At 39.6% G+C, this 126,223-nt stretch overlaps 4 protein-coding genes across 4 annotated transcripts; 3 read left to right on the top strand and 1 right to left on the bottom strand.

The window, feature by feature from the left end:
- Nucleotides 1-12,320: 12,320 nt before the first annotated feature.
- LOC135461983 (hexokinase-1-like) lies at nucleotides 12,321-33,335 on the top strand. Its single transcript, XM_064739298.1, is given in 15 exon segments — nucleotides 12,321-12,414; nucleotides 14,573-14,662; nucleotides 14,792-14,960; nucleotides 15,927-16,066; nucleotides 18,272-18,347; nucleotides 19,995-20,134; nucleotides 21,158-21,257; nucleotides 22,026-22,099; nucleotides 23,404-23,516; nucleotides 25,141-25,213; nucleotides 25,215-25,230; nucleotides 25,262-25,297; nucleotides 25,953-26,093; nucleotides 30,228-30,361; nucleotides 32,379-33,335. Coding segments are annotated over 14 exon segments (1,362 nt in total). The 5' UTR covers nucleotides 12,321-12,414; nucleotides 14,573-14,599; the 3' UTR covers nucleotides 32,466-33,335.
- A 2,535-nt stretch (nucleotides 33,336-35,870) lies between these two features.
- Nucleotides 35,871-41,266, bottom strand: LOC135482339 (cystatin-B-like). The gene is made up of 3 exons (XM_064762271.1): nucleotides 40,924-41,266; nucleotides 37,990-38,094; nucleotides 35,871-36,457 (listed from the first exon to the last, which is right to left on the bottom strand). The coding sequence occupies exons 1-3, from the start codon at nucleotides 40,987-40,989 to the stop codon at nucleotides 36,332-36,334; spliced, it is 297 nt and encodes a 98-aa protein (XP_064618341.1). The 5' UTR covers nucleotides 40,990-41,266; the 3' UTR covers nucleotides 35,871-36,331.
- Nucleotides 41,267-53,708: 12,442 nt separating this feature from the next.
- On the top strand, nucleotides 53,709-61,176 carry LOC135461987 (DNA polymerase zeta catalytic subunit-like). The gene is made up of 8 exons (XM_064739311.1): nucleotides 53,709-53,830; nucleotides 55,723-55,915; nucleotides 56,238-56,424; nucleotides 58,522-58,596; nucleotides 59,650-59,731; nucleotides 60,027-60,120; nucleotides 60,571-60,706; nucleotides 61,158-61,176. Exons 2-8 carry the CDS (start codon nucleotides 55,777-55,779, stop codon nucleotides 61,174-61,176), a joined length of 732 nt encoding a protein of 243 aa, XP_064595381.1. The 5' UTR covers nucleotides 53,709-53,830; nucleotides 55,723-55,776.
- A 405-nt stretch (nucleotides 61,177-61,581) lies between these two features.
- LOC135462216 (uncharacterized) lies at nucleotides 61,582-114,410 on the top strand. The gene is made up of 28 exons (XM_064739629.1): nucleotides 61,582-61,683; nucleotides 62,238-62,342; nucleotides 65,539-65,623; nucleotides 65,927-66,042; nucleotides 68,549-68,704; nucleotides 69,835-70,099; nucleotides 70,904-71,010; nucleotides 71,342-76,937; nucleotides 78,300-78,339; nucleotides 80,628-81,527; nucleotides 82,226-82,348; nucleotides 82,751-83,496; nucleotides 83,883-83,998; nucleotides 84,650-84,768; nucleotides 86,652-86,770; nucleotides 89,517-89,658; nucleotides 90,227-90,477; nucleotides 90,780-90,917; nucleotides 94,303-94,372; nucleotides 96,538-96,645; nucleotides 97,670-97,779; nucleotides 98,046-98,160; nucleotides 99,306-99,443; nucleotides 99,703-99,893; nucleotides 106,843-107,070; nucleotides 109,580-109,646; nucleotides 110,190-110,351; nucleotides 114,166-114,410. The coding sequence occupies exons 1-28, from the start codon at nucleotides 61,602-61,604 to the stop codon at nucleotides 114,307-114,309; spliced, it is 10,539 nt and encodes a 3,512-aa protein (XP_064595699.1). The 5' UTR covers nucleotides 61,582-61,601; the 3' UTR covers nucleotides 114,310-114,410.
- The last annotated feature ends 11,813 nt before the right edge of the window (nucleotides 114,411-126,223 follow it).

A 126,223-nucleotide genomic window follows, 5' to 3' on the forward strand; every position in this document is an offset into this window, starting at 1 on the left:
ACTCCGGAATTCTCTAAGTGAAAACATTTAACTTGAAACTAAATTTGGCGTCTCCATGCTATAGGGTTTTCATATGTCGCGCTACCATAAAGTTACTTGCTTTATTTATGTATTTATTTATTTGATTACTGTTTAACGCCATATTCTCTTTAGGACACATGGTCTGTTTATTCACAACCTAATGTATATAACATCCTAGCCCAGCAAACCACGGTGGAATTTTTAGAAAGACAATACAGTCCTCAGACTTAAAAAGGAATTCAGACTTATCTCCTTGTCAAGGAAATCTGTCAGCTATATCTTTCTCATACCCAGAATTGTTTTCTTTGACCTAAGCAAGATGCATTTATTACTACTATTATTAAGTTTTAGAAAATAAAATGATCAGAATCATAAAAAATCCACACATCACAAAATATTTCTTAACAAATGTGTACAGGCCAAAGAATGCAACAATACAGGTGTATGTAAATATACCGTCAATGTAATTATTTAACTCAATTCGCATTAAAATTTGCCTTTCCCTGGACGACAACCAAGCAGCTGAAGATCCATGTATAATACAATATGAATTGGGGTCGGGCTTTTTGAAGAGCGCTTTGATTTTATTCATACAATGAATGAAATCCTCATGAAATGGCTGAAAAGGAAGTATGTCAAGCAAATACCATTTCATTTGTACTACTTAGCACATTGTGCCTACTATAGTGCTTGAAAGTCATATCTGCAGTGTCGTGATAACTTTTGTTATGGTTGAAGAATTTAAAATGTACTTCGGACCAATATCTTCATCTTAGAAATTAAGTAGGACTATTTTATATTGTTCATATGGACATGTTGTCTCACATGAATCATCTTGATGTCTCCTTATCCCAATTTACTTGGAATTCGACGGTGGAGAGTTATTTCCAGAAAAATTAACGAGTTCTATCATGTACGAGTTTGTTTATGTTTTTCGGACGCCAGAGCAATACAATATTTGGAAAAACTCGATGTTGATAGAGGTATAAATGATTTTCTAATTCGATTATAGGATAAAACATTTCCAGTTAAAGTTAAAAGCGTGGAGTTTCTAAGAACATTCAGTGTATAGGCCTGCTCTTTCTACACTTTTATACCTCCGTGCATCACTTGGCACAATGTCTAAACAAAACAAATTTATGGGTAACTTTCGTGTGTCTAGACCGTGGAAAGCTGAGGTGGCGGTGTGTTTGTAAACACAGTTTCCCATCGCATGTCTGCTGAAGTAATACTATCTCAGGGTGACTTGTTAGCTTTGCAGTTTGGCTAATGTAGTACATAGTTTTTATAAAAGCTTTCCACTTTTCCGACGAGTTTATTTCTGGACGCTGCAATGTAACAATGACAGCACACCAACCTGTCGTGATTCAATCTGTGGATGAATTGTTAAGTTGTGTAAAAAGTTGCAAGGATTGTTGCAAAGGAGACTATATTTCATTCCATTGTCCGTTATGTCCACCGTCAAAGTTCAAGCCAACAAGGAAGAAGAAAGTAGAGAACCATTTGAGAGCTGTACAGTGGAAAGCACGCGTTGAGGGACAAAACGATACGTAAAATTAAGCATCAATACGTTTTCATCTAAAATACTGTGTACATATATAGTTATCGTCTGCGGCTTTATATGATAGGCGAGCTTTTTGATTAACTTTTCATGTTAAAAAAATAGATACATTCCCTGTCAATGAGATGATATGTTCTTAAATTATTTTTCTACATCTTTTTTCGAAATGTATACTCCTAGTTGTCATCCAGACGTAAATGCAGATTTATCGGCTCTGTAGGTGACGCCAATTTAAAATATTTTTCCAGTGATGAGGCAGAGTAAAATAGGTATCAAAGCAAATCTAAACTTACAGATCTTATTTTCGTGATTGCCCCCGGCGATGGATGTAAAACAAAAAGATGCCATCAACTTCCGGTCGGACAAATGCAAGTGTCTAATTTGCAAGGGAAAAAATAACTAACACAAATAGATCAGATCATCTATACCTGCAATTGAACTTCTACTCAATGGCTTCATGTAAATAGTAGTTGTGTAGTGTTTGTGTACATATTCTCTCTATTAGACCAACAGATTAGTCATTTGGCGTGTATGTTTTAATACCACACAATGTAAAGAACGCTCCCGCTGCGCTAACCGTAACTTGAAAGCCAACAGATGTTTTTCTTACATAATGCATGAATGGTGGCAAAAATTTTTATGCCAATCACTGGAAAACTATTCATCTGAAATAATTTGATACGAGAGAAGAGCACAATTTGTCCTGCTGACCAACTTTCAACATTGCACCATTACTGCTTTTCGCATCGTGTCTCAAAAATCAGAATAAAGTGTGCCTAAAAGCGAAAACTTCTTTAGAACCAAAACAAAGCCACATTCGTGGTTAGCTCTTTATGCCTAATGCATGAACAGTAGGTAAATTGTGGCCAAACTTTTGAAGCTAGAACAAAGCTAGAACAAAAGCAAAGCCAGATTCATAATCTATTTGTCAAATTACACTGTATATATTCACACAAAAAATCGGATCAGCTCTGCACGGGTTTAATCTTCTTTCCAAAGGCTTCACTGCGCGAGCAATCTAATTAGGCTTTAAGTCTGCGCTATATATTACAGTCCATGCACATAAGTCCATAAAACTGACCGCCATCACATGGGCTGTAAATTGAGCTGTTTTTGAGGCGTAAAAGACCATTGAAATAAATAACTAAATTATCACAATGTTCAAAAGACGTGTTTATTTTTGTAGGTAAAAGTGTCGTTCTTTGCCATCTAACTGAACACAGTTCTTCACGGCATTTCCACTGCACGTCATGTTCAAGGATAATTATTCGCAAAGAGAACTTCAAGCACCACGTTCAAACATGTGTTAATAGTCTTAACACGCCTGTTGCATCCAAATTAATCCCCTCTACCCGCACAGCGAAAAATTCTTATTCGTCGCGTGCAAAACACAGATCAGAAAACCATCAGAATAACGCAGTAGAGGCACAGGAAAGTGACGCGGTGACAAGCGACAAAGACCATTGCTATGCCACCCAGAGTATTAATCTGAAGACGACTTGTTCTAGATCATTGGATTCCCAGATTTCAACAAAGACGTCATCCCTTCGAGCAAGTTGTACACTATGTGGTAAAATTATAACAGTGAAATGGATGAAATCGCACTTGAAATCTCACCAGTCTCTACAGCATGATGTTAATGTCCACAATCATCACCATACTGTTGTAATCGATCCAGCCAAAGGAGTGTATTGTTCGTCCAAATCAAGAAGTGGTCCTCAGATCCCGATACATCTGCAGAAAAATACGCTCACAAATGCTCCGATCAGCATTTGTGAAAACAACTCATGTATTGAGTTGAAATCGGCGGCAAGAAGAGGTGGGAATAGTTCCTTTGAGTGTGATCACGTTCGTTCCGTTCCTTATGCCATTCCTGGAAAAGAAACGATTCTTAGACAAGACACGCTTGAATGCATGCGGAGTGAAAATTTCATCACCGAAAGTAGATACAATGAACTAAAGCAGTGCCAAGAAACAGCTGAAAGATCAGGATCATCTGATCTTTCAGCTGTTTCTTGGCACTGGAATGAAAGATCATTCCACCCCATCAGTCGACCTATTATCCTAGACGTATTCATCTGTCTGTGTACACGGGGAAAAAAGGTTCTGGTGCAAACTACAACGGACTATAGTAACGTACGATAAACAAAGAAACACCACAATATGCAGGTGCACAAAAAGCATTCACACATGCCTCCATAAACTCATCTGCAAATGGTATTTAAAACAAGAGCTACCAACAAGAATCTTACACCGAATAGGTAAACGGGAGCCAAAGGCAAGTTCCACTGAGAAATAATAGCCAACATTTCCGATCATTACCAAGGAGTATACCAACGGATATCCCTCTGGAAGTCAGGCAAATTATCAGAAATCACAAAAGAGACGGTATCCTCGAAATCACTCCAAGAGAAACATCATGTGTTCAATGCCAAGGACCACTCGATGTTCGTCTTGTTTCCAACAAGTCGAAAATAATACATTTACAACTAGTGGTAAAAGGTAAGGTCTCCAACTATCAAGAACTTTAGGTCACTGTGCTCAGAACAACTGAAGGAATGAATGGTTATGGACATGATATATCGACAATATTCTTGTCATACGGTATCCTGGCACAAGCTAGGTCCATATTCAGGACACCAAGGAGAACTGAACAATGAAAAAACCAGCTTGGCTTAATATTAAACATGACATTGTAATATATTCACTGTTAAATAATCATATTAAGCCTTTATGTCTGATCCTATATATCATACGCTCACGGCATCGCGAGCAAAGCTGTCCGATAATTGAAAAGATTATGTGGATATTTCGTCAAATATACATCAACGGTGGAAATGTTCTCATAAAAAAACACAAAAGCTTTTGGAGAGAGTGATATACGTAAATATGATGTAGTGTATTAATGATTCAGCATGGAATGGTTTAGCATGGCAGTTCTCATAGTTCCTTGATTTTCTATTTGGTTACATTTATCTGAAATTAGACCATGTCTGGATATCCTAATGGTTCGCCGTTATATAATTAATAATAGTTAATATAATTAAGTATAAAATTTTAGAATTATCAAACGCCTTCTCTGTCAGATATAACCGTATACAACAAGGTATGCAAACCATGCCAACTGTTGTATCAATATAAAGAATGGAACGAGAGCATTCATAACTTCAATGATGTCATTTTCCTTGGGCTTGATGTATGTCTTTTCATCAGAGCTGGACTACAGGTACTCTGAAGTATTTTATGTTTATTAATGATAAAATGTCAGATTTACTCTATTTTATTTATTTACTCTATTGAGCATGCAGCATGTAGATTTATACAGAAAATTTAACATCAACAAACCTTCCAGTTTAATGTTATCTCAAGTCAGGATATACTTACTAAAACTTCAGTTATCAATATTGAAGATAAAATTTTGACGTTTAATTGTTTTCAGAACCACGTTGCAATAGGGCGGTCTGTTGCCATGCTTCAAGAAATGATCGGAGAGAATGTTGATACCTACACTTTACATCAAGCATACCTACATTTCGAGGCATGTACTGACCACGATTACAGTTTCCATTGTGTCCTTTGTGGACATATGTATATGACAAGACATGTAATTGGATGATATACATTTCTGAATATTCTGAATCAGAAGATTAGATTTAATGACATGTATAAACGTGGTTGAAAAGCGGTCTAGATATCCAGCAATATTAACATTAACACCCCAACAGCAAAACCATAAATACATATTCGATTACCTACCCATACATGTCAACTTTCATGCCAAAGGCATAAAATTGAAAGTGTACTATTCTCAGGGAGCAGTTATTGCATTTTGTACATTTTGGCGCAATTTCTGTGGCTCTTTTACTGTTATCTGCATCCTTGTTTTTTATTCCGAGATATGTTCAAAAGAATTTTTGATTTCTGGAAAGGATTTTCAGATATGTGAAATACATGATCTATATATTAACACAAGACTGCTATTTAAGAAATCTAGAAATGAATTGTAGATATCTGAAAATTAATTCAAGATATCTGAATTACGCCGAAATGGCTTGCCATAAGTAAGGGCAGATACTTTACACGTCATGAAGGTGGAGGTAGATGAATATATGTACCAACACGCAAATGAAGTACAAGTTATTCAATGATATACACCTGTTATGGGGAAAGTTTTGTGGTCACATGAAAATGCTACACACTCAACTATAAGTCAATAACGACGTCACTTTGTTATCTTTCAGTGTCTGATTTGTCCATTCCGTCTGGCGAAGTTTCTGACACGGTTGATGCTAAGGCTTTCTGGTCTGCAGTTGAGAACAAAGTAAGAAACCCTGGCACTCGACCGGGTAAGATATCAATATGCTAAAAGTAGTCAAATTTTAATTATTGTTTTGGCAATTGACTACAAAATTTACTGCACAACTAGTGAAGCTCTACGTCTAAATTTAAAGACCTTTCACGATACAATCTTCCAGTCCGAAAATGTAGGACAGTGTGTATTTTCAACTGAAAGCAATGATTGATCTCGACCCGGTCCCACAAAGCAATCGTAGGCGAAGGTTATTGTAACTAACATGGCAGCCCATCTCTTTTACATGGGTTGTCATGGTAGTTATAATCAGCTTAGAATAAGGCTGCTTTGTGGAACAGGGCCGAAAGCAAACGTAGGCTAAGCTGATTGTAACTACCATAGCTACCTATCTCTTTAACATGAGTTGTCATGGTAGTTACAATCAACCTAGTTTACGACTGCTTTGTGGAACAGGGGCCAGGTGATTAGCAAATGAGGTTAACTACTAACAGCTTTAGAACAAAATACCATAACTCCGTCCTACGAGTTTTGGAGTCCTTGGATTGGCGAAAACTCTCGCAGTGGTGACTTGATTTACAACACGGAAATAAAGAAATGTTCTCAAAGTATAAACAAGGATAATGTAGACCCCGTGTCCGAACCGATGCCAGAAGAAACCATCATGAACATGTTAAAGGATGAAAAGGTATTTCCAGTGTAGGATGTAATAACAATTTACTGTATGCACTCAAGTGAAAAGAGAACGTTTAAGAGTTAAGGGTATTTGCACTTACTTCAAAGTGCATGTACTTATCTGGGGATATTTTATCCTATATTCTCTCAACGTTTATCTGTATAATGCAAATGCCTTTTTTCTCTGACATTAATTTTCGGTGATTTGCTTCGAAAACAAATTCGCTGGATTTAAATTTCGCGGATATATAGGGTGGAATAGTTTGAACACAGCTCAAACCAAAAAATTCTCATATCTTTTGACAGGTGTCGACAATCCGAAAAATGTGTCGTGAAGTGGGTGTTAAAGCAGAAGGGTCCTCTGTTGATATGATCAGGAGGTTGAGAGACATGTCGATTTCACGTGGGGAATTCGACAAGGCTTAGAGAAATTATTTGGATGCTCTGGTGAGAAGACGCAATACCGCCTAATTATTTCTTAACTTGGACACCTGGAGTGAATCGCATAAACTCAATTAGATATGGCCAAGTATAAACATGGCAGGTTTCCTCACATGAGCATTTTTAGGTGATACATCAGTTAAACTGTCATTGTATTTATTAAATCGTTCTCTTTGGCTGTGACGCTTAAAATCACTCAGTCATCAAGAAGTTTATTATCCTTAAATACGTTCTTTATTCTTCTAGGAGGATGGGCGGTTGGTTGTTGCCATCACGGTGTTGTTTATGCCATTAAAAGCCTGCTGCGATCTGAAAGTTCAAGGGATTATCTCGACATTGAAAGATCTATGAAACATCGACCTAATATCACCATCTGCGACATAGCGTATCTACTGGCAAGACAGGCCAACAAAATAATTCCACATTTTTATTCCCCAAACGAAGGAAGACTGACACCTGATACAGATTTAAACATTGCAAGAGCCGAAAAAAAAAGAGAGCTGGATTGCGGGGCCGAATTTCTGACAAATCCCATTTTTTCCCCCGACTGTGTCGAATCGAACAAAAACCCCGTCACAGGATCTGACGTACACTATGCGCTCATAGACTGGTCCCACCAAGAAAACTGTAAGAGCAGGCAAGAGATACTTCGACGGTGTTCCCTGCTACCTGAGCTTAGTGGAATCATTGACACCCAAGCGGTGGAGCAACTCTTCAGCTCTCTGAAACGGGACATCTATTATTTAAATAACATGTCCCCGGTCAAACATATTTTTCTTTTTCGACTCATTATACAGCTCAGAAACGTCAGATGAAACGGAGAACTCCTTCGTAAACAAACGACAAGATTTGGACAGGGATTGTTCTACAATCAATTTGGACAGGTCTGTCAGAAATATCTAACCGAAGTTGTGCAACCCACACTGACACCATCCAGACGCCTGTTCGATCTGAAATTGTTGTCGACTGGGAGTATGAACATGGCGAGACGAATGAAGAGATCGCCAATACTTCTGAAAGTGGACGTGGGGAACCATCAGCCTGTGGATTAGCGGATACTAAAGTCCAAGAGAACATACTTTTGGGCTCCACTCTATCAGAGTTAAAGCACTTGTACACAAGCTAGTCCAGCTATCAGGAACCGAGCGAATTCAGAAGATTTTAAATGTGGATGGGTTTGTATTTACCTTGTATTTTATCTGTTTGTTTTTATTTTTTGGTATAATTAGATATGGCTATTTTGGCTCCAGTTATGCATGGAGTAGTATCGGAATGGCTTTCCAGCTTTCAAGTTATCTATATACAGACTGTTCAAATGTGTATAAACATTTGACAAGACTAAAGCCATAAAAAAGGAGGAAAGTAACTAAGAATATTGCAGTCATCAAATAGTCATTTACATGTAGATGAGTGTTTAATTATTTATCATTATAATTTCATAATTTTGTTCCCGCGCATGACTTGCTAAAAAGCGTGCAGGCATATATGTTTAATTAGTAGCAATCTATATACATTTCCAGATTTCAGTGTTTTACAAATGAATAGGAAGCCTTTAACAGGATTGCATTCTGTTCACATTTTTTCTTTGTAGGTACGAAGGGACATTCAGGAATAGGAGATGTAAGGAAGCTTTGGTTCGGGATGTAGTCGCACTACTTGTATCCAACAAACTGCACATATCTGGCACAGAAGCAAGACGAAGATGCTGTCAAACTGAACATTCATCGTTTCACACGGCACTTAAAAAAAATGAACAATTAAGAGCACACCGCTTAATCAGCAGTACTGAATCGTAACTGGCATGCTGTGTATGTAAATAATAGATGACTGATGAGTTGACAATGTGTATTTTATATCATTGTTATCATTGTATCATGGCTATATGCCTTGTACATATAGCCTACACCTATAATGTATTTTCCATTCCACCGCCATACCATTCATTGCCTCACTTACACATGTATAGAATCTTAGAATGTACAAGAGAGTTAATACACTAATAAACTTGCCTAGGGTACTGCAGCATATGTATTAAAACACAACTTTTATCCTTACATCTCAGTAAAGGGTTCTTCAGTTTATAATAGTTTTTCTGTAAAGGTTTTTGCAAACCAGATGAATACAATGTTGTAACCAGTTTTAGGGAAAGGAACTTGTTGAATTAGAGTTTCTGTTGGCAAACTCTCCATGGGGATGGGTTATGGCACTGCTCGAGGGCTCCTTAAAATACATATATTTAAACTAGAATGTGGTTCTTGACTTTTTTATTCAACTGTCCGGAATTGGTGGTCAATGGATTTCTCATATTCTGTGATTCGAGGATTATATTCTAAGGCTCTGTAAAAATTTTCTCATCTACGTACATGTAGAGAAAGGCAAAATCGGTTTGTCCTCGTTCGTGTTGGGCTTTTCCCATCTGCGGAGAAAAAGGATGGTAAATAAGTCACCGTCCTCCTCGTGGATTTTGTACCTGATACCTGTAGGAACGTCAATCAACCACCGCCCTCCTTATGGATGTTGTACTTTATACCTATAGGAACATAAATTAGTCATCGTCCTCCTCATTGATGTTGTACTTTATACCTGCAGGAAGGTAAATTAGCCACCGTCCTCCTCATGGTTTTTGTACTTTAAACTTATAGGAACTTAAATTAGTCGCCGTCCTCCTCGTGGATGTTGTATCTTATACCTATAGGAAGATAAATTAGGCACCGTCCTCCTCGTGGATGTTGTACTTTATACCTGTAGGAAGGTAAATTAGCCACCGTCCTCCTCGTGGATGTTGGACCTTATACCTATAGGCAGGTAAATTAGCCACCGTCCTCCTCATGGATGTTGTACTTTATACCTGCAGGAAGTTAAATTTGCCACCGTCCTCCTCGTGGATGTTGTACTTTATACCTATCTGAAGGGAAATTAGCCACGTCCTCCTCGTGGATGTTGTACTTCATACCTGGAGAAAGGTAAATTAGCCACCGTCCTCCTCGTGGATGCTGTACTTCACACCTGGGGAAAGGTAAAGTAGCCGCCGTCCTCTTCGTGGATGTTGTACTTTATACCTATATGAAGGTAAATTAGCCACCGTCCTCCTCGTGGATGTTGTACTTTATACCTACAGGAATGTAAATTAGCCGCCGTCCTCTTCGTGGATGTTGTACTTTATACCTGCAGGAAGTTAAATTAACCATCGTCCTCCTCGTGGATGTTGTACATTATACCTGGAGAAAGGTAAATTAGCCACCGTCCTCCTCGTGGATGTTGTACTTTATACCTGCAGGAAGTTAAATTAGCCACCGTCCTCCTCGTGGATGCTGTACTTTATACCTGGGGAAAGGTAGATTAGCCACCGTCCTCCTCGTGGATGTTGTACTTCACACCTGGAGAAAGGTAAAGTAGCCGCCGTCCTCTTCGTGGATGTTGTATTTTATACCTATATGAAGGTAAATTAGCCACCGTCCTCCTCGTGGATGTTGTATTTTATACCTACAGGAAGTTAAATTAGCCACCGTCCTCCTTGTGGATGTTGTACTTTATACCTGCAGAAAGGTAATTTAGCCACCGTCCTCCTCGTGGATGTTGTATTCTATACCTGGAGAAAGGTAAATTAGCCACCGTCCTCCTCGTGGATGTTGTACATTATACCTGGAGAAAGGTAAATTAGCCACCGTCCTCCTCGTGGATGTTGTACTTTATACCTGCAGGAAGTTAAATTAGCCACCGTTCTCCTCGTGGATGTTGTACTTCATACCTGGAGAAAGGTAAATTAGCCACCGTCCTCCTCGTGGATGTTGTACTTCATACCTGGAGAAAGGTAAAGTAGCCGCCGTGGATGTTGTACATTATACCTGGAGAAAGTTAAATTAGCCACCGTCCTCCTCGTGGATGTTGTACTTTATACCTGGAGAAAGTTAAATTAGCCACCGTCCTCCTCGTGAATGTTGTATTTTATACCTGCAGGAAGTTAAATAAGCCACCGTCCTCCTCAAGAATGTTGTATTTTATACTTACAGGAAGTTAAATTAGCCACCGTACTCCTCGTGGATGTTGTACTTTATACCTGCAGAAAGGTAAATTAGCCACCGTCCTCCTCGTGGATGTTGTACTTTATACCCGCAGGAAGTTAAAGTAGCCACCGTCCTCCTCGTGGATGTTGTACTTTATACCTGCAGGAATGTAAATTAGCCACCGTCCTCCTCGTGGATGTTGTACATTATACCTGGAGAAAGGTAAATTAGCCACCGTCCTCCTCGTGGATGTTGTACTTTATACCTGCAGGAAGTTAAATTAGCCACCGTTCTCCTCTTTGATGCTGTACTTTATACCTGGAGAAAGGTAAAGTAGCCGCCGTCCTCTTCGTGGATGTTGTACTTTATACCTATATGAAGGTAAATTAGCCACCGTCCTCCTCATGGATGTTGTACTTTATACCTGCAGGAATGTAAATTAGCCACCGTCCGCCTCGTGGATGTTGTACTTTGTACCTGCAGGAAGTTAAATTAGCCACCGTCCTCCTCGTGGATGTTGTACTTTATACCTGGAGAAAGTTAAATTAGCCACCGTCCTCCTCGTGGATGTTGTACTTTATACCAGCTGAAAGTTAAATTAGCCACCGTCCTCCTCGTGAATGTTGTATTTTATACCAGCAGGAAGTTAAATAAGCCACCGTCCTCCTCGAGGATGTTGTACTTTATACCTACAGGAAGTTAAATTAGCCACCGTCCTCCTCGTGGATGTTGTACTTTATACCTGCAGGAAGTTAAATAAGCCACCATCCTCCTCGTGGATGTTGTATTTTATACCTGCAGGAAGTTAAATAAGTTAAATACCAAGTACCTATATATTGTATAGTCATATAGGCCTATGAACCCCATGTCGGGAAAACGGGTCTGGAGAGGCCTTGGGCTGTTGTATCCTTATCATATAGAATACCTTGTCTTATTCATTATCTGTCGTCGATAGTTTGATAATTTATACCGATAATTTATAACATACTTTGTCTTACTCATCATCTGTTGTCGATAGTTCGATAATTTGGGGAAGCACTGTAGTAAATAAAATTTAAATTAATGGTGTCAGATATACAGTGATATAATCCGTATGTCTTTTTAATGAACACAAATGTGTAACTATACCCCACTACTTTGCATTTCGCGCCATATGTATGGTCATGCGCACTGCAACGTCCTCCTGATGGATGTCCGTTCTCCTGGTGGATGTACTTCCGTTCCCCTGGTGGATGTAGGCTGACGAGTACTGTTGCATTTGAGGGCATTTTGAGTTGATGTTGGCGACCTCCAGTCCCAACGTGGAGCAGTCCCAGTGTGGAGGTGCACCGACGGATGCTTCTCTTACGCTCAGCAAAAGAGTAAAACTACTGTTGAGCAGTGCCACACTGACCCACAACTGAGTATGATTTTTTGTTTGATCACCATGAGGCATAGCTAACATATTTACTAACCTCTAAATTATTTTCTCGAGTTTACAAAATCATTTATATTAAATGCACCATTGAGGTTAGCTATTGGTGACAATTAAATTAAAGGTTCTGATATTAACGAGCTAACACGTAGCTCTATGGGGCCATGATTACGTAAACTATTACAGCCCTGTCTTGTTCCATAAGCTTACCTTAAATACCTCCGTACTTTCACTGCTGGCTTTACTATACTACTGCTAGGCACCAAGTAATTTGTCTGGTGGTAGTCATAGTCGTCTCAGCTATCAATTCCACGTAGGTTTTCCCTTGTGTCATCACTAATAAATTCACACAAGAATGAAACTAACTCTAACCGCCATGTTTGAATGCATACTCCTCACAGTCAAGCGAATCATGTTAGCTGTGTAGGGCTGTGATCAAGTATACGTACTGTCTCGTTCCATAAGCTTACCTTGAACACCTCCGTTTCTGGCTTCAGTATACTACTGCTGGGTACTAAATAATTTGTCTGTCCGTTGTCACAGTCGTCTCAGCTATCAATTCCAGGTAGGTGATCCCATGTCATCGCTTTTAAATCCACACAAGCATGAAACTATAGTGGAAATTGGATAAATTCGAACTCCAACCGCCATGTTTAAATGCATACTCCTCACACCCTATGCAAGGGAGACAACTACTGACACGTCTAGCATATTTTGTACTTGTTTAATCTTTTCTTCAATTTTGTTTGAGAAATGTTTTTAGTGATCAGTGTTGATTATGGTTCCCTCAAGGTCATTCCTGATGAGACCCTAAACAATTAGACAAAATGCGTGTCAAAAGGCCTAACTTGCGTAATAGTGGCAGTGGTAATTGTATACATGATTCTAGCTTTGTAGGGCTGTGATTACACATACTATCACAGCCCTGTCTTGTTCCATAAGCTTACATTGAACACCTCTGTACTTGGCTTAAAGTGAACAGAAATTAAGCAGTTTAGAGTCACTTTCAGAAAACTATTCTTGTAATGCATAGATTACCTCCCTTTTCATGGATAATCCCCCCTGGCAGTATGTATCAGTTCAATTATCTATTGCTGGTGGAGTTTGGATGTACTGGCCTGATGGAATTTTAACAACCACAGTGATAAGCTCTGACTAATTTGATTCTGTGCATTGATAAAGTGACAAAGTAATGGGCAGTATTTTTCATAGTCGCTTATGCTTTAACACTGAAGTAACAAATATGTGGTCAGATACAAATTTGCAGATATCTGATGTTGAGAATTCCTTAGATTGACAACTGATATAACATACTGAGAAGGAACTAGCTTTCATGTATCGACCTTCATGCAATCAAAGCAGCTATATATTTCATCTGGCAAGAGGCTTCCTTGGCTCAGTTGGTTAGCGCGCTAGCGCAGTGACCCAGAAGCCTCTCACCAGTGCGGTCGCTGTGAGTTCAAGTGCAGCTGGCTTCCTCTCCGGCTGTACGTGGGAAGGTCTGCCAGCAACCTGCAAAAGGTCGTGGGTTTCCCCTGGGCTTTGCTCGGTTTCCTCCCACCATAATGCTGCTGGCCGCCGTTTAAGTGAAATATTCCTGAGTACGGCGTAAAACACCAATCAAATAAATATTTCATCTAGCATGTTTAATTTGTTACCCCAAGATCAGTATTCGAACTAAATGTAAGCCTGGTCTGCCTTCAACCTGTGGATGGTCATGGGTTTCCCCCGGGCTTTGCCCGGTTTCCTCCCAGCATAATGCTTGACCGTTGTATAAGTGAAATATTCTTGAGTACGGCGTAAAACACCAATCGGATAAATAAATAAATAAATGTAAGCCTACTATGATAGTAATCTTGGAACAGTCAAATTTATTAATGAATTAATACACAAAATTAATCACAAGCATTGTATTCTGAAGATGAAAATCCTAAGGATGAATTTCCCAAAGAAATCAAATACTCGGCAATGGACAGGCCTACAACTTTATATGAAAATAATTCTTTATTTGACAAATATTTTTTTGCATGTACTGGCATATGTATACTTCAGTGTGATAATCAGCTTAAAGAACGTCAGAATATGAATGTTAGAGCACTGATGTGTGGTATTCTTTTTTTTAAGTTTAAGCAATTTGTATATTGCAGCATTAGGACTATCTACTTTGATTCAAAATGGAGATGCCATCAAAGAAACGCCGATTGGAAATGTCTCTCGATACGGAAAAAGCAAACAAGGTACCTAAAGACATTATCATTGCTAGTTTAAAAATGAAAATAAAATGTATTCAACGCTCAACGTTGAAGGTTTGAATTGGTGGAGCAAGCTGTTTTATGACTTCATGAAGAATTTTATTTTCTGTGCAGATAGACAAGTTCTTGGAGCAGTTTGTGTTGACAGTGGAGAAAACTAAACAATTGATGACAGTTTTTGAGGAAGAGATGAAACTAGCATACAGCAAGGAGAAAGAACAGAGAGATGTGTCGTCAGTTCTCAATGAGTACACCTACATATATCAGCTTCTGGATGGCAATGGTACATGACCTGTTCAGGAATTGGTTGTCTCTCTTCAGGAATTGATTGACTCTGTTCAGGAATTGATTGACTTTGTTCAGGAATTGATAAAAGGCATCGCAGAATGTTTTCAGTATTGGGTATTTCAGGGAAAAAAAAGGCGAGGGCCCAGCGGCCACCAAGGCCCCCTCAGCTTTTGAACCCCAGATATCCTAAGAAGCATTCTGAGTAATTTTCAGTGAAAATATTGAAATTATACCCATACATATCAAGCCAGAAAGCCTAAACCAAAGTTGTACTGTATGTGAGATTTTTTTTTTTTATTTAAAGGAAATTACAAAGTAAGGTTCATCATAAAGACAACCGAAAACTTTGCATAAAAATGATTTCATTTTTTTTTTCAGAGTTTTTTTAGAGTGGTAAAATAACACTAAAATATTTGAAAACTATGGTGGGCTTTATGAGCCATACTAACTGTAACGAGGAACCCTAATGTCACATCACCTTTTTTGCTGATTTCACCAGAGGGAAGGTATTTTTGGGAACATTATTTCAGTAATCTTTCACTCATGAGTAAAAAGAGTTATTCCAACGTTCAGTGTTGTTATTAGAGTTAGATTAACTTCCTGTGATGTTAGAGTTCCTAACCCCTGATAGTGTGGTCCATATAGCCCACCTTAGAAGTCAAATGTTTGACTGCCTTTAGCTCTGCTCACAAAAATGTAAAAAAATGAGCAAGATTATGTTTATGCATAAGTGGTCTACTGAGTGATGCCTACTTCAATTTTTTGAGGTATTTTCCTTTAACTACCACTCTCTTCATAATTGTTAAAAGGAAGATAATGGACACAGGCAATGATACCTCCGCACCCCCCCCCCCCCCCCAACACACACACACTCTTCTGCTGGCCACCTGAGAGCTAGTGTGCTTAACTTTGACCAGAACACCTTGTATATATATTGAACAATTATTTTTTTTTCTTTCAGAGAATGGTGATTTTCTTGGTCTGGATCTTGGAGGCAGTAATTTTCGCTTGATTTATATTTGTTTGAACAATGGGAAGATGACGCCAGTTATACGGTCATACGTATTACCTGTAGAGCTTTTGGAACAACGTGTTGAAAAGGCAAGCGTTCCATTGTCAGATTTTCATAGCTTTTGATTTGTGTTTTAATACTCTTTCGTTTGTAGATTTGAAATTGTTGAGGTATTGTAATATCGTAAATATTATGTTCTTCTGTTCAAGTTGTAAGAATTTGTTTGCCATTGTAGGCCATAAAATTTGGGTGGTTGACGTAACCAGAACATCAGTGATGGGCTTTAAGCCTTGAATAACAGGTCGTTCGGTTTCACAAGGACGCAAAAATGGAAAACGGAACAATCGTTTGCGCAAATTGGATAAGTGAATTTGTGGCTAATAAAGCCATCCACAGTGTACAGTCCGTCATCATGTCCAGCAGAACCTAGGATAGCACAATGGTCACAGCATGAACGACGATCAGCGTGAACAACGATCAGCACGAACAATGATCAGCATACATCAGGGTGGATCAGAAAGCCGCTATAAAACATTTGTCATACATGCTGAGAATAACATGGCTTTCAAGGCCAGAGAGACATTTTCCTGAGTGTTTTTATTTTCTTTTGATGATAAATAATTACTTGTATAGTTAGCTACTTGTAGTGTGTGTATTATCCAACTGGCTTATGGAGCCTTCAAGGTCCCTGTCTGATACAATGGTTTCGTACACAGCATGAAATGATATAACCACTGACGCGAGGGAATGTCAGTGATGACCACCTCATGGAAGGTTGTTGAGAAGTGAAAGTTTAAATTCAGTTCAAATTGAATGTCACCTTTCTCTGCCTAACGCTAGCTCACCAAGAGCACAAAACATAACTGACGAATGCCGCCAGCTAGCATGTGTTGTGAACATAGCAAAGGAGACATGTAATGCGCATGCTCACGGCGGGAAATGTGGCTGAAAGTCGCATGGTACTTTCTTGGCCAAAAGTTTTAATATTTTTGTTTCAATGCGGAAGCCTTCTCAGGAGTTACCTATATGCTGTCCCAAAGGTAATAGGTGGTTTATCGACTGGACTTTACAGCACAAATAACTGGAGACAGCGCAGATGCATTGACCTCATTCATAAGTAGAGCACGGACCTCAACCAAATTTGGTCAGAGTGGAAAGCTGGTGACTGCATTTAGTGCATAATGGCATTGAATCCAAGTTCAATTCAACAATTTTTAGCAGCATGGCACCAAATGACAGCTTTCTTTCGCAGTTGTATTAGCGCTTGTTTTTTGCCAACAGACAAGTATTTCATCAAGATGGGAAGAGGTAACTCTAACAACTGACAGCATATCAGTTTGTGATATCATGCTCTGAGGATGGCTTGCAACCTTTTGTGGGTTACTCTAGTATACCTGTTGAGCGTTACATAGTTATACACTGCATTTGTGGGAACGTTCCAGGGGACAGATCAGCGTAACCGATTTTTCGGTCTGCAAAAGTACACACCACGCAACCGACACGTGAATGATGGGTTTTTTTCGCTCCAAATTTCGTGGCCTGCATCGCAAATGGTTGGCAAGCTCACGTATTACACCCACTCTGGCACATACTCTTTATATAGCTAATGAAGGTCAAAGTCCTTGTCTTGGAATTTATTTAGTTATTATGTTAAGAGATCTTTGTGGTGGACTTGAATTGTCATTTGAGAATTATGTACACTATTGTCAGGATGACCTGTTGTGTGAGAGTAGGCTATGAATATTGTTGTCAGGAGAATGTGGTATGAGAGTAGGCTATGAGTATTGTTGTCAGGAGAATGTGGTATGAGAGTAGGCTATGAATATTGTTGTCAGGAGGATGTGGTATGAGAGTAGGCTATGAATATTGTTGTAAGGAGAATATGGTGTCATAGTAGTTTATGTACACTGTTGTCAGGATAATATGTTGTGTTTGAGTTGGTTATGCTACTGTTATCAGGAGAATGTGGTATGAGAGTAGGCTGTGAATACTGTTATCAGCAGAATGTGGTATGAGAGTAAGTTATGCTACTGTTGTCAGGAGAATGTGGTATGAGAGTAGGCTGTGAATACTGTTATCAGCAGAATGTGGTATGAGAGTAGGTTATGCTACTGTTGTCAGGGGAATGTGGTATAAGAGTAGGTTTAATATGCATAAGGGTATAATGTAAAGTAATCAATCTATAAGCCAGATATATGTGGAAAATCCCTGAATATGATGTTATAAACACTAAATAATCTATGCATTCATGCCAGTTCTGTATATGACTACATATATCTCGGGTTATTTTGTAGGTGTACGATTTTGTGGTAGAAAAGATGGCCAGTTTTCTGGAGGAAGAAAAAATCAAGGATAAAAGATTACCTTTGGGTGAGTATTTCAATTGTTTTAAAGCTGAAACGGACAACTTTGGTGGGGTTGAAATTATCAGAAGTAACTGCTTTTCTGTTTAAAAAGTCAAGATCCTTTTGTCTGTTTGGTCAGAATGGTGCCACCAAGCGTGGAAATTTACATGCATTGGACATAAAATATAATTGGACAGTTGATAAAAGACAAAGATAGTGTTAAATCTCTGTGGTCATTGGCTTATCCTTAAAAGAGATCCCAACGACATTATTTTCACACTAAATGTTCCCTAGACACAATATTTATGCTATCTTAGCCTGTAAACTGCATTTAAAAATTGTTATCATAGCTAGTTTTATTTTTAAAAATTCCCCCTGCCTTTTTTGTTGACCAGATTTGACTGGATTATGTATTGAAACGCCCTGCAAAGCTATGAAAAAAAAAACATGCATTAGGCCTACCCCCTGTGTTCTTTTTCAGAATTAGCCATTGTATGACTTAATTAATAATTACCCCTACATGTACACCTCTTAATTAGCACTCTGAAAATCATGTAAGTAAAACAGTTTTGCAACAAGTATTTTGAGAGCTTCTGGAGTTGTTTTAGATCCTTGAAAAGCATGTACTGCATGGTGACTGGGCCATCCGATGATATATTTTTGCTCACATAGCGGCCATTGTAGATGACGCAAATGCACTCCTGTCTGGTTTGTCTGCCACAAATTGGACGTGGTCGTACCCGTAGAGAATTTATAGCCAATTTTGAAAAAGTATCACTGGCAAAAATAAATAAGGCTTGAATTATATTGAATAGAAAGAGTGATTGGTGAGACATCTAAATGCCAATTTAAACTTTGTCTGAGTCCCATTACGGGTGTCAAGGTGCGGCATGCTGTGAGGTATCACGCGCCCGCTGAGTGCAGTGTGAACAGGGGGGCCACCCTGTAACCTCGTGGACATTGTAAGGAAAAGGCCGGTGGCTCTCTACAGTTCGTGTCACAAACTACTGGAATTCCAGGACTGAAAATCACAACTTTTCTTTTTCATTTGGCTTCTTTGGGGAGATACAAACCTTATCCTTCAGTCTTTTCTTTTAGTATAGGCTTGGTAGAATTAGCAAGTCTCATGCATGTGTGGCTGTGATAGACCGAGTCCTCCGTGATAAAAGGCTGTTTACAATGAGATATCTGGTCTATTATAAATTTACTCAATCTGTGGCATTTTTAGGCCATGTATGTAACTTTACAGTACCCTGCGTTGTGTTACAGCAGTCAAAAGCCACACTTGGACATGGAATAACCTCAAAATTATTTGTAAAAGTATAGCAATTGTCCTCTGCGATCTGTGTTGTAAACTTAAAGAAACCTGCATGCCTTCCAGTGAATGTACCACCATGACATCATAAAGTCAAGGGTGGCTTTTCTTATTTTCTGATGTTTGATCACAAATTCTTCTGTTTTTCTTCCCTTTTCGACAGTGAAAACGTTCGAAATGGCTTCAATGTCCCCCCGGCTTCAGGGGACATTGTACTATCTATATATGCTGTTTGGAAGGCTCAGCATTGGGCATGTTGGGGTTCTACTTTAATAGGAATGATGGACACTTTTGTCATAGGTGGACATGTCTTGTATTATGAAAGGTTAAGATTATCTGTTTTTGTGTTTCTTTTAGGTTTCACATTTTCTTTCCCAATGAAGCAGGCTGGTCTGCGATCTGGTGTTCTTGTCACCTGGACAAAGAGTTTCCGTTGTCCTAACGGAATTGGCGAGGATGTTGTCACCTTTCTGGAAAATGCCATTAAACGTAGAGGAGTAAGGTTTATGTTATGATAGGAGGCCCTCACTCTGTATTCAAAAGTGCCATCAGCTGCCCATCTGCCTTGGTCTTGAACTCCATCCCCAGCTCATCTCTACTATCCAGCTCATCTCCACAATCTACATTATCTCCATTGTACAGCTTATCTACCTCAACCAGCTCGCCTTCATCATTCAGCTCATTTCCACTGTATAGCTAGCTCATCTGCCAATTTAAACTGTCCAGTTCATCTCTACTGTCCATCTCATCTCTACTGTCCATTTCATCTCTACTGTCCATCTCATCTCTACTGTCCATCTCATTTCTACTGTCCAGTTCATCTCTACTGTCCATCTCATCTCTACTGTCCATCTCATTTCTACTGTCCATTTCATCTCTGCTGTCCATCTCATCTCTACTATCCATCTCATCTCTACTGTCCAGTTCATCTCTACTGTCCATCTCATCTCTACTGTCCATCTCATTTCTACTGTCCATTTCATCTCTACTGTCCATCTTATCTCTACTGTCCATCTCATCTCTGTTGTCTAGTTTATCTCTACTGTCCAGTTCATCTCTACTGTCCGGAATTGTAATAGCAAAAATGTGACTGGATTTGTGCCAGAAGTGTGCAATATAACTGTAGGAAAAGTTTGAAATCATCAACCCCTACCTTGATGGCATTGTCAGGCATAGTGTTGAAACTCTGTTTACCATCTGTGTTGGGGTATTCACCAGATTCAGAAAGCCAATCGAGTTGAATTTGGTTTCTCCTGTTTTTGTTCTGACTGCTCTTCAGTTGATCATGTAATTTGGTTGATTATAATTGTCACTGCTGGTGTGTACCATGGTGTCAGTATTAATGACTGTTCATTTAAATCTGTTATGGTGTCACTGGGTCTGTGCAGTCACAGCTCATGAACAATGCCATGAAACATGTACGTTCTAAAACTGTACTCTAGTCCACTCTCTGTTGTGCTTTTTGTTTTTTCCCAGATTTGGTTACAAGCCATTTTTCTTCTCCTCTGTTTGCACTGCAGGATTTATCTGTTAATGTGGAAGCCTTGTTGTGTGACACTACAGCCACCTTGGTAGCTGGAAATGCCGAAGACCCAAACTGCAGAGTGGGATTAATTATTGGTGTGTAAATAGTAGGCCCAGTAGCCTTATAGGTGCGAGTATCTGCACTGAAACAGTCTTAACACTCTCTCAAGTGATTCATAGACTAGTTTTCATCGTTTACTTTCTGGAGTGGGGAGAGTATCTGGGTGTGGTTGTGAGATAATGAACCCAGATCTCGGTTGACCAAGCCTTTAAAGGCAAGCACCTTAAGCACACAGCCCTGCCCCGCCCCGCTACTCTCCTCACTCCAGAAAGTAAACGATGCAAACAAAACCACTTGTTAGCAAGTGATCTCCTAACATACTTGACGGCTTATTTTAACAAAGGCGGGGAAGGGGGGGGGCGGGGTTGGAGTCTGGTTGCAATCAACAAGTTCCTCGTCCAGGACCAGTTTAAACTTGCGCTTTGTGTGCCATAGTGATTGAGAGACAAGCTCCTTAATCACATTTATACCACCAATATATAAGTGAAATATTCATGAGCATGGATTTAAACAACAATAAAATAAATAAATAAATGTATTTCTCTGCAACCTATTAGACCTTAATATATTTTTCTTTTCTTTTTTTCAGTGTAATTTGTGTTTATTTTGCTTTTAATATTTGTATTTCATGATGCATTTGGAATTGATTTCTTGTAGAATAAACTCATACCATATACATGCATTTTCGATGTTTAAACTAAGCTCTTGATGGCAAGTAATGTAATGTAATATTTCATAAGAGCAACATTTTCCTGCTAAAGCAAATAACAGTGTGTCGATGAGTTCTCATGTGTTCTCTTCAGGTACTGGCTGTAATGCAAGTTTTGTGGAACAGATCAAGTATGCGGAGAAAGTGGATATTGAAAAAGCAAAGGAGGTATGTAAATGTCATATATCCGTCAAGAGTGTTGTTATTAACATCAGTTGTTTTGTTTGAGGGATCGTTTTGTTCTCATTTGAGTCTAGGTGTTTAATCACACTATCTTTAGCAAACAATGTCTCTGGCCATGCGTGGGAAGGTCTTCCAGCAACCTACAGGTGGTCGTTGGTTTCCCTGGGCTCTGCCCGGTTTCCACCCACCATAATGCTGGCTGCCGTTGTATAAGTGAAATATTCTTGAGTACGGCCTAAAACACCAATCAAATGAATAAAATAAATAACAAACGATGAAAGCTGGTGGAAATTCACAATAGGCATGTTTATCATCATCTTGCATGGTCTTTTAGAAGTTTACCTATGAGACTCGATTGTTTCACAGAAGATAAAAAAACATGGTTGTAGAGACGTACTACTTCCTACCCTAGTAATGGAGTCCAGTAGTCAGATTAAACTGTTACTGGTTGGCCTGAGGTTGATTCTCAGTCTGGTCATTAGTAGCTCGGAGATCTGCTCCAAACTTAGCTTCCATGTAACCACTCTGAATTTTTACATTCTCTAACCTAGAATTAGGTCATGTCATCTGCTCTGTCCTCAGAGGGTCATATCCGTAAGTGATGAAAACAGAGTTCCCGTGGTCTTAAAGTAATTCTGAATTTATTTCCTCTCTTATGAGAAAATTAAAGGACATAACATCACAGTTAACACAAGTATAACTAGTTGCATCCAAACAGACAACATTCGAACTTCGTAAGTAACCACCCTTCACCTCTCTCCATTGCTAGGGTACTCTTCCCAAATTATAATCGTATACATTTTTCCACAATAGTTGCGTATGGTACCTTCTGTTGATTATTATGAAAACAAAAAGTTGTTATGCTAAAAAATAAAACAAGATGTTAAACGCCCTTTTAAATTTTTTTTTTTACATTTGTGTTAATAGTTCTGTTATGGTCTGCATTATTCAACCATAACTAGGTGATATGGAGACAAAATTACTGTAGGATTAAAAGAAAGCACGTTTCAATAGCGTACATCTTTGATATGTTGAGGACAGCACACTCGAAGAGACTGAGCTCTTAGGTCGGTCAATTTAAGAGTACAGGTCTGTATTTCTGAACATCAGGTACATGTTTTGTAGTAGCCTTCTTGCTGATGGCTTTTCCTACACACCCTTATACTAAAAACGAAAAGATGTGTGTGCACTTAAACATAAATTAAAGAAGAGAAAAAAAAGTCAAATACACATAGGCAGGATTTTATACAAACTTGTCTTGATCAGTATATGTTGTTGTTGTTCCTTAGGTAATCATTGATATACAGTGGGGTAGCCTTGGTGACAATGGCTGCCTGGATTATATCAAAACCGATGTAGACAGGACAGTGGATATGGAATCAAATCATCCTAACAGCTTTACGTAAGACGGAACATTTAATGCCACAAAAAGTATTACGTATATATTTCAATAAACGTACATATAACACTGAAATTTTGCCTATGTTTGCCTGTAAGGCTTTGCATTAGTTTGCACATTGTTTTGATCATGCAGTGCGTTATGCAGAATAGTATGCCTTTTTATACACTAGAATGATTGAATGAATGAATGAATTAATGCTTGGGGTTGTACCTAACAATCGACGAGGACCAGTGATTAGGTGTGCGTACATTACGCTGACACCGGGCCAGCTAGTCCTGTTTCCTTGCTCTAACCTCTCAGTGGTGAGCACCAAGTGAGGCAGCAACAAGTATTATTTTTAAAGTCTTTGGTATGACCTGACCCAGGTTTGATCTCAGATGTCCTGACTTCGAAGCAAACGCTCGAACCATTAGGCTAACAAAGTGTTTTTTTGTTTTACTAATGAACAGATGTTTTAATTTTCATATTGCCCAACAACTCTGATGTCAAAGCTTTACTCCGCATCTGGATCTTGGCACTGTAGAATAATTGCTAAGTACTGATTAACTTCTGTGTGGGACGCCAATTGAAAATGTACAGATAAATATGAAAGTTTGAAAGTCTTAGCGCATAGTGGTACATGACACAACTCCTTCTTATGAGGAATATCTAGCTACCATACCTGCACTTGCATAATTGTATTCTCAAGGTAGACAAAGATAGGTTTACCAGTGAGCTTGTGTGTTAGAATCCAGTTCTTATTGGGTTTGTGTTTGTTACTTGCTTGGTAAAGGCAATGGTTTCGAGCCATTTTCTCTGACCATTAACTAGCAAAAGCCTATTCTTCAGCACAGTGTAACACACTAATGAAATGAATGAGTAAAAAGTTAAATTTTGCAATAGCTGAGACGTCCTGCAAAACATTATATTATCTTGCATTTCCAGTCCCTCACAAGTGAATGACCCGTGTTAAAAATAAGATGTCAAAAATTTAACTGAAAGTATTTAAACAAAAGACAACAAATAAGGTATTAACCTTAGTTATTTGGGAAGAGGGGTAGAAATAGACCTCAGCAGCCACATGCAGTTATTCTGTTTTAATGTGTTTGGTAGCTATAAATCAACTATTAATCTCGAATTTTTTACTTGACCATGGGATATGCCATGTTATAGAATCCGAAAGCCCGATGTGGCATTACTTATACTGCATGCCAAATGACTCAAACCACTGTCAGTGTGATGTGAAAGGAAACACGTGCATTCCTGAGTTCTAGAAATAGGTTAACATTGATAACCGTAGTGGTGATTCCAATATATACAGTTTTGCCTTGTTCTGAAACGATAATGCAATATAACAAAAATAAAAACGCATGCTTTTTAAAATGTATGCTGAATACTTCATGTATTCATGTAGACTTTTGGTTAAGTGTGGCCTTTTCTTTTAATACTGAACAACTGAAAGATAAGGCTTGTCACAGATAATAAGCACAATGGGACTTAGATTACATAATTGGAAGAGGTAGCTGGACTCCATGTTTCTGCTGCCACCGTAATACATTGATCACATGTAGCTTGGCCTCTACAGTGTATTTACATGTAAGCAAATAGCCCTTGATGTTAATTGGCTGTAATTGTTTGTTTTCAGATTTGAAAAGATGATATCTGGATTTTACCTGGGAGAAGTTGTTCGTCACATCCTGATCAAGCTTACAGATCAGGGGCTTACTGTTTGATGGCAAAGCTCCAGAAAATCTCTACCAACAAAGAATGTTTCCAACTGAGGCAGTGGCCAGTGTTGAGCGGTGAATTTCTTACATTGTTTAGGATGTAGAAATAAGAAGATATAAGTGATGTGGGGATGGGGCGTGTGATTCCTGGCTAACCTGGCCATCAACCATGAAAACGAACTGGATTAATACCCAGGAAGACATTTGACAAGAGCTAGAGGTACAGGTGTAATGGGGACCTGTCAAACGCCCGCAGTATGGTACCTTGAGGCCACGAGCTTGTTTCCTAGCTCATCATTGTGGCATCAGAATAATTTATTTATTTTTTTGATTGATGTTTTGTGCCATACTCACGAGTATTTCACTTGTACAATGGAGGCCAGCATTATGGTGGGAGGAAACTGGACAGGGCCAGGGGGAAAGGCATGTCAGTCTTGTCAGGGACATTGTAATAGATACAATATATTGATAACTAATACTAATGATAGATACTAATACATTGGATTATTGTACACATTGTACACATTTTAACATTGTACACATTCGCAGTACATGTATAATCATTTTTTGACCTAACGACTCGATGTTCTGTTTTACAATTGCGCCATCTCACAGGATTAAAAAATATGTCGCCTTCCCATTCCTCTCTGGTTTAATCACCTCAAAGCAGTTAGTCACTCATTTTGTTTGAGAACTTGTCTCTGTTATGTGTCTTATTGTGCTATTGTAGGGATCGGGATGATGACACAAGTCACACGGTTTTCTGTGATAAAGCAGTTAGGGATTACCAGTGTGATGAAGAAAGATGTTGCCGTGGTGAGAGAGGTGTGTGCAGTTGTGTCTGCACGAGCGGCCCATTTAGTGGCTGGCAGTAAGTACATGTTACACCACATTCAACTCATAGATGCTGTCAATCAGAAAAAAGTATGTAAAATAATTTTTTGATATCATCCTGTTAATTAAGTTAATTATGTCTTGGAAAGGTATGCGTGAGGGATGGAATGCATGTGCCAAGGGATATAAGCTGTGTGCTAAGGGATCGAAAGGCCTGTGCTAAGGGATCGAAAGGCATGGGCTATTGGTTGGAAATGCATGTACTAAGGTGTAGAAGGTGTGTGGTGTCTCAAAAAGGCATGTGCTAAGGTTCGGAAATGCATGTGCCAAGGAAATAAGCTGTGTGCTAAGAGAGGGAAAGGCCTGTGCTAAGGAATGGAAAGGCATGTGCTATTGGTTGAAAATGCATGTACTAAGTTGTAGAAGGTGTGTACTGTCTCGAAAAGGCATGTGGTAAGGGTTGGAAATGCATGTGCCAAGGGAAATAAGCTGTGTGCTAAGGGAGGGAAAGGCCTGTGCTATTGGTTGGAAATGCATGTACTAAGGGATTGAAGGTGTGTGTTAATGGATGGAAAGACGTGCTAAGGGTTGCAAATGCATGTACTAAGGGATAGAAGGTGTGTAGTAAGGGATGGAAGGCATGCGGTAAGGGATGGGAGGCGTGTGCTAAAGGATGGATAAACATGTGCTAAGGGTTAAGAAAGCGTGTGGCACAGGGCAGAATGGTGTGTGCTGAGGGATGGAATAGATGGTGCTACAGGATGAAAGGTGTGTGTTAAAGTAGAACCCCAATGCCGGGCCTTTCAAAGTGCATATGGATATTTTAATGGCCCCTGACTCCATTTCAGTCGTTTAAAACCTCGAGAAGGGAAGGAAAACGGTAGAATTTGGTGATCAAACTTCAGAAAATCTACTCCACAACAATCAAGCCACTTTTGAGCTTGTGACACCACAGTGGTACATTCACTAGCACGGCGGTACATTCACTGTGTACAACACAGATCACAGGAGACAATCATTATACTTTTACAACCAATTCAGAGGTAATTCTAGCATTACCAATACTAAAAGAAAAGGCCGAAGGACGAGGCTTATACCCCTCCCCAACCGAGCCCAACGAAAAAGAAAACCCAGAATTTTCACTCCCAGAATAGCAGACGTTGTTTAGTTATTTGCTTATTTGAAACAGCTGACTGTGACATAAACTGTAGGGAGCCCTTACCCTTTACGGTACAATGTCCACGAGGCTACAGGTTGGCCCTTCTGTTCACACAGCTCACAGCAGGCCATAACTTGATGCCCGTAATGGGACTTAGACAAAGTTTCAGTTGGCATTTAGATGTCTTACCAATGTTTCTATTCAATATATTTCTGGCCTTATATATTTTTGCCGGTGATACTTTTTAAAAATTAAACGTGAAAGATTAGCTCGATTGTTACTTTCACCAGTGTTAAGAGGCACACTCTTCTAGCTCATCACTACAACTCTCAATTCACTGGCAAGACAGCATGCATCCTTGTGTCGCAGCCTATATTGTCAGACTGTGGACTGTAAAACCATGCTAAATTCTCCAAAGATACAACCATGGCCAGTTCTTGGTGAACAAACCAGACAGGAGCGTGTTAGCGTCATCCACAGTGGCCAGGATGTGGGTGAAAATCAGTCATCGTATTGCCCAGTCAAAATAACTCTTGTAGCTTTCAAAATATTTGTTGCAAAACTGTTTTACTTGTATGATTTTCAGAGTACTAATTAAGAGATGTACATGTAGGGGTAATTATTGATTAAGTCATACGATGGCTAATTCTGGAAAAGCACATAGTGGGTAGGCCTAATGCATGGTTCGGCAATACTTTACAGGGCTTTTCAATAAATATTCCAGGCACGTGTTTTTGACATGACGTCACCCAGATAGGGCTACGTGGTCGACAAGACGGACAGAGGGTCCAACTTAAATGGAATTTTTGAAATAAAACTATCTAAGATAATATTTTTTTAAATGCAGTTTACAGACTAACACAGCATAAATATTGTGTCTAAGAAACAGTTAGTGTAAAAATGAAGTTGCTGGGAATCTCCTTTAAGGATGGTAAAGTGTGTGCTATGGGATAGAAAGACATTTGCCAAGAGATGGAAAGGCGTGTGCTATGGGATATAAATATATCTGCTATCACAGGGACTTAAATCATGGCTTGGCAACGTCAAATCATATACACGATAAAAACGGAAGGGGAGCAAAGCCACTACACCCACGCTGCTGGCCTTTACCTCTTACTTCAATCTATATCACTGAAAATTTATTCATCTTGTTTTAGCTTTCTGGCAAATAGAAATCTAATTTGGGAGCAAATACATATTTAGCATTTCTCACCTAAATTACATGTTTTAAGCACAGTGATGGAATCAAGGCAGTTAGCTCAAAATTGTCCCCTTAATAAACAGTCTTGAAACATAATTTCCATATCTCCATAACAATATTATGGTCACCATTTACATATGAAGCAACCCTTCATGAGCTTTATTACCTGACACACACATGCAAGCGTGAAAAAAAGTTTTGGTTTATTTGCACAGGTGCAATTATTTTTTAACGTATGTAGAAATCTTTTATTCATATAGAACAAACTTTTATTTATACATACATATATGTACAGTTCTTTTGTACATGTACAGGTAAGTGTAATTAGAAAATAAATATTGAAAGCAGCATATCATGGTATGTAACAGGAAATTTTCTGGATGGTAAGTTTAAGCACAGCAATAGTACATGTGAATACCTTTACTACTACAAGGAGGTATGACCACAACACTGACAGCATTACAGTATGGCATCAGGATATGTAGAGCTCACTGGTGCAGGATTAGCGTTTCTTTGAAAACAATTCAATTAAGTTGTCTATGTTTATGTTCTAAATCCTATTCCATATGGAAAGGTGAGTGCTATTGGATGGATAGGTGAGTGCTCTTAGATGAATAGGTGCATGTTATGGGATGGAAAGGTGAGTGCTATGGGATGGATAGGTGAGTGCTCTGAGATGAATAGGTGCATGTTATGGGATGGAAAGGTGAGTGCTATGGGATGGATAGGTGGGTGCTCTGAGATGAATAGGTGCATGTTATGGGATGGAAAGGTGAGTGCTATGGGATGGATAAGTGGGTGCTCTGAGATGAATAGGTGCATGTTATGGGATGGAAAGGTGAGTGCTGTGGGATGGATAGGTGAGTGCTCTGAGATGAAAAGGTGCATGTTATGGGATGGAAAGATGAGTGCTATGGGATGGAAAGGCATGTGTTATGGAATGGAAATGGATGTGTTATGGAATGGAAAGATGAGTGCTATGGCATGGAAAGGCATGTGTTATGGAATGGAAAGCATGTGTTATGGGATGGAAAGGCATGTGTTAGGGGATGGAAAGGGGGATGTGATAGGATGGAAAGGTGGATGTTATAGGATTGGAAAGGTGAGTGCTATGAGCAGAAAAGGTGTGTGTTCAGGGATGGGAAAATACAGCAAACATATCATGCCTGTTTGGAAAGTTTATCATTGTCATGAGAGTTAGTACAATGCCTTTATTAGCCTTTAATTATTAATTAGCAATCTTGATAACCATAAGTTACAAAATTCATGGCTTAGTCTCTTGTGTAATAGAGTCATTATTAAGATAAATGTTAAGGGTTTAAACTAACTAAGTGTTGCATGTATGGAACTCAGGTTTTGCTTTCATGTGAAACACAAGTTGATGCACTGCATGTGTGTTTATTGGAGCAAATCAGGGGGGCCCTCTGTGGCTCAGTTGGTTAGCGCACTAGCGCAGTGTAATGACCCAGAAGCCTCTCACCAATGCGGTACGTGGGAAGGTCTGTCAGCAACCTGCGGATGGTCGTGGGCTTCCCCCAGGGTGTGTCTGGTTTCCTGCCACCATAATGCTGGCCGCCATGGTATAAGTGAAATATTCTTGAGTACGGCATAAAACTCCATTCAAATAAATAAAGGCATGTGTTTAAGTATTATATGTAAGTTTTGCACACAGGTGTCTCGTATAGATGCACTCTTTGGTAGGCTTGGTACGCAATCTCTTTTTTAACTCTTCAGATTGATGAAATGGAGCAATAATATAAACCATTATTCACTGTTAAAATAACGAATTAGTAAATTGTTTTCTCCTTCAGATTTGGCTGTACTTTTAAATCACATGAACAAGCCAGAAGTAACAATAGCTGTTGATGGTTCTGTCTATGAACATCACCCCAACATGCACGGCCTGATCATTGACAGACTGGCTGAACTCGTGCCTCAAACTAAGGTAGGCACAACAAACTACAGGCTATCATCATCTTACTCTCCTCATGCAGAGAACTGTAGCCTTCCGTCGACTACCTCTGCTGAAAGAGCTTACAAATCTGATACACATGGCTAATTAACATAATCCAGAATGACCAATGGAAATGACCGTACCGTCATAAGTCATACCATGTTGTTGTACGGTTACTGAACGAAGCAGGAAGGTGAATATGGGCCAAATTTGGGTGACTTTAGGGTAGTCGGTGATGCTAGGTATTGTTGAAGTAATTCTATTCTTTGTTGGCGGCCATTAGCAGAAGGTCTGCAGCAGCCTGCGGATGGTTGTGGGTTTCCCCCGGGCTCTGCCTGGTTTCCTCCCACCATAATGCTGGCCACCGTCGTATAAGTGAAATATACTTGAGTACGGCATAAAACACCAATCAAATAAATAAATAAATTCTTTGTTGGAAATGTGAAACTCGGCAGTAAGTTTTGTGAACATTAATGAAGACACACCTCCATGTCAACCAATGAGAATTTGTGCACAGTTTCCAAGGTATTTGGCTCATATGGAGAGTTCATTGGTACTAGGAGTTATGCCACTTTTCGCTCATATCAGGCAATCAGGTGACTTTCCACAGAGCATGGAATTGATAGATTAGAATGGTCTACCTGTCGTAGAGAGAGCATCAGCAGTTAGTAATATGTCATTTGTGAAGGATATAAGGGGGTACCGTGCATTTGTGTGAGCATTTTGAAACTTGCACGAACAGGTGAAATAATGATACATCTGACTCTTTATGTTCATTTGGGTGATACTTTGACCTGAAAACTTCTGTTCAGTTAAATGTGAGATCATTTGTCGGAATAAAAACGAGGGTTTTGTGTAATTTAAGATATTAACGCAAAATCCAGAATTCACACACTTTTATTGACAAGCATATAAATGACCATGATTACACCCATTAAACAAGCCTTACACACCTCTCAGTATGGTCATATAACTGCCAGTATTTCAGGATTCATGCAACAGTAGGTACAATTAACAATTTGTCTTTTTACCTTCTTTATGTTCTTTGTTGAGCTTGCCATGGTGGGGCTGAAACATTACCAATGTGGCATTAAGCCATAATCATTTTCTTTCCTTATCAGAAATTATCTGAGTGGATAGTAGGGTACTAGAGGTACATGTATCTGCTTGGAAGCAGATATATAACTGGATTATGTGTGAAAAACAGATAGTATTGTATCTGCCATTATTTCTAGTTGTTTTAGGCAGTACTGAAGAATTTTTCTCTTATACCGGTCAGGTTGACTAAGTCATATCACGTGAATTGACATTAACTGAATCAAGCCCTACTGGAAGCCTGAGCTTTGTGGTTGCAGTGTAGCACATTCTCAGTGTTGTCATTGTGCTGGTGATCCCTGCCATTCATATTTCATCGTTAGCTTTTATAGAACTCTGCCAAGTTGTGGTAATGCGACAAAAAGATACCTCACCTGCTAAATGTTTGTGAAAGTGACCATTAGGTGTATTCATGTTTATGTTTTATGATCACACTTCTTGAAAGGCCAAGATAATATGGTGATGTGGCTGTTCATTAGTGGAGGTGGAGTCCATTTAGTCGACCTTAAGTGATGTGTGTATTGCTTCCGCGTCTTGTCAGACGAATGCCACAATGGGTTACATAGTCTGTAGCAATGTCTGTTTCATGTTTTTATAAGCTTTGTTAATATCATGTCTTTATATATAGTTGAAGCTCAGTCGGTTAGCGCACTAGCGCAGCATAATGACCCAGGAGCCTCACCAATGTGGTTGCTGTGAGTTCAAGTCCAGCTCATGCTGGTGTCCTCTCTGGCCGTAAGCGGGAAGGTCTGCCAGCAACCTGCGGATGGTTTTGGGTGGTGGGTTTCCCCCGTGCTCCGCCCAGCTTTCTCCCAATAAAATGCTGGCCACCATCGTATAAGTGAAATATTCTTGAGTGCGGCGTAAAACACCAATCAAATAAATAAATAAATAAATTCATGCCCTGTTTCAGGTCAAGCTGACCTTGTGTAAAGAAGGCAGTGGGAAGGGGGCAGCGCTAACAGCAGCTATTGCTCTAAAGCAGACTTCAACAAATTGAAAGTGAATTGACGCTGTGTAAAAATGTCCAGCCTAGCACAGCAACTCTTGACAGATTCATTGAAGATCTTACCAAGTATATCTACATACAGTACTCATGTACCAACAAGTAGTTTTGTGTGATGGGAATGCGAGCATTCTCTTATATAACTAATGAGACTGTTTTTGTGCCAGCCAAGTACTTAATTATATAGTAATTTGATGTAATCTCAGTCAGAAATGGCACATATCATTTCAATACTTTCGAGTACGCTTATTTGCTCATGCATTCGTAGAAGTCACGTCTGTCACTATTATTCAATAAGTAGATCAGTGCAGTTCAAGTTTAGACTAACAAAGCAGTTGATTTTGTTAAGGGAATGATTGAACTCATATTCTATTAGAACCCCTAGTATCTACATGTGTGTATCGTATTGTGTAACATGTAAATATCTATCTATATATCTATAAGGGTAACATGGGTGCTTATTTTTAAACCCTATATCATTCATCTATTATCATTTCGTTTATAGCATTTTTAGCCTTGCAATGTATGTTTCTGTCTACAAATTTTGATATCTCTAAGACTCAAAAATTAAAAATAAATTCATAACAAAATGAATTTATAAGACAGGTTACGTAGTTTATGGTGTTTTGTTGTTTTGAAAAGATCTGAGATTGTTATTGTTCCTGTCCAGAAAATTCATTTAGAAGTTTACTGCCTTAAAGTATAATGAATTGTCCATGGTATTTTAATTACATATTATTTCTATAACATATTTTTCTTTTAACATTTTAATTTAAGACTTAACTTTTGGTTTTATTGCATCATCTTTATGATATCATTTACAGGATGCCATTTTTATGATTAAACACTCTCTCATGTACTGTAGTATTATGATTTTTTGACATTCATTTGATTTGATTTGATTCTTTTTTATCCTTTTAGCTGTGAGGGTTGGTATATCAGTCATATTTTCCCAATCACATTATCCCGACTTATCCAGTCACAGCATTTCACCAAGTCACATTATCCCAGCACCTCACAAAGTTGAATTGTACAAGTGTTCATGTGAGATGTCTCCATATGTATAAGTGTTCATGTGAGATGTCTCCATATGTACAAGTGTTCATGTGAGATGTCTCCATATGTACAAGTGTTCGTGTCAGTGGTCTCCATATGGACGAGTGTTCATTTGAGTTGTCTCCATGTGAGTTGTCTTCATGTTTACATCTTTCATTTGACTCCTTGTGCACAAGTCTTTGTGTGAGTTGTCTCCTTGTGCAGAAGTCTTCATGTTTGTTGTCTCCATATATACAAGTGTTTATGTGAAATGTCTCCATATGTACAAGTGTTCGTGAGAGTTGTCTCCATATGTACAAGTGGTCTTGTGAAATGTTTCCATATGTACAAGTATTCATGTGAGATGTTTCCATATGTACAAGTGTTCATGTGAGATGTCTCCATATATACAAGTGTTTATGTGAAATGTCTCCATATGTACCAGCATTCATGTGAGTTGTCTCCATATGTACAAGTGTTCATGTGAGATGTTTCCATATGTACAAGTGTTCATGTGAGATGTCTCCATATGTACTAGTGTTCATGTGAGTTGTCTCCATGTGTACTAGTGTTCATGTGAGATGTCTCCATGTGTACAAGTGTTCATGTGACAGTCTCCATGTGTACAAATCTTCATGTGAGAGTCTCCATGTGTACAAGTCTTCATGTGAGAGTCTCCATGTGTACAAGTCTTCATGTGAGAGTCTCCATGTGTACAACAGTTTTTCAGGGAAGTTTTGGATGTTTTATCAATACTCAGATTATGCACTGTATGGGTGAGAGACAAATGTTCCCCAAAGAACTTCCTGTAAAACGACCTCAACAGCCCTAAAAGCTGTGTTGATATGTACAGTTCACATTTCCACATGACACCCGTTTCTGGCAACTATAACGCTAATCGCCAACAACTCTGCTAAATGGTCAGTGTGTGACCTGTTCATCTATGGGTATGGGGATGTGTGGAAACACGACTCTTCATGTCTATCTCTATTCACAGTCTTTGTGACATTTGGAACCTGAAATCAAGTCTACATGGCTTCTGTCTGGAATAAGTGAAGTTTAGGAATTTATTTTCATGCCGTGCATTATTGTTCTTGAAAGCTGGCCATGTGTAACTTCAAACTCGTCTGATTGCGCTGTGCAGTTATTAGTAAGGATTTATTGGTGATAATCCAGCATACCAGATGGACATTGGGCCTTTGTTGGCTAAGTGACCCAAAGTCTTTCTCAAATAGCAGTGGCCACGACCAAGAGGTCATAAGCTCAAAATTGGCTGCCTCTTTTAGTCACAAGGTTTGAACAATACTCGGTGTTACTGAAAGTGAACATGAAGTCAGCCACTAAAGCTGAATTAATTTATACAGTAGTATTCCAGAAGTGTTCTAAAAATTTTTTTTAAACTTCTACACTGCTTATCAACAATATAAATAGCAAACAATAGACAGTAACTAGCCACTCATTTGGTGATACCATTTAGCCTTGTTATAGATACATATATCTACAGTGACCTCACAATACCTAGGGGCTCTTCCGTACTATTGGTATTAAACAATGTGGCAATGAGAAAATACAAACAGAAACACCCGACACCCAACCAAAGAGTATAAGCTCTGTTCTGTGTTCAAACTGCTGATGTTTTAGTTCGGGGCTCGGTCAGGACAATTTTCATGGATACAAGCATCTACTGGCTGTACCAACTTTAGGGAATTTACCGAACAGAACCTTCTGATTGCTAACAAATCCCCTTTCAGATTTTGGGAAGATGTAATTTTGTAATAAATCTGACTTTGCTGAAGAAAAATGCCAAGTCACAATATTTTTCTTCAAGCAAAAACTCTCCCAAGGTGACATTCTTGCCAGCTCACCCTGACAAGTTACTGCAGTATCCTGCCCAACATGTTTGCATTGTGACACAGGCAGCCGTTCTCAGTGCCCTGCTCATAAACGTGTGGCTCAAAATGCATCAGTTTAACACATAAACTAACCGCAAAGTCCAATCTATTGCACCAATATCTGTCTATCCACTATACGAAACCACACTGTCAATCGACAGCTAATAGGTTTTATTTGACGTGACAGTCAATTGTCATGTGACACTTTCAGCTAGTGACCGGCCGACTTCATAAGGGCTTCTACAACATGGATACTCAGGAGTGAATTGTTGATCAGTGCCATATACTCAATGCTGCACTACATCTTCTCATCTTTCAAAACTTCACCGAATTTTTTGTCCTATATCATTTTTTCTATGTATATATAGTGGCAAATTTTATGTTCACTTTGAAGATGATATTTATGATGATATGATGATATATCAAAACCTTACAAATCTTCCCTGCCAACAACAGGCAATACACGTTCATATGAAAATACAGAATTTTGACATTTATTCACGACAACATATAGTACATTTCGTATCACACAAAAAAGTGCTAAATGTACAATGCATATGATGAACTAAATAGCTTATTCCAAATTTAATTTTGTCCAAGACGTGAAAGTTCCGGAGAAAAATGGTATTTTTGAGCATTAACATGAATAAGGTAACACTGATCACAATATTACAACTAGAAATCACATTCTGCTAATGATGTTCAGAGAATTCAATAGGATAACAATTGCATGCCATGTCCCATAAGTACTGCCTATTCAGATGTTCTTTAACTGAATGAAGAAAGTCTTCAAAAACTGTACAGTAGTCCTACAGATTTAGATCTGGTGTTCAAATGGTACATACACAAAAGTGCAAGATGTGTAAATATGTGGCAGTTTTCATACAGATGTTTCAGCCTTCAGCATTTAGGTTGGATTGAACAAACCCTTATTCAGAAATACTCTATTGGATCCTCAGGTTTCTTGTCAAACTGGATGGCCACAAGCTCCTCTTCCCCGGCCCCCGGTAGTGGGCGGAACACCCGCAGGTGGGCGTAATTGTCACCTCCCAAGGATACCTGCAACAGAAAAGTCAAATTAAGACGAGCTATATTTATCCCTGGGTGTGTGAACAATCTGGATTGCCAATACTCTCACCATCTAACAATCATTGAAGACCACTTGTCTACCACCAATATGGTGTGCTTGTTATCTCAATGTCAAACATAAGAAATTCCTCAGTAACTTGCCACAGGTGGGTGAACACTCTGGTTTCCTCCACTCATAAAACTGCTTGCCATCGCACTGATGAAAAATTCTTGAGTATGGCGTTTAACAACAATCATATTAATAAACAGTCTGATAAGCCCAAGTGTAGAGGAAGGCAAAGAGCAACACTGCAACCCATCACCAAGCACTAGTAAGTTCAAAACAGGCTACATGTCATCAAGTTTTTATTTCATATAATCAAAACAATTTATGAGCATTAAACTGTACAAAAAAACTACTCTTTTCAGATATCCCCAAGGTAAAAAATATAGAGTAAATTAAGTTTCTTGGAGTTGTCTTTATCAAAATCTGTCATGGATACCACATGAGATATCTTAAATAAATTACAATTTGAAACTATGTAAAGAATTTAAACAGAAAAAAAAACAGTTACTGGATTTTTTTTGCTCATTTCACCCATGTCTTTCCCCTGCTATTGCCCTGTGGAATAGGGTAAAACCTAAAATAGGGTGGAACCCACCTAACTGACATCTTTCATATCTTACAATAGTGTGTAGACCTAATTCATACCACTTCATGACAGACTTGCCCACAGCGTACCCCTACTGCAGCTACCAAAAATCTTTAATACATCTTCTCTTGCCCCAACACTGTATATTGTATATTATCTGTATATTATCTTTTTAACTTTCTAGCAGATATTCAAAATTGCTTCAAAATACCATGAGATGAGTATCTTACACAAAACTAAAGATAAATCTCCATGGACCATTTATAAAAACTAATCTGCAATGTATTTCTTCATGTGATCCACTTAAAAAGCATTGTATGTTCAGGATTACAATAAAGTGCGCTTAATAGTGTAAATGCTAGGACCATAACCGTTATAAAATGTCTAAGCCATAAAATGCTGTGCTGACCATGGAGGACATTTACATGTAGGCTACATCACACAGACTACACGTAGGCTGCATCACACAGACTACATGTAGGCTACATCACACAGACTACACGTAGGCTGCATCACACAGACTACACGCAGACTACATCACGCAGACTACACGCAGGCTGCATCACGCAGGCTACATCACACAGACTACACGTAGGCTACATCACACAGACTACATGCAGGCTGCATCACACAGACTACTTGTTGGCTACATCACACAAACTACATGCCGGCTACATCACACAGGCTACATGTTGGCTGCATCACACAGACTACATGCAGGCTGCATCACACAGGCTACTTGTTGGCTACATCACACAAACTACATGCTGGCTACATCACACAGGCTACATGTTGGCTACATCACACGGACTACATGTAGGTTACATCACACAGACTACATGTAACTAGAAAATCAGTGAAGATATTCACCTTTATGAAAAAATTGGTTCCTGCAACAACCTGGGACTTGTAATGTGTTGCTGTAAATTCACTGAAGTTTCTTCCTTCAGACTTCCTCACTGCCTGTGGTCGAACCTGAAAAATTGAAGTTTAACGTAGATTATGCCAGCATGGTTCCAAAAAGTTACGTAATTCAATTATCTGCGTATTTAATTCAAATGTACACAGTGAGAGTTACATATACAATTTAAATACAATGCATTAACTAAATGTAACAATACAAAATCATTTAGGAAATACAGCTTAAATTGGTAAATGTTACAGGTACATGAAATGAGAAGGACATGTGACTGCATATGTGACTACTCATCAGTTTGTTTATTGATGTTTTTATTGATTTGACTGTAGCTTACTCCACAATAATTCACTAACATAACAGTAGCGCAGGTTGTTTGGGTAGAGGGAGCCATGAAAAAGGATTTAGTGACGTCAAAACAAGCAACTGAAAGACTCGAGGAACTCAACCAATCCCCCTTACATATTTCCTAACAAAAGTATGTTTCCAAATAATTATTTAAGCTACCTGGTAATATATAATACTGGTAGAGAAGGATTAGTAGTAGCAGGAAGTAAGGGCATAAGCAGGCCCTAGTTCAGCAATGCCCAAAAGTACAAAGGTGTTCCTATTGATTTCATTTAATGTAATAGGGTGATACAATATCTCAATGCCAGTAGACTACAGCGAACAAATGTACTTGTGCATTAACACCAAGGCCCTCAATTCTCACTTAGCATAAGAGAGCGGCCCAATCACATAATAATGCTGGCCTTACTATTTATATCCAGTTCAATGTGTTGGGATGCAATCAGACTTATGTCAACCAATGTTGTATTTAACTGTAATCAAGTACACCGTCCAAATGATGGGCTAACGTCGGCTGACTAATAGAACGCAACAGAATTGTTTAAATACTATCAGCTCCTGACCAGTAAATGGTAAAAATGTTGACATTCATTTGTTCAGAATTAAACATTTATTTATTTATTTATTTGATTGGTATTTTACAACATACTAAAGAATGTTTGTGAGACTATACGTTCAAATATTGACATCTAAAGTAGAATCACATTGTCATACATAGATGTTAGGCTCTAATTAGACAGGGCTAGGATCTTGCCATTAAATCAAGAAGAAAAGCCAAAATTATAATACTGTCATATAAATATTGAGTTGTAAAACGTTGCGCTGGTAAGAGATGTCACTGAGGGCAATTCAAACTGCATTTGATGCGGTCGCTGTGAGTTGAAGTCCAGCTCATGCTGGCTTCCTCTCCGGTTGTACATGGGAAGGTCTGCCAGCAGCCTGCGGATGGTCGTGGGTTTCCCCCAGGCCGTGCCCGTTTTCCACCCACCATAATGCTGGCCGCCGTCGTATAAGTGAAATATTCTTGATTACGGCGTAAAACACCAATCAAATAAATAAATAAATCAAACTGCATTTGGCACTCTGTGAATATAGGTGGCAATTGCAACGCTGTGAATGGCTGAGCTAATGTTGAGTTATGGTAGTAAAAACCTTTCAGACGCGAAGCTCAAGCACCAACTCGCTAGTGATGTGCAAATCTATACCCACCAATGACTATCCGTGTACTATGGGTGGTCACTGCAATCCTCTGATTGGCTTAGCAAATACCCAGCTGACAACATTCACTGCTTATGTCGATGGCTTAAACATTCCGTCACAGCCTAAGAAGGCACATGCATTGGCCAGTGTCATCATGGTCATAGTCTTGATTCTAATAGGCTGTGGTAAGCTTTCTACAGATAATGAGTATACCAGAAAAAAACAAGTCAAAAAATGAGGTAAACTTTAACATTCCATAAAGTTACAATTCATAAAATTCACGCCTGAACTTAGGAGCTAGGTTTCATTGCGAGGGTATTACTACATTGCTCATCTTGTGTAATTAAGTTCTAACTGCATACAGAACTAAGTCCCTGTAAGCTTATTTCTATGTTTACATTTACCAGGCAACAACTAAGACTTGCTACACTACATAACTGTAAACATGTCAATATATATCATATGTTCTTTGTGACTATATCAACTGTACCATTTTGAAAAGTCTCAAAAGAGACGAATCGCATTAATGGTTTAAATACAAGTATGATGTTATTTAAGTCACCCAAGTTTTCGTTCATCATACACTTCACTAGCTTTAGCCAGCAAGTCATTTTCCTGGATACACTACACACAAGGACTTCATTTCTTTTCTGTTTGGTCCACTTCTTGAGCGGAGATCCAGGGTCAATCCTGGGTCGAGTCACACCTAAGAGGAACTTGTAGAAGTTCTGGACCTGAGTCACACCTAAGACTTTAAAAGAGGAAGTTGTAACTTCCCCGCTTGGCGTTCAGCATGAAGGGGATAGTGCATTGACTGATTGACCCGTATCAGTGTAATGGCTCGGGCGGGGCATCTTACTTGCCTTTGGTAAGGTGTCTCAGTGAAGCAGCACTAGATACAAGAGCGATAGAAATTCGTCCTGCAACTAGGAGGTACATTACATACACCTTAAGGATTCCTTCATCGTCATATGACTGAAAAATTGTTGAGTACGACATTAAACCCCAAGCACTCACTCACTCTTTTCTGTTTGCGGGGAGGTCAACCAGTAACCTGTGCATGGTCACGTTTTTCCCCAGGCTCTGCTCGGTTTTCTCGCATCATAATGCTACCGACGTATAAGTGAAGTACTGTGTAAAACACCATTCAAATAAATAAATAAATAAATAAATACACCTTTTTTCCAGCATCACGATTGATACCGGTCATACAATTTAGACACGTATCAATCTATGTACAGGATCTACACATGCAGATAATCTGTGCGTCATGGACTTTGCATTGACGCTTTCAACATGTAATTACCTGGTTGTCATCACCAGGTCTTCCCAGCACTCACCTTTTCGACTAATTCCTTGATGTCGTCTGTCGCCACCTTCATTTCAGTTGCACCTCCGCACATCATTTTTACAAAATTATACACTGGTACCGTAAGTTGAACAAACGTCTATCACCGAGAGCGAACTCTGAAATGATCAGGAGCCAAGAATGGGCTGTATTTATTGACAGTCACAACTGTGGTGTAGCTTGGAAAAAGGTAGGCGTCACGAGGTGATGATGACCCTTAGCACGTGGTGTGAAGTAGGCGGGCACCGAAAAACAGATAATGAATTTTCGTCTACAACAACAACAACCTGTTTATGCGCCCCGCCCACTGGGATTCATTCTGTCGCAGTGGCTTTCATGTATGACGTCACACATTCGAGATATGCACTCTTCATCAAGAAGATACCAATAGTGTCCATTCGAGATCACGTGCTTTTTTACGTGATCCCACGGTAGCGAGACAAGAGAGGCAGTGGATAGGTCTCTTATTTTAAGAATAAGAATGGCAATAGTATCACGGCGCGGGGAATCTTCTGACAGCTCAAATAGGGCCAGTCTGAATAAATTCAGCTGGATATGTAGAAATATCCTATACTTTCAAGGGAAATCTGTCTTTCATATTTAGGTGGGGATATGCCGCTAATGTTTGATAAAACATCACTTTAATATATAAGCCCAAAGAGAAATAAATGCCCGTCCTTCATGTAATGTTGTCAGTTTCAAGATGGAGTTTGATGGAGACTTAAACATCACATTACGGTAACCAGCTGTAACTGGCAGGTTTATTGTTCATGTCACACATTGATATACATGTATACTTATTGCCGTAATTACGAATGCAGTTGCTACCAAAAGTTAACCAGGCTGATGCCAGACATAATACATCTGCCAGGACTCCTGCACATGTAGGAATCATGCTGGATTTTTTTTTAAACTTGATTTCTTAGGCCAGTCTGGTCTTCCTGAAGGGCAATGAGACTTAACTTTCACATAGATGGAATTATAGGATAAATAAAGAACACTTCTTTCACAAACAGGGGTTGAATTTAAGGGAAAATGAAGTTAAGGTGCACATAACTAAATCATCGATATGCACTTAAAATATCTGCATGCACTAACTCACATTTTGGGCAAATCTATAATAAAAATAAGAAATCTATATAGATCAATGCTCTGATTTTTGGATACATCATATTTATGGTACAGGATTATGACGAGATAGTGGGAAATTTACACTATCCAAAATTTTATACATGCACAACCAAAATTTATGCACCCCTTATTTCTAACCCTGACAAATAAATAACACAAATGAAGAAACTTGATAAAGGTCCTTTAGAAAGAAACACCAGAAAAAAGACTTTTAGTGAGATCAAGTCATAAAATGCAAATTGTATACCATGCATACAATTTAAGGACGGATGACAAATTGACCTGCCCATTACCACTAGTACAGGCACCCGTTGTTGTATATGTGTATTTTATACATATACAACAAAAATAGAGTGAACATGGCACAAATCACTTCAAAAATGTATAAAATATATCACATTTTGAAAAAACAAATGTCATGGGATATCAAGATCGATTCACGAATCATGGCACAGTAAACAAATAATGGACAAAGTAGTCAGACGGAGTCATTGAACAAAATACACAGTGGCATCTCCGGTTACCATGGCAACCACAGAAATTTATTAATGTGGGATGCGACACATCATCTTCTAAGTGGCTGTACGTATCCACCGAAAATTTAAAATGTACATGATAGAAAACAGTTGGGGTTGTAGCCCGGACACGAAATCATATAGTATATACAGGGATGAAGGCAACCTGGTTACCATGGCAAAAGTGAAAATAGAAAAATGACAGTATTTACCTATGCACCAAGACTTAAAGTTGAATATGGAAAACAATCAGGGTTGTAGCCTGCGGAAATTTACAAAATGTGTGTCACGACACATCGTCATCTGTGTACCTGTCTACCCGCCAAAAACTAAAAATCTAGATGGAAAACAGTTGGAGTTGCAGCCCAGACATGAAATCATATCTATTTATATAGAATATATATATATATATATATATATATATATATATATATAGGCGGGCAAAATCACTGTAACGTAATACGCGCCTGCCTTAAAATAATAATAGCCTTAATCCAAAATTACTTTAATTTACTTCAAGGGCTGCTTAAAATTCGCTGTTAACATGCCACATGTTAACTGTTGTCCGCAATTGTGGATCAACAACACCTTCCAACAACCAGTGATCTTATAAGGTTTTAGAGCTATTAATTGGGCATAATAGTTGGGAAGCCTAAAACAGGATACAGTTGCATTTATGACATTTTGTCCACACAGTATTAGTACTAGATATCTTGGCACTGACTTATGAGTCTTAAAAATGGAAGGCATGTAAAACTGTGGTCACCTGGTGTCCAGTGGACCATGATTATCCATTTTAATTTTAGTGTTAAATTTTAGCGTTTTAAATATCAAACGTATCAAACTTGTGGCGCGTCAACATGTTTGAAGGCTGCGACCTTGAAGGCTGCGACATGCCGTGGACAGGACTCTTTAGGTTGGTTCCCTGTGCACATTCTTTTCACCCCTCTGTTCACAATTTCTACCCATCCATCGATGTCCTCGTTGCCCAGGGCCCCACCACATGTGTTTACGGTCCTGTTCCATGTTAATCCGAATGCCTGTTGCTCAGACAGCTTTGCTTGTATCAGAGTTTGCAACTGAATGCAAGCGTTCAAATACTTGATCTTGTGTGTACGGGTATACAAAAGCGGTTCGTACTTTGAAGATCTGATGGATCTTGGACCATCACCAGAATCTGTTGCAGTTTCAAGATTACGGTGGAGAAGAGTTAGTTTAAATAAACGCAGTTAAAAGTCCAGCACTCCATCCTTCTCAACATCGACTGGCTTTGTTGACTGGGGTTTCTTCAATCTTTTTTTTATGGGTCTTCTCCTCATGAGACTGTTCAGATGTGCATAGGGGTTTGTGCAATGATGACACAAGTACCTGAAAAAAATAATGTTATTTGAGTTACTTATACGTGACAAGGTGGCCTCCGTTGCTCAGTTGGTTAGCGCGCTAGCGCAACGTAATGTCCCAGGAGCCTCTCACTGTGAGTTCTAGTCCAACCCATGCCGGCTTCCTCTCCGCCCGTAAGTGGGAAAGTCTGTCAGCAACCTGCGGATGGGTCGTGGGGTCACTGCCCGGTTTCCTCCAAACCATAATGCTGGCTACCGTCGTATAAGTCAAACATTCTTGAGTACGGCGTAAAACAACAATCAAATAAATAAATAAATATACTTGACAATTTATGGCAACATAGTGTACTGTTACATGGGAAACAAGACACTTTGAGACTCTGGGAACCATTTTTTGCCTTTGAGACAACTTGATTTCTATCAATGCTGCATTCAAGGGGTTACAATTTTTTCTCCATCGGTAAAAAAAAACAAGCCAACCAATACTTCAGACATTCAGAACATGCATGGATCAACAAAGCATTCACATCTGACCTTAGGACCCACGAAATGAATCTGTACACAAAAGTTATCTAAATCAGGCAATATATGGAGCTGTTATTGCACGGAAACTTATCACTAATTACAATTCCAGAAACCATAAAATGTGCAACTTAACCACTTATGCAGCTAGTTTTGAAACTTAATCTGAGTTTCCATAATGTGAACTAGCTACTGAACAGAAACCAGTGTGACGGGTGGACAAACTGACAGACATATCCAAACTAAAATCCCTCGCTTTCGCTGGATTGTAGGTTAAAAATCCCGTGTCATTTGAGTTAACCACTCATTCTCAAGAGCTTCATGGTTTCTTAAGACACTTCTGACTTTGTCAGTGATATCGCCTTTGGCACAAAAGAAGTATTTGTCAACAACCTTTGCACATTCCTCCTGATATCACAGAAGTTTCGCGTCTTCATCCCATTCATTCCACTCGTCTGGAAGGTCAATGCTGTCATCAATGTGCCCCATGCTCGGCTGTCCCATGAGAAAGACACAAATCTGAGCATCGTTTATAAAGTAGTACAGATTTCTGTCCAGTTTGATTGTCCCCACTTCTGCAGAACTGGATTTGCTGTATGTGAGCTTATGCATCGCCTGTTGAAAATAAAAGTTTATCAACAATGAATCGGCCACTACCATATTTATGACTTCAGAATGTCATGAAGCTGGACGGGATCTTACAAAGGCATGAACCTTGTAGCCGCCTTCCAAATTCCATGAACAGGTTAAGATTGCAAATTCTGACAAATCCAATTCCACCTAAGCATAAATTGTGCGCTAATAAGTATAGCAGAAATATTGTTCAAAGTCCTGTATTTCCAAATCATATGGTTTCAACAACAAATGGTTGCACTTGTTTGCATAGTTACAGACAATATACAGCTGCACACCTCAAACAAGTTCATTCCCCTGTGGAAATCTTCCGTCTTAAGAATGACTCTCTAGTCTCTTGACACTTGTTGTGGCCTCACCCATAGTCCTTTTAGTTCCCTGTGCTCTTTCATCAAAAAGCTGGTCTCCACCTTCAAGATACAGGCAGAGAGATTTTAAACAACTTAAAGTTCAATATTAGTGAATAAAGTTTCACTTGATCATTAAATTATTTATTTATTTATTTATTTTGATTGGTGTTTAGTAAATTTAACTTTAACAAAAGCAGCCATCATTATGGTAGGAAGAAGCTGGATTCCTTAGTCAAAAAATTTTATGTTACTTTTTTAAACAAAACCATGCCAATTGAACAGCTACATGTACAAATTAATCTAACTCTATTTAGGTTCAGATTGTTTAGTCTTGTCAGATTAGTGGAAGAGGTATTAGGAAGAAACCTAACTCTGTTTATACATGTAAGGCTGGGTGCGTATAGCTAAATGTATAAAACATGCTAAAGAAGATTGGTGATGCCACCTCAACCAAGCCTGCTGTTCTCACAAAGGTTGGTATAAAGTTTTCAGATATAAGCTTCGGCATATGGACCATATCCTTTGTCTTTGACTCGTTAATGTCAAACAGGCCCAAGACTTACTGGAAACAGATTGCATATCAAGACATAGTTTTAACAAAGGAAGACAACTCTGTATATGTAAAAACATCCCAGACCCTCTATCCAATACTCAAACATGTACAACAATGTTCAACACTGTTAAATAAAAAATATAAAACCTTGCATAGATTCATAACACAGTTTGAATAGTCAAAAATTGGACATGAATATGAATTTAACATGATGAATTACACTTTATAGACATATAATCAAAATTTTGGGGTTTGTAATTCCAATACACTCATATTAAGAGAGTCCTGTTTGAAAATGGAGCCATAATCAGGTAAAATTACACATATAATGTAAAATGACTGAGTAAAACCTGAAATTTATAAACCTGTTTCATGAAGTCAGGCCTGATTACAGAAACACTTTGCCTATAAAACAAATATATTTAATATACCAGTTCAGACGTTCTTGAAACCTCTTCCATATGATACGTCTTTGGCATCAACTTTCCAAACAGTTTTCCAAGGGCTGGAATCTGATTTACTGCAGCTTGGCCAACAATGAAAGATAGTTCGCCCCGCAGCAGAATGTGTTCACTTCTGGTGGGCAAAAAGTCCTCATTGCCCAGGTCGGAAACATTGTTTTGTGCGGATTTGCCATCCAGGTTAGCTGGTACTGGGACTCTGTCGACAACCACGACAAGCATGAAGAGATGAAGGTCTTGTCCCCGAGAATCCAAACTAAAGTAGGAAAAATACGCTTGTCTCAGTTATCTCCGGCAAGAGATACCTGCGTGGAATTGGATGTTGTTGCCTTCGACAACTTTCTGTTTAGGTACCTCTGGGTGTGTTCTGTCTAACAGAAATAAAAATCAAGATAAGCATGCATGAATATATTTCCTCTTATCTGTGAAGTCTGTGTTACTCATACAATATCTGTGACTTCCTCTGACAATTTGTGTTGTTTACAGGCAGATCATAAGAGTCCCATAAGAAATAATGAAACATAGAATATGAAAAGAAAATGCTGTGTACTGTACTAAAGATCCCTTGGCTATTAATAGATTTTGCATTAAATGTATGCATAAATATAACTTTACAAATAGACAGACAAATGGAAAGATTGCAAGGTTGGATAGCCAAGGACAATGGAAATGAATTCCAATCGATAGCATGACGTGTGGTACCATATGATTTTGATGGACTTGGATTCCGAGTTTCAAAAATAATATGTTTACAAGCCTGACAAAGTATAATGAAAGAACTTCTATGACAACACCACTTTGCCAATACTGCCCCATGGGTAATACAACATAATCAAGACAATCAGTACGACAATATGACAAGTGATTATCCAGTTGATAACTGGGTGAAGTGCATTAAATAAAGTTTCACATTTACGTTTCCTAAATGATTCGGCTGTCATATAATGAAATCTCAGAGCACGTTAGAGATCAAGTGGGAATCCAGTGGCTATGAGCTCCGGAAATGTGTGGATGTCAGATGAGTGTTCCTCATTGAGTGTAATCTCCACCAAATTTGCATCAATGATCGTGCTGGGGAACTGACCTGGGAAGAACAGCACTCCCCTCAGAATGGTAATCACCTTAACCACCTTGGTGTTTGCTTTCCAGGCGTTCAGAATGTCATCATAATCTCCATTGAAGAATCTTCATTTTTTAGCAGCTGATTGTGGTGTCACACAGTAGCCCATTCTCGCTACTCTCTCAAAATCCTGAATATGAAAATGTTGCAAGATAAAGGGCACTGAGTGAGAAGCAGTAAGTTGTATGGCCTGAACATGTACCTGCTACTCTAAACATTTAACATTAACACTATTTTCGTAATACATGGTACTTGTAATCAAATAAAACATGAAGTAGGCATGAAGAGACAATTGATCAATCAACCAATAAAACAAGCTGAATTTAACCTTACTTACATTGTTACATATAGTGCAAGCCTGCAAATAGGTGTGGTAAGGTCTTCCAGCAACTTGCGGATTGTCATGGGTTTCCCTGGGCTGTGCCTGGTTTCCTCCCACCATAATGCTGGCCGCCGTCGTATAATGTGAAATATTTTTGAGTTTGGCGTAGAACACCAATGAAATAAGTAAATCAAATAAATGCATATAGTTGCCTGACAAAGTGATAAAATGGTATGACCATGATATCTGTGTTACGTATTTCTGTACAAAGGTCTCTTGGGTCATACCACTTTCACCAAAGAGGTGTTTTAAAAAATGTCACGCACCTATTTGCAGGCTTGTTGTACAATATGGCATCATCACCTGCTGTTTACAACCCTCTTGTTTGAGAACAAATGATGTGAGGTAAGCCACAGCGGACATCTCTTTGTTTCGGGTCTTCAGCATTGGGGCCACTTTCTGACTCAGTAGGACAGTGCACATTGAAGTCCATGACAGAACAGAGCAGCTGGAGTAGACAGGGAGAATATCTCTTCAACTCTTTGAACAAGGCTTGAAAGGAAGAGTTGGCAAAGTCATCTTTAGCTGTTCTTCTCAGGATGAAATTGCAGATGTGAGCTTCTTAACCTGAAAAGATCAAGAGAAAATAAAGTACATTTGTGGTTATTCAGATACTACCAGATACTACATGCAAGTTTGTCTTTTATCTGTGAGCATATTTATCATATTAGTTGTTCTCCTAAATCTGGATTGGATCAAGTAAACCAACATATAATAAATATGTGAAGCATGTTGGAAGTGGCCTTGTTTCTCATGCAAACAAACACATATACTAAACTCCCTGTGAAAGCATTAACTTAGTCCCTGCATGTTAAAGCAATGATGTAATGTAATGGTGACATCACCGGACAAGGTATCACTGGGCAGAGTGCCCAACATGTGTTTACAGATTAGTTCCACAGACAGTTTACCACTGTACTGAAATAAATTAACTGTGGCAAAGATGCGACGTCGTCTAGCCTACCGACGGCACATTAGTTATAGCCGAAAGTTTAATATAGAAATGTCCAGTTGTAGCTACATTATTGTAGCTGATGTCAATGAGCAAAGAGATCAGGGGAAAATTCGAAAGTGAAAAAATTGTAAATTAAAAAAAAGTAAAATTAAAAATTAGCTTGCAAAAAGCTAACCCGAGGTATTTTGCAACGAGAAATCGAATGGCGCAAACCGCATTGCTCTCCGACCAATACTTTTAGCTGATCATCTCCTTTCAAAACAAATTTAAACAATTTTACCCTTTTGAATATTTGCCTGATCAATTTGAAGATTGACGTCAGCTACAATGTAGTGTGTCCAACGCGACTGGTTATTTCTATATTAAACTTTCGCCTATACGTAATGTGCCGATCGGTAGCCCAGAACATGTTAAATCTTTGGGCCAGTCCCATTTAACTGCTCCGGCAGTTGTCTTACCTCAAAGTCGAAGACAAATCCAATGCCTTTATGTACATGTACTACCATACCACAGCATTTTCATATAGGAAACATAGGGTAATTGATACCGTCTGATCTAAAAAATACAATTTAACGCTGACCTACAGAAATAAGGTGCCAAACAATGCGGAATAAAGAAAGCAATCAACAGGTGTTGAAAAAATTGCAAATTTCTTTGGTTTTCAAGGAGTAAAGGCCGTCGTTAGGCACGCCATTGTGACGTCCACTATTTTTTAAACCCCGCTACAGCTAAAATTATTTGCCGGAAAGCAATGCGGTTTGCATCATTTGATTTTTCGTGACAAAGTACGTCGGATCATCTCCTTTTACCATTTTTGAATTTTTTGCCTCATCAATTTGCAGATTGACATCAGCTACAATGCGACTGGTTATTTCTATACTAAACTTTCGGCTGTAAGTAGTGTGTCGATCGGTAGTCCAGAACATATCAAATCTTTGAACCAGTCCCCTTTAACTGCCCCGGCTGTTGTCTTACCTCCAAGTCGAAGACATATCCATGGTCTTTATGTACATTTATATCGTCTGATCCAAAGAAATAAAATTTAACGTTGACCTACAGAAATATGGTACCAAACGATACAGCATAAGGCATGCAATCAACAAGTGTTGAAAAAATTGTAAATTTTTTTGGTTTCCAAGGAGTAAGGGCCGTTGTAAGGCATGCTGTTATGGCGTGTCTTCCAGTATTTAACCTTCACTATAGCTCAAATTACTGATCGGTATGCATTGCGGTTTGCACCATTGGATTTCTCGGCGAAAAGTAGGTCGGACAAGCCATTTTAACAAGTTTACCAGGTAGCATTGGTAACTGCCATAAGGTACAACGTTGTGCAATGCTTTTAGATGTACCATGTATGATTGCAATTACTTTATGGCACTGCAAGTAATGTGTCGTTCGGTAGCCTAGAACATGTCGCATCTTTGGGACAAGTGCATTTAAATGACCAAGCAACTGTGTTACTTCTAAGTCGAAGACCACCCACCCAAATTCCTATATGTACATATACTACCAGCATTGGCCTACAGCCAACACAAGCCATCTCATGCCGTCTGTTCTAAAAATTTTAATTTAACTCTTAACTACATAAATAAGGTATCAAACGATGCGAATTAACGCATGCAATCTGCACGTGTTCCAAAAACTTTTAAAATTTTCTTCCGTTTCTAATGACTGGGCAATGTTGTAGGGCACTTCAATATGACGTCTTCCAAGATTTAACCTTCGCTACAGCTCAAACTACTGGTCGGAAAGCATTGTGGTTTGCACCATTGGATTTCTCGGCGAAAAATACGTCGGATAAGGTCCTTTTAAACCGCATTTCAACAATTTTACCGAGTATGACTTTTTCTCTATGACTTTGGTGACTGACATAAGTTACAACGTGGTGCAATGCCTTTAGACGTACCATATACAATCGCGATTGGATGTTTTTGTGTTAAACATGCCGCTATAAGTGATGTGCCGTTCGGTTGTCTAGAACATCAGCAATCTTTGGGCCAAGTGTATTTGAATGACCAAGCAACTGTCTTGCTTCTAAGTCGAAGACAACCAACCAAAGTGCCTAGATGTACATGTACTACCAAACCACATTATTTGCATATAGCCACCACAAGCCATCTGATACCGTCTTTTCTAAAAATTTTAATTTAACACTTAAGTACATAAATAAGGTATCAAACGATGTGAATCAGCGCATGCAATCAGCACGTGTTGTAAAAAAACTGTTAAAATTTCCCCCCGTTTCTGAGCACTTGGCATCGTTGTTGAGCAATTCATTATGACGTCTTCCAAGATTTAACCTTTGCTACAGCTCAAACTACTGGTCAGAAAGTATTGCGGTTTGCACTACTGGATTTCTGGTCGAAAAATACGTCGGATAGGGTCTTTTTAAACCGCATTTCAACAATTTTACCGAGTATGAATTTTTTCCCTACGACTTTAGTGACTGACATAAGTTACAACTTGGCGCAATGCCTTTAGATGTGCCATATACAATGGCGATTAGATGTTTTTTTAAAAACATTCCGCTACAAGTAATGTGCCGTTCGGTAGCTTAGAACAAGTCCAATCTTTGGGCCAAGTGCACTTTCTTAACGGAGGCGGTGGGGCGTTACTGGTATAAACAGCTTGGACATTATGCTCATTTACATCAGCATGGAGAATGTCTTAACCTGGAAACTGATCATGGACAAATTTTGATCACGACCCTTCCCATCTTTCGATCTCTGTCTGTTACAGACTTCTTTCCCCTCTTAAAGTCTCCAAAACTCAATCAAGAGAAGTACGTAGCAGGAAGGAATTAGGATTATTTCCATAGGAACTAACTCCTCCCCTTAGCGTCTGGCGATGTCAAAGCAGTGGATTAAAGGTGTGGGAGGTACACTTTATACACGCGTAAGTGAAGAGCGTTAATCATGTAAACCTAGTTTTATTTTGCACCTCCAATGTTTTAGCTATAATAGCCTATATTATGGAAACTTTAGGGCGTCTGGGGTCCCTATGCAGCGGTTAATATGTCTGGCAAATATGGCCTCCTTTTGATCTTGTATAATCATCGTGCAGAACTGATCCTAACTGCTATCTCCAATGTTTAAGGTAGACACTTTTGGGGGTAGGCCCTTACATGCGGCCCAGGAGCATCACGCAGCGTGTGGCGCTCGACAGAAATCAGTTTCTATGTATTTCAGATCATGATAGCTGCCTAAATGATCTTGTGTTCAGATATTGTTGGTTTAGGCTCAACCAAGACCCTGAGCTCCCAGTCTAGACAGCGACAGAAAGCTACAATGCAGGCCTGTTGCGGATCAACCGTGTGCTGTATGGTAGTTAGGACCGCTACCGAATACAAACCCAATGGCCAACTCACCAAAGACAAGTGGTCCAGTGGTCCAACTGGTCCATTTGAACCAGTGCAACAACACAACAAAAAACCTGATGCTGGAACCACCGCTCGCTGCTAATATCTAGAAAACAAATATTGTATTTTTTATCAATTAGAAAGATTAATGAATACACTTATATACGGGAATATACTCTCAATGTTCAATTCTATGTGTTGGTGCCCCTTCTGCACAAAGAGGTAGGCCTACTATCTGAGACCATCCAGGCTCGTCTTGTTTCGGAGGGGAAGCTGCGAAAAATCCAACGAAAATAATATCACCAGCAGCAGGGTAAAGTGTTCAGCTGTGAAAGCGCTACCAAGATGGGAAAATCACTGCAAACAGACTGTAACTTCCTCGCTTGGCGTTCAGCATGAAGGGGATAGTGCAACGACTGGTTGACCCGTATCAGTATAATGGCTCGGGCAGGGCGAATTACTTGCCTTCGATAAGCTGTCTCAGTGAAGCAGCGCTAGATAAAGAGCGGTGGAGGTCCGTCCTGCGACAAGCAGGCACATTACATATACCCTAATAATTCCTTCGTCGTCATAAGATTGAAAAATTGTTGAGTACGACGTTAAACCCCAAGCACTCACTCACTCATTCAAACATGCATGTATGTATGTATTATGTATCTTATCTTAATAAGGCTGTAAATACATGAATTCAATTTTCAGGTATCTTTAGGTATTTTAAGACATATTATAATTAATGAGTTACCGGTAAACTAATTCTATCCAAGTATGCAGTAAATGTGCTATGTAATAGCATTCCGTTTACAGAGCACGCAATTCTTAAAGAGAATGATGGGTAGGAAAAAATTTTCGCGGCCCATCACCTTGCTCAAAGTTGAAAAAAAAAAAAAATTCCGAACTTGGCAGACGTTGATTTGAGTTGTCCGATTCGAAAGTTTAAACGGCTGGGTTAGTGTTGAAAGATGATTTACCAATGCTGACTTTGACATATTACACTTCTGGCGTTTTAGGGAATCGGTATATAACAAAGATAAGGTAGGGTTTGAGCTGGTTTTCTTAGTGAAATTGTCCGCGTGGAAGTCTATATGGCCGCAGCTGGGCGTTACGAGACAAACGTCCAGCTTTGCTTTGGGCTAAGCTGGTCGAAAGCTCTGAGGATGTAGAAACATTCCTGGGCAAATTTTATGGGAAGATAACTCTTGTAACCTGATCGCAGATAATGAGGGGATAACTCTGCTAGAACCACTGTGTAATAAAATTCCTTTTGTTCTGCTTTGTATTGCACTCTTCTTTAATTTGACATATTACCGTGTAAAACTTTCTTCGTGTCACACTTTCGTGTTACTCATTCGTCCTTCTCCCAAACTGGAAGTTAAACATAACAAAATTTAGAAAATTTAAGACGAGATGAGAGATTTTAGTTCGTTCAATGTACACTGGGGGCGTGACTGCATGCGTGACTACATGTTGGAGAGACAGACGATTAATGTATCGGATGTTTGCCAGCTTCTCTTGAGCTGCGCTTGCCTTGTGTAGCATCTTTGTATTGAGCTTTGAGGTGGATGCCCCAGTTGTGTTGATGGTAAGTACGCGTTACTACTGGATCTGTCCCAGGAGTGTATCTCTAACGACAGGGTACGCGATAAGCCTAGCCGTTGGTAACTTGTAGCATTAACAGTGACTGCATGTGTCTGTCACTCAAGCGTGTATGAATTTCTGCAAATACATTCACGATTCATTCTCTTCACAACGGGGCCACTTCATTTGTGAAAGTGTAGTGTAAAGATCACCCCTCTCTGCAATTTATTAGAGGCCGTTGTCAGTGATCGCACTTGCAGTATTTTTTTTAGACCTGCTTATGATAAATGCCGGCCATCTTCAGTGAGGAGACCATGGCTGGTTGGCTGATAATTGTGGGGCTCTGGGCGGGGGGAGCTCGAGACTCGTTATTATCTTGAAGAGAAAACAGTACAGTCTTTCTCCTTTCACAAGCCCAGTATTCCTATCATATGTAATTATGGAACTGTTGTAATCATGGTCTATAGTGGCTCCCCACTGTTTTAGGCCAAAAGGTAATTTGAAATCAGATATTGTTGATCAATATCAGCTGTCAGCCTACCAGAATCTCAGGTAATCACTTGGCCTTAAAACCAATATCAGTTTCCATAAGCGACAATGTTAAAATTTAGAGCTCAACCCCAAAGATCTAATGACCAATAAACATTAATACTGGCCTTGTTCAAAATCGGAGTCAAACTTCCTATACATGTAGCTGTGATAGCCACTTCAAGAACTTCAGGGGGACATAACTCTGAAAGGAGTCCTGATTTGAGATATGTGAAAAATACTGCAAACATATTATGATACATGTACCAGAGTTTATAGTTAAGCCGAGGGAAGGATTTTTTGAATATTTGATTGATGTGCGTAGTGTGTGCAGTGGGCAACGTGTTATTATAACGGGACCTCCTTGCCCAAGGTGGTTAGCATGCCCAGGAGTCTCTCACCAATGCGGTTGCTGTGAGTTCAAGTCCAGCTCATTCTGGCTTCATCTCCGACCATACGTGGGAAGGTCTTCAAGCAACCTGTAGATGGTCGTGGGTTTCCCCCGGGCTCTGCCTGGCTTCCTCCCACTGCAGTGCTGGTTGCCGTTGTATAAGTGAAATATTCTTGAATACGGCATAAACGCCAATCAAATAAATAAATAAATATCACAGAGGAGAACAATACACATATACATCAAGCTTTTCATTGCCTTACCACCTGAGCCTAGCCATACCATCATGGGTCCGTGACAATCTCACCAGAAAGCAAGAACATTTTCTGAATTTACTCTATAATGCTGTGGCTGCCCTTTTGATCTAGTATTCTTGTAGAAAAGTTGTTTTACAGATATGGCTCCCAGTAGAGTTAATGTAAATGACATAATCTCTTGACTCCTCACCTGAAGTCTGCTTGCATTAACTGCAACATTTAATTTGATCTGAGAAAGTATAGCTTTATATAGCATCCTTGACAATATGGTTATTCCCACATCAGATAAAATACTCAATGGACAGCAAAGGTTACACGGACGACCTGTATATTTCAGTATCCTGCAGCCTGTGCCATATAAGTCTGTTGACTGGGTTATCATCCTTTTTACGTCTATGAAATCATGACCAGGAAATGATTCGCCAATACATGGGTCTTCTGAGATGAACTGATGAGTGTTTTGCCGGATAATTTGTTGCACAGTTACTAAATGACAGGATAAGGAAAATTGTGGTGTCAGTGACCCTCATGTTGGACGTCTGATTGCTTGCCCAATATAAGAGTTTACAGAGTTACTGACCCTACATATTTTAGTATCCTGTCACTGAGTAAAAGTGTAATTGATGTTATACTATATCCATTTTTTTTTGCATACATATATGTACATGTGTGTCCAGTAACTTGGTAATTCTAAGAGGTCTGATTTAATTTATGTTGTAGGGATGGAGCAGCCTTCCCCAGTAGTTCTTCCTTGCCTTGCCTGACTGCTTGACCATGTTGTCAGTGAGGATAGTGACCACTGACCATTACATGGCTCCACCGTTACGGAGCCTAGATGTGTGTCACTCAGACTTCAGAAACAGCCAGGTAAAGAAGGTACCAGTGTTCAGGTTGTTTGGAGCCACACCTGCTGGTGAGTACACTACAGGCTTTATCACATATATTAATATATTATAAAAATATAACTGTACCTCAGTAATGTTCACAGCTTCAAAACGTATGAATGAAATCATTCAGTACAGACAAATAGACTTCTTTACCTGTAACTTTCTAAACGACAACTTCTCTTGGTTGCATGAAAGCAAGTAAATGGTAAAATCCATGTACAAAGGTGGAAAGTAGACATCACAGAAAAATAAGTTTGGATAGAAAAATTCATATGTTGTAAGCACATTTAGATATGAACACTGCTTGAAATGTCAAGGTAGTTTTTATCATGGAGTTTGTGTTTGCAGGTCAGAAAACATGCATGCATATCCATGGGGTGTTTCCGTATCTGTACATCCCTTTCAACCGCACTCAGCCTTGGGATCTCTACATACACCAGTTTGCCAGCAGTTTAGACAAAGCTGTCAACATAGCTCTGGGAAGCGAGCACTCCAACACACAGCATGTCTACAAAATTGCCTTAGTCTCTGGAATGTAAGTTACTGGAGATCAAATCTAAGTTCAAGCTTTTAACAATAGTCATTTATTTATTAGCTGCATTTGGGTATTTTGTAACATGTACAGGGATTCATATGCGTTGATTTTTTTGAACTAAATATTGGCTTATAAAATTGAGTTTAAAACTTAATTTACGTGTTGGAAACTGAATATTTTCAGTACCGTGACAAAAATTTTTAACGGCTGAAATAACTCTACTCAATTTAGTTGCCATTAACAGAATGTTTTAAAAACGTGAGAAAGCTTTATTCATAGTTAAATTTTCTAGAACAAATAAAAAAGTTTTCTGAGGCGATTAACTGTTACAATATACATGGTCCAATTTCTGTTACCTAGTCACTGCACATCTACACATGTTACAGAGTCTCTTAATAATAAACTAGGTCATTAATGTATTGATCAGAGATGGTGTCTTGACTTCCATTCATTATTCTAATAGTATGACGAAAAAGTAAGGCAGGAAATCTATTGAAGCTAAGATCTTGCGCATTTCTACTACCCGCTGTTTGTCTGTCAAATACACAAAGCCAATTTGAAGGAGGCCTAATGTTATGTGACTGCCTCTGAAATTGTACAAAAAATAAACACAGAACTGAGAAGGTTAAACTAAACAAAGTGCCATTTTCTCATGGAAACTAAAACAGAAAAAGTATATATAAAAGAAAACTGTGGTATTAAATAAACAATATTTTAAGATGAGAAGAAAACCTCCAAATTAAGAAAATAAATCATCACTAAAAATTTTAAAAGCTTTTAAACAGGCTATAATAAAAATTTTGGGCGAAAAATCAAATCAAATCACATTTTCTGTATTTACCAAGAATAGCTTATATCATTGCCTTTCAGTAAATATGAGACTTGTAACGTCATGTATTTATATTGTGGTGTTAAAATGGTTCCAACATTTGAAAAAGTTATAATGCCTAATGCATTTTAGGAACTTAATTACCAATGTTACCAAACAGTAACATGTGTGCAGACAAGACTGGTATTTTGTGTAAGGTTATTGTTTGGGCCAAGGAATTTGTCTGGATCTGTGCAATTAGTAGGCATTAATCAGAGAATAACAAAGACATGTTATTGTTTTGAAATAAGTTGCTTTATTAATTGACTTTACATGTAGGCCTACTACATTGCAAGCTGTCAAATGGATGTTATCAGAAATATATAGATTGTGGCACAATACTACATAAAATTTAGTTTGGTTTGTAAAATATATTTTAACTGAATACGAACTCGAAATTGGTCTGTAAATTTTTTTTAACTCAATTTGGTAAAAAAAAAAATCAACTTTTCAGTTTTGGTTTGTAAAATTTTAACTTCTATGAGTCCCTGACATAAATATTAATAAGCCACAGCAAGTCTGAATGCTTAGATGTCAATTATTCATCAGATAGTAATTGTACATAATTTCTAAATAACTTTCAGAGTTTGTTGTGGTTATGCATTTAAAATAAAAAGATTTGTAGGGCTGAGGTGGTTAGCGTATCAGGGAGGTACAATGACCCAGGAGCCTCTCACCAATGTGGTCACTGTGAGATTAAGCCCAACTTAGGCTGGCTTCCACTCCGGACGTACATGGGAAGGTCTGCCAGCAGCATGTGGATGGTCTTGGGTTTCACCCGGGCTCTGCCCAGTTTCCTCCCACCATAATGCTGGATGCTTGTATTAGTGAAATATTCTTGAGTACAGCACAAAACACCAATCAAATAAAAAAATAAATAGAAGTTGTATATTTTCATCTGTACATGAAGATGTCATATGATATTGCTGAACATGTTACAACTTATTTGGAAAGTAGTTTTAGATAACATGTGGCTATATTTGTTGTTTAAATTTACTTTGTTTGATGTTTCTCGAAAAATGTGTACTTTTGCAGCCTGAAGAAACTTTGAAGAGAATGAGAATATTCAGCTGATCTTTGTTATCCATGGCCAGATGTGTTATCCATGGCTGGAACAGTATACACGTATACAGTATACACATACGTGTTTATCTACTGGTTTAGGAAATTTTATTGTCCTTGATAGCAGTGCATTAAGATTAAGAGCTGTTCCTGTGTTGCATTTTCAGCCCCATGTATGGTTTCCATGAGAAGGAACAGCAGTTCCTGAAAATTTACCTATACAACCCCAACCTGATCAGGAGGTAAGACAATGTCAGTTTACTGTTACAGGGGTATAAATAGTTTGGACAGTGGACATGCATATACATCTGTGCATAAGGTTCAAACTCTGTCCTTCCATATTAGAAGCAAAAAACAACAGTTGGAATTTTGGGGTTTTTAGTGACTGCTCAGTTTGTGGGAATAATGGAAGAGATTGGCTTGAAGTTGGGTATTCAGAGATACATGTGAACATTGCAAGGGTGAGAAAGCACCTGCATGGTTTTGCCGGTGTTTAGTTAGATTCAGTACATGTGTGCTGTCAATGGGTCTGAGGTGATAGCAATACCCCAAGCTAGTAGCCAAGGTGGTGGTCTCTCAAGAGTGTTGGTAAGATTAAAATGGTCCAGAGTGTATCCTCTGCAGTAACGTTTTCCGTTACGTCAGCCTCAAAGCACGTCTTAAATCTGTCTTGACAGTCGGATCTTTTAAGACTTACACTACATCGACATCCTGCATGTAGTCTTCTATATCATTTTCAAATCTTCAAGGAAGAAAAGACACAAAGAACCCATTTCCCATAGAAGGGTAATACCTTATATGCTTATTGCAATGCATAAATTTGTTTGAAATAATGTTTTTCATTGCTACAACTTTTAATCACCCCTCTTTGTAGTTGGCGCAAAATTACAACCTGTGACATTGTAAAATGCATGACACCTGGTGTTGCTGACACCTACGGTCTGGTGTCAAGTGGAGTGGTTTTTTATCTTTTATCTCTTATTTGGTGAAGTCACATCGAAACATTACTTACTTGGTTGGGGGCTAAGTGCAAAGGGTGTGGGCCAAGTATATATATTGGTACTATATACACTGACTGGCAGATACATTATGCCTGGTCGTGTCTTTGGGAAGACAGTGCATTAAGGTAACTCATTTAATATATAGGTAGTGGAACAGGTTGGCTACATGGAGACAGTGGTGTGATATGACAACAGTAATGTGGAAAGAACAAATAAGCATAATGCCTCCCACGGATTATTTCAGAAAAACCCCAAGAACTCATCTGACCATTTGTTGTTCTTTATTCATTTCAGGGTGGCTGATTTATTGCAGAGTGGCGCTGTTATGAATAATGTTTTCCAGCCTCATGAGTCTCACATACCCTACCCATTACAGGTACTTATCTTTCCAGCACAGTGGGTTGACCCAGTAACATGTAGTGTACGACATGATGTAGAGGAGGCTTTTGTCATTTTTGTCTCGGGTTGATTTAATTGTGTCTTTCCGAGCGGTAGTTTGTTCAGTTAATCCATCTTTAGTAAAGCATGACACAGAATTGAAAGAATGTTTACCTCATTATACATCTCTCCATGTAAATCAGCTTTGTTCTAAATACCTTTCTTTATTCGTGTACTCTAAAAAATAGATATTTTAGTAATATGAACAAACTGGTATTTTGTGTACTTTGCAGCTCTTCATTGACTATAATCTTTACGGAATGAACATGATACATGTGGCAGCTGTGAAATTCAGACAATGGAGTGAAGATGGTGAAAAATTTGCAGGTATAAGAGATGTTACATGTACTGTGTAGCTAAGCTGTAACAGACCTTATTTCTACGTGAATCTTAAATTTTGGAAAACCTCTATCATGTTCCCAAAAAATTACAAGGCACAGTGACTCTCTACAGTTCCAAAACCTGAAAAATCCATATCCTGTGTAATAAATAGGGCCTGTATTAAAACTTTACTGTACATGTACAGTTCCTTGTTGGCTGATGTTGCATATACATGTATACTATTGTTAATTAATTGGCTGTTTCAAACAGTTCAGTGTTCTGAAACACTTTACACTGAGGCCTAATACTGAAGATTGCTGAGAAGATCTGAAACTGAGTGCTCTTCTGGTATTATTTGTATTATTCCATGTATGTATTATTTTATTATTTCATGCTACAACTTGGAATTATTCCAAGGGCACCAACACCCTGTGGTTTGATTTTTCTTTATTACAGACAATGGCGATGTCCAGTCCAGTAGACTAAGGAAGTCCTCCTCTGTGTCATCTACCTCTCCTGCTAATGACAACTTAGATAATACAAACCCTAACCATCACTGGTTGAAAACTTGGGATAAGGACAGTGTGCCCAGGTACGATTTATGTTTTTATTTTTTTTTTTCATTTTCGCAACCTAGTAAAATGCATTTGAAGCATTGGATTCTACAGTGGCCCTTTTCTGCCCACATTGGGAGTTTTTGCCATTGAACACACGTATACTGCTTAATTTCATCATTCAACATTCATAAACATTTAGATCTATGAATGCATGCACCGAATGAACCTTGAAATCAAACAATTTGATGCCCTCTGGGTTATTACAGACTACCATATAATCATCTTTTGAAATCAAATACTGGTCAGTGTTTAATGGTGTTTCCATCTGATATTTACTTCATTGTAGTTTTTTCTTTGTCTTTAATGATTTTGGAGGAAGTTGGGTTCACTTATATCAGCTTATCAGTTTACAGAATTTATATGTTGTCAACTGTCTTCATTGTCTGAAAACTGTTTATGAAATCTCACTCATGTATGGAATTTCAGACCAATTTTGGAAGACTGATGGTTGACTTACACTAATGTGGTTAAATTAATGATAAATAAATTAATTAAATTAATGATAAGTGGCTGCCATTAACAGCCAGATGTTTAATTCATGTCTTGCTTACACACTTTCTTGAATACTTTTATATAGAGCTAATGTGATGTAGTCTCACATCTAATCGATCAGCTACATTTTGTGTAGAATGTATACAAGAGACTTTGTTGTAATTCCACTGAATAAAATGCATGTTGAAGTATGATCTTACATGCAAACTGGGGTCTCTTTTAATTTACTGATTTGATGTTTAACTGACATCAAATTGTTTTGCCATTTTATGGGCAAGGAAGTTGAAGGATTTACTTGGTTGGTGATGAGTTTGAGTGAGAAGCTGTGATATCAATGATAGCTATGAATGTTCTGTAACAGGGATATGATGCTGGGTGATGACGGTCCCCAGGGTCAGCACCTGTGAGCTGGAGGTTGACGTTGTTGCAGCTGATATCCTCAACAGACTCGAAGTGGACGGTGAGTACAAGGAGGCTCTGGAGTGAGGCTCAATCTTCGGCCGTCGAAAGTTGCCATGGAATTTAAAAGGCTTTCCTGGAAGTACAGTTAATATGTTTTACTTTTGCGCAAATCTATAATGATCGGGAGAACTAAACCATAAACCAAGTTTTGACTAGCCTGCAGTTTCTTTTATGTTGAACTTGTACTCCACCTTCTTTGATTGGTGAAATTTGTCATGTTTGTTTACACTGCCCCAGTAAATGGGTAGATGTGTCAGTGTTAGTTTCTCACTTTTGTCTGTGAGTGTGTCATTGTGATTGAATATACAATTAATAACGATTAATTTCGCAGAAAGATTTCTTATACTCTGTCATACAAATGAATAAAAATGTTACTCTTGGTTGTGTAAAGTAGAATGACGTTTATGAAGTCATCGAAAGTTATTTTTTCTATTCTAGAACAGTTGGTATTCAATGTTTAACACACTGCATATCCTGAGTTTCCTTTCTGATGTCTTTTGATATCTGTTGGTGATTTTCCTTCAGCTTTATTGACTCAGATTTCTGTTCCAGCTAACCTGGGTGCCAACCCTGGACTCGCAGCGCTGTGGGAAGATGAGAGACAAAGAAAAAGGGACCGGGGGGAAACTTCTCAGATCACTCCACCTCAGTCTCAGGGTAGGTTTATTTCAGCCCTTCTCAATCTCAGGGTAGGTTTATTTCAGCCCTTCTCAATCTCAGGGTAGGTCTATATCAGCCCTTCTCAATCTCAGGGTAGGTTTATTTCAGCCCTTCTCAATCTCAGGGTAGGTCTATATCAGCCCTTCTCAATCTCAGGGTAGGTTTATTTCAGCCCTTCTCAATCTCAGGGTAGGTTCAGATCAGCCCTTCTCAATCTTAGGGTAGGTTCAGATCAGCCCTTCTCAATCTCAGGGTAGGTTTATATCAGCCTTCTCAGTCTCAGGGTAGGTTTATTTCAGCCCTTCTCAATCTCAGGGTAGGTCTATATCAGCCCTTCTCAATCTCAGGGTAGGTTCAGATCAGCCCTTCTCAATCTCAGGGTAGGTCTATATCAGCCCTTCTCAATCTCAGGGTAGGTTTATTTCAGCCCTTCTCAATCTCAGGGTAGGTCTATATCGCCCTCTCAATCTCAGGGTAGGTTTATTTCAGCCCTTCTCAATCTCAGGGTAGGTCTATATCAGCCCTTCTCAATCTCAGGGTAGGTTTATTTCAGCCCTTCTCAATCTCAGGGTAGGTTCAGATCAGCCCTTCTCAATCTTAGGGTAGGTTCAGATCAGCCCTTCTCAATCTCAGGGTAGGTTTATATCAGCCTTCTCAGTCTCAGGGTAGGTTTATTTCAGCCCTTCTCAATCTCAGGGTAGGTCTATATCAGCCCTTCTCAATCTCAGGGTAGGTCTATATCAGCCCTTCTCAATCTCAGGGTTAGGTCTATATCAGCCCTTCTCAATCTCAGGGTAGGTTTATTTCAGCCCTTCTCAGTCTCAGGGTAGGTTTATTTCAGCCCTTCTCAATCTCAGGGTAGGTTCATATCAGCCTTTCTCAATCTCAGGGTAGGTTCAGATCAGCCCTTCTCATCTCCGGGTAGGTTCAGATCAGCCCTTCTCAATCTCAGGGTAAGTTTGTATCAGCCCTTCTGAGTCTCAGGGTAAGTTTATATCAGCCCTTCTCACTCTCAGGGTAGGTTCAGATCAGCCCTTCTCAATCTCAGGGTAGGTTTATTTCAGCCCTTCTCAATCTCCGGGTAGGTTCAGATCAGCCCTTCTCATCTCAGGGTAAGTTTGTATCAGCCCTTCTGAGTCTCAGGGTAAGTTTATATCAGCCCTTCTCACTCTCAGGGTAGGTTCAGATCAGCCCTTCTCAATCTCAGGGTAGGTTTGTATCAGCCCTTCTCACTCAGGGTAAGTTTATATCAGCCCTTCTCATCTCAGGGTAGGTTCAGATCAGCCCTCTCAGTCTCAGGGTAGTTCAGATCAGCCCTTCTCAATCTCAGGGCAGGTTCAGATCAGCCCTTCTCAGTCTCAGGGTAGGTTCAGATCAGCCCTTCTCAGTCTCAGGGCAGTTCAGATCAGCCCTCCTCAATGTCAGGGCAGTTCAGATCAGCCTTTCTCAATCTCAGGGTAGGTTCAGATCAGCCCTTCTCAGTCTCAGGGCAGGTTCAGATCAGCCCTTCTCAATCTCAGGGCAGGTTCAGATCAGCCCTTCTCAATCTCAGGGCAGGTTCAGATCAGCCCTTCTCAGTCTCAGGGTAGGTTTATATCAGCCCTTCTCAATCTCAGGGCAGGTTCAGATCAGCCTTTCTCAGTCTCAGGGTAGGTTCAGATCAGCCCTTCTCAGTCTCAGGGCAGGTTCAGATCAGCCCTTCTCAGTCTCAGGGCAGGTTCAGATCAGCCCTTCTCAGTCTCAGGGTAGGTTCAGATTAGCCCTTCTCAGTCTCAGGGCAGGTTCAGATCAGCCCTCCTCAATGTCAGGGCAGATTCAGATCAGGCCTTCTTGACTTCAGTGTAACTGGAATGAAGCAATGAACAAACACCAGCAGATGTATATCCAATTATAACTCCATTTATTAATGTATAATTGCATAGTGGATTGCCTACCCTGATTGTAATGTACGGGTAACACCCTGAGAATAGCCTGGGTAACACGCCGAGTATAACGTATGGATAGTGCCCTGAGAATAGTCTGGGTAACACCCTGAGTATAATGTACGGGTAGCACCCTGAGAAAGTCTGGGTAACACCCTGAGTATAATGTACGTGTAGTGCCCTGAGAATAGTCTGGGTATCACCCTGAGTATAATGCATGGGTAGCGCCCTGAGAATAGTCTTGGTAACACCCTGAGTTTAATGTACGTGTAGCACCCTGAGAATAGTCTGGGTAACACCCTGAGTTTAATGTACGTGTAGCGCCCTGAGAATAGTCTGGGTAACACCTTGAGTATAATGCATGGGTAGCGCCCTGAGAATAGTCTTGGTAACACCCTGAGTTTAATGTACGTGTAGCACCCTGAGAATAGTCTGGGTAACACCCTGAGTATAATGCATGGGTAGCACCCTGAGAATAGTCTGGGTAACACCCTGAGTATAATGTACGTGTAGCGCCCTGAGAATAGTCTGGGTAACACCCTGAGTATAATGCATGGGTAGCACCCTGAGAATAGTCTGGGTAACACCCTGAGTATAATGTATGGGTAGCGCCCTGAGAATAGTCTGGGCAACACCCTGATTATGACGTACTGGCAGCGCCCCAAGTCTTTTGTAAGGATACCACTGCAAGTATGAAGTACGGGTACCACCCAAGTTTTATGAACGGGTACCATGCCGAGTATGATGTACGGATGCGGGTAGTTTGTCTCCCCGAGCTGCCAGATATAAATCACTATGCGGTGTTCATGGTTTTCTGTTAACCACAAGATTGATTTACTGTCTGGCAAGTGTTAGCATGGCAGATCCCAGTGTCTGGAGAGTGTTAGCATGGCAGATCCCAGTGTAAAACATATGACCTTGTCAAGTAAGTCAGGTAAGCTTGCTGATATCCATTGATCATAAGTAATCCATGGGTAGTGTCATTGATTTATTCAGGGGCAACCAGATAATAGTTATGATAAGCAGATAAGCGCCAGTCACCCCGACACATAGATCACTGGGCAGCTGTATATCTGTCCTTTTCCTGAAGTGAAGTACAGGATAGCAACATCACGACACTGGTAACCTCAAATCTGTCTCTCACTAGCTTAACCCTTCCTGTGTCCAAATATGATAACCCTTCAGTAGTTTAAACGAAAAGAGCCAAAAGGAAATCTTGAGTATAACATTAAGCAACAATCAGCTAAATATGTGTATTGTATGGCTTTCAGAGAGGGACAGCATGCAGGAAGCTGACAGTGAAGTCAGACTGAAGGAAAGATTGGAAGAGATTCTCCTGGAGCAGCTACCATACTTGTTAGTGACATAATGTTACCTTGAAAGGCACCTCATAGATTCTGTTTGTTGAATGAAGTTATAAATTTATAATTTTCAATAACTGATTAAGATTTGTGTCTGCGTGTAGAAATCTCAATAAATATACTGTAATTATTCAGGCCTACCGATTTACAACTGATCTTTTAATCTTATTTTAAAACAGTTTTCTTCATGATGAAAACTACTGCAGCATGATATATGATATTGAAATAAAAAGTAAAGAGTCTGCTTCATAATTATGAACCCTGATATGTCTATATTTTATGGTTGTCATGGATATAGGAGCAGTCAAAGCAGCCAGGAGTCGTTGGAGGAGAAGATTGAAGAGGATGCAGACTTAAGTGGACTAGATAGCACTCCAGCCTCTGTGGTATATGACCATCTCTCTCAACTTTCTGGTAAGAAGCGCACACCAGTCAGTTACATGTACAAATATACCTAGACATCATATAGATATTGGTTACATTGTTTCCCCCAGTGATTGCATTACAAACATTGCATTTAGCAGGTCTGTTTTAAGCTGATTCACAGAATTTAATATGATCAGAAACATCCTTCATAAGATGCAAGTTAAAAAAAGAGTTAGGCCTAGCTTTCAAAAGAAGCACTGCCCTCTAAATGACAGTGCATACAGCAGTACTTGCATCTTTTGTGTGGACTGCATGAATTTTCAACATTGTCGTTCCCAAATACACTTATACATGTATACCGACAGGGTTGCAATCATCATGCAGAAGTGTTGAATTCCAAGGTGAAGTCAGGACTGGCAAATGATAACGATTTATGACCACATCTCCAACAGGTTTGATCACATAGATCTACATGTTGATGTTCTTGTGAAACTTGCCTCTAATTGAGTTCATTTATTTCTAAATTTTTTAGCCTTGAATAATAAAACCTGGGTTAAGAGATATTCACAGTTTTTGAAGTAGTTTCCAGATAAAAGTTTCTATAAATTTTTCATAATAGTAGAGGACCAACCTGTAGGTCCTGTAACCAAATCCTGGAAAGGTTTGAAAGTGTTTTGGGGTTCCCTGATGGACACTGAACTGTTTTGACTTGGACTGGCCGCTCAAAAGCCCCGAGCACTTTTGGGAGGTGTCATTGAAGGTCAAGATGTATATTAAATTACTCGTCTTGTCATGAGGAATCCAAAAATGCACACATTCGACCATGACTGAGGGCCCTACAGCCAAAAAACGGGAAAGGTCAGCACACTTTTGGTTTCGAGTTTAATTCACTAACATGGCTAACAATGTGCGAATTTTGTGAAATTGATGTCTAATCATACATTTTTCTTGATGAACAGTTCAACTAACCAGCTTACAAAAATGACAAAATGGACGTCTTGACCTTCAAAATTCAAAATGGCTGCGAAATATGTGGATTAAGTGAAAGAAGCACAGCACAGCGTGGTTTCCCAGCACAGCACAGGGTGGTTTCCCAATACATTGCATCACTATCTAACCTCAGTCCCTTACCACCACAAAACTTTACAACTTTTATCTTTATTCTGATTCCACTGTCTAGCTGACTGCTACAGCAGGCGAGCTGGTGGGATTCTCTGAATGCCTTGTTGGATTCCTCATGATGGGACGAGTATTGATATGAGTGAAGTTTTTTCTTATTGTAGTACTTATTACCTACGTTGAATATTTTGAGGAGGGTTATAGAATAGAAAATAATGCTCTTGCTGTGGGTGTCAAGCAGCAGTTTCAAAGTATGTAAGGTGGACGAGGTTAAAAAATTATAATAATACACTTGTCCACCTTATTGACTAAAACTGCAGCTAGACACCCATAGCACGAACATTATTTCTTAATAGGCCTGCTGTGAATTATCTCCCTAATTACCCGACAGCAACTAGGACGTAATGCAAGACTAGTTTTTGAGGCATGAAACTACAAGAAGTGGGCCTATTAAAGCATGCAGTATGTAGGTTATGTCAATACAGAGACAAAATTTTCTAGACAAGAAAATGTAAAAAAAAAAATAACATGGTAGCACCTGTCAGCCTTTGGGATTCGCAGATGTGGAGATATCTTGAATGCAGTCCTTGTTTTTTCAGCTGAAAGAGTTCGGCAAAGCTGTCTGTTGTATTTAATTAGGGCCAGGATTTTAATATTACTTCCGAATTGATTAAAAAAAATACATAATTATATATTATTAATTATATATAATTTTCCTGGGCTTTCCAACTAAGTTTATAAAATTAAAGTCTGTCTTAGGTCTTTAATTAGTTTATGCTGCTTAAACTGCAAAATTTGTAATTAGCCATAATACTGAGGCTCCGCCTCAACACAGTTTAGTCCTAAAAACGCACCTTTTAAACGGGAGAGTGACCTCAAGGGAGGCAATTCAGTTCGGCCCTATTGATGGCTCTTGTTAGTTCTTTTTTATTCCAGTTTGTTGGAGAAACATGGTACAGTGTTCAATGGTGCAATCTTACTCTTCAGATGTTGTCATTTCGGATGGGAGGGGTCCTGAATTATTGTCAGATTTAGTAATAAAAAATATATCAGCTTGTGTTTTGAAATATGTGGTAACCTTGACTTGTACTTGACATATGTATGCATACATGTATATTTGATTCTTGATAATACACGTGTAATTGCCTGTTTCCTTGTGATGTTGTTCTATGATTGCTGATCTCAGGTGATTGCTGATCTCAGATGTACTTATTTGAAGAATACCAGATTTATGCATCTGTCTGTGAACTGTTTTCCTACCCTGGCTTACATTTTCATTATCCACTTCATTATGATGAAATAAATGTGTGGCTATAAAGATAAAGATTAAATGTTGAATTACCAATCCTTCATGAGTAATTATTTTTTTAATTGGGTGATTCAGATTACATATACATTCACTTTACTAAATTTGTTTTAATTTTCCTATTATTAGAATCTGAAGCATCCTCCCAGGACACTATTACACTGGAAGACTACAAGGGACCAGATAAAGATGATAGACTTGTTCCTCTAATTGTAAACCGGGACTCTATCAACAAAGTGATAATGTCCAGTCCAGGCTTTGACTCTCCCAGTAACAGTCAGCATGGTAGGAAACTTAGACTGCATTTCAAGGACCTCATTTTTTTTTTAAAAGCAGACAACATTTGTAATTCGTATTGAATCTACACCCATGAGGTATTTTTTATTCAGGAAGAAGAGAATTGAGTGAAGAGAAATAGTGTTTAGTATTTAATCTGCATGCTCTTCTGCAAATGAGAAATGCGATTTTTGGTATATTTATTGCAGTTTTATTTGGTTCTACTGTATGTGAAAGCAATCTTAAATAGTCATGTACTTGTACTTTTTGGACAAGACTTTTAATACAGTTTCACTAACTGGGTGAATAACACATTTAGCACAAGCTGTCCCCTTCAGATTTCTTGTTAATAAGCAGAAAAGTCATGCATGTGTCAGGTCATGATCAGTTTCCATAAGGCTAGTGAGAAAACATAATACCTCAGTTAATGACAGTTTGAAGACAGTGCATGTATTTTGTTCTGTGCATCTTGAAAGCCAGAGACCAGAGAAAATCTACCCACACTATCAATACACTGTAGGAAGTATATGTAATTAACTGATTTATTAGTTAACTGAAAATCTCGTCAAAGGTATTCAGTGTGAAGATAATTTCAGTCAGAATTGTAATTGAATCATTGACAACCGTCCAGTTATGTGTAGAAACAACTGGAGTGCTATATTTAAGCTATTGTCATTTATCATATACCTATCCTTGTTACCCGCCTGATACAGAACAGCGCGATATTTTTTTGTATCACCATCCTCTGAACAAATGCATGGGCCGTACGTGGGAAGGTCTGACAGCAACCTGCGGATGGTCTTGGGTTTCCCCCGGGCTCTGCCTGGTTTCCACCCACCATGATGCTGGCCGCCGCATAAGTGAAATATTCTTGAGTAAGGCGTAAAACACTAATCAAATAAATGAATAAATTAATAAAAGTTCTACGTGCTGCTGGGTGTAAACTTGTTTAGCTTTCCTCACTCGACAGTCACAAGTCATTTACATGTATGTGTACTTGTCCAGTTATGAGCTATTCTGTTAGACGCTTCTGTAATCTTTTCCTAGGTCATGCCACTATTATGCTTGTTAAGAAATGTGTTTAACTTAGTGATTTGACAAACATGAGTTGACTTGAGTTGACATGGCTGTGTTGACAGAGGCACTTTGTGATCAGTCCCTGGTGAACCTGCTGGCCACTCTGGCGGATGGGGGCTCTCCCGAGGCCTCTCAGGTGTGTCAAGTGAGCGCTCTAGAGGACAGGGACAGCGTTCTTTCGGGTGTACCCTGCGCAATCAATTTGCCACCCTGCCTAGAAAATGAGGAGGAAGAGCTGGAGATGTCACAGAGGATCTGGGACACACCTCCGGATATGACTGAGGATGGGGAAGAGGGTGAATCAGCCGGAGGCCAGGCGGAACATGGGTGCGTGCTTTATTTCGGGACATAAGACATAAAAACAGAATGCACCCTACATGAAAAGCATTGTTATGGTATTGAAAGGTCTTGAAATTCCTTATTACACTGTGAAATATCTTAGCACATATGTAAGGATTACACAAGAAGAATAGATGTAGGGAAGTTGGGGGCCTCTTAATTAGTGAATTTTTCCAACTGATATCATTCTTTAATGTTGAAAAGTGCTGAGTTTGTCACCAAAGGTATTTAATATCCTGTTTCAGCGTACAAAACATGTAGTAATTCAGTAATGTGACACTTTATGAACATAGATGTGGGGAAGTTGGGGGCCTCTTAATTAGTGAATTTTTCCAACTGATATCATTCTTTAATGTTGAAAAGTGCTGAGTTTGTCACCAAAGGTATTTAATATCCTGTTTCAGCGTACAAAACATGTAGTAATTCAGTAATGTGACACTTTATGAACATAGATGTAGGGAAGTTGGGGGCCTCTTAATTAGTGAATTTTTTCAACTGGCATCATTCGTTAATGTTGAAAAGTGCTGAGTTTGTCACCAAAGGTATTTAATATCCTGTTTCAGCGTACAAAACATGTAGTAATTCAGTAATGTGACACTTTATGAACATAGATGTAGGGAAGTTGGGGGCCTCTTAATTAGTGAATTTTTTCAACTGGCATCATTCGTTAATGTTGAAAAGTGCTGAGTTTGTCACCAAAGGTATTTAACATCGTGTTTCAGTGTACAAAACATGTAGTAATTCATTTATGTGACACTTCATAAACAATTGGTTTTCCCATTGTGTTATCAGAGTGGGGGATTGTGATGTAAAAGGTTTTGAGGATACCTGGACAGAATCACAGTTCCTGGAGGAAGAAAAGATCCTTCAGTTAGATGGACCCATGGATGAAAAGCCAGGTAAGCCCTGCTGACTTCTTGATCTGTAAACAATGTTAGACCGTTTTGGTTTTAGTAAGTTCTGTTTGGTGTCTTTAAATAGTGAAATCTTTCTGTACTGACTGTGAAATGATCTAAACATTTGTCCGCTGATATGTATGTAACAACAACAATCGGGTATCGTTATCAGGAAATGGTCTAAATTTATCTAAATTTTTAACAGTGTTTGTAGGTTAGATGACATTTCAGAAAAAGCTGCTAGACAGTTATTTCTGATGGATCCATGTTCAGTAGTACCATATTCTTGGTGTTTTATAATGAATAAATTATGTGGATTATCATTTCATTCCAGCTACTGACCAGCCTGTGATGAAGAGGCTGGGTACCAGGGGCCCTGTCCTTAGTCGTCTGCTCCAGTCAAGTGACCAGAGAACCTTACCTCAGGGATACCGCTCCTACAACAACGTACCTCATGGGCGACAGGAGTGCACTGGTCCACCCAGAGACGGTAGCTACAAACATACCTGGCAGCCATCAGGACAGCACGAGCAGCAGAGTCCAGCTAGCCAGACTTTGGCTGAGGGCCAGTGGTATATGCCAACCCACAGGGGCCACCAGCATGATCATAACCGTGATGTACCCCATGGAGAATTACGGGGCTACATGAACCTTACACAACCTTACAATCCAGAGCAGTTCCAGCACCACGCCTACAAACGGCCATACTGCACCATGGCTTCTCCCATGAGCCCTGTGGGGCTGAAGAACCAGTACCCGAACCAGGAAAGAACTTATAACCAGCAGTTCTACTCGAACAGTCGTGCCATTCACTCTACACCCCTTGATTCTACACACATTGAGCCTATGTCAACTTCAGTGTCATCGGTCGCCTCCATCTCTCCTCTGTCAAACTCAACAAATAATCAAAGTCTGAGTACGAGAGGATCTCAGTCGTCCCCTATGGACACACTGTTACAGTCCCCGCAAAACTATAGCAATGCGGGAAATCCACAAATAAACTCTATCGTGCACTCCTCACCATCACGACAGATGTTGTCCCCCAGCTTCCCAGTGATGGCACAAGCACAGATGTCTCCTGTATGGACTAACCCAGGTTACTCAGACTCTAGGAAAAGCTTAGACTCACAATTTCCTGTCCACAGTTCTATGTCCAGTCAGTTAACTCACCTTGACCACTCCTCCACAAGCCAGCAGAGCGTAAAGTCACCATTAGGTAAATCGAACAGAATGATATCCAGTTTGTTGTCTGGGCAGGTAAGCCCTATTGATGCACAGCCGCAGTACGATCGCTCAGTCAGTCAGCCACTGAACACGTCTGGAGACAGTCAGGAGGACCTGTTTGCTGATTCAAGGTTGGTCAAGTCCAGACCTCTGTCCACAAGCTCTCACTCATCCTTCAGCAGTCGTTCCTCTATCTCAGGAGACCCTAGCACTGAGCTGTCTGGTGGCCTGGCATCAACGGCTTCTCAGAGAGACCCAAACCACTGGCAGCCACAAATGCCACATAGACAGCTGCCTTACCCCAGTTCTTCAGTCATCAGCAGTCTGGAGAATTTTGTGCTGAATGTCCAAGGTGATGGTTGTGAATCAGTGTTTTCCTCAGCTGCTGTTAACAGGCCCCAGTGGATGGGATCATCCCATCTGTCTAGTCAGGACTACCAGACATACTCCCCGGCTGTGAGGCATATAAGACAGCGCTCTGCCCCCTGCAGTCAGGACAGTGAGGCCTGGTCGCTGAGCCCCAAACAACCTCAACCCCCATCCAATATGGGTGGTGTTAGCACAGCAAAAGCAGGTTTCTCTGTCAGTACAACATTGCCTCCATACTATCCAGCTGCCTTGAGTAACAAGTCCCCGCCTATATCTGAGCGGGGTAAAGCGGGACGCATGAAGAAACTGGGGCTGTCATTACACAGACATTACTCATTACCCGCTGACTCACCATCCAAACTCTCCTCCACCTACTCCTACTCCTTCCACGTTCCTACTCCAGTGTACAAACGCATGAAGATGTTGCAGAAAAAGTCGGCTGACACCATGGCAGATGTTTCTATCGTCAGAATGCACCCAATGGATGCCAGAAAATATAGCTTGCTGAAGATAGGTCGCGAACTGGTGAAAGTCAAGCTGCTGAAGTTAACAGATGTCCTCAGAATCAAGGCTCAGCTAAAGTCAAAAGCCCCTCTAAACGTGAATGTGAGGAACTCAACACCATCAGCTACAAGTGTCACTGCGACTCAGAAAAGAATGAGTCCAATAAAGAAAAAGGCAGCAAAGAAATGTAAAGTTTCTGCAAGCAAACCCAACTTGGCTATAGGCAAATGTTGCAAAAGAAAATCTGAAACTGAGCTGTTGTTGGAGATAACAGGTCCTGATGGATCAACCTGTATTTCCCGAGGAAGTAAAAAGAAGTTGGTGCCACCAAATCTAGGTGGTCACATTGCTGATAAGGTGAAACCAGGACAACTTAGAAACTGTACCCCAGTCGACTACCATGGTAATGAAGATGCAAAGTGGCCTTCATCCCAGGGGGAGTCCTATCCAGTGTCCTCTTCCTGTGTGACATCTGTTGACAAATGTGACCCTGGGCATGGATCATGCCCTCCCCACACTCCCACACAACTAATGGATAGCTCTGTTAACAAGACTACCTCATTCGCCAGTAATGAACAGAGAAAGGTGCCTGATTCGGTGAACAAAGGACTGCACAGAGGTGTAGATGTGTTCAGAGGTTGTCTAGACAAAAGTAGGCAAAGTTTAATCTCTCAAAATAATACTGCATGGCCTGAGCAGGTGAAAGCAACAGATATTGATACAGGTAGCACAAATCTATCGGTATATAGTGCCATAGATAAAGAGAGAAACAACTTTAAAGCTGGTGACCAAACAAGAATGAAGGAGGTATTGAATGATTGTACATATCCCCCTATGTCAGTGTATGGGGATAATTTACCCCCATCTATGGCAATGTACGCTGGTGTTGAGCCTATCTCCAGTGAAGATGAAGTCAGCAACCAGGAAAATCTGATCATTCCACAGTCCAGTAGCAAACCTTTCCAACCAGTGGATTTCTCTAGTCATCTGTCCATAGAGCACAAATCAGCTCCTGTTGCTATCGGTTACCGTGCTGTTTTTAATGGTAACTGCCCTAATATCTGTGATAATCCAGCACAGTTTAACTCAACTGTTCCATCTAATGTGAAAAAGAACAACTCCCGTTACACATGTGCAGATCAGACTATTAATGGTAATAGTAACTTCACTGATGTTTCTGAAGAACGTGGAATGGCTGATCCTTCTCAGTATTGCACAAATGTAAGCACAAATGATGTGAATATTGGAGGTAAAAGTGAGTCAACAACATGTGGTCAACAGTTGGAGTGTGTGAAAGCCCCAAGAGAAATTGCTGATCAGACAGAGAAAACTTTTACATGTCTCAAGACAGTTGATAGATCACAATATACTGATGTGAACAGCTCAACATATGGTTCAGCAGAGGAAAGCATCATGGTGGATGGAACCAAGGTCAAACAAGGCAGATGTTCAGTAGTATCTGACCGGCTGCCTGCTAAACAGAGAAACAAGCGTAGATTATCATTGAAAAAGAAATCCAGATGTAAGCCGAAATACTCATCTGACGACGTGGAGAATGAAGATCTAGAACAGATGGCAGATGGAGGCCAACAGATGTATTCCTGGATAGAACGGCGGTCCAAGAGGTCCTCGGCCAACTATGGCCGTAATGCATTTACAAGCTTCTTGGAAATGGAAAACGAGGACTCAGCAAGCGATGAGGACATCAAAGCTTCAAGATTTAGATGTCGTCACAAGAGAAGGCATAAACTGTCAGGATTAGGACTTCCTGAGTCTGATATGAAAGAAGGAGTCCACTATATTGTTGTGGGCAAATTCAAGGGCCACAAAAGGATGGTTGTACACATAGGAAATAGTAATATTGAAGATTCTTTTGTGAATGTAGAGGAATTTCTTCAGTCAGTAAAACAATGTCAGATTTGTGAAAGAGTTTATAATCGAAGAAGACCTGTATCAGATTCGCAGCAGGGAAGTTTGGATAGGGTCTTTGAGGCCAACAAAGCCTGGGAGAGTGAATGCTGTGAACTAATGGCCCAGGAACGAAGGATGGCAGGGGCAGCTTTGAATGCTGACTCCACTCCCAACTCCACATCTAACTCAGACAGCAATCTGGAAATAGATTCTGAAATGAAGGATGACTCATCTTGTGATGCTGTTTATGGCAAAAATAGACAACGTTCCCGAAAAAGGGCTCTAACCAGAAATCAGCGTCTAGGTGTTGCATTCCTGACTAAAAAATCAAAACGTAAGCGTGCCAGCACCCCAAACACGGGGATTGTGATGAACAGTCTCTCTCTGTTACACCAAGCTACATTAGCTAATTTAACAGATTCTGTGACTTACACTGACAAATGTGATGATCACAAAGCACATTATGATGATGTTATGCACAAACTCGCTCTGGTATCACCGCCTGTCTCAGACAAGGGAGATAACTCCCCGCCTCAGCCCCTCTCACCAGGAACAGATAATTCAAGTAAAACATCAACAGTAAAAGAATATTCTAATGTTAATGTGCCAAGGGGAAATTCCCCAGAGATTTCAAACCTCTCCAAGACTTCAAAATCTTGCCTGTATCTTACACAGACTTCAGTTGATTCATTGTATGAAACGCCGTTGCCAAGCGTTGAGAATCTAGGGGCAAAGGAAGCACTCAAGTCTCCCACAAGCTCACATGCCAGCAGTTCTGACACTGATCTTCCTCGGCTTACTATGCCACACCTCAGTGAGGAAAGAAGTGACAAACCTATCAGTGAACCCAAACCTGCAACAGACATTCCATTTAAAGCAGTGTCTGTCATTAAAAGGGACCACCCGTTTCTCTTAAAGAAGACTAATCTGAAAATACCTGCTAAGTATGCTTTGACACCGCCAAGTGTTGAAAGGAAAAAACAAACTTTCTCACCACCTGATCTTGGTCCACCCAATATTCCCAGGTATAACACAGACGAACTGAAGATTCCTGAGGCCCAGCCCCCCTCTCTATATTGTAGCAAAGTGTCTCCCTATGAGGACAGTGAAAAATCCCTCAGTGAAAGTGAAAGTCTAGACTCCGACAAGCCATGCTCAGATATGGTCGCAAGTGAAAAGGCCGAAGAAATCTTGGCAGAAAAATCCAAGCTGAAGAAAGAAGGTTTTGTAAAGATGCTGGATTTCTCTCGAAATATTAGATTGTCCCAGGGAGTGGCTAGTGCCAATGATTTTGAGGTGACCCCTTCCAGTAATCATAGCTTTGCAGGAGATGAAGAAAATAATTACCATGCAGAGAAAGATCAGTTAAAAAATGATGCTCACAGACAAACAATCATAAGAAACCACAGCATAAAAAAATGTGCAAAGAAACCTTGGCAACGGTTGAACAACATGAAAAGTGAAAATGGTGATGCTTCTAAAACTGACCATAGATCTGTGCCACAACTAAGAAAACCAATACAGTATTTGGAGACTGGACTCTCAGCTAAAGATCTCTTAAGGGTAACTCAGGGTCAAAGCCTAGAACCAAATGATGTAGGAGCCTCTGTTTGCCAGAAGCAGGCACAGTGTGGGAAGCAGGCAGGAGAAAATGCTTCACAGAGCAGCGGAAGTTGCCCCATTGTGACATGCAAGGCGCCAAATGGAAGCCAGTTCAAAGCACCATCCTTCTTGAGCCTAGGCAACGAAGATCAGAGCCCTGATGGCCAGATAGAGGGCCATGGGTGGCCCACAAGAGTGATACTAACCCCGGCGATCAGACCCCCAGCATGGCACTCTGTTGAGGGGTCTACAGCCCTGTACGATGTCAAGGTGAGAGAGGCATTCTGCAGTGACCCTGCGGACCTTCCTGAGAAATCCAGGTAAGGCAAACAGCTCCAACTGTTAGCTCAGTAGCAATTTCATGCACTTCAACTTGTGGATTCTCACGTACGATATACACTTTTATCTGTGATTTTTTTTTTTTTATCCTGTTTAAATACACCACTAAAAATGTTTTGTGCTGAATTTTGGCGACGAACCACCAGCTGCAGCAAAATACTGCATGAAATCTTACAGTTTTATAACTTATAACCAACTATACAGCTCAGTAAGCAACCTGTGTAAATTCACCTGTGTTCCAGTGAGGTGAAAAGGCCCTGCCTTAGTGTAGCACATTCAGCATTGTGCGTTCACAAACAAAAAAACATGGCTCTCTACCATGCAAGTGGAATAGGCTTTTTTTTTTTCAGATTTGACATCTGTAATGAAATAGAAGCATTGTTTCTTTGTTGGCATAGACACACACACGTAGGCCTACATTGTACATGGGCATAGATAATGGGTCTCCCTCAGGCTTTTGTTCTTGCCAACACCTGACCCACAAGTTTAGAGGCTTGAATCCAGCTCCCTCACTGGTTAATAAATGATATAAGTCTGAAGGGTTAGTAGGGACCTGGCAAAAGTCTGAAAAATTCTTGAAACATATAAATAAATATCAGTACAAACCTTGTAACAATATTTTCAGCTTTTGTCCTGATTATTATGGTTCCTGGTCATAATTTTATGGCTGTATTTACTTCATGATTTAATAATATTATAATAATTATATTAATATTATAATAAGTAAGAATAATATCCATATAATAACAGTACTAAATATCTGTTATCTGTGTCTCTGTGTACTTGCTGTTATGTTGTCTTGTGCATGAAATGTTCTCTGATTGTCATTGGGTTGTCCAGCATATTTGCTGCAAGTTTGCTGCCATCTGAAGAAGAGCAAAGGGGAAAAGACCATTGTGTAGTGACTTTGTGAGGGTTTCCTTTGATTTAGAAAAAACAGTTGACTTCTGTTAAGTGTTTTGTCCCCAGAATTTTCTACTATATTTATTTGATATGGCTCTTCAAGATTGGATAGACGTCAACATACTGATCAGTCAAACAAAAATTCCAGAACTGAAATGTTTCTGCATGAATGGCATTTGTACTTAGGTTTTGGTGGCCAAGGGGTGATGGCTTGAACACACTCTTGCCATTTATAAAAATTAATACATTTTAAGTACTGTTCCAGATACATTAGACTATTTAAATTCCTATACTGCTCAGCTCAATATTCAATCTATGATCCTCCGCCAACCAATCCCTGCCCCAAACTGGAACTGCCAAAACCTATGGTATATACATGCATATGTAAATACGTGGTTTACTGTGTGTGATTGGTGATATTGTTTTCTGGTGTGTTGTAGGGAGGTAGGTGGACGTGTCATGAAGCTCACAAGTAAAATGGTGAGAAGGCTTCTTCTTCCATTACAACATGTACAGACTTAGCACTTTTTCACAATCTCCTTGAAGAATATTAGAGTAATCACATGTAGAAGTGTGCTTGATTAATTGATTTATGTCTGTTGAAATTCTAATTGGTTCCAGATTATATATGTACACACAGGCACGCTGAAAGCACTTTGAAAGTGGTACAGCCATCGGTTGACTATCCCAGCACAAAAGGCAAGGGATAGGGGCAGCAAGTCGTTGTGCAGGGTCTCCACCTACATGTATACTGCTGAAAAGTATATACATTGTGTTACTTATATTTTAGACCTTTTCAAATGTTTGAACTCTGAGATGGGCTTTATGGTTCATAAACTGCCAATGGCATGTTCTCTGATGTCATATCACGCTTGTTTTCCCTTCATATTCATTTACAAGCTAAATTTTTGTGAACATTTTTAAGTGATCTTGTAGTTGTTGGTTAAAGAGGCGTTCCAACACTAACAGCTGTGTTTGATGTTGGAAATTGGAGATGCTGTAAGATGCATAAAGCCCCACTATAGAGTTGAAGCACTTGAAGGTATTCAGCTCTCATTCAAAAAATCTGATAAAAGAGTAAATACAAGGAAGTGTTTTATGCATAGTTTTCCTGCCTGTCTGATTGGCGGTGCTTGACTTTTTAGCTTTCTGTTGCTCTAATCTAGCATTACAAACCATCAGGGCATGGTCAAGATTCTGATCATCAGGGCATGTTAACACTCTGATTGCCATGATCATCAGGGCTTGTTAACACTCTGATTGCCACATTCATCAGGGCATGTTAACACTCTGATTGCCACGATCATTTCAACACTCTGATTGCCACGATCATTTCAACACTCTGATTGCCAAGATCATCAGGGCATGTTAACACTCTGATTGCCACAATCATCAGGGCATGTTAACACTCTGATTGCCACAATCATCAGGGCATGTTAACACTCTGATTGCTATGATCATCAGGGCATGTTAACACTCTGATTGCCAAGATCATCAGGGCATGTTAACACTCTGATTGCCACGATCATCAGGGCAAGTTAACTCTCTGATTGCCATGATCATCAGGGCATGTTAACACTCTGATTGCCATGATCATCACAAGCTCAGTTTTGACAGTAGGACAGAAATGTCAAAAAACAGTTGGGTACTGCACCACAGCTGCTTGTTACTAGGCATAAGCGATTGCATGCTAATACTCCCCTCAGGGCAAAACTGATCTGTACAACACATGATATAGTAGAGCATAGCCACAAATGTGTCTCCTCAGATTTGTCTCCAAGTTGCTGCTGCATGTGTGTTTATGTGTACATGTGTATACCCATATTGATTTAATAGTTGTCACAGGGTGCTAGTTTGACACTTAAGACTGCACCCCAGCTGCATGATGAACACATTTGTTACATGTACACATCACTGTAATGTTGTTGTGGTTCATTATTTTGAGCATATTTATCAGCCATATGTAGTATTAGGAATTGCATTTCGGTCTTGAATGTTAAAAAGTGAAAATCTGTGTAAGCGGTGTGCAATATTGTGAAAAATGTGTTTTAACATGTCAGGAGTATGCAATCAATTCATTTAATATCCCACAATATTCACAAACTTCTCGATTTTTTTCAGTCTTGAATATATATTATTATCCTGGTTTTCACAGCACTGCTATTCTTAGTTCAATCAACTGTCAAGTTATTAAAATTTTCCAGATTGCCTGTAAATATGCCTGTATAGCTCACTGCAAAAAGATTTTAGCGTTATTGGACTATAATATAGTCAGTTACATTTTGGATGTTTTTTTTTATCTTTGGGCCTATTTAGCGGAAGTGTATTGTTATGCTCATGAACATCTTTATGTAAATCGTCATGAGACATTCCCATATCTGCAGAATGTTTCCCGAACTCATTGGACGATCCTAAGCAAATTTTTCTTGAATTGGCTCAATGATCAATTTCTTGGGGTGTGTCCATCCATCTATTCATTAGTTCATTAGCATTTTGACATTGTTTTGTCTGTGTGATATCCTCATAATTGCTCAAATAAATTTTAATTAAGGTTTGGAAGATTGACTACAAGGCAAATTAAATATTATTACTTTTCATGGCATGCATTCAGTTCATATCTTGAATATTTGATGCCGGTACTGTATGCGAACATAAGATATATTCTACAGTCGTAGATATAATGATTAAAAAAGACTTGGGTATTTCACTATTCCACTTCTAATTGCTCTGGTAGTTATTAAATCTTGTAGAATGTTGTCTGTTTGCAGGCTGAGGATTTGGAGGAATTCACCAGTCAATTTGCGGGGACTGGGCTCCTCTCCTGGAGAACTATTGTAGCTGAAAATGACCCGATCTTCTCCTCTCAGACCATAGACTCTGCTGTTGTAAACAGACTAGAAACTGGTGCACAATTACATACTGCTGTTTGCGGGGACAAAGTTAAGGTTATATGTCCATGCAGTCTTGCACCCAGCAGTAAGTCTGTTGTCAGATGGATGGAGAAAAAGCAGCAGAAGAAAGACGAAGAGAAGAAATATAACAAGAAGAAAATAGATGGTATGAATAATGAACTCAATGATATTCACAAAACAGATGTGGCTGAAAGGAATACAAAGGTGCCTAAGATTGTGCATACCCCTGTAAATCCCTGTCTGTCAAATTATGTAGATTTTAATCACAGTGATGACTGGCATCAGAAAGAATTGCATGTTCCCTTAAAAGATACATTGGATAAGGTAGTGAGATCTCCTTGTCCATCTTCTTCAGTCCCATCCCTTCCAGAAACTGGCTTAATGAAACAAATATGTAAATTGGGCTGCCCAGGGAACCAACTGAAGCCATCCTTAGAGTCAGGAAGTCTTAGAATTTCAAAATCCTCTGCGGAATCAAAAGACCTTGTTGGTGTCCCAGATAGAAATAACATCATCCAAGCCAAGCTGATTTGCCCGTATGTAGAGGATTCCCAGCCCATCCAGAGTACACCTCTGAAGTTAACGTCAAATACAGAGCTGTTTAACGTGACCTGCACCCCTATCAGTGGGTCACAGAAGAAGGCTGGTGAAACAGGTAAACAGATGAGGGGCCCGCTACACTGCCCACCCAGGAGGCGACTCTCTACCAATACACAGACCCCGCTCAGAAGAAGTCTTCTAGCCAGTCAAGTACAGGTATGTAGGACTGTGGGGTCAGTTTAACACTACATCCAGACTGTTAACACTAAATTTGCATTACACATATTTAGAAAGTCAATCTGTGGCAGTGATAATATATAGGAATACATGTACATTGTACATGAAGTAAGCACAATGTGATTGACAGGATAAGACTAGAGTGCACAAGTGATTTAAATTTCTTAAGGTTGTTACAAAGTATTTATTTATTTATTTATTTGATTGGTATTTTATGCCGTACTCAAGGATATTTCACTTATACGACGGCGACCAGCATTATGGTGGGTGGAAACCGGGCAGAGCCCGAGGGAAACCCACGACCATCTGCAGGTTGCTTACAGACTTTCCCACGTACGACCGGAGAGGAAGCCAGCATGAGCTGGACTTGAACTCACAGCGACCACATTGGTGAGAGGCTCCTGGGTCATTACGCTGCACTAACACACTAACCAACTGAACCACATAGGCCCCTATGTTACAGAGTAAGGCAGGGTATTGTGAGAATGTGGAAAAATGGCAGGGCAGGTGGAAACTTCTGGATAGACCTGTTTTTTTTTTTTATTAACCTATATATCAGGTTACTTATTACAATTAAAATGCCCTGTCTGCTTGCCATAGTGAATATTTTTGTGAAGCTTGCTCTTTTTCCATTTGCAAAAGTTCATGTTTTTGTTGTGTTTCATTTTTATGGACAGAGCCTGGCAACCCCCAGCACAAGTAATGCAGACATCTCCCAGATAGACGGACCCACCCCTAAGAACACGTTCGGCTTCCGGTTCAGTCAGAACAATGCTCCCGATTCACAAGCTCTACATGAGGTACACCCAGACTTCCATGAAAGCAGTGTTATAAAGCGTGCTCAGTACAACAAAGCCTATCAGCATGTGGTCATGTAGTCATGACTTTGTTTGGAAGCAACAGACTGAAAAGTACATGTTTTAATTTAGTTTCATGCGTGTTAAGTTATTAAACCTGATGGGAATATTTTGCCAAACTTATTACTTTATTTATGCCTTCTTTCATGTCATTTGCGCAGTTACATGTGTCTTGGCTCAATATAAGGCTTATGTTATATTGCATATACTTTACTTGTGATGTTGAGGTGTAAAGGATTTTTACATGTGACCAGTTCTCAGCTCGTTATCAATAACGTCCGTAATATAGCTTCTCTATTATTTCTATCTAGCTGAACCTCAGAGGATATCTCTGTTTGCGTACAGGTACAACACTTAAGTGTGTTGAGTGTGGAGCTTCATGTGGAGACCCGTGGTGACAAGATGCCTGATCCTGAGGTGGACCCTATCCTGGGAGTGTTCTACTCCATACGGAATGATGTGCCACCTGGTCAGGGCCGGAGGGAAGTGAATGGAGTGATTCTAGTGGATGAGGCCTCTGCTTGTGGGGCACACAGTCTAAAGAGAAAAGAGAAAGCCTCCAAGGGCTGCCCTTCATCTCCAAAATCATCTCCACAGTCATCCACAATCAAACAGACTTCGTCTCCACAACCATCCACTTCCGAACAGACATCATCTCCACAACCATCCACTTCCGAACAGACATCATCTCCACAACCATCCACTTCCGAACAGACATCATCTCCACAACCATCCACATCCAAACAGACTTCATCCCAAAAACCATTCACATCCAAGCAGACATCTCCACAACCATCCACATCCAAACAGACTTCATCTCCACAACCATCCACATCCAAACAGACTTCATCCCAAAAACCATTCACATCCAAGCAGACATCTCCACAACCATCCACGTCCAAAGAAACATTATCTCCACAACCATCCATGTCCAAAGAAACATTATCTCCACAACCATCCACGTCCAAACCAAAACAGATATTCGGGGTCGGCAGCTTGCTTTTACAAAAGTCAGGAGTCAGCGGTCTAGAGATTTCCTATGTCACAGATGAATTGGCTTTATTCCAGCACTTTCTCCGGCTCATCAAAAGGTAAAGAAAGCATTAATACTAAGATACAGGCATTAAAACATTTGATGACTTCTGTATATAGGCGAATTACTCTATAATGCAGTGTTAAACCACAGTCAAACAAATTTACGTAACCCTGTAGTTTCTTCCTGGCTTTATTGGTTTAAGTAAAGCTGTACTGTGATGGACATCACCATTTCTGTGAGATACATGTGGATATCTAGTGAGAATATAGCTGATAACTAGCATTGAACAACTATAACTGTGATCCGTTCTAGCTTTTCTTTTGCTAGACCCAGTTTGGGCTTCAACAGATATCTTGATGTAGATGAACTTTTTGATATGAGACAAAGTGATATAAGCTATATTTTCACCTGAGATGATTAGCGCGTTTTTGTTTCATACAGGTGGGACCCTGATATCCTAGTGGGCTATGAAATCCAGATGTTGTCCTTGGGTTACCTGCTGACACGGGCCTCCCACCTGGGCATTGACCTATGTACCCAGATTTCCCGTGTACCAGGTAAAGGCCACTTGCAGTACAGCTACATATATTTTATGATAAAGCAAAAAAAAAATCACACCTCGATCTTAAATACCAAAATAGCTAATTGTCATAGGTTAGGCTGCATTTCAATGCATTCTGTTGTGTTAAATGTCCGGGATACATGTGTATGTTGAGGGCTGTATGAGACCCTTTTTTTCATCAGCGTGAAAATTGGCCTTGGGTGAGCAGCTTAAAGTGAGTTTGAGTCTTACGCATGGTAATAGAAGTTTAGAATAAAACCCATTGTGGTGTGTGATATGTATGTTATGTTACTGTGGTGAGTACTTAATTGAGGGCTACAAAAACCCCTAGGTCGTGGGTCTCCCCCGGGCTGTGCTCAGTTTCCTCTCACCATAATGCTGGCCACCGTCATATAAGTGAAATATTCTTGAGTACGGTGTAAAACACCAATCAGATAAATAAATAAATAAATCAAAAACCCCTACTTATCTTTAACAGCTCCTCCAACTAGCCGTGATGTGTTAAAACCCATGCATTATTTCATTATTTCAGAATCTGCAAGGTGTTAATTCGTAATCATTGATTTATTCAGAATTTACAGATAGACGTATGTGAAATATTTGCTTGTTTGAGATGCTACATATACATGTGGTTTGTCCATTGCAGATGCCAAAGAAAAAAGTCATATGTCAGCTGAGAAAGACGAGTATGGGGCAGATCACATGTCAGAGATCCACATCACAGGAAGGATTGTTCTTAATCTATGGAGGATCATGAGACATGAGGTTAGTCCTGAGCTTGAATCAGTATGCTCAATGGTAGCCCTGCCAACCCAAAATGATGGCTGGCTTTAGAAGTTTCAGGCCCATTGTTACATCTAAATTTGGCTTGAAATACACAAGAGTTGATAATTTTGGGTAGACAGAGTAGATCTCACAGCCTGTGTGAGCTTGTTAATATCAACAGAGTAGTTTCAGCAGTCATCATTGAAGTTGTGTATGAACCAATGGTTTTCAGTTTTGTGTGCCTGATGCTGGTCTGAAGAGTTTTCCTTAGTAAAATTGTTGTTTAGCATAAAACATTAAATCAGTCCAAATACAGTATTCATATATGTTGGTGTGTATGTTTTTTTTACTTCATTGTAGTTTTTTGTATGTAACTTGGCAGCAAACACCTGTTATGTCTTTTGGAAATGATTGATTGTCATGAACACCACTTGTGATCAAAGTCAACATGGTGATCCCATTTGTGTGTACCAATTTCTGCAGAATTTACATTGGCCTGTAAGTAGAGTGTGAAGGCCCCACAGGTGAAGCTTTCATCTTCCAAATACTGTTGAAAAATAGAAAATTTCCCATTCCCACATAGCCTGTTTTGACCAGTGTGCCAGAAGCTTATATATACAGACTGATGTTGCCCACCTCCCACCCCAGGGCCCAAGCTTTAACTCTTACGCTATGTTGAACCGCTCCCAACCGATCAAGTGATCTACACACTGTACAGCAAGCTGCTCTCAGGAGCTTACTGATTTTCCTTGTAATGTGCTTTCTGATTGGTTGTTTCTACCTTCAAGTAGGAGGTTGACCAATCAACATTGATTTTAGTAATGCGGCATACATGGTAGGCACTTTTCACTTCTAAATTCTTCAGTGGGGTTTTCCAAGATAGCGGATACAAACATTTCTGCTCCCACAAGATCACTTAGCCAGTGATTAACTGGACAACAGGCATAGTTTCCCAGTGGCTTTCGAGCGAAGACAGCAAATTTAATCGTGAGTTTAGGGATAGTGAATTTGGAAGTAAAAACCGATTCTGGAGATGAAAATGAAGATGTGGGAGGGGACGGTGTTCGAGAAGACGATGTGCCTTGAAATGAGGTTACTGATGCTACAGGCATTGCCGAACTTTCTTTTGGTTTTGTGCCCAAGAAAACACCAGGCCCAGCTGACAAATTATGCGCGGATTCTATAGCTCTAGTCTGTCTTTTTGAACTGCTGTCAAATGACGTGTTGAGTGACATGGTTCATGTGATAAGCAGCACCATGTGACATGGCTCCTTGCTCTAACTTCTTATTGCTTAGCGCCAAGCGAGGCAGCAACAAGTATCATTCTCTGTGATATCCCCGACCCAGACTTGATCCCATTTCATAGAAAATTGTAGGTAAATTTGTGTTTTTCTCAAATGTGCCACCCTTGATATTTAGAGACATTATCTGACTTTTCATTTCTTTAGAGCCTTTCATCTTGGTGATAGGAATTTGTAGATAGAACTGGTACTAAAGAAAGAAACATTTGCAATATATAAGAAATTGCTCTGACAATATTGGGAATTCAACACGACAAAAGTTTTTTTTTTTTTTAGTTTATATATATTTCTTCAATTGTAATACAGTTATTACATTTTGCAATATATATATGACTACCAGGTGTTACTTATTTCGTTGCACAATATACTGAAAATAAAAAAATATATACAGCTTTTAACAAACTGCCGAAAATTTATTTCGTCCAGACCTGCAAAAATATTGCATAGCAAAAGAGTTAAAAAGGAGCCTGAAAAATAGAGAAGAAATATGGTATCAGTATGCCTACTTCAGACCTGTAATTGGTGATTATGTGATTAATGCTAGTATTAAACAGTATTTTTGATGATGCCTCTTGCTTTCAGGTGACCTTGAATCAGTACACGTTTGAGAATGTGGCATTCCATGTGCTTCACCATCGCCTGCCCAAATACTCTTACCGTTCCCTAACTAGCTGGTTCAGTCATAGGACACACCTGTACAGGTAGGTATCTGAGTAAAGGGAGAGTCGCTGAAGGCTGAAGACCAAATGCCATAACCCACACCTACACACACATGTAAGGTAATTGACCCTAAGTTTTACCGTCAGACCTGGAAAGTGTATCCCATGATTCATTGCGTTGATTGTGGCTCTTAGTGACTAGGCACCAAGGGAGAGCTTTGGGGATGGTCAGGGGATTATGGACAGTTCCCGAATGTAATAAACAAGCTCAAGCCTTCATTGGGCAGTCGGTGTATGCTCCCATCACCAAAAGTTCATATTTTCTTCAGTTTTAATCATAATGAATCTAGTACATAAAGGCTAACTTCACAAAAGGCACACCTAGATTGTTTTATGATGGCTATTTTATGATGAATGAGACCACTCGGTACCTTTACATATGTGGGGTGGCACGTCGGATATCTGTTATAGCAGAGCTCTTCATGCACAAAGTTATAACAGAACTTAGCGGCCCGTGAATCCTTACTCGCAAACTACCAGCGGGTGATGACAAACTGCATTTACAGCGACAACTTACAATCAGCAGGGCTCGAAATCTCCACGTGTCTATTATACCCGTCGATGGCGGGATTTACGCCGACAAAAGGCCAAAAAATAATCTTACCTGTTGCTGGTGAACGATAAATTATGCCTGAGCAAATTTGCTCACCGATAATCATAAAACAAGCACTTTATTTTGATATATAGCCAGTCACTGTTGTGCGAACTTCTAATAGGTCAACAACATGGACGAATCACAGTGCTACTGAAAAAGGGCCAAAGATAGTCATGGTAATTTCGGAAAGCTTGCCTTGAGTATATTTTATGTGTTTAATGGGAGGTCCCTGATTTCAAAACGCGAGACCCAAAAGGTAACTCTTCTGCAGTAGGAAGACATACTCGATTGTAATGAAACAAAAAATACGTGTTGAGTGACATATTTCATTCAAGTTATATGGGTGGTTGGTGACAGATATTTGTCAGTGAAATCCATCTGTACCTGCAGTACATTTGTACAAATATTTGTTGCTTAACGAGGGCTCTGAATATACAACATTCACAAGATAATGCTGCTGTGTGACTTCCACGTTACCCAAATAATCGTACCTTCGCTGAGACCTGTACTTGAGACTTGGGACTTGATCCCAATGTGGCTTGGATGAGAGACCATTGCTGCCCTGCAGGGTAATGGAAGGGGCAGGGGGCTAATCACCCACTGCTGTCATCTTGCCGCTAAGTCGTGTGAAAATTTAAAACAGAAACTGACGGATGAAATATTACTTCATTTACCGTACTTCTTGTAATAAGTAAAGGCATGTTTGTGAACTGGCCCAATTCTAATGATTCCATAGGTGAAGGCAACAGCATTATGTCACAAGCACTTTGAACCAAAACAAAGGTCAAAACATTTTAAACAGTGCTAAATCAACAAATTTTGCACTCATCAGTTGTTTTGATAAAGTTCTGGAAGAGTTGAAAATGTTTCCAGACAAGGCGTGTATACGTGTATATGTGCATGTGTACTGGTCACCATTCACCCTTGTCATACACGTATTAACACACAGAACTGGGCTACATTTACAATTACGTATCATTACAACATTGAACGGAGTAGCAAATAGTCCAAAGCCTGTCCACTCATTTTGAAAATGTTATCAGGACTGCAGAATACATGGTGCTAAATACATTGTGAAATTTTCTTGAGTACGGCGTAAAAACACCAATCAAATAAATAAATATGTTGGTAAATTTTGTGACCAAATAAATGTAGGGAGTTGGATGTAGCTCAGTATTATAAAGTTGTGTGGCATTTTACATCAAGTCACAGGAGATGCTGGTTCAAATCCTTGAACAGGCCATTTGTAGATTCTAACTGTTTGTAAGGGCCTATTAAAGTGACAAGAAGTGGTGTGTGGCAATTAGAGGGCCATTGTTTTTCCACCATTATCAGTGTCAGTTTGTCAGTGACTTACCAAAATCAGTGACTTATCCAGAATTTGTATGGGGCTTTGAAGACCCTGAAAAGCCAGGAAATGTAAAGTAACTTTCTCAGCCGTTGAAAAGCCTGCCAAAGCATAAGCTGTGGGCCGATTTGTAAACAAGACTACAAATGGCGCAATCTGAGCTACTATAGTATTCACAAATTCTGGACAAATTTGTTTCCGGTTTCTTGGACATTGCTCGAAGCACTTGGGTATGTACATGTATGTGAAAGATCAGCTAATATAGTAGAATATTCATTCCAATTAGCTTTTAAAAAAATGTGTATTTTGGTCATGGAAAAAACCCTGGAAATTTGAAATGTTTAGGTGGATGAACCCTGTTTATCCTTGTCGCCATCTGCCATCTGCCATCTGCCAAACTGCCATCATATAAAGGAAAAGTTCTTGACTACCCTAATTCTTCAAATTTTTGGGACAGATGTTAGTAGTGTTGAAAGTAGAATATTACATTTCTTTACCAGCCTTTTAGAAGAGTAAAGATATGAGTATGTTGTTCATTTGATGGTCTAACTGTGTGAGAAAAAAAGAAACTCAGTACTCTTGCTACAGTTGCATATATCTTGGCTAAAATGAGCAGATCAGGCGTCCCAAAAACGGGATGAAATAAGAGTATGACATTAAACAACAATCATTCCTATTTATTAATGCATCTCCATCCTATTTATTAATGCATCTCCATCTTATGATAAGATATAGCATTTACATGTACATTGTCTCTTTGCTGTACATGGGGGCTTCTGTTGTAGATGGCGGGTTATTGATTACTACGTTAGCCGTGTCACAGGGAATCACGAACTCATGGAGCAGTTGAACTTGATAGGTCGCACCAGTGAATTTGCACGAGTCTTTGGTATTGAGTTCTTCCATGTCTTGTCCCGAGGCTCTCAGGTACACGTATTCACCAGGTCTGCGTCTTATCTCATTCACATTACTGTCTTTCCTTTCAACAGTTACAGATTAGAGCTGGCAATAGTGTTGAATTCTAATTGCCCTCAGCAATTTTACTTTTTTGCCTGTGATAGATATAGGAGGTGATTTGGCATAATCAATCCTATTCTGCACCTAGGGACCTCCTTGGCTCAGTTGGTTAGCGCGCTAGCGCAGCATAATGACCCTCTCTCACCAATGCGGTCGCTGTGAGTTCAAGTCCAGCTCTTTCTGGCTTCCTCTCTGGCCGTACGTGGGAAGGTCTGTCAGCAACCTGCGGATGGTCCCCCAGGCTCTGCCCGGTTTCCACCCACCATAATGCTGGCTGCCGTCGTATAAGTGAAATATTCTTGAGTACGGCGTGAAACACCAATCAAATAAATAAATAATATTCTACACCTACATGTGTATATTTTTAGTCAAAGTTGTTTCTGTTACTCTCCTTCGTTATCAGGTCAGTGTGATGATTTGCAGGTTTCAGGCGATGTCCTCTATAGAATGTTTAATGTTCTGTTTCCTTCTCCTTCAGTACCGTGTGGAATCCATGATGTTACGCCTGGCCAAGCCTCTCAACTTTATCCCTTGCTCACCTAACATTCAACAGAGAGCAAGGATGAAGGCTCCAGAGTGTATCCCCCTGACCCTGGAGCCAGAGTCCCGCTTTTACACGCACCCTGTGGTCGTCTTGGACTTCCAGTCTCTCTACCCCTCAATCATGATTGCCTACAATTACTGCTTCTCCACTTGCCTAGGACGACTGGAAAACCTTGCCAAGACGCAGTGAGTCACAGCTAGAGAGTTCCTTGAACGAGCTCTTATACCCACCACTTGCCTGTATTACAAATGGATATAACTCTTGTGGAAATCTTGTGGAAAATTACTATATATCTGGAATAAGCACATAATCCTGAAATGGAAATGATGGAAATAATGGCATGAACAAGATATTTTTTTAGGGTATATTGCTAAATGTAAAGTGCAAGCATGTTAAATGAACAGATTAAATATTTGTAGAGAGGCAGAGAGATGGTTTTATTTCTCATATCATTAGAACTTTGGTTTTGTCTGTTTTTGTCTGTCAGAGATGGGCCTATAGAGTTTGGATGCACTTCCCTATCTGTTAGTCCGGCTCTCCTTAGAAAGCTGAAGGATGATGTGACAATTTCCCCAAATGGTGTTGTCTTTGCCAAAGAGCATATCAGAAAAGGAATCATTTCCAGGTATGTTACAACTACGGTGATATTTATAGCAGAGATCGGGTAAAGATAAAAGAGATTAGATTTGGTGTTGGAGTCATGTTTAATCTACACAATTTTGAATTCCAGTTCTAAATTTAAAAGTTCTCAAATCATTATTCCACAATGTGAAATTAAACCTGTATTTTGTCAAATTTCCCAGAGACAATCAGCTGCTTATGCATGCAAGAGAAAAGTGTAAAACTTTAAAAAAAGCAGGACGCTGAAGGGGGAAGCGGTCTACATGCATTAGTAGTTAAGCTTTATTTTTAAGGATGGAAAGTTAAACTTTTTTCAACTCCTGTTTGTTGGGCTCTGATGCATGGATCGAATGTTACGCTGTTTGTTTTTTAGCTCCCTAATCTATGGTATGGTGCGTACCCAATTCTTCAACCTTTTCAAAACCTCTGCAATAAACATTCTATGAGAGATCTATGGGGCATAGTGAAAAAATTTATACAGTTTATGAAGCATACATCTATAGTGACACAAACAAATCATTTTCATAATAATCGTATGTATAAATTCCAACTGCTTCAGTGGCCTGATGGCTAGAGCATCCCCTTGGGAAACGTCGTCCTGGGAAATCCTTGTCTGGTCATACCAAAGACTTTAAAAATGGTACTTGCTGCTGCCTCGCTTGGTGCTCAGCACTGAGAGGCTAGAGCAAGGAAACGTAACTAGTTGGCCCTGTGTCAGTATAATGTGACTTGATGGGGTGTCATGTCTGGTGTCTTCAACATGATACTTCACTGGCAGCAGGACTTTTGTGGCATGGATTTGCCATTCCACTATTAGACACAATATATGTACACACACCTAATGACTCCTTGTCGTCCTTCGACTGCAAAATAGTTCAATACGACCCTGTTCAACATACATACATACAGACATACATACATACATACAGACAGACAGACAGACAGACAGACAGACATACATACATACATACATACATACATGTACATAGTGCTTCACTCAAAAAATGTGCTTCAGTGGTTGAAAATCTTGAAGATTGACAGTAAATGTACATAGTTGGAATGAAGGTTAAAGCTTATTTTTTTAACTGCTGTATATTGGGCTCTTGTACGTGGATTGAAGGTCAAGCTTTTTGGGGGGGTTGGGAGTGGGAGTGGGGCTGGTCCATTATCTAAGGTGTGGCATGTAAATGTACATACTAAGATGGAAGGCTAAGCTTTTTTTCTTAATATCTCCTGTATAACGAGCACTCATACACGTATTGTAGGGTAAGCATTTTTCTACAGCAATACAAGTTATGTTTTTTTTTAAAATATTAACAGCCCCCTCAGCGAAGTTAAATGGGGGGGGGGGGTATATACTGAAATCACCCCATTTATCCCCCTGTCTGTAGACTCTCCTCCCAAACCACTGCCTTGATTTTGATGAAACTTACCATATCTTTGCTATCAGCTAAACTTGCACATAGATTTTGTCCATGCAACTCTTATTAAAGTATTGCATCAATTTCCTTGAAACTTTTTCTCAGTATGTTTTCGGTAGGTAGAAAATCTGCCCTTCTCGCCATGTAAATTCCATGCCTTCCTGAGGGCCATATTTTCTGGAAACTTGAAAAAACTAACTCCAGGGTTCTTTGACGACCTGTTTTTACAAACGTATGCAGAACAGCAAACCCTTTCGTGGAGAAATTAGAGATACTTGTTTTCACTCTTGTAACTTTTATTAACACTGAACTAAGTGGAGTAGCTCTGAGAGCTTGTAAATGTTGGACATGCATGAGGTAATTCGGCAGAGACTACCAAGTGTTGGCGGAAAAAATCCATAAAACCAGACTATCAATGAACCATTTTTCAACATTTTTTACGCTTAATTTAACAATATATTCGGAGGTAGCTAATTTGTAAATAAATAATGAATCTGGACACTGATCCTTCAATAACATAGCATAATAATGCTTTTCGTGCAAGCTAAAAACATTTCATTATCGTGATGTTGCACTCAAAGTTCTATATTTTACATGGATAATATCTGACGTGTACAATGATGTCACTCTACTCTATTTTGCTTACGAGGTCAGTATTTTAATGTATCACCTAAATTGAACACTGTGCGATTTTACGAACTGCTCAATGTGGCAAGCTTCTGGTGTTCTCTGAATTCCGTGTTTTTCTGTTTTTTGATGATGTTCTGTTTTTTTTTGACCCATTTACATGATTGTGTGAATTTTATACACCCGCCATCAGTCAGCTCGTATTATGTTATAGCAATTTTGTCTGTCTATCCATCCGTGTTCGTGTCCGGGCTAATCTCCAAATGTTTTCCGTGTGCAGTTTTAAATTTTGGTGGATACATAGATAAGGGGCCTCCGTGGCTCAGTCGGTTAGCGCGCTAGCGCAGCGTAATGACCCAGGAGCCTCTCACCAATGTGGTCGCTGTGAGTTCAAGTCCAGCTCATGCTGGCTTCCTCTCCGGCCGTAAGTGGGAAGGTCTGGCAGCAACCTGCGGATGGTCGTGGGTTTCCCCCGGGCTGTGCCCGGTTTCCACCCACCATAATGCTGGCCGCCATCGTATAAGTGAAATATTCTTGAGTACGGCGTAAAACACCAATCAAAAAAATAAATAAATAAATACATAGATACAGATGATGATGTGGCATAACTCACATTTGCCCATTTCCATTGTTGTTGTGGTTACCACTTAACCGTTTTCCATATATAAATATACTATGTAAATAAGTACATGTATAATGCATACACAGGTGAATACACACACATGTGTTGCGATTCACATTTGTCCGTTTTCGTGATTGTCATGGTAACCATATAGCCATTTTCCTTATATACTGTATAAATAGATGTGATTTCGTGTCCATGCTGCAATTCCAACTGTTTTCCACGGAGAGTTTTAATTTTTGGTTGATACAGAGATACACAGATGACGGTTTGTCATGACTCACATTTGTTTATTTCTGTGGTTGCTATGATAACCAGATTTCCCTTTCTCTGATATCTGCTATACAGATCGACCTGGATTAGTTTTGCAGCTTTGATTTTTGGTTGATGTATAGGTACCGACGCGGTCATGTGTTGCACCTGACTGCCCACTGCCATTAGGCAGAGGATATTAGGATATAGTAATTTTGTCCACCTGTTCGTCCATTTTGTGTTTAGGCCATATCTCCAGTTGTTTTCCACATGCAGTTTATTTTTACATAGATACAGATGTGATGATGTTTCATGTATACTTTTAATGCTATTTACTGTTTAATACTAAAACCAATTATCAGTACCTATGAAGTGCTTTTCAGGTTATACTCTTCACAATGCTGAGCTGGTATTCTGTTTGTCTGGGTGTATATCGTGGTAACTTGAACTCTTGTTGTATGTTACAGCATGGTGGAAGAGATCCTGAACACCAGAATCATGGTCAAGAAGGAAATGAAAAATTATAAAACTGACAAGGTATGAGTGAATGTTAAGAAATCTGTTTGTACATACAATGTACACAAACTACATACATGAACAATGGGAATTTCTCCGTTGGCACGTCAGTCTAGGACCATAGCACAGTACACCTCTCCCTTATTATTATACGCTTGTTGGGGGACAAATCCACTGACCGCGTTATAAGTGAAGCACCTTGTAATTTACATGGGCACTGTGCGTTACCTGTAAGTATTGTTAGGCCTATCAGCCCTACGAGAAATCACAATGAGAAAATCAAATGTCATATGAAGATTCTGGTATTCAGTCACATAAATGGAATTGTTTATAACAAATCAATTCCTCTTAAGTCTCTATTGTTTTTGTTTTATTTTTTTTTTTTATTTAGAGTTCTGTTAAATAAATGTTCTGCCACGTACAGTAGCTTACCAATCCGTGATTTCCCCACTGTTTTCACGTGATCTGTCCTTGTTTTGGCTGCTCCAATTATAGGATAACCAAACTATAATTCTCACTTTAAACCATTTGTTTTGATGTTTGTCAGTATATGTGAACCATGTGGATGAGGGAGAGTTTTCACCATGACTTCTTTCTTGTTTCTAATTTTTCACTGAGTTTCCATATGCACCCTGCATATCTATTAATGTGGCATAATAATCCCCGTAGCTGGGAATTCTGTTGCCCATGAAACACTCTCTGGGCAGTGCACGATTGTAATTTCCTTGGCCTCTGCCTCTCCAGTTTTTTGTGTACTGAAACTTTGCCTGGAATTCAGTTCTTTTGTCAACTCAGCAGACATCATCCATTTCAGTGACCTTTTCTTTAATATTGTCCCCAAACAGTTTATTTGTAATTGGGGCATCAGATGTACACACCACTCTGAATTTTTTTGCCAGAAATGGCTTAATGGCCAGACGTCTGGCCGCACCCATTGTGAGAAATGTGTTGACCAGAACAGCCGGGGCGTCTAATGCTAATTTACTAGTATTTGAAATGTCCACTCGAGACTCTGGGGCTATCAAAACCTCAGTTGACTTTGCCATAACGGCCAATCACTTGGTTTCTTAGTTGTAGTGGCGAGAGTCTCGCCTTCTTGTGCCGTGTGGCTGGAGGCTGGTCGTTTCCCACATATTCTGTTTGCTGGCCCTCTTAGTCTTTAACGGGCTCATTACAATTCACTCTAGTAACACACTCAGACACATTGTCTGTGTGTACAGCTGAATTTGGGTCAGCCGCAGCCATAATCGGAACCCCGTCTTTATAGAAGTCTTCAAACTGTGGGAATTGGGATTCCGAATCTGATCTGAACATCTCTCTGAATTCCACACACCGAGCAGAACAAAATTTCTTGGTCATTATGATGTGCCTCACAGACTCTAATAGGTTTCATAAGCGCATTGATTTTCCTTATTGTGTATGTAGTGAATTTGTTAACTTTAACCTCAAAAATATATATGCCCTAACTTTCACGTGCTACAGTGCCATACAACCACATACAGCTTGCATTTTTCTCTACAACATATAAAGAAATCAACCTAGCATGTCCACTATTTTTTTTGGGCGGTGGTTGCTGGAAGTGAAGTCATAGCATTTTATTACCTTGGTACCCAGGCGGTTAGGAAGTAGCACTGGCTACTTTCAGTTCTATCAAAAACAGACAAAATTCTGATTTATTTTGACTAGGCGTAAACTAACGGTGCAGAAATTTATAGTGCATGAACAACATAAAATGTCTGTATGACAGTATTACCCAATCAGTGCTCCTTCACTCTTATGTTAGGAGGCAAATCTTGGACCCATTCGCCTGAATCACACATGTGTAAGCTACTACCACGAGGCATGATGGCATACAAGTGTAACGCTACATGTGCATGCCATAGCGTGATAGTAAATAAGACAATGAGCAGGGTGTGGTCACTGGTTTTATAGGGTCAGGAGGAAGTATGTTTTCGGCTTTGTATAAATCACATGCCCGCTAACTTCTTGATAGTAATGCCATGTGGCCCTGAAAGGCCAGGGTCATGTGAAAAAGAACTACATTGTTGGTCCTTGTCATAAAATATCCAGGGTTTACCAAAAAAAAAAAGTTGAGATTCTAACAACTCTAGCCAATATGCTGCACTGGGTAAATATTGTGCAAATAATGGGATGAATTTCACTGAGCACCTTGTTTCTGTTTGCAGGGTCTGTCTCGATTGCTGGATGCCCGTCAGCTGGGCCTGAAGCTGATAGCTAATGTGACCTATGGTTATACAGGAGCCAACTTCTCGGGAAGGATGCCTTGTGTTGAGGTAAATGTATATTTCAACAAAGGACCAGTCAGCTGCCACATGCAAACCATGTATATTTCAACAAAGGACCAGTCAGCCGCCACACACAAACCATGTATATTTCAAAAAAGGACCAGTCAGCCGCCACACACAAACCATGTATATTTCAACAAAGGACCAGTCAGCCGCCACATGCAAACCATGTATATTTCAACAAAGGACCAGTCAGCCGCCACATGCAAACCATGTATATTTCAACAAAGGACCAGTCAGCCGCCACACGCAAACCATGTATATTTCAACAAAGGACCAGTCAGCCGCCACACGCAAACCATGTACATTTCAACAAAGGACCAGTCAGCTGCCACATGCAAACCATGTATATTTCAACAAAGGACCAGTCAGCCGCCACACACAAACCATGTATATTTCAACAAAGTACCAGTCAGTCAGCCGCCACACACAAACCATGTATATTTCAACAAAGGACCAGTCAGCCGCCACACACAAACCATGTATATTTCAACAGTCACCAGGCTCTGGAACTTCTGTCCCATTCCCTGATAAAAGAACACCATATGTTTCTTGTTGCCTAATAATGTCCACAGTAAAGAGTGACAAGCAAATAATGGCCTAATTCACATGTGTATTAATATATATGCAAATATACCTATATGTACGCTCAAAGTTTAAATGTTAGGTAGCATATTGTTTCCAGTAAATATGTGACCTCCGCTCACACCCCTTGGAAAGCTCACTCGGTTTTTTTCAAACTTGAATTAAATTGAAGTACTTCTTGACAGAACTTCTCAAGTGAGAGACAGCATACACAGTGTATATGGACTAGTAAGTTAGACTGCATTTCAACAACTCGGGTATTGACTGCATGCATTATTATCAGAATACACAGGAAGGAGTTATAGCATTGCCTTGCAGCTGTTAAAACAATCAACAAGGTGCAGCGAAAAAATAATGTGGTTACTTTTTGTATTGGATGTGAAGATTTTAGATTGGCATTGAGACAAATTGGCGTTTTGGCATACAGGTTGGTGACAGTATTGTGAGGAAGGCTCGAGAGACCCTGGAGAGAGCTATAGAGCTGGTGGAGAACACCCCAGAGTGGAGAGCCAGAGTTGTGTATGGGGACACTGACAGGTCAGTTTATAGTATCTAGTGTGAGACACACATGCCAAATCATACCATCTTGATATTAGTATCTTAACTTGTCATCATGAGACTCGGTGTAATCTTGCAGTATCCTTCAAAATATCGGGTCTAAAGGAGCCTTGTCATCACCTTTCCACTAAGTTTTTTTTATGCAATTTAAACATCAAATTGGGGTAAACAGCATTTCCAGTCACGTGCGCAAAGTATTTTCACAGAAGTATCAATAAAATTGTTATCATCACGTCCCTCTTCAGTATGTTCATAGAGCTGCATGGGAGGAGTAAAGATGAAGCCTTCAGGATTGGCCAAGAGATTGCCAACACTGTTACAGCCAGTAACCCTAAACCAATCAAGCTCAAGTTTGAAAAGGTGAGAGGGCTAATTATGCTGTGATGACACTCTTAATCATATCAACTAATGAGGACACGGGGCCTCCGTGGCTCAGTCGGTTAAAGCGCTAGCGCAGCGTAATGACCCAGGAGTCTCTCACCAATGCGGTCGCTGTGAGTTCAAGTCCAGCTCATGCTGGCTTCCTCTCCGGCCGTACGTGAGAAGGTCTGCCAGCAACCTGCGGATGGTTGTGGGTTTCCTCCGGGCTCTGCCCGGTTTCCACCCACCATAATGCTGGCCGCCGTCGTATAAGTGAAATATTCTTGAGTACGGCGTAAAACACCAATCAAAAAAAAAAAAAAAAAAAAAAATAATGAGGACACAACCTCGCGCCAGTGGATGGATCTGACAAATATGCTGTGATGCCACGGAAAGATCGAACAAATCTACAAATGTGTAGGAGATTCTGATTGATTTTTCAAATTTTTTTAAGGTCTATTACATTGAAGTAATCCCAGTGGTGTTGATTTGGATAATTGTAGTTTTATCAAACTAGTAATCAAGCAAACTTTTATGATAGTATAGCATAAACATGCCACCCGACAACAAATCAGTCTTTGTCAAGTATGCACACATGACAAGAACTCACATACCTTACGAACTATGACTTCTCTTATGATCAGATTCAGGATATATCCTCGCTTGAGGCTGAGTGAGTGAGTGCTTGGGGTTTAACGTTGTACTTAACAATTTTTCAGTCATATGACGACGAAGGAGTCCTTAGAGTGCATGTAGTTTTGCCTCCTTGTTGCAGGACGGATTTCCACTGCTCTTTTATCTAGTGCTGCTTCATCGAGATGCCTGACCGACGGCAAGTAAGCTGCCCCGCCAGAGCCATTATACTGATAGGGGTCAACCAGTCATAGCACTATCCCCTTAATGCTGAACGCCAAGTGAGGAAGTTACAACTTCCTCTTTTAAAGTCTTAGGTGTGACTCGACCCAGGATTGATCTGGATCTACTGCTCCCGAAGCGGACACTCGACCAACTGTGCTATTGTACCCAAGGAATAATGCTCACTTTGATACACATTGTGGAAATGAAGGAACTAGACGTACTGTTACTTCAGGTAAAGTGTACTTACATGTACTGTTTAACCAATCTTTGTTTTCATTGCTCTGCAGGTGTACCAGCCCTGTGTGCTTCAAACCAAAAAGCGGTACTTTGGTTACATGTATGAAACCCCAGATCAGAAAGAGCCTGTATTTGATGCTAAAGGAGTGGAGACAGTGAGAAGAGACAACTGTCCTGCTGTGTCCAAGGTCAGTCACACATCCAGCAGGCTCTACACAATGACCTTGCATAGACAGTCATGCAACTGTCTACAGTTTAGTCTCATCTGTGGATGGGTGTGCGTGTGTGTGTGTGGAGGGGTCGGGGGTGGTGATGAATATATTTTGCCAATAATTGGACATGTATTCCTGCAGGAATGGCAGAAATTATTTGATTCTGGCTATATTTGCATCCAGTTTCAGAGTGTAATGTATGGCTGTGATATCTTGCTTTTCTTTTTGTTGGAAGATTCTGGAGAAATGTATAAAGGTCCTGTTTGCTTCACGGGATGTCTCTCTCATCAAGCAATACGTTCTTAAGCAGTGTGTCAAGTTACTTCAGGGACGAGTCAGCCTTCAGGACTGTATCTTTGCCAAAGAGTATCGAGGAATGTCTGGCTACAAACCTGGTGCCTGTGTCCCTGCTCTGGAAATTGCCAAGTTAGTAGACTACTTTTATCTGTATTGATAGAAATGTATCGTATGATTAGAGCTAAAAGGCGATAATTATTTGTCTTTAATGCAAATTGTTAGGTTTTTAGCTGTGTACAGACGTACTTATGTCGAACCTGAGACTCAGTGTCAACACCCATGTCCAATAAGAGGGAAAGCAATGATAGGATATTTGCATAGGGTATCTGCACGTAAAGTACAACCCAGACTAAAAGTCAATTACTTACGGCTCGTAGCATGCTTTGAGATACAGAATACTGCTCTATGGGTGTGTGACAAACCCTTTGCTGGTTTGTGACAAACCCTTTACTGGTTTGTGACAAACCCTCTCCTGGGGTGTGACAAACCCTTTACTGGTTTGTGACAAACCCTCTACTGGGGTGTGACAAAACCTCTACGGGTGTGTGACAAACCCTTTGCTGGTGTGTGACAAACCCTCTACTGGTGTGTGACAAACCCTCTACTGGGGTGTGACAAACCCTCTCCTGGGGTGTGACAAACCCTCTACTGGGGTGTGACAAAACCTCTCCTGGGGTGTGACAAACCCTCTCCTGGGGTGTGACAAACCCTCTACTGGGTTGTGACAAACCCTCTACTGGTGTGTGACAAACCCTCTACTGGTGTGTGACAAACCCTCTACTGGGGTGTGACAAACCCTTTGCTGGTGTGTGACAAACCCTCTACTGGGGTGTGACAAACCCTCTACTGGGGTGTGACAAACCCTCTCCTGGGGTGTGACAAACCCTCTACTGGGGTGTGACAAACCCTCTACTGCTGTGTGACAAACCCTCTATTGTGGTGTGACAAACCCTCTACTGGCGTGTGCCAAACCCTCTACTGCGCTCTGCGTCGGAGATCTGCTGAGGCGTATGATTTTCGTTTAAAGGTGTGAATGTAGTTCCCAGCACTTACAAATTTTAGTTTGCAAGCGAAGGTGTAGTCCCAGGGTTTTCAGCTATGTGAACCTGTACTTTTAAATATGGATTAAACGTGAAATGCAGAAAATTTATCTCGCAATACCTAACCTAACTGTGCGCAACAACAGTTCATCAACTTGATGAAGGGAGAAATATGCTGTCAAAGTCTTTAAATGTGTCAACTGTCAATTTTATAGTGAACTCGCCAAATCTACGAATGAACTTCACAGGTCGTCGCAACTTTCTTGTGAATAAAGTACGTGCTATCTTGTGCTTCCCGCCTTGCCAATCACCCTAACACAGGCAGACAGAAGTCTAGTGTGGCCGTGCTTTTGTGTGATCCTTCACACTGTTGTGAACATTTGTCGCCTTTGTATAAAGGTGACATCTAAATATCATAACGTATTTATGTTGCTGTAAGGACCTTGTGAGCCTCGCATCAAAAAGAGCTAATAAAGAAGGAAACATGTATGTTCAGTAGGGAATGGGGCATTTCCAGATTGCAGAGCTTACAATGTATGCTGCGTCTGGTCAGCAGGCATGTATACCTGGCCACACTTATCAGATCAGTGTTTTCAGGATGTAATCCAAAATGTTTATTCTTCAGTCTTGCTGAAGTGTCACTGCTGGAGACTTAAGACTGCATGAGTTCTTCTTGGTCCCAGTTCTCTGCATGACACTTCTGGGTATTTTAATTAAGCCTACAATAATCAGCTTTGCCTTTGCTGCCTGACAACCATGCTGTTTTTCATACAAGTATAGTAAACACAAGAACATCACTGTCCAAACCGAAAAAAATGTAAATATAAAATTATTCATAAAAGCGATTCAAGTACATTTTTCTTAACTTTTATTCACATGCAGCCCACTAATAAATTTTGATTACTTCAAACGGGGGTTTGTACAAATCATGTAGTGTTAAATATAAATAAACTCCCAAGAAATCGGACGTCTATCGGATGTTTGTGTGCGGATGAACTAACGTTAATGACTAACTTCACGATTTGGTGTTTGTCATATTAGAATCAATGTTATGGTTATTTAGAGGGATAGTATCTCAAAAAGCACTTAGTCCGGGAGCTAGCAGGGATTTATCAGTCTAGTGTCGTATGAAAAATTTGACACATTGAACATACAGAACCATATATGTGTGAAAACTCCAAAATAGTGATTCTTGAGGTTGCCACCCATGTATAGTTGTGGAGTTAAAAGTGCCCCAAAGCTGATTTTATCGGTCACGATTGAATATAAGGATGGACCTCGTTTTATACATTCCTCGTAACAACCTGATTACTAAAAGCCTATTCTTAGGTTGCCAGCCCGTGCACTAAGCCACTTAAGAAAAGCCTAATTAACACTAATTATGACTATTGTTTGTCCTGGGGCATACAAGGACATTTTTTTTACCAAATGATACCTTGAGATAATTCTTAGGTTCCAACTTCATGCTCAAAACCATTTAAGATCGGGTCAAAGGGTCAATATTTGAGCTAAATTACCCTAAAACAAGGGTATCAGTCACTATTGAGCAAGAGGATGAAACTTATTTCGTACATTCCTCATCACAACCTGATCACTAAAAGCCAGTTCTTAGGTTGCCAGCCGGTGCACTAAGCCAATTAAGAACGGCCTAATTAATGCTAATTATGACTTTTATTGGTCATGTGGTGTATGAGGAAGGGATATTTTACCTTGAGATATACCTATGTATGATATGGGATATCAGTATTCATATGAAATCATGTTACAGTATGGTGGATAAACTCAAGATTGCATGACTCACAACTATATACACATATTTAATGTGATGACACTCAGAAGAGCAAAGTAATTTACTTGTCATAGCCCAGTGAGCAGAGTACTTCATACCTTTGTACTGTAACTGTCGCTTTGGCTATACTTATTGCTTTTTCTTACATGTATACACATTATTCGTGTTTCACAGAGACTTTCCGAAGCCAATTTTCAATGTAGTGCTACCAGTTTTGTGGGAAACACTTTGGAAAGGATTGATGTCCAGATTTTACTCCTGGTCCTAATTATTAAGATGTTTAAATTAACCTGTTTAAACAGTACATTGCTGGGTGGGCTTCTAAGAAATATAATAATGCCTTCAAAGCCACCAAAACAATAGATTTACTCCCCTAGCCGTTTTCCGGCTGTCCGCCTAGCACGGCTCAGCGGGTGATGTCATAGATGGCCAACCCAAGTCTAGCTGGCCTAAATAACCTGGGGATACGTGTGAAAACGATGTCATTTTTGAGATGGATTCTAGCTACACAGAAACAAATATACTGCCTTATCAATTTGAGCCCATAGCGGATGACTTTCTGATTTATGACACTGACATCTCTAGCCAGACTTGAGATTCCAAGTTTTCAGACGATGAATTTGACCTTTGTCCAGGCATTTCCAACCGCATTGGCCATATACGGACTGGTAAGCTGTAGTTCATTTGGTGTGTTTATTTTAAGATTTAATAATTATGTACTATTCTTTCCCTCTGTCCGTTTCACAAGAAATATCATTCTATTCCCCGAGGGATTTTATGTTCATGACAACTATCGGTACGTGTTGTTGTACATGTATTCCAAATACAGTCGGGTACAATATAAATACATTAGGGTGTGGACATCATCATTACAGCTTACAGAGATTTACTATCTATCTGTTCAGTTAATAGTGTTTTATAAGTGCTGAGTGTAGGTGTTGTTGCGGAAATTCAGCTGTATTCCTATCGCAGCTTTCAGCTATAAAATGGCGAGAGCAGATACGGCTGTTTTCAGTGGGTACAGAAACCTTCCTTGTGCTTTAATCCACGTCTCCCTGAGGGCCATATCTTTAGGGTTCTTCGACGACCTGTTCTTACAAACGTATGCAGAACAGTAAACCATTTTGTGGAGAAATTCAGTATGCTTGTTGTCACTCTTGTGTCTTTTTTAACGCTGAACTAAATGGCAAACCTCTGACAGCTCGTGAAGGCTGGACTTGTATGATGTAATTCGGCAGAGACTACTGAGTGTTGGCAGAAAAATTGTATAAAACCAGGACATTGTCTTGTGATCTTAAGTGCCATATTACTCAGATTAATGTACCTTTTTTCAACATTTTATTACACTCAATTTAACAATATATACAGGGGGAGCTAACTATGGATAAATAATGAATCTGGACACTAATCCTTTAAGTGCCATATTACTCAGATTAATGTACCTTTTTTCAACATTTTATTACACTCAATTTAACAATATATACAGGGGTAGCTAACTATGGATAAATAATGAATCTGGACACTAATCCTTTAAGTGCCATATTACTCAGATTAATGTACCTTTTTTCAACATTTTATTACACTCAATTTAACAATATATACAGGGGTAGCTAACTATGGATAAATAATGAATCTGGACACTAATCCTTTAAGTGCCATATTACTCAGATTAATGTACCTTTTTTCAACATTTTATTACACTCAATTTAACAATATATACAGGGGTAGCTCACTATGGATAAATAATGAATCTGGACACTAATCCTTTAAGTGCCATATTACTCAGATTAATGTACCTTTTTTCAACATTTTATTACACTCAATTTAACAATATATACAGGGGTAGCTAACTATGGATAAATAATGAATCTGGACACTAATCCTTTAAGTGCCATATTACTCAGATTAATGTACCTTTTTTCAACATTTTATTACACTCAATTTAACAATATATACAGGGGTAGCTCACTATGGATAAATAATGAATCTGGACACTAATCCTTTAAGTGCCATGTTACTCAGATTATTGTGCCCTTTAACAGTATATAAAAGTGAGACTAAATATGAATAAATAATCAGTCAGGACACTAATCCTTTAAGCTGTTTGCCGGCTAAAATGAATTTGTTGGTTTCCAAGGATTTCTTGATCTTAACTTTTGTGCCGGATATTGACACACCAGTATGTTATTGTTGCATATTTCCATTTTGATTTTTCCATTTTCGGCCATGACAAAATGTGCTCAGTCACTTTTTGCCTTCCCTCGTTCTTAAAGGTATTTGTGTATCAAAAGATGACTTCAGAATGTGTTAATCCTCACCGTTTTCGTGCTAATATTTCAACATAATAAGGTATAATAAGAGATAATCGGGTTGTCATGAGAAAGTTTAAAAAATTCATCCTCGTACTTAATCATGACAGATACCCTTGTTTTAAGGTAATTTAATCCATATAGTTACCTTTGACCCGTTTTTAAATGGTTTTGAGCAGGAAAGAGAGACATTTTAAGAACCCATGATGAATAACATATAACATGAAAATATCTCTAAATGCATTTGACATTCAGAAATAATGGCAGACTTGCTGTTTAGATTTTGTTTTAATAAAGCATCTTATGTGTACCGCATTGGATTGTTGTGATAGACTCCATTTATTTCTGTCCAGAAAATTATATCAGCCATTTTATTACATCTCTTCCATTCTTAACCCAGTCAGAACAAAGGATTGAAGACATTAAGAATCATCCTTTTATAATGGCCATATCTTGTTTGCACAAGTTTGCCTTGTAACCGATGTTACAAGACAGATATCAGAAAGGCGTTTATTTGGTGGTTCTTCAGTGGCTTAGTTCAGTGTATTAAAGAGTTGATTCCTGTTCGAATCAAGATAGCGCTGTTTAGGCTGCAGGTATAAGTCACACGGCTGGTGAGGCACCTGACAATCGTCTGCACTCCTGTTTCTTCACACGCACAAAGTTCACAAAGTTGTATTAATTAAGTTGTATTATTTAACACAAATCAGATAAATGCAAGAATTTATAGATCTATTCCATAAGCTGAAAACTTTTAGAGTGGCAATTTTACTGCCTTGACAGGAAGATAACTTTTGATACATTCTTAAGTGTATATGTATATGTTGGAGCTGGAACTCATCAGCATTTTAAAATCAGTATATCTCAAGGTACCTCATGGTTAAAAAAAAATCATAACTGAATTTTTTTTTACATTAATCGGTTAATGCATAAGCTACACTAATTTGTCATCAGTGATCAGGTTGTCATCAGGAATGTATAAAGTAGGTTTCGTCTTCGTACTCAATCATGACATATACCTGTGTTTTAAGGTAACTGTTGTTACCGTTGTTAATGGGCTTAGGGCAAGGGCTGGTTACTTGAGAACTGGCTGTTAGAGATCAGGTTGTCATGAGGAATGACTCTGTAAAACAAGGTTTATCCTCGTACTACATTGTGACTAATACCCTTGTTAGAAGATAAGTTAGCCCAAGTGTTGACCTTTGACCCTTGACCGTTCTTTAGGGGCTGTGTGAGTGTGCTGCTCTTAAAAATCGCCATTTTGGCGTTTTCACACATGGTTCTGTAAGTACATTGTGTCAAATCTTTTGTACCTGACCCAACCAATAAAACCTCTGCGAGCTGTCACACTAACTGCATCTATTAAACCGAGGATTATGATAAATTACATATCTTGGTCTCTGTGGTGTATTAGAATAAAAAAAAAATGGTAGGGGTGTTATCTCAAAAACATAATACTGTAAATTGCAAAATTTATGACCTTCTTGTCCCATTTCCTCATGTCAGACTAAGTATATTTATTGTGAAAGTCACTTGTGTGTTTTTTCAGCAAAGTAGCTATTTAAAAAATGGATTTTCATATTACTTTATCTTTGGTTTGAACTATAATTTCAAGTATTGTATTTGTTGCAAGAGATGTTCTGATTCCTTTCTAACCAACCATGAAATTCCTCTCTGTCATATTGCCCATAGTACAATGTTAGTGCAGTAGATATTCTGTTTATTTTAGAAAAGATTCTGGAAATCTTTTTATCTTCACAAAAAATTGACAAGGCATGCGTGAAACTGTACTGACACATTCCCTGATGATGATTGGAGAAGTTAATGGATTTAAGAAATATACATACTGGCGTAAATATACAAACTATCCCATTTGTGGCAAGTGTTTATGTTGGACTGACTCATGTGCCAAAATAATTTTTTTCCAACTTGTTTGTAAGGAAACGTATCCGGGCAGATCATAGATCAGAGCCACGTGTGGGTGAGCGTGTGCCGTACGTAATTGTGTACGGGAGTCCTGGACTGCCTCTTATCCAGCTGGTGAGACAGCCCATGGAACTGCTACAAGACAGCTCACTGAGGCTAAACACCACATACTATATCACCAAACAGATTCTCCCACCATTAGACAGGTTCTTGTCTCTTCTTGGAGTTAATGTCTTCACGTGGTAAGTATTCTGTAGTCTTCCTCTGTTGACTATTCTGCATTCTTCACCTCTTCACCTGGTAACTGTTCTGTAGTCTTCCTCTGTTGACTATTCTGCATTCTTCACCTCTTCACCTGGTAACTGTTCTGTAGTCTTCCTCTGTTGGCTATTCTGCATTCTTCACCTGGTAACTGTTCTGTAGTCTTCCTCTGTTGACTATTCTGCATTCTTCACCTGGTAACTGTTCTGTAGTCTTCCTCTGTTGACTATTCTGCATTCTTCACCTGGTAAGTATTCTGTAGTCTTCCTCTGTTGACTATGCTGCCTTCTTCACCTCTTCACCTGGTAACTGTTCTGTAGTCTTCCTCTGTTGACTATTCTGCATTCTTCATCTCTTCACCTGGTAACTGTTCTGTAGTCTTCCTCTGTTGACTATTCTGCACTCTTCACCTGGTAACTATTCTGTAGTCTTCCTCTGTTGACTATTCTGCACTCTTCACCTGGTAACTGTTCTGTAGTCTTCCTCTGTTGACTATTCTGCGTTCTTCACCAGGTAACTATTCTGTAGTCTTCACCTTTTAACTTTTCTATAGTGTTCACTTTTTAACTGTTCTGTAGTCTTACCTGGTAACTGTTCTGTAGGTTTCACCTCGTTCTGCGGTCTTCACATAGTAACTATTCAGTAGTCCTCTTTTTCTGCTATTTTGTAGTCTTTTTTGTTTTGGCTACATTTATTTTGTAGACCTAGTCTTCTCTTTTAACTGTAGTCCTCATGTAGTAACTACCATATTTCACCCAAAATTTTGAGCACAAGTCCTAAATTGGGATTGAATTAGGCCTTCACATAACAAAAAATGCTATACAAAAATGCAGGCCTTGTACAGTTTAGAGACAGTGGTCCCCCTTTGTAAGTGTGACATTCAGTGGACTGCAGTCCGCGGTCCCCTGGGGACAGTACAAGTGAACATTACGGTTCATGGTCATAATGACATGTACTTGCAGTGGACTGCGGTCCACTTTCCCCTGGGGACAGTACAAGTGAACATTACGGTTCACGGTCATAATGACATGTACTTGTGGTGGACTGCGGTCCACGGTCCCCTGGGGACAGTACAAATGAACATTACGGTTCACGGTCATAATGACATGTACTTGTGGTGGACTGCGGTCCATGGTCCCCGGGGGGACAGTACAAATGAACATTACGTTTCACGGTCATAATGACATGTACTTGTGGTGGACTGCGGTCCACGGTCCCCTGGGGACAGTACAAATGAACATTACGGTTCACGGTCATAATGACATGTACTTGTAGTGGTCTGTGTTCACGGTCCCCTGGGGACAGTACAAGTGAACATTACGGTTCACGGCCAAAATGACATGTACTTGTGGGGCGAACAGTTAGTTAGTAGTTGATCATTACATAATGCCATGTGGTGGACTGCGGTCCATGTCAGTGGTGCCATGGTCTTGACCAATTTCAAGGTGTATCACACACAACAATTAATGGCTGACTTGACATACCTTATTGGGGAAAGGAAGTTTCATGACTGAACGCAACAGGCATAGAATGATGCCTACCCAGTTTGTTAGGGTTGGTTGGTGGGTTAGTTTGCCCTAAGCCTAGAAATGTAAGGAGCAGTCCTCCTGGTGGGCATGCAGAGAGCTATTTCCCTTCAAAATTTTTCTGCATTCAAATTTGGAGCCACAATAACTTTAAACCTTGTGTACCCCGATAAGCTTCATTGTTCAGACTGCGATGTGCTTCATGTGCCTCATCTATATGTATCCTTCCCTCATATGATTGGTTGATGAAGAAACTCTTTGCTGTTTGATTGGCTAGTCAACCCTCCATGTGACTTCAGTAGACTTTAAATCCGCCTGTTGATTGGTTCAGAAGCCAGACTTTTCATTGGCTGCTGGCAGCAGAACTTGTGTTACTATATATTACTATCAGATATATTCATTACCTTGAGTTGTTTATTTTGTTTTAACACCATTCTCAAGAATCTTTAATGCATGCAGTGGTAGTCATTTTTGTGGATGACAGAAATTGAGTTCACCTAACACCTTTGGCAAGTCACTGACAAACTATCCCATTTGTGGCATATTGAGTTGCCAGCTCTAATTGTGGAAGACGAGTCGTTTTTAATGATTGTAAGAGTGCACTCTTAAAGTGATATCAACTGTTTTTTCATCAAATAGCAACAATAATAGCAGAAGACTCTAAAAGTTCCCTTTCCATAGCCAGTGTTGAACCACACCTGTGAATCCCATGGTTAGGATTCCTGCAAACTGAGGTTATTTCACTTTAATACACATGCCTGATTTGTTGGTGGAGGTGCTGCCTAACAATTCAGTGTAATAACAGCAAGGAACAATGCTACTTTGCATAAACTAATACACATTTTGAGTGGCTGATGGTGTAATTTTGTTGATGTCTACTTTTACAAGTGCATTATAATTATGTGTTCACAAAAAAATGGAATTATGGTAAATGTTCATCTAATTCTGTTTTGTGCCGTTTCAGGTATCAAGAGATGCCGAGGATTGTCAAGGTAATCCCAGCTAGCTCTGGATCAGGAGAGAACAAAAAGGTACTTATATATATCTGAAAAAATATCTATAAACTTCTGTAGACCATTATGCTATAAATGACTTAACAATTACTTCTTATGTTCTCGTGTTGTTCTGGTGATTGATAATGAAGGGTATCTTTGGAAGGGTGCATGAAGTCAGTTTTCAAAGTCAGTGATTTAAAGGCTGCTGGCAATGAATTTCACTGCTTCCATGATTCAAAAGTGGATGTATGTATGTCACCAATGAAAGTTCCCCCAGGAATCAGGCTTTTCTCCATTCAAATCAAGTGGGATGAGTCTGATAAAAGGACACAAGCATAGAAAGCTCGGATCTTGTGTCCAGGCAAGAAGGCCTCCCGATTCTACCATTCCCTGTCCATAGCAGTATCATTTTTTTAAATTTCATTCTTGTTTTGACTGCATGAAGAGTGCAAGGATTGCCATCAACTGCTTAATGTCACAAAGGTCCTACTAACATTGAACATATGGAGAATCTAAAAAATCCCTGTTTAAATTTTCTTTTATGTGTTCAAGGAATAGCTTTGTGTGTAATATTTACAGGGAACTATATCGCAGTACTTCTCTGTAACAAACTGCCCTGTTTGTGACGAGCAAACCAAGGAGCCCTTATGTCCCCAATGTCGACGCGACCCACAGACCGTGACCGTGACCCTCAGTGCTAGGATGAGGCAGTGGGAGAGAACCCAGCACCACCTCAAACAGGTGACAACTTAATTAGTTGCTTATTAATCCCCTATCATTACCTGGGTCGAACTAAACTGTATAGTTTAGCACTCCATCCATCAGCCCATTATATTATTTTGCTACATTTTTTGGAAATAGGTCATCATTTCAAATTGAAACTTGACACAGGTCCTCATAGTAACAAGTTACATTTCAGTTCTGAATTCCTGACCCCTGTGTCAAATTTGAACAAAATTATAGCAGTTTTTAGCCAAATTTAGACTTGAAATAACAGTATTCTTTAAGTATGTACGGCCACTTCCTCCAAAGGGGTCCCCGGGTTTTTTTTACAACGAATTTGAAACGATAGAAACAAATCTAAGCCCAACAGGGTCTATTGATGTTTTATGTAGTCACTCTGCATCGTCATGTGTCACCTCATAGAATGAATGCGTACGTTATCACTTATTTCACGCAAATCTGATAGCAACATGTTTGATTGGATAAAATTGTCAGGATGGCTGCCTTGATCCACACCAGCCACTTGCTCAGTATTGTCATTTTTTTTTGGCAAATTCTCATGGGAAAAATTAAGTATGATATTTTTTAGAAAACACATGCAGTTTTCAATATGTTTTAGCAAGTGCTGTCTCATCCTTCGAATACTGGTTTTCAGTCAAAGTTTATTAATATAAAACTGCACATTGAGAAGCAAGTAAAGGCCTTAAAATGATACTTTTGAAGCCAACGTTTAATTTTTTCTAATTAGAAAAGAATCAGACTTAACAAACATACTCTGTAAAGTAATAAAGTGGCCTGAAAAAGTAGGTAAAATCCATTCGAATTGGTGCGTCCAGTCCACTGACTATTCCAAGCTCTATATTCAGAACGATTTTGCCTCACCCTAATTTCAGGCGCGTTTTCAGGAAGTGTAAACCAGGATGCCTTGCGAAGCCTGTTGTCTTAAGTTACAAACTCTCTCTGGGGACTACTGAATTACCGGTAGTCAATCCATGACAGTAGTGCACACCTTTGTCACACCTCATTGAGTTTCACCAGCTTGGCAAGATGAGGAGAGACATTCTGCCGGGTTTTGGAAAGATTAACTTTTCGTACCCTTTCCCCCCCCCCCACCCCCAACCCCCATCCCCCCATTACCACAAACAACACCACCACCCCCGCCATAGCGATTGTTACAGCAATTTTGTCCGTCCATATTCGTGTCCAGGCTATATCTCCAATTGTCTTCCACAGAGAGTTCTACGTTTTGGTGGATATGTAAATACACAGGTGACGATGTGTCACGACTCACATTTGTTCACTTCCGCGGTTGTCATGGTTAACAGATTGCCAGTCTCCCTATATATACACTATATAGATACCCTATTTCACCAACCTTTTTTGCCTATGAAAGGGCAATTTATACACATAGGTAATTTGATTTTGGAGACAAAACTATATTGGTTGGATTGGCGAGTGTCAGGGCTTCACAGTCTACACAGAATAATGCCTCCAGAATATGTTTGCAAACATGCGAAAAGGTTGAAGAATTACAGTAGATGTGATTGCATGTCCGGACTATAGCTGTTTTCCTAGAAGAGTTTCCATTTTTGGTGGACATACATCCACAAATGACGATGCGTTGCAATTCACATTTGTACATTTCCACCTTTGTCACGGTTACCAGATTGCCATTTCACTATGTATACTCTGTAAATAGATATGATTTTGTGTCCAGGCTACATGTCCAACTGTTTTCGGCATAAAATTTTCATTTTTGGTGGACACATTTGTCTTTTTGTGCGGTTGTCATGGTAATGGCATACCCATTATCAACACCCATGAAGATTCCCCTCAGGGGTTATACTCACCACAGTACTGCTGGTATCCTTTTTACATTTCAAACAAATGTATTTGTCTGGGCATATGTTGTGTTCACGTGAACTCGTGTTATGCCATGGACTGGCTGTTATCGAATGTCGTATAAAACTCTTCACACATTGGTAGACCTATATAAACGGCAAAATTGCTGAGAAACTGATATATGCATTGATTAGCTGTGTTCAACTGAGTGTCAGCCAATAGAATGTCTAGTTGGATATACATGACATGTTTTCAGAACATGTGGTCCTCAAAATCTGAAGACTAACCATTTAAAAGTCATTTGTACTAACTAATTAGTGGCACTTACATCTTACGGAAAGACTATCTAAAAAACGAGCCCACGCTAGAAATAAATCTGGAGAAACAACAACAATCGCAATGGCAACACGATTCAATACAAACCTTTTTAAAGAAAATTGAAGTTTTATACTGTTTGACATATATACATAGCCAGTTAATTATTTTACAATGCTCCTGAGCCCATAATATTGGGAGAGGTTTTATACTAGCCTACTCGAGCTGGCATGCCGATGTCACCTGCTGTGAATACTGTGATCTTACGGCTTACATTCAGTGTGTCTCAATTATTGAATGTCTGTAATTATTGACAGTAATAATAAGGCTTCCATGTTAAAACAGAAAGAAAATTTTGAAGAGCCCTTCATAGGTCAGAGCGACATTTAGAACTGACACACATACAGTTTCAACCTGCATGTACAAAAATTACAATTAATACTTAAGGTGTAACGTTAACAAAAATTACACAATACTATCATGAGTCATTGATGTACTACACCTTCAGCGCTGCACTTTCACTTATTGAACTATTATTCAGGCTTTGAGCAACTATCACCTTATTAACATAATCCAAACTTCACTTGAAAATTACTTAGTCCATGTCCATTTTTTCTGACGCTAATGTGTGGTGAATACTGTTTGGCTAAGGAAGTGTTGTCACCTTGAAATGAAGAAATAAATCTACATGTACAGATATACATCACTATGAATTCCATTGTATTACATAAAATAGTAACGTGAATTAAGTGCAGTATGGTGAAATATAGCTGGTCAAGGAGCCAGAATCCATCAGCCCAAAAGGTCAAGTCCATTGGCAGTGGTAAGTAATGCCAGGAATTAACCGATGAACAGCAGACGGATGACCACATCCATACAGCAGTTGGCCACATCCATACAGCAGTTGGCCACATCCACACAGCAGTTGTCCACATCCACACAGCAGTTGGCCACATCCACACAGCAGTTGACCACATCCACACAGCAGTTAACCACGCGGACATAATAAACTTTGTTGTTTGTGCCTCCAGGCTATTATTTTGACGCCAGCTTTTCCCATGCTTTCATACACAAAATGAGTACAGTGACACAACTGACACACAGGAGTTTTCTGCTAATTTAAGGTCAGATGAAAAGAATTGATCTTGTACATATTTTGTGGACAAAACAGTGTCATGTCTCGTACATCTCTTTTGTTCTTGTTGAATAGATTATTCTTATTTTACTCACATTTTAACACTCACCTCAAGTTTGGAAGTAGAAAAAATGATAGCACAGTGGATGGACGTTCAGAAAACTGACCAAGGACAGAAATTGTTGCTGCCCAGAATCAGTATTTAACACTCATTAAGTCTGCCGTCATGTGGAGTGTACTTTAAGGTGTTTGTGGGGCCATATCATGTCTGCTGTGTTGTGCTAGCATCTGGTAATGTTTTGCCTGACAAATTGTTGACAGACTAACAATCGCTTGGACACATTGCTGTTGATCAGTCAATTTTTCCCGCTATTCAACAAGTGGCACTGTAAGCCAGAAATATATTTTTCTCCACTCATTAACCAGAATGTTAATTGTTATTTAAGTCAATAGTCCTTAGTATCATTGCATATAAGACATGTATGTCATGTGTAAACGCATTTGAATGATTAAATGTGATGTTGCCATTTCTACTCTCAGGTTTGCAGTAGCTGTATGGGTGTGGGAGAAGAGGAGGTGAGCTGTGTGTGCCTGGACTGTCCCATGTTGTACAGACTGAGGCGGGCTAAGCAAGACCTGAGCAGATCCACACAACTGCGAGAATTACTGAGGGATGCTTTTTGAGCATGAAAAACACAGCCCTGTTTGGACAAAACCCATCGTGATATTGCACAAACATTGTATCAGTAGATATAGTTATAAGTTGCACCATTCCGACCACTTGACCAGGAGTCGTTTACAAAAGTAGTAATGTGCAGGTGACAGTCCCTATGTAATAGTGTGTTTTGGCACACTCACCTACAGATGTAGGTGTCCAGGGAACAGACCAGTTTAAGGCTGTGTCATCGTGCCCACATTAAAGTTGTTGCGTTTCACAACGTCACCAGGTATGTTGGATCAATACCAGGTTTGGACACACAATTTTGAAAAATCCTCTCAGGGCCTTAGTGTTAAGTAGTGGTAGATGTAAAGAGTTCGTACCATCTGAAGTTTTTCAAAACCTTGTTTAACTGTACATAAGCCTTAGGTTGACATTTAGTGGCTGAACATGCCAAGCTGCATGGCTGCTGTTGCCAGAACAGCTCTGACAGAAGGTAGATTTCAGACCATGCTGATGCACGACTCCTTCTTGCATGGCTACAGCATTTGTTGTAAAACTTAGTCAGGTAGGATTTGACACAATGGAAAACTCCCAGACTATGCTAAGCTTTTTGTCTCCTTGAATACATCTTTGGTTTCTTCATTGACGCACTCTTGTTACAGAGATAGAAAATGCAATCCAATTAATTTTCACCATTATTTGAGAAGAGTTGAGTCCAGCTCAACTCATCCAGCTTCCACAACAACATCAAATTTATAATCAACTGAGATTTTGGTGATAAGACAAAAATATAATGCTATGTCACTGCCTGACTTGTGATTATTTTAATTATACAGTCTACATGTGTTACGTGCAAGGCCTTGGTGGTGGGTTATTAAAAACTATGAAACACTTGGTGCAGGGAACAAACATATCCAGTCCTCAATTTTTCAGTCAGTCACACTGTCGGAGATCTGAAATTTTGCTCAATTCACAGGGATGCAAGTGTAATGTATTGGCATTTCCATCCTGTGGTATTTTAACATGGTTGTCATATTTTTGTACATCTCATATCTTTTGATGTCTAGGAGTGAAAAACTGCAACATGCAATCGCCTACAAACTTAGGAGTTTATTATGTATCTCAGAAAACAATGCATAATATGTTGATGCATTGAAAACCTGTAAGATTTGCTGTGCTAATCAGATGCTAATGCTATAGACAGCTTTGTGCCATACATAAATGCCTCATTGCCACCTGTGGACTGGTATTTCAGACAATGCTGAAATCACTATAATGTGTGCAGAAGGATTGCCATGTGTGGACTGATATGTCAGACGATGTTTAACTCACTATAATGTGGTGCAGAAGGATTGCCACCAGTGGAGTGTTATGTCAGACAATGTTTAACTCACTATAATGTCCTGAAGGATTGACAGCTATGGAGTGTTATATCAGAAGATGTTTAACTCACTGTAATGTGTGCAGAAGGATTGCCACCAGTGGAGTGTTATGTCAGATGATGCTTAACTCACTATAATGTGGTGCAGAAGGATTGCCACCAGTGGAGTGTTATGTCAGACAATGTTTAACTCACTATAATGCCCTGAAGGATTGACAGCTATGGAGTGTTATATCAGAAGATGTTTAACTCACTGTAATGTGTGCAGAAGGATTGCCACCAGTGGAGTGTTATGTCAGATGATGCTTAACTCACTATAATGTGGTGCAGAAGGATTGCCACCTGTGGAGTGTTATGTCAGATGATGTTTAACTCACTATAATGTCCAGAAGAATTTGCCAGCTATGGAATGTTATATCAGACGATGTTTAACTCACTGTAATGTGTGCAGAAGGATTGCCACCTGTGGAGTGTTATATCAGACGATGTTTAACTCACTATAATGTCCTGAAGGATTGCCACTTGTGGAGTGTTATGTCAGGGCATGCTTCACTCACTATATTGTGGTCCAGAAGGATTGCCACCTGTATGTCATTGCTTGCTTCTCTCGCTATAATGCGTGCAGAAGGATTGCCATGTGTGGACTGATATGTCAGACGATGTTTAACTGTACACTGCACACTGTAATGTGTGCAGAAAAAAGTGCCACATGTGAGCTGTTATGTCAGGGCATGCTTCACTCACTGTAATGTGGTGCAGAAGGATTGCCACCTGTGAAGTGTTATGTTAAACGATGCTTAACTCATTGTAATGTGTGCAGAAGGATTGCCACTTGTGGATTTTAATGTCAGACGATTTTTAAGTCATTGTAATGTGTGCAGAAGGATTGCCACCTGTGCAGTGTTATGTCAGACGATGTTTAACTGACTGTAATGTGTGCAGAAGGATTGCCACCTGTGCAGTGTTATGTCAGGGCATGCTTCACTTATTGTGGCATTACTTAGCGGTGTTAAATGATACACTGAATACCATAAGATACCAATATGTGGCATTTAGCTGGAATGTATATGGATAAAACATTACATTTGTAAACAAGATAAGATTAAGTGTAACTGAGAGTAGTTTTTTGGTACAGACAACACCCTTTGTATGTCTGGGTTCTTTGTTGCTAAAGATATCAGCTTTGGTGTGTCTGATGCTGATTCGTTGGTGAAGACATTAGTTTTGTTGTGACGTCTACTGGGTTGTTGTGTCTGATGCTGATTTGTGGGCACAGAAAACAGCTTTGGTATGTCTAATGTTTGTTGGTACAGATGACATATTTGTTGTGTCTGATGTTGATTTGTTGGTACAGATAACAGATTTGCTGTGTCTGATTCTGGCTTGTTGGTACAGATAACAGATTTGTTGTGTCTAATTCTGACTTGTTGGTACAGATAACAGATTAGTTGTGTCCGATGCTGCCTGGTTGGTACAGATAACAGATTTGTTGTGTCTGATGCTGGCTGGTTGGTACAGATAACAGATTTGTTGTGTCTGATGCTGGCTGGTTGGTACAGATAACAGATTTGTTGTGTCTGATGCTGGCTGGTTGGTACAGATAACAGATATGTTGTGTCTGATGCTGGTTGGTTGGTACAGACAATCTTGCAAGTGATAAAGGTGTACATGCTCTATTGTCATTGTTAAACTTCATATTAAACTGCATGTGATATTGTGCAATTTACATCATGCATTCTATTTGCTTTCCTGTTATGGATATAGCTGTGTTTTGTACAGAAATTTTTAACTTGCATCTCTCTTGATAAAAATTAATATATTGTGGTATATATGGGTGATGTGTATACTTTTTACATATTAGATGTCTGTATCTAATGTTTATAATAGCCAACATTTCAGAAGGAGTGCATAATATTGGGGGATAAGAATTTTCCTGACCTTTTAAAATATTTCAGGATTTGATAGGTAGCTTTATATTGACATGTAATGTATCTCTGTCAATTATGTTTTAGTATTCCAGCATTTGTATGTGTAATGGGAATAGTTTGGATAAGCAGTTTATATATTTATGAACTTGCATTTTACTCCTGTACAGTTTAGTATGTTAAAGTGAGATGTTTTGTGATATATTTTGTGTGTCCTATCAAACCAGAATATTTCTAATTTTACAGGCCTTCGACCTTCGAGCGCAGACCACACATCAGTCACACCTGAAGATGATCTACATGATGCAGACTACACACCAACCACACCTGAAAACAATTTACATGATGCAGACTGCATGTACACACCAGTCACACCTGAAAACAATCTACATGATGCAGATTACATGTAAAAACCAACCACACCTGAAAACAATCTACATGATGCAGACTACACACCAACCATGCCTGAAAACAATCTACATCATGCAGACTACATGTACACACCAACCAAACCTAAAAACAATCTACATCATGCAGACTACACACCAACCACACCTGAAACCAATCTACATCATGCAGACTACATCATCATGTACACACCAACTACGCCTGAAAACAATCTACATGATGCAGACCACACTCCGATGACACCTGAAGACAATGTACATAGTACAAAGCATGTACCATCCACATGTCATAACACTGTACAGTTTTCATGCCCATGGGCCTGTTCCACACAGCCAATTTTTGACTTGGGTTGAAATTTGAAGCTTGACGAATGTTTCTTGGTTTACAGGCAATGTCTTAAATTTAGAACTTCCAGTACTTGGGACTATGGTGTATACTCTGTATGAAGGCAATTCTTTACTCAAGTCAAAAATTGCCTTGTGCGGTAAGCTCTCATATGGAATACGTGGATTATGAATAAATTTGAATTGGAACAGCCATATTGAAACTGGCCTGACAGTATGTAAATGTATTAAGTCAAAGGTCATTGTGCTTTGTGTAGAGATGTACAGCTTTCAGGTAGGACCAAAATCCATGGTTCTGTTAGGTTTATTTATTTCTTACACATCCAGTGTTTGCTGAAAAACATATGCTGTCATACTTTTATAGAAATTGAAGAACTGTCATTGTGTTGTTAAAGTTTATTTGCAAAATTTCAGATTTTGTCCATATATAGCACATAATTCATGGAAAATGTATCTACTTTATGAATGCCTTTTGAATTTCTTTTTTTTTTTTTTTTTAAAGAATTTTTCACTTGTATCATGTAATGGTAATTTACTGGTGTCCAGCAAAGTATATATGTGTATTGTTTACTGTCAGTAGGCCTATAAACAGTTTATAGCAGCAAGTTACAACTTATAATAAAAGTGAAAATTTCCAGTTAACCTGTTTGTTATGTTTCTGAATATTGGGTCACACACTGAGCTAAGTCCGAGACTAAAACATATATCGGGCCGTCCAGGCTTTATGTTATCTCCAGGCTATGTTAAACATTGATTACTATATACCAACAAAGATAATACGCAAGTACATATACTGCTGTCCGATGTGCACTCGCGAGCATATATAGAATACGTCGAACCAAAAAACGTATTATTATTAAGCGCTATATAGATACTAAAGAATGTTTCTTATACACTGTTTAATGTCATTTCTTATTATATGTTTACCACCATTGTCGGTCTGTCCGTCCGTATTTGTGTCTGGGCTATGCCTCCCAATTGTTTTCAAAAGCTTCAGTAGCTGATAAATATTGATATAAACATAGTATCTGTTCAAATAGTAATTTCTCTGATCATGGACAGCAAAGACGAAACAAACAAACAAACAAACAAAAAACATTTATAGTTTGTCAGCACCCACGGCCGACAGACATGCAAAGCTTGATAACACAACAATTTGGCACATCCTGTACGAATGGAGACCTAAGACAAAACTGATCAAATCAGCTGGATGTTGGTTAGTATTCGTATTAGAGTGTCAAAATACTTTCGATCGACTCCTCAAGTTGGCCTGCAACTTGAAAAAGAGATTTTTGTGCATTTGAATGACACGTCTGAAATTTTCTTTTTGTCGAAATCCTTTGCCAATTTGAGCTGGTGACTGGATAACCCTGACGATTGGCTAACTTCCGTTTTCAAGACATTCACATATAGCCGCAGGATCAGGGTAGTACATGGAGTCATATAAAAGCGTGATGATAAACATGTGTGGCTTGCATTAATAAAGATGAAAATAAGAGAACACGTGGCTTTCCCATATCAGAAATTCCATGGGTCCAGGGAACTCGATATATATATATATATATATATATATATATATATATATATATATATATATACATGCTGCACAATTGCCTTTGCCTTGTACCTCTGAACTCGAACGCCACGACAAAATTCTAAACGGCATTCAAGTGATCCGGTGTTAAGGCTTGGGTAGATATGAAGTCCTATACATGTACATCAAACATTGTTGGGGAAAACTTGCAGATGTACCATCTTGGAGAGAGCTTATCAAAAGAGATGGGACGGGCAACTTGTGCTGCATGCAACGCGTTATCATTCGGAATCTAAGGTGGGAGGGCCCATATACGATTCGGTCACTGTGACAATGAATGATATGGTCAAAGTCAGGTTTTAAATGTCATTTTTAGATCATTGAAAGCTGAATTCATGGTCAAGAGGAACTCTACGAAATATGGCTACCATTATCGTCATCAGAGGTGATTTTATTTTACAGTCTAAGGCGAAAGGTTTTTAATAGTATCAAAGCAATGGCCAATTTTGTTGTGCAAGTCTCCAGCACCATGTAATCTATAGTTTGGTCCATACAACTACATAAGTAGGGTTAAGACAATTCAGTCAAGAAATGAACACATGCTGACGCAGGCTTTGCATCCTCCAAGGGGCAAGTACATCACTGGATCAATTAGTTTAGGTACACCTAAAAGTTATGGGACAAAGTTCCACATGATGAGGTTTAACAAAATTGACTGTCTGTGATTCAGTCAATAACAGTATAACAGTATTGTGATTAGATTAGATTGTGATTTTCTCGGCATAGTGTATAAAGAAGGGTCAAAAATGTATTGCAGTGTGGCATAACAATGTACTGAGCCAAAAGCGATGCAAATGTTGGCAAATCATATAACTTATAAGTATCACAGAATACCCCTCAATCTTGGAACACTAATTTATCTCATGTATGTTAATTCTCCCCAGCACATCAACAAGGATGCCCAGAACACATATCAAGCACTGTTCACACCACTAAATGACAGATGTTATCACACGAAATACATCAGAACGACTTGGCAATTAAAACTCACATGCATATATTAAAACGGATCAAACACAAGAAGTATTCCAACCAAAGATATCAATACCAAAGCACATCATGTCTCCTTAATCAGTTTTCTCTTTAGGTTCCATACCCTAATCTTTGACTTTGCCAAGGGCTATCAAAAAACCATGTCCTGTAGCAAGTCCAAAGTACTGGAAACATGGAAACAATAGGATACGTTTAATAAGTAGTATGTTGAAAACAGTCCATACACCGCTTGGCCACAGAGGTACACTGGCACACAGGTTCCATACCGACATAACGAATTATCTTGCGCGTTTCTGCGACACTGCTGAAGATCAATATAAATGGTTGGTCCCGGTCCGGAACAGACTTGCTTATCTCCTCCAATGTGGTTTTGACGGCACATACATTTATCAGACACTGGCAAAATGCCTAGCATAAACAACCGCCTTTTGGCAAGGTTGACGTTACAGGGAACTGACATTTTTAATACTCTGTAGAAGACAGTACAAAAGAAAAAGCAAAGTATGAACAAGTTTGCTTTTTAATCTAAGACAACAAATCCAAAGAGATAACAGCTCAATCAAGTAACGCCAGGGGGTCACACAGTAAGCACAGAAAATGCAAATCTTACCACTGTCATATTCAGTATCAATGTTCTCCATTTGTGGAGTCTGATCTAGCAATGCTGACAAACGTAGGGTTCGTGGGTATGTCTGTGCCTTTGTGTGAGACTGTTGTCATCAAAGTTGGGACAAGTCGAAGCAAATTTGAATAGAAACCGTTTGCTCTGTTATACAAAAATAACAATCAGAATTTGTTATTTATGGAGGGACACCGACATCCTGACGTGGAAATTCAGTAAAAAAGGGTACTCAAAAACATAACAAAGTTATCCTCTTTCAGTAAACACAATGGGCATTCTATAATAAAAGTTGAAGCCATCGTTAGATTCGTGTTTGTTCGGGGTAACCAAACTGACTAAAAAAAAATTACCCTAACTCGACTTTTTAATTAATTTATCTTCCTCTCAGTGCCACAATGTCCCAGTCTCTTTCATTAGCCAAAATAATCACATTAAGGACAATACGACGTTACAGTGGAAGCTGATACGTTGTAACATTGTAGACGTTGCACTACAATCCATTTTGACCTAACAGTGGCTCAAGGTCGTACTTCACACCTCATAGGATTGAAGCATATGCCGTCTCCCCATTGTATACAGATCTACAGGAAATTGATAAATTATTATATCTGAGGTATTGACTCAAAGGGCAAAGATAAACCATATTTGTGAGGGATACATCTTTGCAGCAAAACTTGTAAAATACACACAAAACTCATGGAAAATGTGATTATATAATTTATATTTCTGTAAAACTTTCTGTGAAGGTGAACATTTTACTTCGACGATGAACATTATGGTGGGTTTTCTTGATTAAGTATGGGTCATCAGCATTTTCATCGTCGGCCATGGTTGACCACAGTTTTTTTTTTTTACCAGCAGTTCATGGTCGCGCTCCATGCAACCATAATTTCCATGGTCATCCATAGCTGACCACAAATTTATGACCAGCATTTTCATGGTCACACTCGAATTAATCATAATTTTTATGGTCAGACCGACAGTGTAATATAATATGAATGGGTGGGTTGGAGTGGGGTGTGGTTTCATGTCTGGTGTCTTCGGAATGATTTATGATAGCCTAAAGCTTCGTTTACTGGCGAGCGGTAAAGTAGCGGTAGTGGTAGCGACAGCGGCAGCAGTCAGCGAATTTTTTTCTTATGTACAATTTTCCTATGTAGTGTTCACTGGCGAGCGGCGGCGGCAAACCGGCGGAGAAGCGGTTTTTTTCGCCGTTTTCCGCTCGCCGCTGGAATGGTCCAAGGGGCATTTAAATCCGCTCGCCGCTAGCCGGTGCAATCGCCGCGGAGGGGATTTCCCAGATTCACTTTCGGTTTCGATCAAGGAAACACGTGCAGAAGAGAACTAATTGCAATAAACACATGCTAAGTTGACTTTTAAACGTAAGATTAACAGCAGAAATGCCTCCGAAGTCAAATGATAGTGATATTGAGAAGCTGATAGAGCATGTAAAGGTGCACCCTGCCATATACCACTGTACCAGGGCGGACCACATGGACTCGCTGAAGATTGACAACATCTGGCGCAGTATAGGCAAGCAAATGGCAAAGCCTGGCATGTCAGGTAAGCTGGCATCGATTTGAAGAGGTCCTATTTCATTCCACTCATATTTTCTCCTGAAATATAGGCCTATAGGCTATACGTAGTGAACGATATGACGCAGGATTGGGTTGTTCCCATTGGAACGGTCATTATACATTTTATTTCAGATTAATCAGACACACTAGAAGCAAAATTAATAGTACAAAGAAATAATGATTTGTGGATTTCCACAGGAGCTGATTGGAAGAAGAAATGGAAGAATATTGTCGACGCCAACAGGAAATATACAAAGAAAATAAAGGAGAAGAAAAGCGGTGAGGCTGCAAAGCCGGTCAGAGCCTATAAATTTGCAGGGATTCTATCGTTCTTGGAAAATTACGGGAATGAAGATAGGTGAGTTTTACGGGTCTCAATTATCAAACTGCAACATACGTTTATCAAAGCCAAATATGTCAGAAAGTAATTCAATGTTATTTTGAATTTTTTTAGCACCGAGTCGAACGTGATGCCGTTGTCAGACGAAGAAAACGACACTGAGTCTTGGAAGGACTCGATGGAAAGGTTTGTTTGTTAATTACTAATTCAAATATCCTCTTTCAACATGTCTTTCTTGCCATGGTACGGATCCATCTTGAAGAAAAAAGTCTTTGTATCGCTCGCGCACCTCCATAGCATCATTTCGCGCTCTACCTCCAATGCCGGCTAAAGGGCAAATTCCCTCTGCATGCGAAAGATCAGGTGCCTCATTGACCAACGCCTTTATGTGAACTGCCGTTGACAGAGCCTGCAGCATGTTATGAAGAACAGTAGCAGCTTTCACTATGTCCGTCACATGTGTACGATTCACTGCTATTTTTGTGTGAAACACCCGCCATCGGGCAGCTAATATACCGAAGGCGTTTTCAACAATTCTCCTGGCTCTGCTTAGTCGGTAATTGAAAATACGCTTATCTAGCGATAGTTGCCTACATCAGATTCGTCATCAATGGAAACGCCTCATCTCCAACGGCGACAAATGGTACAGGACCGACGCGCATATAGTTATTTAATACCTCGTCAGCAGGGAAGATGAATCGGTTCCCGAAAAAGCTTCTTGAACATACACCTCCATCGCTGTTGCGACCGAAGGCTCCGATATCGACTGCTATGAATTTCAAATTCGCATCCACTAGCGCCAGAAGTACAACCGAACAGGTACCCTTGTAGCTGAAATACAGAGAACCCGAATTATCTGGCTTCCTCATAACTACATGTTTCCCATCTATGGCGCCTAAACACTGTGGGAACTGCCATTTAATCCAAAACTCTTCTGCGATCGCTTTCCATTCTTCTGGGGAGTTTGGTGCTTTCATGAATTGTATAGAACTGACAATTTGTTCCAAATAGCAGCGCATACTTCCGGGACGATTTGGGCCACTGTACTCGCTCCAATTCGGAAGGCAAACGCGAGTGACCGATATGATTCACCAGTTGCCAGATACCTGTGAAAACATAGAATATTTTTCATTATTATTTATAATAAATAACGTGACGTTGCAGCAGGCGCCAGCTGTACGTTCCACATGACGTCACAGTATGGGAGGCTTGTGGTTAATGTTTTGTGTCATTAAATTAGGCCTAACTGGTTTTATGAGTTTTTAAAAGGAATTTGATACCGAAATTTCTTATAAATAATAAATAGAATATTACACAGTAGAATGCCACAGATATCGTTCTCGTGGAAGCTTTGATGATAACTCACTCGATGCTGCGCGTCTCGTGAGTTATCGTCGTCAGCTTTGATGATAACCCATTCGACGCTGCGCGTCTCGTGGGTTATCGTCGTCAGCTTTCACTCGAACAAGATCTGTGGTATCCACCCTTCACTGTGTAATATCCTCTATTTATTACTGCATTGAAGTCTTTGGTTTGAGTTGAGTTGATATTTTGTACCAATGTCACGCGCAGCGCTTGCAAGCGTCGAGTCACGATTCGCCACATTTTCATGATTTCAGACGAATATTTATTCAGGGCGATCCACCGATACAAAATTCGACAAAACGAATCAGTCGCTAATCTGTCAGTCGCAGCTCACAGCAAAGGCTCAGAATGAAAAACTTTTACTGAAAACAGTATTTATCTGATCAGCTGAAGTTTGATCTGCTGTTGCAGGTCGACCTTGTCAGGTGATGACGAATTCAACGATATGGACATGGACAACGAGTCTGTCATTTCCATGTCATCTTCCCGGTCTGAACAACGACGAGAGAATGACCTAAAGGAGAAGAACCAGCCATTGGCCGGGGTCTCATCCATGTCCTCCAGCCGTTCTTCACGACGAGAGAATTACCCATCTGATGAGTCACAGCCATTGGCGAGGGACTCAGCTGACCATTCGCAATCATTATCAACTGAAAAGGTTTCCGAAGAAACCTCGAGAAAGAAGAAGAAAGCGGTTCATCGTGGACGTCACAGTTTAACACCAGATAACGATAGCTCATTGGAAAATGCCTTGACTAGTTTTATTTCTGCAGCCACACAATCGCGCCAACAGGTTAAGGACATAGCAGCAGACAGCGCAGAGGATCTGTTATTTTCGAATTACTCCATACGTTTAAAACAATTACCAACGACTCTTCAACATTACGTCAAGCTTCAGATCTCGCAAATCTTTTTCAACGCCGAAAATCCGGACAGTAGCATTACTATTACACCTCTACCGCTGCGACCTCAACCCACGGTGCCCTATCCGTCCTCAAGCCAAAGCCATGTGATCCAGAATTCTGTGTGGCCTGCACCTCAAACCAGCCTCCAGCCCTGTACTTCGGGACAAAATTCTTTGTACCGCTCCGACGACCTGTTACCGGACATGTCAATGCCTCCACCAAGCCAGAATTCAGAATTTCACCCTAAAGTCGACAACACTTCGCAGGACGTGGGGACAGCCGCGCCGATGGATATTATACGTTCTGCCTTCCGAATTGCATATGTTGACAATGATAATTGAGAATTGATATTGACAAGATATTCATAATTATTAACCTTTTTTAACAATGATAAGAAGATCGGAAAAGTCGATCCATGATAATGTTTAGCTGATCAGATGATTATTTTCTGTGTGAGCCTACTGAGTTTGTCTGAATACGAGA

This window comes from Liolophura sinensis, chromosome 1 (assembly GCF_032854445.1).
Source record: "Liolophura sinensis isolate JHLJ2023 chromosome 1, CUHK_Ljap_v2, whole genome shotgun sequence".
NCBI classification, from domain to species: Eukaryota; Metazoa; Mollusca; class Polyplacophora; order Chitonida; family Chitonidae; genus Liolophura; species Liolophura sinensis.

Coding starts and splice junctions, on each gene's coding strand:
- LOC135482339 (XM_064762271.1), bottom strand. CDS start 40,989: ATGATGTGCGGAGGTGCAACTGAAATGAAGGTGGCGACAGACGACATC. Junction 38,095..40,923: donor TCAAGGAATTAGTCGAAAAG/GTGAGTGCTGGG, acceptor TCAATTTTTCAG/GTTCGACCACAGGCAGTGAG. Junction 36,458..37,989: donor GAACCAATTTTTTCATAAAG/GTGAATATCTTC, acceptor TTTCTGTTGCAG/GTATCCTTGGGAGGTGACAA.
- LOC135461987 (XM_064739311.1), top strand. CDS start 55,777: ATGTTGTCAGTGAGGATAGTGACCACTGACCATTACATGGCTCCACCG. Junction 56,425..58,521: donor ATTGCCTTAGTCTCTGGAAT/GTAAGTTACTGG, acceptor TTGCATTTTCAG/CCCCATGTATGGTTTCCATG. Junction 58,597..59,649: donor AACCCCAACCTGATCAGGAG/GTAAGACAATGT, acceptor TATTCATTTCAG/GGTGGCTGATTTATTGCAGA.
- LOC135462216 (XM_064739629.1), top strand. CDS start 61,602: ATGACGGTCCCCAGGGTCAGCACCTGTGAGCTGGAGGTTGACGTTGTT. Junction 97,780..98,045: donor GTGTATGGGGACACTGACAG/GTCAGTTTATAG, acceptor GTCCCTCTTCAG/TATGTTCATAGAGCTGCATG. Junction 99,894..106,842: donor CCTGCTCTGGAAATTGCCAA/GTTAGTAGACTA, acceptor CTTGTTTGTAAG/GAAACGTATCCGGGCAGATC.